General features: G+C 32.5%; 5 protein-coding genes across 6 annotated transcripts; 4 read left to right on the top strand and 1 right to left on the bottom strand.

Moving 5' to 3' along the window:
- Positions 1-8,492: 8,492 nt before the first annotated feature.
- On the top strand, positions 8,493-12,005 carry LOC143071775 (RING finger protein 37-like). Its single transcript, XM_076246347.1, has 2 exons — positions 8,493-8,598; positions 10,404-12,005. Coding segments are annotated over exons 1-2 (1,572 nt in total). The 5' UTR covers positions 8,493-8,596; the 3' UTR covers positions 11,974-12,005.
- Positions 12,006-17,378: 5,373 nt separating this feature from the next.
- On the top strand, positions 17,379-18,811 carry LOC143071777 (AP-5 complex subunit sigma-1-like). The gene is made up of 2 exons (XM_076246350.1): positions 17,379-17,567; positions 18,378-18,811. Exons 1-2 carry the CDS (start codon positions 17,415-17,417, stop codon positions 18,795-18,797), a joined length of 573 nt encoding a protein of 190 aa, XP_076102465.1. The 5' UTR covers positions 17,379-17,414; the 3' UTR covers positions 18,798-18,811.
- A 1,539-nt stretch (positions 18,812-20,350) lies between these two features.
- Positions 20,351-44,883, bottom strand: LOC143071776 (aryl hydrocarbon receptor-like). Of its 2 annotated transcripts, XM_076246348.1 has the most exons (11): positions 44,526-44,738; positions 43,825-43,886; positions 35,787-35,944; positions 34,541-34,632; positions 33,823-33,912; positions 33,306-33,407; positions 31,618-31,698; positions 29,775-29,962; positions 29,374-29,480; positions 23,007-23,148; positions 20,351-22,344 (listed from the first exon to the last, which is right to left on the bottom strand). In XM_076246348.1, exons 2-11 carry the CDS (start codon positions 43,875-43,877, stop codon positions 21,210-21,212), a joined length of 2,148 nt encoding a protein of 715 aa, XP_076102463.1. In that variant the 5' UTR covers positions 43,878-43,886; positions 44,526-44,738; the 3' UTR covers positions 20,351-21,209. The 2 variants fall into 2 exon arrangements, with proteins under 2 accessions (XP_076102463.1, XP_076102464.1); XM_076246349.1 differs by lacking the exons at positions 20,351-22,344; positions 23,007-23,148; positions 29,374-29,480 and having other exon boundaries at positions 29,770-29,962; positions 44,526-44,883.
- A 9,615-nt stretch (positions 44,884-54,498) lies between these two features.
- LOC143071778 (WD repeat-containing protein 75-like) lies at positions 54,499-89,437 on the top strand. Its single transcript, XM_076246351.1, has 19 exons — positions 54,499-54,626; positions 60,862-60,991; positions 62,640-62,705; positions 63,507-63,600; positions 65,831-65,943; positions 67,064-67,128; positions 68,022-68,126; positions 68,657-68,745; positions 70,903-71,058; positions 72,080-72,276; positions 72,823-73,010; positions 73,551-73,714; positions 73,972-74,158; positions 83,515-83,606; positions 84,175-84,261; positions 85,216-85,448; positions 85,798-85,917; positions 87,751-87,842; positions 89,192-89,437. The coding sequence occupies exons 1-19, from the start codon at positions 54,544-54,546 to the stop codon at positions 89,412-89,414; spliced, it is 2,484 nt and encodes an 827-aa protein (XP_076102466.1). The 5' UTR covers positions 54,499-54,543; the 3' UTR covers positions 89,415-89,437.
- Positions 89,438-109,897: 20,460 nt separating this feature from the next.
- LOC143071779 (uncharacterized) lies at positions 109,898-118,256 on the top strand. The gene is made up of 2 exons (XM_076246352.1): positions 109,898-110,105; positions 117,074-118,256. Exons 1-2 carry the CDS (start codon positions 109,990-109,992, stop codon positions 118,161-118,163), a joined length of 1,206 nt encoding a protein of 401 aa, XP_076102467.1. The 5' UTR covers positions 109,898-109,989; the 3' UTR covers positions 118,164-118,256.
- The last annotated feature ends 11,027 nt before the right edge of the window (positions 118,257-129,283 follow it).

Genomic DNA, 129,283 nt, shown 5'->3' on the forward strand with positions numbered 1-129,283 from the left:
GTACTAGTATGTAAGGTTGTGGTAACAACAGTAGTATGTAAGGTTGTGGTAACAACAGTAGTATGTAAGGTTGTGGTAACAACAGTAGTATGTAAGGTTGTGGAAACATCATTAATTTGTAAGGTTGTGGGAACACCAGTAGTATATAAGGTGGTGGTAACAACAGTTGTATGTAAATTTATTTTGGTAACCAACAGTAGTATGTTACGTTGTGGTATTAGGTAATATGTGGTAAATAAGGATGTGGTAACACCAGAAGTATGTACGATTGTGGTAACAACAGTGATATGTAAGATTGTGGTAACATTATAGTGCCTAACAAGATTTTGTGAGGGAATTCGATGTTTGCTATACCACTGTTTATTTCAACGCACTTCATGACAATACTTCTGTACCAATCGAAATGAAATTTTTTGAAGTGTTTTGAGAAATGATTTTACTTTGTAGAAACATATTGTTTTGGAAACATTTTATGTTTTAAAAGGATAAATTTTCTGTACAAAGTCAATAATTGTGTGGACTTTTGAAGCCCAAACTTTGTATGGCCTTAAATACATAAATAAAAGATAACAAAACTGTACCAATACAGAACGACATGTTAATGAAATTATAGCAAAAAAATAGGTTGACAAATTTTTATTCGTTATCGCAAAAAAATAAATTTTGAATATCTCACATTTTCTCCCTACCCAGTTTACCCCTATGACTTATTATAATGTGGACCGGTCATTGTTATTATATATTACGCAATTTGATTGGGTTAAGTTATTATTAGTTTACCTTCAAACTGTTTACACTTTTCATACATGACTATTGATTAAATCAGAACGTACATGAATGTGACAGTAACTAAAATGACCTTCAAACTGGACACTGGATGAGTCCATGTTATGTTTTATCAATGAAAGTATAGGTATGAAAGGTAAGAAATGCCAATTCTCCTATTTTCACAAAATTTTTAAAATACACTGTGAATAGATTATTTTTTAATAGTCAATTGCGGAGAAAAACAGAAAAAGTTTACAAATAAAACGTTTTATTCCAATCAACAAGTCATTTTTCGGAGATAAATGCCAAAATACACTTTACACACGGCTACGCCAGGTAAAATTATTATTCATCTTTCAAAAAAACAACATTTTTCAGTCTCATTGGAACATGCTAATGACAATTAATCCCAAACTAAGGAAGTCATTAAATAAAGTCAAAATATGTCCGATCTACCTATTTTTGGAACAAAAAAGTCAATACGATCGTTATAAGGTCAATTTCGTCTACCTCACAAAATCTTGTTAGGCACTATAGTTGTATGTAAGGTGGTGTGAACAACAGTTGTATGCTAGGTTGTGGTAACAACAGTAGAATGTAACGTTGTGGTAACAACAGTGGTATGTAAGGTTGTGGTAAAACCAGTGTTAAGTAAAGTTGTGGTTACACCAGTGTTATGTAAGGTTGTGATATCATCAGTAGTATGTAAGGTTGTGGTAACATCAGTAGTATGTAAGGTGGTGTAAACCACAGTAGTATGTTCGCTTGTGGTAACATCAGTAGTGGGTAAGGGATTGTGAACACCAGTAGTATCTTAGGGTGTGGTAATAACAGTAGTAGGTTAGCTTGTGGTATCAGGTAATGACATTGGTAAATAAGGATGTGGTAACATCAGTAGTATGTAAGGTGGTGGTAACACGAGAGATATATGAGGATGTGGTAACATCAGTAGTATGTACGATTTTGGTAACATCAGTAGTATGTACGATTTTGGTAACATCAGTAGTATGTAAGGTTGTTGTAACATCAGTGGTAAGTAAGGTTGTTGTAACATCAGTAGTATGTAAGGTTGTTGTATCATCAGTAGTATGTAAGGTTGTTGTAACATCAGTGGTATGTTAGGTTTTCGAAACATCAGTAGTAAGTAAGGTGTGGTAACAACAGTAGTATATTAGGTTGTGGTAACAACAGTGGTATGTTAGGGTGTGGTAACAACAGTAGCATGTTAGGTTGTGGTAACAACAGTAGAATGTAACGTTGTGGTAACAACAGTAGTATGTAAGGGTGGGATAACATCAGTAGAATGTACGATTGTGGTAACAACAGTGGTATGTAAGATTGTGATAACATTAGTAGTATGTAAGGTGGTGGTGGTAACAGCAGTTGTATGTTAGGTTGTGGTAACAACAGCAGAATGTAACGTTGTGGTAACAAAAAGCAGTATTGTTTAGTAACACCAGTAGTATGTAAAGTGGTGGAAACAACAGTGGTACGTAAGATTGTGGTAACAGCAGTGTTATGTAAGGTTATGGTAGCATCAGTAGTATGTAAGGTTGTGGTAACAACAGTGGTAAGTAAGGCTGTGGTAACAACAGTGGTATGGAAGGTTGTAGTAACAACAGTAGTATGTAATGTGGTGTGAAAAACAGTAGTATGTAAGGATGTCGTAACAACAATGGCATGTAAGGATGTGGTAACATCAGTAGTATGTAAGGTTGTGGTAACAACAGTGGTAAGTAAGGATGTGGTAACAACAGTTGTATGTAAGGTTGTGGTAACAACTGTAGTGTGTAAGGATGTGGTAACAAAAGTGGCATGTCAGGATGTGATAACATAAGTAGTATGTAAGGTTGTGGTAACAACAGGGGTATGTAAGGTTGTGGTAACATCAGTAGTATGTAAGGTTGTGGTAACAACAGTGGTATTTAAGGTTGTGGTAACATCAGTGGTATGTAAGATTGTGGTAACATCAGTAGTATGTAGGTGGTGGTAACAACATGTAAGGTATGTAAGGTTATGGCATTTGGTAACAACAGTGGTAAACAAGGATGTGGTAACACTAGTAGTATATATGTTTGGTTGTGGTAACATCAGTAGTATATAAAGTGGTGTGCACAACAGTAGTGCGTTAGGTTGTGATAACAACAGTACAATGTTAAGTTGTGGTACCAACAGTTGTATGTACGATTGTGATATGTATGAAATCGATGAACATGATTACAGAAGTGATATGTTTATGTATGATTAAAAGTGGTCATCATGGACATGTAAACACAAGTGATATGTATGGGTTTGATAACAAGTGGTACACGATAACAAAAGTGATATGTGAGTGTGATTACAACAGTAGTATCAATGTTTATGATTACAAAAGTGACATGACGATGTGCGAATGATTGCAACAGTAGTATCGATGGATATAACAAAGGTGATATGCGTGTGTGTGATAACAACAGTAGTATCGATGAAAATGATAACAAAAGTTATGTGTGCGTAATTACAACAGTAGTGTCGATGGAAATGATTACAACTGTTATGTGAGTGTGACTACAACAGTAGCATCGATGGCTACGATAACAATCAAAGTACTGAAGTAGTGAACATCGAATGACCGCAGGTTGGTCAAAAGCACATGTCACAGAAACAGATCACATCTCTATACCTGAAACCGAGGTTAATTTACAGAGATATATTTTTTTCTGATACAAGTTCGTGTATGGATGATGTATAAATGACAGGAAATTCAACCACACCGTAATAACTATTATATTGTAGTGATACAAATCAGTATACCTGGGACTATTATACTAACACAATAATAGTCCAAGAGTATAATACTCTGGTTTGTTGTTATATATTATATTAATATAACGGTTGCATGTGTATATAATTTTCATCTATTTGTATATCATACTATTCTACTATTCTAACTATAGTGCAGTACAAGTGCATGGTGGACACTCTTCTGTAAAAAAAAATCGAATTTTCTAAAAGATTGGATATGAGAAGCCATCCATATTTTCCCTTGCCGGGAGTGTCGCAAAACGTTCTTGTGACATTCTTCTGTGAGCTTTAACACAATTTTTCGGTATAAATATCATCAATATTTTTTTTACTTTTATACGAGTCTAAATTGAAAACTACGTTCAAACCTATGATTGCGTTGGATAAAAATCGCAATTTTTATACGTGTGCATGTAAAAAAAAAAATTCGTTGTAGAAGGGTCTAAAAACAGCACAAACAACATTTTCTAAAAGACCAAAAAAGTGAAAAAGTATATTTAAACAAAACGCCTAAAAAAGTGTACACAACAACTCCAAATACAAAAAAGGTAACTATAAATGTAATTATTTACAAATATTTCGGATAACAGATATCCTTCCTCAGTGAGATTCTGATGTTAAATGAATCATCTTTAAGTCTTCTTAGATTAAACTGTTACAATCTTGAAATTTATACAATAAAAAAGTCAAACTGAACATCAGTTAAGACGCTTGCACCATTCTAAAAATTTATTAAACATGACATAGGTTATATGGCTTATTACAACAGAGAGTTCAAATATATGCTTTAAATATATGTATAACTATCGACACAACACATTTTCATATTATTAATTTGTGTTTTAATAAAATAATATTTATAGGAGTATCTATTGAAGACATTGAAAAAAATGAATATGAAACAAGCGATAAGTAATGTTATATTGCACTAGCCTGATAATGACTGGGGATCTATAATTTTCATAGATCGGTTGAATTAATTATTTTGCATAATGGAAATTTAGGCAACAGCAATACATCAAAATGACCTCACGATGTAAAAATTAGGTGTGTGTAATTACAACAGCAGTATCGATGTATATGTATGTTTTGAAGCTGAAATTTGTCATATATTTCCATAAAGCATCAGTAATTGTGCTCTTCACTTGGCCAATTTGATCGATTTAATCTAGATAGCCGGTTCACTTTACAGTCGATTTGAGGACCAATATATACGCTTTGAATCGATCTCAGTGACGGATCTAGAATTTTTAATAAGTAGGGCTCACACTGACTGTCTAAGAGGGGGCCCGCTCCAGTCATGCTTCGGTGATTCCCTAAACTATCAACCAATTTTTTCCCAGAAAAGGAGCCAGGGCCCGGGCCACCGGAAAAAACTCTAAATCCGCCTCTGGATCTCCAATCGGTCTAAACTGAAACACCAAAAAGAGGTAGTTTGATTTGAATCGATCTAATGTGAAGCTATCTTTAAAACTTCAAATGTGAACGCAGAAATCTGTTTAATCAGTACGATTGAATCGAAATTAATGTATTCGCATGTATGGCGGCAAAACTACAAATCCCTGTGACGTTAAAACTTATATGCATAGACTAGACAGGTAAATACTATTTCGAAAAAAAGTGCAAATTGTTTTATCATACTTTACTATAGTCTAAAATAAGGACAACATATTGACAAACGACAAAACGTCAAAAATTTGCGTGTCAGACGTAAGGCGGATTTAGAGGGGGGCCCAGGGGGCCCGGGCCCCCCCTTTTTGAGAAAAAATTTGGTTGCTTATATAGGGAATCATTGAAGCGTGACTGGAGCGGGCCCCCTCTTAGGTCAGTCAGTGGGCCCCCACTTATGAAAAATTCTGGATCCGCCACTGGGTCACTAACAGACTATACGCATAATAACTTTAGCAGGGGTGTTTGTGTTCTTCAAAACAGTGTTATATCCACGAAAATTCGAATGAATGATATGCTTTATACATAAAGTATTACAATATTACTGAATTTGCGTTCCTGTAACGATCAACGCTATTTTTTGGTAAAATCAAATAGTGGTCATTATGGTCAGATTTTGGAAAATGTTAAGTTATCAAGATTTAAAGGTTTTAAAATATAAGATTATATGATATTTCGTTTGCGTAAATTATGCTCACAAAAGTACATACATAGACCATATCAGAATAAAATTTTTGCAGCACTCACACTTCATATAAAAATGCAACGGCTTCTGGCAACTGTCTTGCAAGAAGTCCAATGTCGGATTTTGCCGCTTTTTACAAATAAATTGGCATTTGCGACGCTATTCATTGAAAAATTAGATTAGTTGCATGCTACATAGTGCTTTTCCGTAATTGTGCTTTAATTTTGCAAAACAGCTACATAGTTTTTAATAGTTTGCGTAGTCAAAACGACTTCGTTTTCAAAGAAATGAAATGTCTTGCAAGTTTGTCCACTGGACGATTTTCATACGTTTTCAACGTTGTCTATTCGGGGTACGCTATTTATGGTGGATCATCTGTATATTTCCTCAGGCAGAATTTTCTTGATGGTCAGATACTATCAATAAGACCACAAAGTATTAAAAAAAATCCGATGACTGGGGTTGTTCGTTTAGATGAGGTTCTTAAGTTGTGAAAAAGTTAGTATCATGAGAGGATAAAAAAATCCTCTTTTTCAAATTTTCAAATTTGGGAAGCGTTATAAACTTCGATTTTTTTTTATTTCTCTGCAATAAGATTCATATGTATAGAACTTGAAAGTAAAAATGAAATTGGGCCTAAATCGTGCCATTGGCTATATACACATCTCCACATCATACAAAGCTTGTAATAGATGAATTAATTAACCTTTAAAGTTTTATTTCTGACAATCGTTTCATTTCTTAATCTAATTGTACCGCTATTAGTAAATTGAATTTTATAAGCAAGACCCGTTTAACTTGTAATTCCCGACAAACTTTTTATAACAAAATATATATCTTCCTCCTTTTCGGATCTAAATGGGGAAACATTGCATTTTATTACGTTTTATGTCAATTGGTCTCTGGTAGAGAGTTGTCTCATTGGCACTCATCATACCGTATATATCTTCTCATATGCATTACCCAAATACGATATATTTAGTTGTTTAATTGTTGCTTACGTTACTTTCAGTCTATATAATATATCAGTGATACATGGCTTAATCCAGATGTCTCTGTTAACAGACCTTTGTGTACATGCAAGTAAAAACAAACCGAAAAATGTTGTTTTCGCCGAAACATAAATTTGTGAAATCTGTATATTCTTTTCTTCTGATGATTTTATTAGGAACCGCAGTTTTTCTTATTGTTGTTACTTCCTTGAGCACTACATTTTTTTGTTACATAATTGAAGAAAACTGCAAGAAAACCAGTATCATAATTTGAACTTGTGATTCAAGAATAACAATACATGTATAAACTTCATACAAATTTTTTAAGTGTATTTAGTGTATCAACACACAAGTTTAATAAATAATTTATATTTATACATGAAATGTTTACAGTTTTACGGGTAAAAGGGTCAGATCTTTGGCATTTTTAATTGTAGTGTGAACGCAGTTGTAGACCGATAGAGATTGACCGAGATTGTTGTGATTAAAGATAAGGTCCGAGACCACAATTATTTCGTAGTGCATTTCTTTTAGAACATAAATGAAAATTTAAAAAAATGCCACCTGCGCTTTCTCAATGAAATTTTGACAGTGTGTTGTACTACTTTTGGGACAATTATATTAAAATTATAGAAAACTTCATCGGCTCTATAACTCAAAACATGGACAATTTTATGTTCAGGGCGTCTTGAAATCTTTTGACAGCTTCCGAAGTGCTAATTTTTAACCTTTTTCAGCTGGACCAAAATCACTACTTTCCTTTAAAATTCTGGACCCCAATTTTTTTATAAATAATCCGTACATATGTATCAAGGGACGACAATTGTGGTCTCGGACCATAATGTGAACCTCTTAAGAACATTGCAAGTGTGTTCAACATAGTAGGGTCCAATACTTATTGTAACGAATATTCTAGTTTAGGTAGAAAAATATGCAGTAATATATTCTTATCCTTGTTTAAAGCATATTATTTGATTTTTTCTCGGAAATGATAGTGATTTGTTCACAAGCACTTGTCTGCGAATCTTTTTTTGTTACCTTATTGTTTTAAATGCAATGCTTTTATAAATTATTTAAACATTTCCCGAAGAGGAGTGTGCGAATTTTATATTGAAACTTGTACCCGATATCGAACCATCATTGTACCTAGCCCGGAGGAAAAGCCACACAACTATTTGTGCTACTAGTAGTATTGAAGTTTAAATTAACTTTATCTTTATACCTTTTTGTTCTCTAACTTATATTTTTTTTTTAATATTTTAAATCTTTTACGTGACTTATTAAACATATGGTATAAAAATCCTATTGTCTCATAAAAGGAATCCAAACGGAGAATGGTATTCAAATCATGAATCTTAACCTAGTAGATCTATATAGGCAGATCTATAAATGATGTAAATGCCGTGACATAATTTTAAATACTTGTTTTTAAAATTTACAGTCTTAGTTTAAACATATTTATTTATAGTGGATTGGGAAACAAGTTTTGCAACTTATATTAATCCCTTTCCACTTTGCGGGTGCGAGTGCTGCCTTGTAGCGGCATTAGCCTGATCTTTTTCGAAATCTACAAGGGTGTCTTTAACGTGCAAGAGATCATGGCTCTCTCTTAACACGGGTCAGCCATTTATCGTCCCCTTCCGACGGACTATCATCGTTTCCTCGAGACCATTCACAGTCTTACCTGTATATAAAGTTTTATTAACTTAAGCAACCCCTTCCGCACTGTATGAATATCCGTGTAAATATTAAAGGTATTAAACCTATTTCCCAAGTGGGAGTGCTCCGATGTATAACGGAGGAAAATACCTGTACTGAACAGAACAGTGCAGTTTTAATCGTTTCAGTCCCCTAATCGTAAAGGGTACCCTGAATTTATGATTTGGAAGAAGATATTTTGGGCAGATTTTGAAAGATAATGTAGTTATTTAGACAAAATACGACTTATAAATTATGTGTGTCATTACATTATTGCTTTTATTAATTGAATATGAGCTTGTGTCCTTTTAAAAGCTTTTCACTTCATTCCCATCTAACCGTTTATCTAGTCCTATAACATATGACTTCGCATTCTTATTCAACTTTTTACGTTTTTATACTGATATTTTCATTTTTTATTTTTTTTGCGGGTGGCACATTGATAGTAAAAAAAAATATCAGAACAGTAAATAGAAATAGTAAATAATGCCCCCGAGGTCATATGTTATAGGACTAACCGTTTATCATAACACATGACAAAAATGGCTGTGTTTACAACTAAAAAACTACTGCACAAAGTAAATGGTGCAGTTTGAAAAGAATAAAGGCCTGGCATCCACTGACATGTAAATATTTAAACGCTTCAGATGTTTCAGAAAGATAAAATCTTTTTATTTTTGATGGACACTTTTATTTCATTCTTGCTGTATCCAAAAATAAACAAAAACCTGTATTACATTTGATACTTTCCACTCAGTTACAACTTTAACTCACATATTGGTGTGTATACATCTATTGTCCATGTCAATCATGTCATGCTTCAGTGATCCCTATATAATCAACCAAATTTTTCCCACGAAAAAGGGGGGGACAGCCCCTCCAGGCCCCCCTGGATCCGCCTATGATCAATACAATATAAGACATGTCTTTAACTGAGATGAGCATCTCAAAGATTTAATTAACCCAACCTGAGCTATAGTAGTCTAAGACCCAACTTAGTTTCAATTTTTATCTTCTGCAGGTAAAGTGAAAAATGCCCATCAAAATCAAACAAAAAAATATCTTTCTGAAGCACAATATTCATTTAACTTTTATATATCTAGTGGATGCCAAGCCTTTTAAAAGCTTCCCCTACTTGATAGGTGAGATGAGGTGTAAATACAGCCACATTTATTCAACTCCAGATTTGTTACTTACATTGTACATGTAGTTACATTAGTAACATAAGAAACTCTGTCATGACTCAGAATCCAAATATATCAGAAAACCATATTGTTAAATAACAATTTTGATTACTTTTAAAATTGTATAAAGATGGTCTTTTTATCTGAATAAAAATGTCTAATGATGACATGCAATTTATATCTGAATTCTGTTATCTATTTTTGATTTGAAACAAGAAGTTCAAAAGATATGAGTACAAATATTTTATTTTGACAAAAATATGTTTTAAATAATAGTTGTGGACCTGGAGTTATCCTTCTTTGTATACGGTATGGACCAACTCTCCCTCATATATTATTGAACAATTATTGTTTGTTAGATGTACATGTATTGATAATAAAAAAATAATATTTTTTTGTCTGTACATTTATGTATTTGTAACTTTTTTTGCATGCTTAAATGAGCCTTATGATTAGAAAAATGAGTAAATATCATATAAACCTGTAGCAATCTGAAGTACCAGTAAACATAATCAATAAATGACATATCAATGACCAGGCACATTGTCATAATAAGTGGTGTTATAAGCCTCATTTTATAAGACTGTCATAACACATTGTAATGAAACAATACTTAAGTTAATAAAAATAAAAAAAACAGTTGAACATAAAGTGTTCTAATCAATTATAGTAAAAGAATGCTACAGTACATCTATGTCAGGCTGAAACTCATTGATAAAAACTTTAAGTATATAATCTTTTTATACATTGTGACTTGGACAGAGAGTTGTCTTATGGCACTCACACCTCATCTTCTTATTTATACTTAAAATTAGTCCTGAATGATATCTATCTATTTTTCAGGGTTTTAATTTTTGATTTCTGTGATGGTAGAGGAATGTCCAGCATCAGTTGTGACAAAGTGTGCACCGATAGCAACCCTGTTGAAAATCTGGTATCTGTTCAGTATCACAACAAAATGGCAGGATTTATTGGAGAGAATTTCGTCAGACCTCCTGTTAATGTTACTTTACAATTCCCATGTAATATTGAAGTTTTCCGTGTTATTATTAATCCAGTAGTAGGGGCACAAAAATCAAATGGATTTGAAATTTATACATGTTCAAATAAAGTAGACACATCACACTTGCTTCAAAACAAAATACCTGTAGTGTCTAGCAAAAGTTCTTTCTTTGTTCCTATTGGTAAAATGATTGTTGATAAACCTGGAGTTATTTGTTTCACTAATGGTCAGTTTAGATGTGACGAATCTAATAGTTCAGTTCCGCCAATGGATCAATACCATTACCACGGTGAACTGAAACATGGTAGATCTAGTGCTTTAAATTTTGTCAGCCATCTTACTGTCAGAATTACAAGAACCATTAGTGGAAGTGCAGTGTGTATCAAGAAGTTAGAAGTTTTAGGGAGACCTTCAAAATCATGTTCAGATTGTGTCAGCAATAAACTTAAACAATTGTTTTCACTAAGATTAAGAAGTAGTGACGTTTTAGATAAGATTCAAAATGAAAAATCTGATAATGTGCAACAATTAAACTGTGATATTTTTTCATGTAATAATGTAGATATTCCAGAGGATTTTATAGACAGTATCACTCAGGAAATTATGACAATGCCAATGGTATTACCATGTGGTAAAAATGTTGATCAGTCAACACTGGAAAAACATGTTTCAGCAGAAGCCTCATGGGGTAGAATGCCAAGTGATCCCTTCACTGGCATGTTGTTTGACAGTCAGAAAAAGGCAACTCCCAATCTTCCACTGAAGGGGAGGATAGATCAGTTTGTTCTTCAGAATTCAAATAAACTGCATAATATACCAAGGACATTAGGAAGAGAGGCGAAGGAAGGACCGTCTACAAGCAGACTTGTGGGTACTGGAAATATACAACAATCAACTTGCAAAACTGATACAAAACAAAATGAATATCAACATAAATACGTTGGCAAAAGAAAAAATGTGTTTGATTCTGTTCTTGACTTGACAAACGATAGTGATCCATTTGATAAGGTTTCACTTGATAATAATAAGAAATCAAAAAGGGAAAAGATAATAGATTTGACAGCAAATGATTCAGAGACACCTACGGATTGTGATGAAATAATTGATCTGACATCTAGTGAAACTCGAAAGGGTTCAAAAACCCATGCATCTGATCTTCAGAGTAGTCTTGATAGTGCCTTATTGACAACACTAGGTACATTACCATCATTTACAAAACCTGTTAAAACAAAACAAGCACCTGTTTGTTGTAGCCTTTGTAAAACTGTGGACAGCCAAATCAATTATAAACTTTCCTGTTGTCATTACATTTGTAGGAGTTGTCTGACAAAGTCTCCAAACACAGTTTTATGTCAAATTTGTAAAATTCCAACAGTAAAGAGAGATGCAGTGCGTGCACATATCACATAATTGAATGATAAATTATATATTTTTTTATTCAAGATTTGTTTTAATTTATTAAGTATTCTTTACTTATTTGGAACACATGCCAGATATGTTTCAAAGCCAGTTGAAAAGTATTGAGCTATTCACTAACACAGAACATTGGGACACAAGTTTATGAACAAAATACATGTCAGTTTTCTTTGTTGAGCCCTCTTCCTTGCAGATGATAAATTATCATTTGATATATTATTTGGGTAGTTAGATAAATGTATTATGTCTTGTAATTTATAATGGTTGACCTACTTTTGACCTAACTACTACCATTGGGCAGAATTAAGATTTTGTTCTTCTCCCTCATCATACCCTACAAATATTAATTGTCTAATGAGTAGTTACAAATGATATATGAGTTTTGTTTTGGTTCTAGGAGCAAAAAGGGAGGGTCTACTTTTTGGCAAACATTCTTTTGCGATGAAATTAAACTAGAGGCTCTAAAGAGCCTGTGTCGCTCACCTTGGTCTATGTGCATATTAAACAAAGGACACAAATGGATTCATGACAAAATTGTATTTTGGTGATGGTGATGTGTTTGAAGTTCTTACTTTACTGAACTTTCTTGCTTCTTACAATTAAATCTATAATGAACTTTGCCCATTAGTTACAGAGAAAAATATTTGGTAAAAATTTACATAAATTTACCAAATTAATGAAAATTGTTAAAAATTGACTATAAAGGGCAATAACTCCTTAAGGGGTCAATTGACCATTTAGGTCATGTTGACTTATTTGTAGATCTTACTTTGATGAACATTATCGCTGTTTACAGTTTATCGCTATCTATAATAGTATTCAAGATAATAACCAAAAACAGCAAAATTTCTTTAAAAATTACCAATTGGAGGGCAGCAACCCAACAACCGGTTGTCCAATTCATTTGAATATTTCAGGGCAGATATATATTGACTTGATTAACAATTTAACTCCTTGTCAGATTTCCTCTAAATGATTTGGTTTCCGAGTTATAAGCAAAAAACTACACTTTACCCCTGTTCTATTTTTAGCCGTGGTGGCCATCTTGGTTGGATGGCCAGGTCATCGGACACATTTTTCAAACAAGGTACCTCAAAGATGATTGTGGCCAAGTTTGAATTAATTTGGCCCAGTAGTTTCAGAGGAGAAGATTTTTGTAAAAGATAACTAAGATTTACGAAAAATGGTTAAAAATTTACTATAAAGGGCAATAACTCCTAAAGGGGTCAACTGACCATTTCGGTCATGTTGACTTATTTGTAAATCTTACTTTGATGAACATTATTGCTCTTTACAGTTTATCTCTATCTATAATAATATTCAAGATAATAACCAAAAACAGCAAAATTTCCTCAAAATTACCAATTCAGGGACAGCAACCCAATAACGGATTGACCGATTCATCTGAAAATTTCAGGGCAGATAGATCTTGACCTGATAAACATTTTTACCCCATGTCAGATTTCCTCTAAATGCTTTAGTTTTTGAGTTATAAGCCAAAAACTGCATTTTACCCCTATGTTCTATTTTTAGCCGTGGTGGCCATCTTGGTTAGTTGGCCGGGTCACCGGACACATTTTTTAAACTAGATACCCCAATGATGATTGTGGCCAAGTTTGGTTTAATTTGGCCCAGTAGTTTCAGAGGAGAAGATTTTTCTAAAAGATAACTAAGATTTACGAAAAATGGTTAAAAATTGACTATAAAGGGCAATAACTCCTAAAGGGGTCAACTGACCATTTGGGTCAGGTTGACTTATTTGTAAATCTTACTTTGCTGAACATTATTGCTGTTTACAGTTTATCTCTATCTATAATAATATTCAAGATAATAACCAAAAACAGTAAAATTTCCTTAAAATTACCAATTCAGGGGCAGCAACCCAACAACGGGTCGTCCGATTTATCTGAAAATTTCAGGGCAGATAGATCTTGACCTGATGAACAATTTTACCCCATGTCAGATTTGCTCTAAATGCTTTGGTTTTTGAGTTATAAGCCAAAAACTGCATTTTACCCCTATGTTCTATTTTTAGCCATGGCGGCCATCTTGGTTGGTTGACCGGGTCACCAGACACATTTTTTAAACTAGATACCCCAATGATGATTGTGGCCAAGTTTGGTTAAATTTGGCCAAGTAGTTTCAGAGGAGAAGATTTTGTAAAAGTTAACGACGCCAGACGACGGACGACAGACGACGGACGACGGACGACGGACGCCAAGTGCTGAGAAAAGCTCACTTGGCCCTTTGGGCCAGGTGAGCTAAAAATGAATTTAAATGAAAACAATGATTTTAATTCCTAAACAATAACATTAAAGAAAAGTTTTTTTTCTTGTCAATTTCAAGAGTTCACCTAGACATTCCTTTGGTACATATCTGATAAAATACTTTTGCTGATCTGTATTTTAATCATCTTGTGTTTTGGTTGACCACTGAATCTGCTGTCCGTCCTTCTTTCCATCAGAAAAATGACAACCTGTTGCTTATAGAACCTGATGAACCATAAAAATTATTTCAAGGTCAGTTGAACAATGGCAGACATACATTGTACACTTGAATGTACACCTTACAATCATTCTAAACACCTAACGTAGTGCTCCTGTTGGTTATACATGTAGTACATGAGGAAAAGACCAAACCACTTTTTGTTTAACATTAACCAATTCAATTAACCATCAAAAAGAAGTAAAACCAAAGGTCAGATGAATCATACCACTCAGATACATAAACATAACAATCATTCCATATTTGCCAAATATAGAGGCCTATACTGTCCCCTAAAACATGTACTAATATTTCATAAGTAACTAACAAAACCATAAAAAAACAATATGGACCATGAAGTGGATGTAAAGGTCATATGAATCCTGTCAGACGGATATGTACATTTTACAATCATTCCATACACTAAATTTAGTTCACCTTTTAATTTTTGTATAGTATGATTAATTGACAAACAATCACAGGCACTCGTCTCAGAAATAAAAATCCTATATATATAAAGGTTTATATGGGGGGGAAGGGGGATCTGAGACGAGTGCCTGTGCAAACAATTGTGAAAAGTTAACATTGACCAATGAAGCATGAAAATGGGGTCTATATGACATAAAACCTAACAGATAGACGTGTACTACACCAGGACGAATGTATATGAATAAAATCGTCACATAAGGTATCCATATACATAGTATAAGCTGAAATACATTACACTGCTGGATTGTAACCCTATGTCTCGCTTTCTGAAATTCATATTCGACAGTATAAAAAATGGACTTATAATAATATTTTATAAGCCAATGTAGGCTGGCTATGTAAGTTAGATAGAATCTTGGGGACATATTCATGATATTGTTGTTAGAATAGACGGAGATCTTGGTACCAATGAAACAACTATCCTAAATAAAAAAAAATACAAAAGTTCAAAATATAGTCATCAACAATAGACTAATATATATTAAGCTATTAAAGGTCATAAAACAAATTACTCAGTAGATCATTTCATACAACAACATCATGATTCAGGATAGCACTTAGTCTATCTAGTGCAATGCTCAAATTACCTGTTCAATATTTCAATTCAGAAAAATGATCGAAACATTTGTATCTTTCTTCAAACTATGCCACTCATTTATCGAGAATATAATGGCACTTCATTTTCTATATGATATTATGGAGCAGTCCAATTCTTAGGATTAGCAGTTTAGTTTTGTCCATGTATTATGAAGCTTTCCAACATGTTTGACCACTGGGAAATGCAACTGATCTTACTTACCCCTTCTTTGCCTTAATCCTATTGATTCAATACTAGGAGGCTCTTGCTGCGATACACAACATCTCACCGTCTTTAAACACTAATCAATCTTTCAATCGATTTACCTGATAGAAACAAATATTACTCTCAATCTTAATTCTGGAATACATTATTTTTTTCTTTTAAAAAAATCCACACCATTTCTCACACTTGCTGGGAAAATGTTAAAAAAAATCTACTGAATTTGAAATAAAAGGTTCAATTTTCTAGACAATGGTCTTAATATAAGTTTTTGTATCTAATGCAATAAAAAGTAATTCCAACGCTTGAAATATTTCGTGTTCCAATTTGTTTCCATGATATCCAATTCCTTTTGATATCATTATTATTTTCAATTCGCGTACTATAACAACAGGCGCAGTGTCCATGTATAAAAATATAGGTCTAGCGCACCGGATACAGTGCAGGCGATTTGGTGTCACGATATCTCAGTAGCATGGGTTCGAATCCCGACGAGGGAAGAACAAAAAAATTGCGAAATCAAGTTTACAGATCTAACATTGTTGGGTTGATGTATAGACGAGTTGTATAAAAATATATGTATATGGACAATATTTTCTTCCCATTGCCCATATTTTATTGACTATTGACAACGTATAGGGGGGGGGGGGTTATTCTGTAAACATTTAATTTTCACCCCTTTTTTCTCTTATCTTCAAAAAATTAACCCCTTTTTTCTCTAATCTTCAAAAAATTAGACCACGCATTTCTCTAATCTTTATTTTTTTTTTACCGTTATTCTCTAATCTTCATTTTTTAAGGGCATTATTCTTTAATCATTTAACCCCTTCCAAACCCTCGTGTAGTGCCTGTGACAGTGGCGGATCCAGAAATTTTCATAAGTGGGGGCCCACTGACTGACCTAAGAGGGGGCCCGCTCCAGTCACGCTTCAGTGATTCCATATATATAAGCAACCAATTTTTTTCCCAAAAAGGGGAGGCCCGGGCCCCCTGCCCCCCCTAAATCCTCCTCTGTGTGACATTAACCACTCAGTCTGATGTGCATCGGCCTAGATTCCTTTTTTTGTGTCTCTTTGGAAAGTGCATAAAAATTCACAGAAAAACACACACATCTAGAGTCTGATACTCTAGACGTTAGTAAAAAAAATAAGGGAAACGCATTGTCAGGCCCTATTCCCTGGTCGCACGCCTTTGAATCGTATTGGAACAAATTAATACGCAAGAGAAATCAGGAGCTTTAGAATTTCCATCTTGAAGTATCGGCTGTGATTAAAATCTTTACAGAAATGGGTTTAGTTTAGGTATAAAATAAATAACAGGTTTTTACAAATGCTAATATCCATCACGGTTGTCTCTAAGAGAGTCTTTGACACATTCCCTTTTGCCATTCTCAATTGTATTGTTCCAAACTCCTTCTCAACTAACTCTAACACATTTTTATCTTTCTTAATTGAATGTTCATACATGTCTTGTAATGTCGACAAAAATGGTCTCATATTTACAAAAGATTTGTATAGTTACTGTCTAATAGTAACTTAATAAGACTATATAATACAAATCCTTGTAGTTACACAAATTAAACGTTAGGACAATTAACTTTCCGTAAATCAGTCCGATCAAGGTTTTCAATTTTACTGAACTTTGTTGTTTTTCCGGTCATGAAATGGTCCATGCATTTCTTATCCACACTCTTATTCCAGGTTCTACGAAACTTCTTTATCATCAAATATATGCCCAAGATAGTCAGTTAAGACATGTTTCAGACAATGGTGTCATTGGAGAAAGGAAACGGTGTTTAGTAGAGTGTGCTGCACAGGTAAGATCAAATAGGATTCAGCCACGCCCCCTTTTAACAGTGACATAAAACAAATGATGATTCGTATCGATTTATCAAGAGACGATTTATTTTTGTTTATGTTCACTAATTTACATTTGTTTAAAACTTTTTTGTTCATTTTGATTATGCCGCAAAATTGAACCCTAGCTACACTTGGCAAATTGTACAACGTTGCCGTAATTGAAATCATGAAAGGCGGAAGATTTAAAAGGGATAGTTGAAGACAAACTGATTCTCGATCGGCATTCCAATGAAACAAAAAATCAAACAAATAAACAAACAAAATAAAAAATAAAAAAAACAAATGACGAAAAAAAGAAAAAAAATCAGTGTACTAAACACAACATAGAAAATGAAAGACCGAAACTGCAAGACTGTCAACACGAACTCAAGACAACCATAACATTTCGTGATGCCACCAACCGTGTGGCTCATGCACGTAACAATTCGGTTTTGAGTCTCGTTCGCTGATGTCACATTTGAGGAAAAGATGATGCTAAGAATGCGGTCATGACAATAAGAACATATCCATCGTCATCTGTGAAACAAATATTCCATAACGGCCAATTAATTAACTCGTCGGATGTCGTCAGTATCTTTTTTCTCCGAAGGGTTGACTTCTTAACTTTATGCATTTTCGAAACACATTTCATGTCACAATGTATTCATCAAATTCCTGGAGGCACTTAAATCTCTGATCAAATTATGTTTTTATTTCTTGTGATCTCTATTATAGGCAAATTAATATAACCGTACTAGTAGGACTTTGAAAACTTTCAAAATTTTCAGGTGCATTCAGAATATCAGTTCAGAAGAGCAATACTTGGACGATCAGTGGAAGATGATGTACAAAGAATTCACAGTGAAGATACGTTACCCGAGTTTGAATTAGGATATACACGATTAGAAAAAGACTCTCCATTCAATACAGAGAAAATTGCCGTTTGGTTAGGGGCAGGATATACATGTTTTACATTGATTTGTGAAAAGACAGAAAACCGAATGTTGGCGGAGACGGTGCTAAAGACATTAATCCGATTTTTACAACAACATGTCGGTTTATTGACTTCACCCACTGAAGCCTGTACAAAACCAGAAAGAATATCAGTGATTTTGGACAAGTTTTTGCCCCAAGGAAACTTACTTTTCATGAACCACAGAGTGATAAGACAGCTTGAAAAGGAAACAGAGAGCATTATAAAACAATAAATCTGTAAACAAAATTCGCTATGTTAGTAATCAGCTTTTAAACAGTAAAATACTGTTTGCGAGACTTGCAAATGCTATATTCCCTCGGAGATAACAACAACAAAAAAACGTATATGGAATGATGTATACTAGTATACAATTCAGTTTAGATATATCATTCCGAGAAATCAGTCGGACTAAAACCGCCCCTAACTTTTTCAATTACGTAAATAGTGGGAGCTGGCTTTAGTCAGACTGCTAAAAAGTTGTCATCGAATTTTTGAACTATTACAAAACATAAAAGAATATTTAATTTGTAGAAAATGCACGAGTGTTTCGTCTGTATTGTAAATGTTGTAGTCACGAGTCGTTCCGAATTGACAAATTAATCATATCTTAAATTCATTATTTCTCGCGTCCTGACACATCTGCGCTTGTAAAATGACTCGTGAGGCATGGCAATTGTAGCAGTGTCTCTCTGAAACAAAAATAAATATATAAACGCCATCCATTAGGTGTGCTTGCGGAGTATCATTTATGTCAGTTGCTGCAGAGTGGTGGCTTACTGTACCAGGGATTCTGGTTCTAAGCTAGTATGGTTCAGTGGTCATATTTAAAACAAATCCTGTTATTCGATTTTTTTTTGTATGCATTAATTTGCAAGAAAATTAACTACACCTTTCTTTTAACAATAATTGTAATTATTTTATCGCGCATAGCTTTAAATTTGCGACTACCTTAAAGCAAGGTGCTTATATTATATCTCAATTTAAGTTAGTAGCCTAATGCTATGATGTCGTCGTCGTCCGATGACACGTTTGGTTTCCGGACAATAACTTTAGTTTAAGTGGATCTCTATGAAATTTTACAAAAAGGTTCAATACCACACAAGGAAGATTGAAATTGATTTATGGGGTTAAGGTACCAACAGTTTATGAATTAAGGGTAAAAAAACAAGCTTTTTTTCAGTCTCCGGACAATAACTTTTGCACACATGTCTCTGTTGACAGTGTACCACAATGTTCCATATCATAAAAAGAAGGGTAGGATTGAATTTTTGGGTAGAATTAGAGATAAAAAAAGGAGCCAAAAACAAGAATTTTTCTAGTTCCCAGACAATAACTTGTGTTTAAGTGTGGATCTCTTTAAATTGTACCACAATGTTCTATACTACAAAGGGAAGTCTGGGATTCAGTTTTGGGGTAATTGCTCAAAGGGAGTCCAACACGTTTTTAGGGGGATGTTTTGTTAAGGTATTCATTTTTTAAAGTTTCAAGAAGAAATCTTCAAATTCACAGTATAGCGCAATCGATTTTTAATATCTTTGACCACATTTATTTTTTGTGACTGAAACTTATAATTATGTTAAAAATTTGATAACAATCCAAATTCAAACGGTATTAGAAGCTTGACTATTGTGTCTAAATTTGCCCCAATTGTTCAGGGTTCGAACTCTGCGGTCGTATGAGGCTGCACTCAGCGAAACATTTTATTGTTTATATAAAGGAACTTTAAACAACCGTCATACAAGTGGAATGCTTAGCTAGCTGTACAACTAGGTCTAACCTATTATTTCATCGGAAAAATGCCTGTTATAAGTCAGATTTATTGCAGATGTTTTGCACTTGTCCCGTCGAGAATCATATAATTTTAACTCTTACCGGTATATTTAACATTGCCATAAAGCGCGAAGGTTGGCTAGCCACAAAACAGGATTGAACCCACCAATTTTTCTTAAATTGGCCTGCACCAAGTCAGGGATATGACATTTTTATCTAATAGTTCGTTTCTTCGTATGTTGCATTGTCGTTTGTGTTTGTTGCACTTCAGTGTTCTGTTGTTGTTTCGTTGTTTTATTCTTATAGTTTATGTGTTTTCCTCAGTTGAAGTTTTCAACCCGGATTTTTTCTCTTTGACGATTTATGACTTTTGAACAGCGGTATGCTACTGTTGCCTTTATTTGATGAACTTACCATTTGTATTTGGATTTACATTGGCGTTCGGTACTGATATTATGGTAAATATTTTTTAGAGAATAATATCTTTTAATTGACTTCTAATGCACGCCAATTAGGTGAACATTATCTTGTAATAATCTTATTGAGTTACTACCACTACTGGTTTGCAGTTTACATGGTATCGTCACTAGGTTTGAACCGACTTTATAGGAAATATTCAATGTGCGTTGTAGATCATGGGTATAGTGTTAATTTTGCTGGAAATAAGAGAAAAACTTCTTGGTGGTTAAAGTGGTCTTTTAAGATTAGCTTGTGTTAAAATTCAATAGCTTATTTAGTTTCAAAAGGTAAAGATTCATAGGTTTACAATGTATTTGGTTTGGGTTATTCAAGAAAAACACTTTGCATTCACAAGCTGCACAATATGTTTTACATTGTTGACATTTTATCATTTGATTAGTAGTTAGTTTACAAGTCAAACCTGACCATCATTTAAAAATTCAAATATACTTCCTATTGATGGAAGATCAGCGTCAGACTTTTTAGTTTGGATTCTAGCACATGAAGTGTCTCTACATGTATTCTCTACAATTTTCATATGTACTGAAGCCTCAATATCGTAATGAACAACATTACTCGTGAGACCAGTATTTGTTACAGATGGTCTGTTGTGGGAGAAGTCAGTGCATGTATACTTAGATCCATGGTTTTGGACTAACCCAGTATAATCACAATTCATGGATACTTTGATACTAGCAGAAGGTCTTTTAACACCTACACGTGTTATATCTTGGTCATTGCAGCGTGTGATTTCTGGTTTGATCCACGGACCGACGGGAAATTTTACCTCCTGTGGATAGTAATTGGAAGATGCATGAAAAACTGTTTGTGGCTGGTACCTATCATACTGTAAATGTGTTCCTGGATAATGCTTCTGATAGACAGTGGACGGGTCATTCTGACAGTAACCATAATTATTCATGAGCGTGGCAGAATGATAGGATGGTGGACTAATATTTGTATACAGATTCCCGACTGGAGAATTTCTTTGATCTGTCCAAATAGGATTCGAACAATTCAGTGGATAATCTCCGACATGTTCTGTTTTGATTGTCACCCCATTTATACACTCGGGTATCGTTTCGGGGGAAATTTGATTATAAGAATAAAATTGCGGGTTAACTGGGGTTGGATGATACTGATAATTTGGTGAACTACATGCAAAATCTTGCAAAACTGGTTGATTGAACATCTGTTGACGACGTTTGAACTCTTGAAACTGTATCTGCTTTTCTCTTTGGGTGATCTTATGAGCGACATGTGTAGACGGCAACACAGGTGAGTGACGATCCGTCATAGAATGCCAGCTTGACGGACACGGATCAAGAGAATTATAAAATGTCATGGATAGATCTTCAGTAAAACCCATATGAGGAGTACAGAACGATCCTATTTTTGAAGTGCCCTGTTGATCTTCATGGAAGGTATCATCAGTCTCACCAGAACAAGGAGCATACGAGCTACCGAACTGAATGAAATAGAGAAGATCGTTCATAGCATAGCGTTGACGTAATGTTGATTCCTGTTGAAGAAATGTACTATCTTCTTCCCTAAAATAAAGTAAGAAACTAATGGAGGTAAAGTTTGTCTATGTCATCTCTTAGTTCAGATACAGTTAATTTCATCCTGTATCTTTTCTCTTTGACTAACATTTACGTTTTATAACTACTGGTTCTTTTGAGTTTTTTGTTGTCGAAGTGCGATTGGTGCCAATATGTTTATCCTGACGAGTGTATTATAAATGCCACCCACGGATTTTATGTATTAATTTATTTCAACTGTTTCTTGCACATGTCTTGTTCCTCTTGATTTATCTCGTTTTTGTACTGTCCTATATATTATGTGCGTTTCGATTTTTGCTATTGTTTAATAGTATGGTTTTGTTTAGAGTTGTTCTGTCTGGTGACATTCTAAAACGCTAGCGTTAACTATCATTTGGGTTTCCCTGATGTCGAATAAAATTTAGTCCGACTAATTAAGCCTTCATGTTAAATATTAAGAACACAGCCAAATTAGTAGCTGATACATCTGGCTGCCTTAGAGATTAGTTCCTGTTGAAGGTATGACTCTTTATTTATCAGCTGGTATTCGTGTAGGTAATTGTTTGTCCTGGCGATTAAAACGAATTGCAACTTCCATGTAACTGGTATTTTTTTACCCATAAGGAAAATGCTTCTATCAATCAGTTTCTGCAACAAGTATATTTACTTACCTTACAGGACAATGTGTAAACACAATAGAAAACTTCTTGGAATTTTTACAAATGACTTTCCCGCGTGAATGCAGCCACACCCAACTTCCTTCCTTAGACTCCATTCGAAAATACATTGTTTGTACCTCTGTACTTTCAGTTACTAGAAAAAAATGAGTAAACAATTTTAACCAGTACACATTAAATAATTATCAAAGGTACCAGGATTATAATTTAGTACGCCAGACGCGCGTTTCGTCTACATAAGACTCATCAGTGACGCTCATATCAAAATATTTAAAAAGCCAAACAATTACAAAGTTGAAGAGCATTAAGGATTCAAAGTTCCAAAACGTTGTGCCAAATACGGCTAAGGTAATCTATACCTGGGATAAGAAAATCCTTAGTTTTTCGAAAAATTCAAAGTTTTGTTAATAGGAAATTTTTAAAAATGATCACATTATTGATATTCATGACAACACCGAAGTGTTGACTACTGGGCTGGTGATACCCTCGGGGACGAAACGTCCACCAGCAGTGGCATCCACCCAGTGGTGTAAATAGTTATCAAAGGTACCAGGATTATAATTTAGTACGCCAGACGCGCGTTTCGTCTACATAAGACTCATCAGTGACGCTCATATCAAAATATTTAAAAAGCCAAACAATTACAAAGTTGAAGAGCATTAAGGATTCAAAGTTCCAAAAAGTTGTGCCAAATACGGCTAAGGTAATCTATACCTGGGATAAGAAAATCCTTAGTTTTTCGAAAAATTCAAAGTTTTGTTAATAGGAAATTTTTAAAAATGATCACATTATTGATATTCATGACAACACCGAAGTGTTGACTACTGGGCTGGTGATACCCTCGGGGACGAAACGTCCACCAGCAGTGGCATCCACTCAGTGGTGTAAATAGTTATCAAAGGTACCAGGATTATAATTTAGTACGCCAGACGCGCATTTCGTCTACATAAGACTCATCAGTGACGCTCATATCAAAATATTTAAAAAGCCAAACAATTACAAAGTTGAAGAGCATTAAGGATTCAAAGTTCCAAAAAGTTGTGCCAAATACGGCTAAGGTAATCTATACCTGGGATAAGAAAATCCTTAGTTTTTCGAAAAATTCAAAGTTTTGTTAATAGGAAATTTTAAACATACTCAATGATCAAGCTTACCATCGCTACACTAGATAATTACCCGAAAACAGTATACAATTCTTCCCCTCAAACGTGTCCAATCCCAAATCATGTCCTTTTTTAGCTCACCTGGCCCGAAGGGCCAAGTGAGCTTTCTCATCACTTGGCGTCCGTCGTCGTCGTCGTCGTCGTCCGTCGTTAGCTTTTACAAAAATCTTCTCCTCTGAAACCACTGGGCCAAAATAAACCAAACTTGGCCACAATCATCATTGGGGTATCTAGTTTAAAATATGTGTGGCGTGACCCGGCCAACCAACAAAGATGGCCGCCATGGCTAAACATAGAACATAGGGGTAAAATGTAGATTTTGGCTTATAACTCTGAAATCAAAGCATTTAGAGCAAATCTGACATGGGGGTAAAATTGTTCATCAGGTAAAGATCTATCTGCCCTGAAATTTTCAGACGAATCGAACAACCGGTTGTTGGGTTGCTGCCCCTGAATTAGCAATTTTAAGGAAATTATACGTCTTTTTGGTTATTATCTTGAATATTATTATAGATAGAGATAAACTGTAATCTGCAATAATGTTCAGCAAAGTAAGATCTACAAATAAGTCAACATGACCAAAATGGTCAGTTGACCCCTTGAGGAGTTATTGCCCTTTATAGTCATTTTTTACCAATTTTTCGTAATTTTTTGTAATCTTTTACAAAAATCGTCTCCTCTGAAACTACTAGGCCAAAATAAACCAAACTTGGCCACAATCATCATTGGGGTATCTAGTTTAAAAAATGTGTGGCGTGACCCGGCCAACCAACCAAGATGGCCGCCATGGCTAAAAATAGAACATAGGGGTAAACTGTAGATTTTGGCTTATAACTCTGAAACCAAAGCATTTAGAGCAAATCTGAAACGGGGTTAACTTGTTTATCTAGACAATATTTATCTACTAATTTTGCTGTTTTTGGTTATTATCTTGAATATTAGTATAGATAGAGATAAACTGTCAACAGCAATAATGTTCAGCAAAGTAAGATCTACAAATAATTCAACATGACCTAAATGGTCAGTTAACCCTCAAAGAGTTATTGCCCTTTATAGTCAATTTTTAACAATTTTCATTAATTTTATAAATTTTTGTAAATTTCTACAAAATATTTTTCTCTGTGTAACTAAAGGGCCAAGTTTATTATAGATAAAGAAAATTGTAAGTAGCAAGAATGCTCAGTAAAGTAAGATCTACAAACACATCACTATCATCAAAACACAATTTTGTCATGAATCCATCTGTGTCCTTTGTTTAATACATGTATGAACATAGACCAAGGTGAGTGACACAGGCTCTTAAGGGCCTCTAGTTAAAACGACCAAACAAATAAATATCTGTGACAGGATATTCAATAATTGTGTAAATTGTTTTGAAAGCGTATGCAGACAAGTATGTAATAGTGATATCATTAATTTTCTACCCAGGTATTGTCTGACTTAGCCTTATTTGGCACAAATTTTGTTAATTTCGATTTTAATCCTCTGTACCTTCAAAGTTGATTTGGTCTTTTCCGATTGGTTTTGATTCGAACGTCTTGTGTACGCGAAATACGCGTCTGTTCTTTAAAATTATATACCTGCATCTTTGATAAGTTTAACAACCACTGGGTTGATGTCATTGATGATGACCATTTTGCTGAGGTTACAACCATCTCAGTTGACTTGTCATTGATAAATTGAGTCTCATTTTACTGTAAACTTACTGTTCGTTGTTTTTATTCAAACAAAATGCACGGTATGTATAGTGTCCGGCTAGGATCGTGGTTTTTCGAGTGATTTGGTCCATTTTTTTCGAATGTAGTTCGGGCTTTTTCGAGTGATAAAACATTCGATAAGTTCAATTAACGGATATTTCGTAATTATAACAGTTTTTTTAACATTACTACCCATCTTAATGAATACTATATATGTTTTGATCAACAAAGAAGCTCAATTTCCTTGTTTTTAATAAAAAACAAAATTCAATGTTTGTTATTGTCCGGGTTTATTTCGAGAGCAACTGTGAAATCGTCCGGGTTTTAAGACAAATGGTCCGGGTTTTTTACAGAAAATTTGAATAAGAAAAAAGGTACACATTCCAGACTTTAAAAATGACTTTTTTTTAGTTTATAACTGTAATCAAGTGAAGGACAATATCATATATTCCCAATAAGTCATCAAAAACATATCAAAATGAATCTTTTTTCAATTTAATGCAAATATTCTATTTGGAGAGCGTTATACAACTACTTTCCAGTGTTCATTTAGAAATTACTTGATCCTAAAACAAAACGGTGTCTAGAACATAATGCAGGGAACTCATATTCATTTTAACTTCATTTCATGCTACTTTTGATTTTACAGTTAATAATATTTCTTGTGGTAAACTCCAGAGATTAATAAAAGAAACCTATTAATAAAAAACATAAACAACACACACACTTAATCCACCCCATTTTTATTGCCATTGAACAAAAAAATTGAATAACATTTTAGATAAAATCAACAATGAAATGAGTAGTTCATTAGCCTTAATAGTATCCTTCAGCAATGATAGAAAAAAAATGTATATATATATATATATATATATATATATATATATATATATATATATATATATATATATAAGTACGTCTGATCGAGTCAGTGACAACTCTACAACAGTTTTATCCATCGGATCACCAGCAATGATGGTGATACATGGCTGTGTACATTATGTATATACAACTCGTCTTAAACATCAACCCAACAATGTATACATATATTATACGCTATCACCAGCTAGATTGTCCTGTGCTTCGAACGACACCGGGAACAACATTGTAATGTCTTAATTAATATTCATATTTTCCACTTTTTGTACACTTTTCTTTTATTTAAAGGAAGTTATCATGGTGTTTACTGAGTTGCTGTATGACCAATTATTATATATGCACAATCAGAATAACAGTTGTAGCATTTAGTCGGTTTCGGTTTCCATTTTCTTAAACAATAAAATAAATAATACAAGATACACGACAAATAGTTAATGAAATATCTAAGATGTATACTCTTTTAAGAACAAACATACATCTCATCTTATACAATATTAGTAAAATCCACAGGTGTGATGCCGGAGACCGAATCCCCTATGTATTTTATTCACCCTCAATGGATCCGTAGGGGGTCAGTAGTTAACCGTATAACGAATTTATCGCACGCTGGACTTTTTTCTGCTGCGTTTTGTTGAAAAGTAAACAATGAAACACAACAACATTAATAGATAAAGTCACCATTAACGCGTCATGAACCCCCTATGAAATTTACTAACCCCTACGGTCTCAAAGTTGGTCACCACGTGACGGCGTTTAAACGAATGACAACGTAATAATTTACCCGCGGTGCAATAAGAGTATTTGCACCATACGCGTATGGTCACGACCATATGCGTATACTCATATGGTCAAACTGTACGCGTATGGTCGGACCATATGATAGATATAGGAAGATGTGCCAATGTAACAACTCTCCATCCAAATAACGATTTATAAAAGTAAACTATTATAGGTCAAGGTACGGCCTTCAACGCTGGGCCTTGTCTCACACCGAACAACAAGCTTTAAAGGGCCCCTAAAATAACTAGTTAAAAACTATTCAAACGGGAAAAACTAACGGTTTAGGGGTGGGGTGGCGGTAGAAAAAAGGAACATTTTAAACAAAAGATATATTTATGTTACTTAGCGAAAAAAGTAATAAAGTGGCAAAAAATATATTGTTTTGGCGAAAGAGTTGGCGAAAAAAATAATTGCCCCAGGGGAAACCCAATTTGGGACCATTTAGGTATACATTAGGAACGATTCAAATATACCATTAACTTATCTATAACAATGACGGTTACATGAAATGTATTAATTTTATAATTCAAAGGCTATCCAAGACAGCACAAGTTACAAGTTGAAATCCATTGTCTTTCAATTAATTGTCTTAATCTGGGTGTATCTGTTTTCTGTCGTCTCTAGTATCAATTATTAGACTCTTTATCATATCGACTTTTTTGTCAGTTAGTAAAACAGTTGAACTCTTGTTTAACAGATCATTAAGACATATTTGGAAGTTATCTTCCAAGTCGACATTTTGCTGTTCATTAATAGTTATCCAATGAGGTCCAAATTCTTATATGGTCCGGAACACTCACATTAGATTGTTGACATCACGGATATATACTGTATATGCCATTTATAAGATGTGAGAAAAAGAATATATACAAATGAACGATACTTGTTTCATGATAAAATGCAAGTGTTGATACCCCATATGCCTCGGAAGCACTTAATTTGAGCCTTTATTCGATAGTTTTGAAACGTAAAAACATAACATTTTAGCTATATATAGAAATGTGTATATTCACTCGATAAAAATAGGACACACTCGAAAAAGCCCGGACTGCTCTCGAAAAAAACCTGGACACGAAAAACTGAATTTAGTCTCAAAATGACGTTTTCAATGCAATCACAGTAGTTTTTGTAAAGTGTCTGTATATCTAAGAATATATAGATTCCATGTAAGCATTTCCGTTGACATTTGCATTGGTATGTGTTTAGAAAATGGCTTCATACGGTATTTTGGAATAAAAGCATTTTAAGGCTAAATTTAACTTTTATTAACGAAAAGCAATGTCATAATGATACTATCTTTATATCTCAAATACTAACATATCATGTACAACCTTGTATATCAAACGCAAGCTTCTATATCACGTCTTGTTAGAAAATAAGTCTATTTGTTTACATTTTTGATCATATTCACTCGAAAAAAAGTGGTCACACTCGAAAAAGCCCAATCAAATCACTCGTAAAACCACGATCCCAGCCGGACACTATACCTACCGTGAACATGAGTCACTATTATTTGGGTTTTTTAAGTATAGTTTACTGATAGTCCCACCTACTCTTATTCTCCTAACAAACCTACTAGCTTTAATGTAAATAAATGTCAATGGGGAGGTAAGTTGGTACTTGAAACCAAAAGGTAGATGCACCAAGTGTATCAACAATTAAGTGGGCCTTCTCATAACTATTTTATTTGAGATATGGTTTGTTCATAAGTCAACTGTATATCGTGTATATTTTAATCCTTGCATAAATCTGTAACTTATTTCTATATCAAAACAACAGTGCAACAGAATGAACTCAAACATGTAAACTTGACATTGCAAGTTTTGTATGGAAGATACGTACATGTTTTGTGACAAGCTGCAAATGTAGCTAAATCCTCTGGATGGACAAACTGATAAAATGACTTTTCCTTCAGATCGTCGTCCCCATACCCAATCATTTCTTCTGACCTGAAACATAATAAACGTTATTTAAAACTTGCTTTTAACTTTACATTGCATTATTTTATTTATTATAAAAGACTAAAAGTAACATAATCCCGATTTTGTTTTCGTATTTAGGTTGTTTTCCGTTTGATACTCACTCTGTATATCATATACTTTTGAAATGATAATGAAGCTTAGGAGCTAAGAAAGTTTCATTATCCTTTTTATATTCGTTTTATATTACCTTATGGCTTAAAAGAAGTTTCAAAAGCTGTCAGTGTTTTTAAAATTTCTAAAAAAAATAATACATTTACTTACTTTTTATCAAATTCTTTTATTGTAAGTCCCATGTCATGTTTACTCCAGAAAACATTCTGTTTGAAATCCTCAACTATATCGCTTCCGGTCAACATGAATGGTTGGCAATAAAGTAAAACAACGTCAGGGCTAGACTTCGATTGGTTACTGTCATTAGGTCTTTGGATAGAGCCCGAACAATGAATTTTCTGAAAGCATAAGTTGGGTTATATTTAATTAATTCTTTGAAAAGAAAATCGAGATGTTAATAAAGATAGGAAGTTAACCAGTTTACTGGAAACAAAAACGATTGGTAGAAATCTTCTAAATGAATAGACTTGTATTATGGAGACCGGGTGAAGTGATTTGTACCAACGATCATGAAGCTTTACACATTGCCAGGGTAGGTATTTGAAAAGTTAATAAGCGGCAACAATTCAACTTCAAATTGTCCAGAAATCTAATAGAAATCCATTCGTGTACTCTTAAAGGTATAACGAAATAAGAGATCAATATTTTGATTTGATTGGATAGTCCAGATGTCTTAATGTTGTGTCACAAGCTTTAATCTTAAATCTATCAATAAAGGTGTGTGTATACGAGTTTGGGATTAATTCATTTAAAATGCATTCAATTTCATCAACATTTTCAAAGTTATGCAATATTTTTTTAATTATTTTATTGCAAGTGAATAGTTATCAAAGGTACCAGGATTATAATTTAGTACGCCAGACGCGCATTTCGTCTACATAAGACTCATCAGTGACGCTCATATCAAAATATTTATAAAGCCAAACAAGTACAAAGTTGAAGAGCATTGAGGATTCAAAATTCCAAAATGTTGTGCCAAATACGGCTAAGGTAATCTATGCCTGGGATAAGAAAATCCTTAGTATTTCGAAGGGAGGTTTATCATATGATATCATTGTTATGTAAATAAGCTACGTGTTACGTAACAAGTCAACTTAAACTCTAACTCCTATTTATCTTTTATTTTTCGAAAGATTTCCTTGTTTCCCTGACAATCGACTTTGCTCAATATTATAACATCCAACCTTCATCCCCACATGCAAAGGTGAAGTTGGACGAATATTCCAAGGATATATCAGGTTTCTTCTTTAAAAAATCCAATCCTCATTTTTCGGATCTTATTTAGACTTTTGATCAGATTCGATTGAAGGAGGGTTGTCATCACTCATTCAAATATAATTGAAATCCGACACAATATATTTCAAGACGTCTGACAACAGCAATGTGTCGAAATTAGTTGTTTTTAGTATTATATCTTCAAGTAAACTTCAAATACACAAAAAAAACTTGTTTGTATTTTTAGATATGCAATTTCGGAAAGTTAAACTTTGGATCTTTCCTCTTTTCTACGAGTATAAAGAAAAACATGACATCCCTCCAGTACAATAATCTTTCTCGAATGAAAAATTAAGAAGAAGGAAAAACAATTATCAATCATAACAGGCTTATACTTTAAAGTGCACTAGACACCTTCGATAATCAAAAGCATAAGGGAGCTACCATTTGATTTTTATGGGGGGGGGGGGCTAGGATGAAATTTGAAAAAAATAGGCAGGACAGGAGTTTTGAGTAAAAAAAAAGGCAGGATGAGCAACTTGGTAAAAATAAAAGGCAGGATGACAATTTGTGTAAAAAAAGTCAGGATAAACTAGTAAAAAAAAGGCAGGACCGAATAGAGTAAAAAATAAAAAGGCAGGACAGAGATTACAATTAAAAAAAAAGCAGGACAAAATTTTTCATCCTAGCCCCCCCTTAAAAATCAAATGGTAGCTCCCTAAACTGCGCTTAAATTTAGATAAGTAAAGTCAACTTTATTCTTCAAATATATACATACCAGATAGCCAGCAGATGTTCCATTGAAACATTTCATTCGACATATAAATGATACTTGTCTCCAATTACACCCAGGGTGTTGCTGAAATTATACACATTTAAATAAGTTTAAACAGTAAACACGCAAAATGGTGTAGATATGAACAACCATGTCAACTGATAAATTGGTAGAACTTTTTATAATAGTATATAAAACCAATTGTTATAACTTTATGTTCATTATTCAAGTCATCAAACTCAATGATACAGTTACTGAAAGCTTATCCAAAGCATAGTTTTAACTTATAAATAAACGAGGTTCTCCTAGACAAAATGTAAATCGCATAAACAGTACTTGATAATCTTCATATTTTATGTTTTGTTAGGGGATAGGGTCTAGATAGGTAAAGGGTGACGTTTTTGCGTAAAGGTTTAATCCGACTTGGTGTTGCGTATGTACCAAGTCGGGCTATCTGGATTGTACATGTTATTCGTTTATATATTTTCCGTTGTTCGTGCTTCTGTCGGAGTAGTTTTTAGAACTTGGTTGTCTGATGTGTAGTTTTGTACTTTTTTGTGCTTTTTTATATCTTTTTGTATTATCTATTTTTTTTTATATCCTATGTTGTTTGTTGTTGATGGAATATGTTCGTTGTTGTTCTGCAGTTTGCATCTTGTGTCGAGTATTATATTATTTGTTTGTATGTTTCTCTGTTATGAATGTTCTTGTGTGTGTTTGTGTTGTATTTCTGTAACGTAGTGTTTCAGCGATATTTTTTTAACATTGTCATAAATCGGGAGGTTAGCCAAGCCCTTATACCAGGTTCAACCCATCATTTATTCTTAAAATGTCCTGTACATAGTAAGGAATATATATGGCAGTTGTTATCAAATAGTTCGTTTCTATGTGTGTTGGTGTTGGTGTTTGTTTCTGTTGCACTTCGAAGTTTCTGATGTTCCTTTGTTTTCCTTTCATAGTTGACGTGTTTCCCTCGGTTTTGATTGTAAGCCGGATTTTTTTTTCTCTCAATCGATTTACGACTTTTGAACACCGGTATACTACTGTTGCCTTTATCTATACATCATGAATTTTCATCCATTTGATAATATTCGCATATATGTATTTCAAACAAATCATAAAATACAGCACTGTCCATGTAAAAACACTCATTATAAATACCAGGATTGCTTATTGAAGAAAAGCTGGTGTTAACAGCATTATCTAATTTCTTGAGATGCTCTCATTTTTGTTGTTATTGAGTAGTTCTTTTTAGTCTATTCGATGTTTTTCCTATAGACCATGGTTTGAGATTTCTCTTTTGGATATAGATTCTGATAATCATCGTTCTAGTTTTTCACTTTATAATACAGAGAAAAGCATGCACTGGCTTAACCTGAGTTTGATTTTCAAAACTCATATTTAAACAAACACTGATAAAGGAGCTAGATTTTACACAAAGAGGCAGGCTTAATTTCAATAATGAAATCCAGATATGAATTCCAATAGTTCTGAAAATCTTATTCCACAGAAAAATATTTTGTAGTGGCTCGTGTTGTTAATTAATAGTTTTCTTTTCCGTTTAAAGAATATTATCACTTATAGTATGCCTTTGTTCATATTAAATGACCAGATCAAAACATTGATGATTGATCAAGTTTTGAACTGCCTCTTGTTTCCTAAGATACAATATTTATAGCAAATAATCATACCTTTGTCACATCCTTTATGTAACTATTTTCTAAGATGTTTTTCAAGTCTTGATGATCTTCAGGGTGAACTAATCCATACAAACAACGATGCATCAGATCCACCTGTACATGTTAAATAATTAGTATGCATTATATTTGATAGTGGCCTATTACTTCTATGACTTCATATTTTATGTCGCCATGATTGGATTTTTAGTAAAAATATCAAACGAATTAGTTTTATCTTCATAAGTTTGATTCAATTTGATGCTTTAAAAACTTTTAATAACCAGTAAACAGTAAAATACATTTTCAATTTATAAATAATGATTTGAGCATGAGTTTTTGTGACACTCCCTTGATATAGTCTTAACCCCAACCTTAAAACAAATCAGCTTGATGAAACTTGCATTTTATTAACCAATTTTGCAATTTAATATTAATACAAAACGGATAAATAGAAATAGTTAAACTTTAAATTATCTAAAACAAAACAATAAAAAGAAATGCGAAAATTGTATTTTATTTTAAAACTAACCTGGTTAAAACCTAAATATTGTAATACGTTATCTGTAGAGTAAACTATAGTACCATCTGCAAAGGCCGCCAACAGGAAACCATCCAAACACTGTACAGTATTAAAAAAAAACAATGAAATATTTATAGACACGTCATCAATAAAACCAGTTGACATCTTTGTATAAAATCAGTTAAGTCACATTCTTAATTCGTTGACTGCTGTGCGCCTATTTTTGACATTTTTACCTATTGTGTCTCTTTGTATTGTTCACACATCGTTCTCATTATAATGCGATGCTTGTGTGACAGGTTTAGCTAGCTATAAAACCAGGTTCAATTCATCACTTTTTACTGAAGAAAATAAATGATTGATGTGTTTGAGCTTTTGATTTTGCCATTTGATTAGAAACTTTCATTTTTGAATTTTCTCGGAGTTCAGTATTTTGGTGATTTTACTTTTTTTCACAATGAAAAGTTCGATAGCTATGATTGGCTTATAAATTTAAAATAAAATGAAGACCTGCAATGACATTGAGCTAAGTAGCCACAAATAATTTAAATTGAAAAAAAAAAATGTTTTTTGTGTTTCCTTTGATTTCCTATATTCCGTGTGTTTTCGTTATTTACAACTATTGGTTCGATTTATTGAAATGTTGAAGGTACAAAGATTTAAAACCATTCTCTATCAAAACCTTTTTTGTAATAAAGAAAAAAGATCAATGTATTTTTTTACTAACTTGAAGCACTTGTTTTCCTCCAACATTCCCAAGTGAATCATCTTTAGTTGTTGTTTCGTTATCTGATAATTGTTGTTGCTTCAAGCCAATGACTAAACAAAATAATTAATGATACATTCAATTTTGGTGATGTGTTTGGTTAAGAATATTTTAATGTGATAGTAACCTGCAACTATCTATTTTCTACATAGAAGTTGAGAAAACCTAAAATCTGAGAGATGTGTGTCTTTAATTTGTTCATTCTTTAATATATAAATAGATTATGAAGTTGTTTTTCAGAATACAGAGATTTTAACATTTATACTAGAAAGAGTTCGATTTTAATACGGGTTTCATGGATTCATCTCATACATTTACTATGGTCATAGAATGAAATTCAAAACAGTGTGGCTGTGGCCATTGATTGACACATTAAATTCATCCATTGACTGGGACAATTTAGGTGAACGTTTGTATGTAACGACCACTGCTCACTATGTACTTTTTAAAGACACTTAAACTATGGGGTCACCAAAGGTTCTCAACACCTTAATAAAGTAATTCGAAAAATTAATCAGAAATAACACGATGTTTTGATTTATATCAATTATATAAATCAAAACATAAAGGTTATTCCTGATTAATTTTTCGAATTATTTTATAATTAAAGGCGTTAAGAAACCTTTGGTGACCCCACAGTTTAAATGTCTATCGTAGGTACGTCGTGAACAGTGGTCGTTACAGACAAACGTTCACGTAAATTGTCCCAGTCAATGGATGAATTTAATGTGTCAATCAATGGCCACAGCCACACTGTTTTGAATTTCATTCTATGTTGCTTCTTGAAACACAGTGTGTGCATTGACTACGGACGATTGAATAACAAAACACTTGAAGACTCGTATCCAATGCTCAGACAGATTATCTTCGGCAAAATTTACTTTACATCTTTTTAATACTCAAAATTTACTTTGCATCTTTTTTAAAGTATGTTATGAATTTTTAAATTGATGTATTTAGTATTTGCAGTTGATACTATCAATCAACTTGAAAGTACGTTGATGATTAATCATTAATTTTTCGAAGGCTGTTTTTTTTTCAATATTTGAAACATTTGTGCCGATTTTACATGACAACGTGACTTTGATTTTGTGACATCCATAAAGGATTGTATAGTAATCAAAGTAGAAGAATTAAAATTCGTTAGACCATCAAAATAATTCACCGACAATAAGATAAAATATATTATAAAACGAATTGTACTTACTTTTAAAGAACATCTTTAATCTGAAGAATGAGATAATAAGTCTGAATACTGTCTGACTGTCAAGTTTTCTATGTAAGGATGATCTATCTATTGGTATTAATCCTTCTAAACCTTTTATTTCTGTCCGAAGTTTGTCTCTGTATCGTTTGGATTTAAAACTAAAAGTAAATCAACAATCGATGAAAAGTTTAAAAAGGTTATCTTTCTTTGAACAAGTACCAGTATATGCTTCAAAATTTATAACACTGTTATGTGTGCTTTGAATCCATGAATATATATAATAGTAAGATTAAAACGAAAATTTTCTGTTTCTCTCTCATTACACCTGTTTTATAAATGATTGGGAGTCCTACCTTAGTTATAACAAACAAAAAAAAACAAGGTTGAAAATACTTTTAAAAAGTATGGCGGAACTTGCAGTTTGACAACTATGACTGTGACTGAAACGGATATGGCCGAACTGTCAGTGTGGACGAAATGTTTTGCATTGTATGATTTTTATGGCCCCGCAACGAAGTTGTCGGTGCCATATAGTTTTACCCTTGTTTGTCTATATTTTTTGCTTTTACATTACTAAACAGCACAGTGGTGTAATAGCACTAGCCAGGCATTTAATAGTTGTCGTCATGTCTAGTTTTACTCGTTGTTTTAGCATCAAATCGGGTTTCTTTCGTTTGAATTGTTTCACATTTATTCATCTTGGGGTCTTTGATACCGGTTGACTATACGGTATATATTTTTCTCATTGTTAAGTTCGTACGAACTATATTGACATTTAGTTGATATCACCCACGCTGATGGTAGTTGTCTTATTGGAAATCATACTATTTTTTTTATTTCTTTGTTTTTATAGTGATTAAAGATATAAAACAATGTTGACTGCTGTACCCCTATTGTGTTTGTTTGTGTTGTTCAAATATCGTTGTCAATACAATGGAATTGTATGCGACTGGCATACAAAAGAGAGGTTTAGCTAGCTATAAAACCTGGTCTAATCCACCATTTTCTACATAAGAAAATATCTGTATCAAAATCAGGAATGTGACAGTTGTTATCCATTCGTGAAATGTGTTTGTGCTTTTAATTTTGCCATTTGAATACGGACTTTCCTCAATGTCCGGGTTTTTTTTAAATTTTATTTTTAGATGCTTTTAAAACATTTTGTTCTGACTGGATGAAAAGCATATGTTCTAGGTTCAGTTCCAGAGATGTTTGGTGTTTCTAATTGGTCAAACCCCCAATTCATCACCAACTATCTAGAAAATCTTCGAACTTTATAATAATTATAATTAAGTGCCAAAAATAGGTTACATATGATTTCTTTAAAGAGATATAAAGAAGAATTGAGATACTGTCAATGTGTTGTCCAGTTAAATATTACTATATCAGGGAAAGACCAACAATATGAAAATAGAAAAATGTTATGTCATATAAGATATGACCAATGTCAGCGCAAAACATACTGTATAAGAAGGGGCGAAAGATGCTAAACGTATTTTCAAAACTCATAATTTTAAAGAAGCTAATAACGCCATTGCCAAAATAAAAAAGAAAAACGACGAAAAGACAAATGTGTCTACAAAACACTAATAAGATATTAGAGACTGAGTAACACGAAACCAACAAAAAAAACTGTTGTTGATCTCAGGTGTTCCGGAATAGAAGGCAGACACTGTCCCATTATTGGCATTAAAGTATACCATGTGTTTGACAACAATCGGAGTTGAGTTACATAACACCAAACAAGAGGTATGACTAGGTCCGTCGATATGAAAAGCATTTCCCTCTATGGACTTATCGTCCTTCATATGGTTTAAAAGTTATCTTTTACAGCAAGTGTCACAGCCATGGTGATGATAAAACATGTAATTCTGTCAAATGGACGGTAGGGGGAATGTTTAATCTTTGATAAATTGAAAATGTCTAGTATGCTGAGTAACTGAGATACTATAACGTCCAATATTCGATGGGGAACGAACAATAACATATTGTGTATTATTTTGTTTTTTATCCTTATTTATCTATTAATCAATCTATTTTTTTTTTATCTATTATTGATTTGTCTTTTTATTTTCATTTTGTTTTTATACCAATTTATTGTAATTTTTGTAATCATTTAAATGGTTGATTCATTTGAAGTAAGTTTATCAAGACTTTAGACACTGCAATATAAATTCAATTTAAACTATATAAACAGGATTATACATGGAAATACTAATATTCCAAACCTTTTAGCATACTGTTTACTAAAATTGTAATAATGTGTTCCTACATGTCTTCACGCTGTGTATACAGAACTCTTAAAAATTCCTGTGTTATCTCAAGTACTCTATGTACTGTGACATACTAATCGTCTGACGGAGCTCAACTCTGGGAGAGAGAAATTAACATTAACCAAATTTCATTCAGAATTTTTATAAATATTGTTTGAACCCTTACATATTGATGTCAATGCAATGACATTTTGGTTTTATCTTTTCTATTAAAACTTTTTGCATTCTTTATACGAAGTGAGATTTTTTTTAAAGATAATCAAACGCCACCAAAAAAGGTAAATATTCTCCATCAAGATCTAATTTCATTGAATTCAACTAATTTCTTGTAATTGCACTGACCAGTTCCGTGAATTTGTTCAAAGATTTTTTGAAAACTGTTCTAGATTTTGGGATTTTTTTTGTAAGTCTTGTCCATTAGTTGAAGACCTATTTTGACACATATATGTGTTTGGTAGTTTGTTTGATTGGATTTGTATTTCATTGGTGTATTTGTTTCAAACTTTCTTACTCGTGACATATTTTGCCCAATTCTAAATTCAATGTGCTAAGTGCATGTCTTTCGTAACTGTCCCCTGAACCAACAATCTTTCACAAGAGCTTTTGAATGTCGGAAATGTAAAATATGCGCTTGGTGCCTTGTACGCGTCGAAATATATCCTCAAATTAATCATGCTGATAAAAGTTCAGAGTATGGTTACTCATTTTCAACATACGTCTCCAAATTGTCAATACTAACGTTAATAGTACAAGGTAACATATGTCCAGCAAATGGTTACATATGTCCAACGTAAGTTTCAAAGCCTTGAACATCCATTACTGAACCAATATCTGAAAAAATTTGAACATCCACACACTAGGTCATTGCTTTTATGTGCATGGGATGTATATATACTGATATGGCTGTTTCCATGACTTATATTTAGTTATATATCCGCTCAATCTATGTTCCGCCTATGATTTTGCACCTTTATGGAATGAATATCATTGAACGATGATTTCCTTTTAACCTTATATAAATTATAATTCTTGGTAACTCACATGTGTAAAATAAAAATAGACTAGTCTTTTAATTAAAATGTAAACTTTAGTCAAAGAAATAAAAATACGATTGAAAACTCGTGCGTGTCAAATTACAAATCATATATTAAATAGACAAACAAAACTTTTGAGAAAATTTGAGTGGTTATGCTTAATTCTGGTCAATAATTACTAAGGAATCGTGTAGCATTTTGTCCTTACTTTAAAATTTCTGTCACGATCCCTACTTTGGTGGGTTAAATCTTTGGTCGCGTGTTACAGTTGAGCACTAAAATCAACACGAACAGTGTGTGGTATATATTCTGTAGAATTTTCATTTCCTCTAAAAAATGCAACAATTCAGTAGTGGAAACTATTAATTGCAAAATAAGGTCAGTTTGTATATTTATACGTTACTTGTTTTACATAAGGTCTTATAAGGGAATTTCTATTCATGTAAATGTATGTTAACTTTTCTGTATACCCTTCATTATTCCTGTTAGAAAAGAGTTTCAATCAATGTTTTTCAATACGATTCAATTATTATTTGTTACAGGTTTCTTTTCTGCAGAGCCTTCAATATAACAAAAAGCACTTCTATTGAAAACAAATATCATCGAAGTCCCAACTTCCCTTTCCGCCCACTCGAATATATGGTATAAAAAATATAATTCGTTGAATTTTGGTAAAGATTTGTTTCAATTATATTTTCTTTTGTTTGAATTTAAACTAATCTATCCTTTTTCAAAGTCCCGATGGAAGTTTTTACTATCTGCTTTAAATATTAATTTTGTTCTTATTTCTTTTCAATTTGGGAGGGGGAGGGGAACTCATTGTTTTTTTTTTTAATTCTACATATGTAAATTCATGAGTCTTTTTTATTTTTTATTTCCTTAACCTTCATTATTTCGATTTGATTCTGTCTTTTTTGTAATTTTTAACTCTGACTATTATAATATTTCAATTTAACTTACTGTGAAAACGCCTAGAACAGTCATAACATTTTCTTGTGTACAGTCTGTTAAAATATTGAAAGCAATCAACGTACTAAACCAGCGCTTACCCGATTTTTGCTATACTTTGGTTCTTTTTGATTTATCAGCTCTTGTAACGTTTGTAAAAGTTTTGGATTTTCAAACATTGGGCCTAGAGCATCACTGAAATCATTAATTGTCGTATTGCATGCATCTGGCGCAATAAATTTGGTACCGTTAATATATTAATCAAAAATGGATAGATGAGAATCCCTTCTACCATCGAAAGATTATAGATTGACCAAGGGATTAAAACCCTAAAAGAATGTATATATATATTTATATTCACGATTTTTAAGTAAAGCTTTAAACAAAGATGAGATAGGTATTGTTTACAAATCGGATATCAATACACATATACAAACAAAAAAAATATTATGTTAACAACGATACTAAGCACACATTTTGAGTTGTGTCAAAACCTTCATGTCTGCATAATACATTAGAATGAGTAGACCGTAAGTCTTTCCATATGTGGCACTTAATAATTTTGTGCTTTTAGATTAATTCTCTTTGGGAACTACAGCTGAACAAAAATATTATATCTATAGACTCGGTTTTAGAGATATTTACTTGAGATATAAATTTTAAAACTGATGGAATAGAGACATTCCAGAAACTGTATTCCACTCCTTCCTTTTATGTCAGAGTTTTTACGACATAAAAAAATAGCATATCGGATATGTTCCTAAATCTTATTTTCGTTTATTAAAATATAAATACATTCCAATAGCATCCAAACATATATTTAGCTGGAATGCTAAGATCTACCGGCAATGATGAGAAGTCAGCACTTCTCACGAATATTGAAAGATCAGACATACATGTAGTTTTAATTCATCTGCTGCAAAGTGAACAGTTAATTTTTAAATTAGACAACATTAAAACTGGTTTGACTTCATAGTTTCATCACAATATATACAGTTTTATGAAATCTAATGATGTTTAATAGTGTTGATTTTATGCAATTTTTCCATATGTATGTGTTTGAAGAAACATCTTCTTTTGACTGAAAAAAATTAGTCTTTTGTAGAAATAAACGCGCGTCCGGCGTACAAATTTTTCATACTGGTATCTATATGATGAGCATAATCTACAGCACAAGAACAAGATAATTTCAGAGAAGTTTTCGTAAAACCGGTATAGCTATTTAGAGGTTATACCATTCAGTTTCTTGGACCAGGAGGATTTTGGAAATGAATATTCTGTCTTGATAATTAATGGCAAAAATAACTTTAGCGGAACGTTCTGCTCAGCAAAATGCAGGAAATAATTGTGCGCAAATGTGAAAATAAATTTTCGCACAGCAATATCGCACGAAATAAATAATCTGTTGAACTATGATTATTCCGTCTGCGTAAAATCTCCCTATTCCTCCGCTATTAAAGGAGAATGTTCAGGGGCTGAAAATTCCTATATATAATAAAAATTCAAATACATTCGAAAGTTGTTCAATTATAATAAAATTTTTATTCAAATATACTCGAAAGTTGAGACAAACTGTGAGGTTTGTGCGCAGGTTAACCTGCTTAAAATAACCCTTGTACATTTTGCAGTCTTTGCACCATACCAAGTTGTTGTTCGTTGTTTAGTGCTCGCCTTTTTTGTACGTCTGTAGTGGTTGATATGGTCTGTTTTTATGCTGTTTAATATTCTTGGTAATTTCGGGTATGCTTTTTTAGAACTTCAAAACAAGAAAAAACTTAAAACTTTACAAAATTGATTTGAAAAAAAAAAAAACAAACGGAAATTAAAGAATTATATTAGATTGGTGTTATGGTAACTCGTCAAAAGCGAAAATTGTTTATACTTTTTGAACGAATGTGACTTAAGTCATATTAGAGTTAATGAAATATTATATTTTAGTAATCTTTAAATAATTTGTATTTGCACTTAACTTGGACTCAACTATGGTTATAATTTCCCTTACTCGGTGTTCATTTCTTTAACATTCTCTATGAAAAGAAAATATTGTTTTTCAGAAGCATCTAAGCTATATGAAATTTGCTACGAACGGGATGGTCTTTTTCCCTTTTAAACAATTAACTATTTTTTATTACGGAATCTTATAAAGATATATTTTCTTCTTTTCCTTGTCGAATAATAACTACATTTTTGAATTGCAGGAGACAATTTGGGTGATTTACTAAGCTGTTAACGTTGCTGCAAAATTTAAAAAAAAAAAGACTCTACCGGAAAATGACAGTTGCGTTGTTCGTCTTTTATGAAATAAACCTTACTCGTTTGTTTTTTTTTTAATAAAGAGGGCTTTGAACGTGGCCGGCAAAAAAATCAAGAAACAGTCTAAGACACCAAAGGCGCTTGAAATTAAGTATTAACTTATTTATGAAGATAATACAAGTTGTTCTCTTGTCATTTTCTCTTAGTCTACATGATCCTATAACGGAAACGTTTTTCATTTGCTGTTTTTGAAATACGTTTCATATAATGTTCCCAAACTTTCGACGAGAAACAGTTGTCGCGCATTCTATGTATTGAGTTTATTTTGTATATTATTAAAATCACCATACCTCTTTTAAAATAAGAGCATAGTGTTTGACTTGTTGAAATGTCTGAATTTGTATTTTTAGTTAAATTTTGATGAAATCCTAAGATGGAATACATGTAAAAAGAAAATTTATGTAATTTGAAAAAACTCTTTACACAAAAAACTCAAAAGGATGATGTGAAAACAATTAAAATATATATATCACCCCAACAAAGCTAAAGAAATATAAAAAAAAGATATGAAGGAAAGAACATTGTTTTAGGTTTTAGGTGCATACATAGGATTGACACAATACATATCTTAATTTATTTTTGGAAATCCAAATGGAATGGTACCTTCTTTTTTGTTCATAATCATATGAAGAACTAGTTCAAATAATTATGAAGTCTTCATGTTGGTCTCTTGCGGACAGTTGTCTCATTTGCAATCATACCACATCTTCTTTTTTATATTGAAAGGCTATTTAATGTTTTGCTTTGACGCTGTCGCCGTAATGCGTCAAAGCAAAAATTAAAGCAGCTTTACAAGACATCAAAATAAGTTTTGACAAATGAAGAATAGTGATAAAAATTTTGTATATTTTACTTCTACTTTAAACCAGTTTGCTTTATGTTTTACTGTTAGCAATGTAAAAAAAAAATAACAAGTAAAGTACGTGGAACCATGCTCACTAATCCCCAACAATATGCAACAGACCGACACAATTTTGGAATTTTACAAAGGAAAAATATTGAGAACCAGCAGATTTTCGTCAAGAATCACCACAGACATTTTTAGAAGCTCATCTGCTTTCCTGTCTCTCACTTGTTGGCATCGCTTATTTGGGGTTATGCATATTCTGTAATTTCTTACTCATTAAAACCAAAATATAAAATCATTAACATTAAAGGAAAGATACTATTTGTTTTCCTATTCTAAACCTTACGCTTGGTACAGTGAGTTGTTCACCCTCTCTGTACATTCCTATTTGGACTAACATTACTAAAAGTCAGGATCAAGATTTAACTAAATTTTTCATAAATGATTAAAGCTAAAGATATTACAGGACTGTATTTTTTCCCGATGAAATGAAGTAGTTTGAGGTTGTATTTTATCTTCCCTTTATTTCCTAAAAAATGAATATCAATTGAGAAAATAATACAGTAGAACAAATACTAAATAAAAAGGAAACAAACTTAATTGTAATAAAAAGTGACTATTACCTGGGATCAATTTTTGACGATCTTGCTGATGGGGGTTTTGTCTGTCCGTCCATATTGTATTCCTTGAACAAAAACAACAGTTATTATTTTATCTTCGATTTTCACCTTAGCTAATTACTTATCGGAATTTTTATCCTCTGCTTGCGATAAGGAATTGTGATTTGGAAAATATTAGTCAAACAACAAATACAGAAAATTAGCTTTAATTTGTGGGTTTTAGTACCCCTCTCTAAACATTTATTTTCTAATCTAAATCCAAACTGAAGTGTTTGTTTGCTTATACACTATCCATCAAAAGTAAGAGAAAGGATTATAATTAAATAAACAATGACGGGTGCATTTATGTCTGTGTTCTTCCTGCATAACATTTCGAATTTTGAAATTTTCCGACTAAACATTAGAAATTAGAAAAGGAACGTTTTTTTAAAAATTTTATGGGATTCATCAACTTATACAAAAAATACAGTTCGGTTCTTTTAACCAAAAATTATGTATTTTTTTGTTTATAACAGGGAACCTATTTTTCGAAAAATATACTATTGTTTTGTTAAACAAAAGATAGATTAACTTTAATACATGGAAAAAAAATATGACACTTACGAAAATGGTTTGAAAATTTGTAGAAATTAGCATAAATTGTTTTAAAAATCTAGAAATTAGCATAAATTGTTCAAAAAATTCTTAAATAAAATCCAACTTACCTGTGAAGCATCCAAAGAGTCTGATAGATATCGATTCGTTTGAGTCAGGCGTTATCACAGTGACATATAAATATTGACTTTAGGAACACTTTCCTCGTGTCCGGGGGTGAGACGTCGCCAAAACCTCTCGTTATATCACCTGTCATCGCGATATTTCTAAAAGACATTAAAAGGTTTATGTCGTCACCAGAAACCAAATATATACCTTGGTATCTTGTCTTCATTTTGAAAATTCCTCGTATTATTTTATACTGCTCTTCCGGTTATCTTCTATAATATTTTCCGGGAGGATGCTAATAGTGAGCATATGCACTGAACAACATTACATGTACAAAACACTTCTCTTATTTTAAATATATTATTGGGAAGTATTTTATCAGAAAAAGAATATTTCGTAGTATATTTTCTTCAGAATTTTGTTGTCTTTTCCCATTGTAAATATTTATAACAAATATAATTTTAAATTTTCTAAAAAAAATATTCAATATTCAATATTAATTAGAATGGTGCGATTTTATTTTTTAAAACACATATAAAAACAAAGAAATATTATGATAAGTGTATTAAAAAAAATCGTAAATATGTAGATATCAACAAATATTTCGGATAACAGATTTTGATATTTTTAATATTAGTATTATGTTAATTTATTCTAATATCTATGACGATTTTTACGAAAATCTCTATTAAATTTTAGTGTTAATGCTTATTTCAGATTGACAGCCAGTTGGATAACTTGTGGAGTCTTACTGAAAAAAAGATGAGTTTAAGACAAAGATGACGGTAGTTTTGCGATGTTTCAGAAATTCAATTGAAAAATATCTACAAAAAGAACAACCCGTAGGAAGCACATGAGTCCAATGGATGGTAGTGTGATACATGATGGTTCCACCATGCAAATCCAGACTCAGTAAAAAAAGGGTCACTAAAGAACATCATGAAAATACAGGCCTCTAGTGTCTGAAGCTATATGTCCGCGCAAACACGTCTCTCGTGCGCTAACCTTATTCGAGGAGTTTTTGTGTCACGAGCATATCCCTGTAAATACAGATTCTACATATTAATAAGAACATATTAAACATCTCGTACTAAGAAAACTTAATGGAATTTTAAAGAGCTTTTAACAGACAAACAGATTATTGAATATTTACCTAAAATATGAAGTTAAGTACCCGATTTTGTACCAAGTTAAATTTAAAGATAAGATTAGCGGCTTTGTTTGTATCGTTTTAAGAAATAATATCCACACCAGAAAAACGATGAAAAGGAAGTAAAATAGCAGATGTCCACAAAATCCTTTATAAAGATCTTACTTTATGTTGTTTACTATAAGACAGCATACATTCATCTTAAAGAAAAAAATCCTTTTAGAATATAAATTACAAATAAATGGTTTGCAATCACAGAAGGCTGTAGAAAGGGACTGTATTTTCATTCAAAAGAAAAGAAACTTATACATTCCACTAAAACACAAAAGATACAGACAAAAAGATACCAACAATAAAAAAAAGTAGTATATTTAACATGCAAAATAGAACATATTTCAGATCCCATTAGCCATGCTAATAGAAATTTGGTACAACTGACATACAAACCTTTAACAGAAAACAGCAAATGTAGACAAGGCTCTATGTGTTCTTGTCAGCTATTTGTCGCCTCTGTACATGTATACTTTTTATCTGCCATTTAGACCTATTACAGTAAAAAAAATATAAACGAGACTAAAAATTGCACAACATTTGATATAAGCTCCATGGCATATAGTATTGCCAATTTTCAAGTAAATATTTTCATTTATTAAGTTAATTATAAATTTATTCTTGTTTAAGTTCCTCAGAAAAGAATGTTACAACGTATTGTACCAATATATGAACACCCTCCTGAATTAAAAAAAAAAGTTGTATCAAAGTAACGCTCATCACATTTAATAACCACAACAATTATTAATGTGAAAGTATTTTGTTTTTTTAGATTATTAGTTGTTCATAAACGACCTTTTTATAGCGCCATTAACGAGAAGTTGGCCTTAAACATATTATTGCAGTGTTTAACGATATGAATAATTAGCTAAAGGGTATTATATTTAATAAAATTCAATAAAATGAATATCATACGTTGCTGAATAGCTTTGACGTGATGTTTGCAGATCCTTTATTTGACTTTTTCATTTATTTTAATATAAAGTAATATGCAAAATAATCTCGGTTTACAGAGAGATATCTTTATAACAGAAATATAAAAGGTTAAGGTTAAATGTTCTTATGCCCAATCTACCTTTGGAATCACAAAAAGAGAGTTATATTCTATTCTGCTTTATATAAAAAAAAACCACTTTACAAGAGTTTTCAGATATCTGAAATATAAATAAAAGGAGTTGTATGAAAAGTATAGAGATGTGAGTTACATACAGCATCTTTATCCGACAAAGTAAAACCAAAGTCAATCCATGTACTTCAACCATAGGCAGGTGCCTTTTCGGCATGCTGAAGCTGATTCGTATATAGTGTGTGATAACATTGTGTGAGGGAATTCGACGTTTGATGTACCACTGTTCACTCCAGTGCAATTTATGACAATGCCACTGCATCAATCAGAATTATTTTTTTTGCAGTGTTTTAAGAAATGATTTTGCTTTGTTGTCGCGTATTATTTGTGAAACATTCAATGTTTTAAAAAGGCAAATTTTCTTTATAAAGTCAATGATTATGTTGACTTTTGAAGGCCAAACTTTCTACAGCCTTAAATACGCTAATGAAAGATCCAAAAACTATACCAATACATAACGACATGATTATGAAATTATAACAAATCTATTGGTTAACAAATTTTTACTCGTTATTGCAAAATAGTGAACTTAATATATCTGACATTTTCTCCCTACCCAGTTTACCCCTATACATTTTTATGATGTGGACTGGTCATTGTTATTGAATCGTAGGCAATTTGATTGGATTAAGTTGTTATTAGTTTACCTTCAAACTTGTTTATGCTTTTCATACATGACTATTGATTAATTAGAACGTGCATGAATGTGACCGGTAACTAAAATGACCTTCAAACTGGACACTGGACGAGTCAATATTATGTTTTATCAATGAAAGTTAAGGTATGAAAGGTAAGAATTGCCACTTATTCGATTTTCACCAAATTTTCGGAATATACAGTTGGAAAGGTTATTTTTTAAAAGCCTATTGTGAAGAGTAAAGAGAAAGTTTACAAATAATACGTTTTGTTCCATTAAACAAGTCATTTTCGTAAGAGAAATACCGAAATATATTTTACGCACGACTACGGCAGGTAAAATTATTATTTATCATAATAAAAAAAGCATTTTTCAGTCTCATTGGAATATGTTGATTACAATTAATCCCAAACTTAAGAAGTAAGTAACTAAAGTCAAAATATGTCCGATCTGCCTATTTCTGCACATCAAAAGTCAATACGATCGTTTTAAAGTCAATTTCGTCTACCTCACAAAATCTTGTTAGGCACTATAGTAATTTTTCATAAATAAATCTAACAAAGACTTTCCAAGATATGCAATCAACTCAAATTTCCCAAAAAGACAAATATTAAAATACGACAAAAGACGAACACTGAATAAGTTCCTTGCTAGGGACAGGCACATGAACATATCCATAGTTTATCGAAGGATTAGCCCTACCTATTTTGAACTCAATCATTTTTAAAAAGACAAACGACGCATTAAAAGAACACCCTATAAGCTTAGTAAAGGAAAGGCTCGTTGCTCTTTGTTAGATCGTCATATCCCCGATCTGTGTCAGATCCTCAATTTAACGCAAGTGGTCTGTGTCAGATCGTCATGTCCCCGATCTGTGTCAGATCGATCCTCAATTTAACGCAAGTGATCTGTGTCAGATCCTCAATTTAACGCAAGTGGTCTGTGTCAGATCGTCATATCCCCGATCTGTGTCAGATCCTCAATTTAACGCAAGTGGTCTGTGTCAGATCGTCATGTCCCCGATCTGTGTCAGATCCTCAATTTAACGCAAGTGGTCTGTGTCAGATCGTCATGTCCCCGATCTGTGTCAGATCCTCAATTTAACGCAAGTGGTCTGTGTCAGATCGTCATGTCCCCGATCTGTGTCAGATCCTCAATTTAACGCAAGTGGTCTGTGTCAGATCGTCATGTCCCCGATCTGTGTCAGATCCTCAATTTAACGCAAGTGGTCTGTGTCAGATCGTCATGTCCCCGATCTGTGTCAGATCCTCAATTTAACGCAAGTGGTCTGTGTCAGATCGTCATGTCCCCGATCTGTGTCAGATCCTCAATTTAACGCAAGTGGTCTGTGTCAGATCGTCATGTCCCCGATCTGTGTCAGATCCTCAATTTAACGCAAGTGGTCTGTGTCAGATCGTCATGTCCCCGATCTGTGTCAGATCCTCAATTTAACGCAAGTGGTCTGTGTCAGATCGTCATGTCCCCGATCTGTGTCAGATCCTCAATTTAACGCAAGTGGTCTGTGTCAGATCGTCATGTCCCCGATCTGTGTCAGATCCTCAATTTAACGCAAGTGGTCTGTGTCAGATCGTCATGTCCCCGATCTGTGTCAGATCCTCAATTTAACGCAAGTGGTCTGTGTCAGATCGTCATGTCCCCGATCTGTGTCAGATCCTCAATTTAACGCAAGTGGTCTGTGTCAGATCGTCATGTCCCCGATCTGTGTCAGATCCTCAATTTAACGCAAGTGGTCTGTGTCAGATCGTCATGTCCCCGATCTGTGTCAGATCCTCAATTTAACGCAAGTGGTCTGTGTCAGATCGTCATGTCCCCGATCTGTGTCAGATCCTCAATTTAACGCAAGTGGTCTGTGTCAGATCGTCATGTCCCCGATCTGTGTCAGATCGATCCTCAATTTAACGCAAGTGATCTGTGTCAGATCCTCAATTTAACGCAAGTGGTCTGCGTCAGATCGTCATGTCCCCGATCTGTGTCAGATCCTCAATTTAACGCAAGTGGTCTGTGTCAGATCGTCATGTCCCCGATCTGTGTCAGATCCTCAATTTAACGCAAGTGGTCTGTGTCAGATCGTCATGTCCCCGATCTGTGTCAGATCCTCAATTTAACGCAAGTGGTCTGTGTCAGATCGTCATGTCCCCGATCTGTGTCAGATCGATCCTCAATTTAACGCAAGTGATCTGTGTCAGATCCTCAATTTAACGCAAGTGGTCTGCGTCAGATCGTCATGTCCCCGATCTGTGTCAGATCCTCAATTTAACGCAAGTGGTCTGTGTCAGATCGTCATGTCCCCGATCTGTGTCAGATCCTCAATTTAACGCAAGTGGTCTGTGTCAGATCGTCATGTCCCCGATCTGTGTCAGATCCTCAATTTAACGCAAGTGGTCTGTGTCAGATCGTCATTGTTATTCGTAGTACACAAAGTTTGAATATAACAAGGTGCTGTACAATGCCAGATAATCATGGTTATGTGTAGTGTATTTTGTCAGATCATCATACTTATGTGTAGAGTACTGTGTCAGATCATCATTGTTATGTGTGGTGTTCTGTGTCAGATCATTATGATTATGTGTAGTTTATTCTGTCAGATCACCTTGGACATGTGTGGTGTACTAAATCATTTCATCATGGTTCTGTGTGCTGTACTGTGTCAAATCATCATGGTTATGTGTAGTGTTGTGCGTTAGATCATCATGGTTATGTGTAGTTTATTCTTTCAGACCAGCTTGGACATGTGTAGTGTACTCTTTCAGATCATCATGATTATGTGTAGTGTACTCTGTCAGATCATCATGGTTATGTATAGTGTACTCTGTCAGATCAGCTTGTGCATGATGTGTAGTGTACTATGTTGTATCATCATGGCTAATAATTAAAACTTCAATACTTTTTTTTTCGTTTTTTTTTAGCCCCTCTGACTTTTTAAAGCTATTAACATTTTTTATATGCAAATATCAATTTTATCCTGCTAAAACTGTTTTTAAGCACCAAAAACTGTTTGAAATGTCAGGCGGATAACTTATTCATCAAAATACATGAAATTATGTTTTAAAAGACATCTTCTTGAACATGTTTACGCAAGTGGTCAGTGGGCGAACTTGGCTTCATGTCTACACATGGATGTAAAGTTGCATATTTTCTTCAGGTTACCGTCTCATTGTTATGTAAAGGTGGACAAAAATTGTGAAGAGTTGAAATTTTATTAAATGTCAGCAGTGTACATTAGTTTTATATTTGCGATCGACAAGTAGTGATGTTTGTGCAAAATTATGTCAATACGCGATGATAAATTTATTTTATAAATTAAAAGACAAACATTTCGTCTTGAGGGTAAAGTATTTTGTAAATTTCCACTTGAGATAAGAGAGAATAAATTCAAGAGGCAATTTTAGGAACTGGAGCCATCACATTAATTTTATGGAAAAGACTTAATACAAATACACACAAGATGATAACATTATTGAATCATCAATAAACGGAAAACTTCTAATTTGACAAAAAAAATTCAACTAATCCAAAACATAAAAATGTGTAAAACGAATTTGACTAGTTTCTTTTAAGTGTAAATGCTGTAAATAATATAGACTAGTATATTTAATAGTGTAAACATTGAAAATAACATAGTAGCCACCGTGGTTCACTGAGTTAATAACATAGCATCCTTCATGTCAAGAAATCAGGGTAAATACGGCATATACCATAGCACCCAGCATGGAAATAAATCGGGGTAAATATGGTAAGTAACATAGAACTCAACATAGTTAGAAATCAGGGTAACACACGGTAAATAACATAGCACCTAGCATGGTAAGAAATCAGGGTAAACACGATAAAAACATAGTACCTAGCATGATAAGAATTCAGAGTAAACACGATAAATACATAGCACCCAGCATGGTAAAAATCAGGGTCAACATGGTAAATAACATAACACGATGTATATATAGTAAGAAATCAGGATAAACACGATAATTAACGTTGCATCAAGCATCCTAAAAATCATGGTAAACACGGCAAATAACATAACACGTAGCATGGCAGGATAAACAAAGTAAAATGGTAAAACAATTTGCATGGTAAGAAATCCGAGTTGAATGTGAAGTTACAAAATATCAATCTCCTTCGGTCATTTCAACGGTTTTTGAAGTTTATTAACCATTTTGTAATTGTTACTTCCACAGTTTTTTTTCTTAATAAAACATTAAAATCTTTAATGTATAATTGCTACCAATAATTCTGTACCGCTTAAATTGAAATGCAGTACTGGTTGTCTGGTACTTTCAGTGGTCAGTGCTTCGTTATTAGCATGATTTAGATTTTGTCTTTTGATTGTAGTCTTCCAGTTAATAAGAATTTTATAGTTGGGTTAAAATTTAGGTTGTAATTGTCACAAAAATAATGCCCACACTGCAAAAATGCAAGTTATAATAACCATTCTATGAAAAACAGACTTCACAAAGGTTTATCAAAGCTAAGATCGAATATGAGAATGTTGTGTATATACATAAATAAGTACATTATTTTTTTTAAAACTTAACACTAGAACATTTACAACTATCAGGTTATTATCTATTCAATGTTTATATTTCTTCAGAATTTATTTAGTGTTGTTATTATCTGAAAACATTATGATAAATGTCCATGTTTACACCATCAGGACGTTTGACACACTCGTTTAAAATACAAACCTTCCCATTATAAATGATCTGTTGATAATTTAAATTGTAGAAAGCCTTTCTTTAACAAAAAAAAAATGTTCAACTAGAGGCTCTCTGTCTTGCATCGTCGTTCACCTCGCTGTACTTTAGTTAATTCGCTTGTGTTTCTTTCCATAGGATTTTGAGTATTGATTCGACCATTTAAAAGGTTTACTACTTTTTATCGCCTGAAATCACAAAATGTATAAGAAAATTTTAATATGTATACTAGATTTAATATTGGCCTTGATATGATCTGATATGGCAATCTATGGAAAATATTGCCTCCAAATCTATTTCAACTAATTTTCACAACATAGCAGATGAAAAATATCAAATAAAAAACAGAGAATATACCATAAAAACGCAAACAAAGCCCTTGTCATATATCTTTAAAAGAAGGGGCAAAATAATTTTTTTAATGACTATCTTTTTTGTATAAAAAGAAGATGCAGTAGAGAAAAATATTGAAATAAAGAACAATGTTATGAAAAAAAAATAGAACTTAATTTAATATTTTCTTGTACCCTTATGTTGTTGATACGCCGGGCAATTTATTTATTAAATGATCGTTAGGATATCAAGAATAATAAGCAGCAAATAAAATTACATAAGAGGTATTTGATCGTATTTGGTTTGTTATATGATCCTGGTAGTGAGAGGCTGAACATCATGGCATACCTAGCTGTATAGGTCAGTTTTATAACTAGATACAGTAGTTAACCGACTGTAGATAAAGATGGACATTTGGTAGTAAGAGATAAAAAAAAACAACCGAAAAACTTACATTTTATCAATTTACATCACTGAATAAAGTGAACCATACATCAGTACGGGGTAGCACTTTCTGAGAAAGGAAAACAAAACACCGATCATCTGACCCATGCAGGGGCGGGTCCAGGATTTTAAGTTAGGGGGCGCAAGCTTAATTTTCGCGGAGCGAGGCGAAACATTTTTTTAGGTAAAATTATCGAAATATTCTTTTTAAGCTGAGGACATTTAATGCTTTGCAAATTTTAGGGGGCGCATGTCCAAAACGCCCCACCAGATTCTGCCCTTGTCAGACCTTGAGGATACTACTGATTTTAGGAATTCATATGAAGTCAAATTCAGAATATCCATAAAATAATTAAGGACCTCCCACAATTTGTCAGAACTCCTTAATTCCGGATTTAAGAATGTCATGAAAGAATCCAAGACCTCCACAATTCGTGTTAAGGATATCCTTGGAAAAACAAGGCACTGGCTACGGTTACATTGAAATGTAAAGATAATAAAACAGTTATTTTTACATTGGAGACTACGTAAACGATCTGAGCTTCTACATGTAACTGACAAGCGACATGATGTAACTTGGCCGAATTAAAAAAAAACAAAACAATGACAGCACAGTCATATTAAATTACATGCGGCGGAAAAATACTTAAATACCCCAATTCTACCAAGGATTTGTATAGTCAGAAGGCTTACTATACAAATGATTGATGCTTCATTCTTTCAAATGCATCAACTAGCTCCTTTGGAGAAAAAAAACGCATGCTATCATCTATAGAAAGTGTAGATTTTTGTAATTGCCACTTTGTGGAACAGGCACCATTTTAGGACCGAAAGAAGTAGTTCGGAATTCTCAAGCTTCAGATAATTTGTTTGTTGAAGTAGGCCGTTATCATGGAGTAAATAGGTTAGATAGAAAGTGTACTCTTTGTACTTTGAATATCACTGAAGATGAATTTCATTTTGTTTTACAATGTGAATGCTATAGAGACTGAAGGAGACAGTTTATTAAACCTTATTATTATAGACGCCCATCGTTGTTCAAATTAGTGCAACTTCTCAGCACTGAAAATGTAAAAGATTTGCGTAATTTGTGTAAATTCTTGTTGAATACCCCCTTAATCATAGGACCGAACTGTTATTGGCCAATACTTGATATTTATTTGCTTCTCTGATGTATTATATCATGTTGCGTTATAGAAATGTATTTGTATTTATTGCATTGATAAGCATAATGTGCTTAAAGTAATAAAGAATTGAATTGAGATGGCAATATAATAGATCTGAATGTCTGTGTTCTGTTTCAAAGTGCAGATAAGATTATCGTTGAATTTTAATTATTTTTGCCATGCGCATTTTTAGATTTTATTTTGCCGGCCAGTCGGAGAAAAAAGACTGTGAATTATCAAATAATAGTTGCTATTAATAAAATTCTTGACACAACAAAGCAAGACAAAATCATTATAAAGGAAAACAATTATAGTTTCCGGAATGAGAAACGTGTCAATGCGGAAGCCAATGTGCAGATTACACGTACTTCCGGTAATGGCTGCGCCCATTCGAAAACATGCCTGAAAGTAAAATTGAGATTTCTGCTGTTTCGGGCGCTAGCCTCGTTAAAACAAGACCTGTGTTTGGGCCAGATTCAAAGTAAACATTATGAATATTTTAGGTTTTAAGTTCGATATAAAATATAAGTGATATGTGTTACTTTTAAAAGGACTAGAGTCGTAAAGAGAACAGTAATCTTCACCGTTTTTAATTTAAATCAAATCAAATCAAATATATTTTATTGTCAATTAAAGACGCCCATTACAGGCAGAATAATCACAAGTTAAATTTGGTACAATGATTACAAAATGATTACAATTATTTGAGTACAATTAAATCAATGATTACAACGAAGAGAAAAGAAAGACACACTAATGTATATTTATAAAATGTATCATGTTTCAACTTTGACAAATACAGTGATCCTAAAAAATATAGGAAACTGAATTTAAATATTCTGGTTTTTCCCCTGGTGCTTTTATGATCCTACAATAAGAAACTGTACAGATATCTAAATTATGCCTCTGTCTTTTTACAGTAAAATATATAAACTCACTAAGTTTCTAATAGTTGTTTTCGAACAACTTTTAAATTATTAATTAAATTTCTCACTTGATTAAAAATGTGACTATCTTCATTGGACATTAGCCAAATAAATTGTGATTGATAATCTAAATTGTGAAAGTTTTTGTAACTTTTAGCTATGTTGGAAATAATGTAAACTCTTTCACTTTCCAAAGATGAACATTTAAGTAAAAAATGGAGTTCATCTTCCACTTCTTTTTTACAAAGATTACAAGTTCTATCCATTGCCTGAAGTCCCCTGTATCTACCTCTCTCTATTTCTAAATCATGATTACTAATTCTGAATTTTGTCATCTGAATTCTCAGATTCCTATTACCTATATAGCCAAATAAGGTTCAAAATATATATTTCTCTTAAAAAGTCTGTATGTTCTAAGTTTATTTCCAAATGACATATTTTTTCTGTCATTGTTTAAAGATGAATACCATAACTTATTATACTTTAATTTAAGTTTGTTTAAAATAAATCTTTTCAAGTTTGATTTTATGTTAAAAACTTGTGATAAATCTATGTCTAAGTATTTTGCTAGTGAACTTATAGAATTAAACCAACTTTTCTTACTATGGTTTGATAAGGATTTTGATACAAGGAGAGCTTCAGACAATAATTGGTCCTCTGTACTTGTTAAACGTGATAAGTATGAAAACATTAACTATAACTTCAATAAATAAAGGATATCTCCCTAGCTCACCTATCACTGCCATATTTGTGCTTCTCTTTCCTACTCCCAGTGTTTAAATGAACTGATTCAGTTTGCAGTTCTTTACATAATTTTTCAAAATAACAATCTCCTTTTTCAGTTAACTTTTTTGAATCTAGAGCACCCCAAATTTCACTTCCATAAGTTAAAATTGGTTTTACTGTGTGGTCAAATATATGAAGTAAAGTTTTAATTTTTGGTTTATGACCTTTGAATATTTTATAAATTTTAAAAAGAGCTTTTAGTCCTCTTTTATATACAGATCATGTTTAGCATCTGTAAAGCTTCCAGAGGCACTGAAGTTTATCCCTAAGTATGTATACTGTCTAGCTTTGTCAATAGGACAATTATTTAATTTAAAAGATGCATGATTTATGACCATGTTTACATCCCAAAATCATAACCGTCAAGGCTGGATTTAAACAAATAAAATTTCAATATATTTATGTCTGTATTTCACGTAAACTTTGTGGTGAAACATAAACATACAGAATGTATTTGCTAAAAATAAATATGAACATTTATTTTAATATGAGGTAGGCATTACCTGTGAATGGGGACGAAGTCTGTGTGAATTTAAAAAAAAATTTCAAACATGTTAACAAAAGAAACAGAAATACTGTAACGTTTCCGATTTTGGTTCTGTTGTTAGGGATTTAAGTTATGACGTCATATTCAATGTAAACATGTAAACAAAGAAATGCTTTCATCAGGTAACGTTTTTTTCATATAAAACAATTATTAAAATTGAATTGGTATTGAGTTCCAATCCTATATTTGACTATACTTATAAATATATATATTTTATTCAAAGTCTCATGCATACAAGACCAGAAAAAAGAAGTAGATTTCTGTGCACATGCAGGGATTTAAAAAAGTCTGAAAAAAAAGTTAACGATTTTGAGTTCATTAGTAATTTTTTAGTATATTGAAAAATTGGGAAATTTTCCCGATTTTCTTATATTTTTTTCATTTTTCTACCATAAAGGTGGACTTCGTCCCCATATTATTTTTCAAAATGATCTTAAATTTTCACAGCATATTTCACGTAAAATAAATGAAGCCAATAGTATACTTGGGCTTATTAACTGAACTTTTAACTTGAAAGATCAACATACATTTTTAAGACTGTGTACTAGTACGACTGCACATGGTCTATGGAAACACAATATGGTATCCACATATTACTATACAGAAAGATATTAATGCTGTAGAAAAAGTGCAGATGAGAGCAACTAAATTAATTCTTGGTATACCGCATTTAAGCTATGAAGACAGATTAAAAGTTCTCTGACTTGCGAAGAGGTGATATGATACAAGCTTTTTAAATTTTAAAAGGAATTGATGATATACCTTATGAAAGACTCTTTACTGTCATCAGTACAAATACCTGTGGGCATTATTGGAAATTAGCAAAACCAAAATGTAACACTTCTTTTCGATTAACCCTTTCCTCCATCATTGTCCATGGAATTCTTTTTTTAAATACTTGATTCGCATAGGATTTTTTTCAGTAAAAAAAAATTATCAGGTTTAAAGTGTTAATGCATTGTGAAAAGAAATATTTCATCAATGAAATTCAAGTCAGATATTCTCATGAATCTCCTTTTCATATTGGATACAGTTTTTTCAAAGTCTTATGCAGACATTTTGGAGTCAAAGCCTTTCAACTGAGGTACTACACAGGCGTCAAAAGGCGTCATTATGGAGTAAAGGGGGTGGTGTCAAAAGGCGTCATTATAGAGTAAAGGGGGTGGTGTCAAAAGGCGTCATTATGGAGGAAAGGGTTAAGACATTTTTTCCAAAGTATTATTAATGATTGGAATAACCTACCCATAGACGGATCCTGGGGGGCCCGGACCCCCCTTTCGTGGGAAAAATTTGGTTGATTATATAGGGAATCATTGAAGCATGAGTGGAGCGGGCCCCCCTTAGGTCAGTCAGTGCCCCCCCCCCCCCTCCCCCCCCCCTCTCAGGAAAAGTTCTGGATCCACCACTGCTACCAGTTGAAGTTATTTCCTCAAAAGCTGTGGAAGCTTTTAAAATTTGTATAGATGGTATAGACATGGGAGTCAGTCATGTATCAGTTAAGTAATTGATGAGGACACAGATATTTTTCTATATAACTTTTTAATTGTGTCGAATATTGCACCAAATCATGCAGGATTGATGATTGTATCAGTTTTGAAAGTGTACCAAAATATGCCATATGTATTTAATATGATGGGCTAAAAAGGATAGGATCCTTCCATATGTGCCCTACAATGATCTTACAGGTATAACTATACCAATTTTGTACCACACAGAAAATTTATATGAGTGCCATTTCGTACCTCATGGAAGATTTATATGCCATTTGATACCACCTGAATGCAATTTCATATCTTATCATAAAAATTACTATTAAGAGATCATAATTTTTATTGATATAATAAAAACTAAAAATCCAACACACATCATTTAAGTTGTATTTCGTCATATTTCATTAATTATGACACCAAAAATTGTATGCATCCTGGACTCATGAAAATTTATTGGGACTCACCATTTCTAAAAGTGATGAGTCCAAGGACTCACCATGAAAAATTCCTAGTGAGAACCCTGCTTATGGAAGAATTATATCTATACCATTTCGTAACTCAGAAGATTTATATCCATGTCACTTTGTACCCCATGTATTCTGCATGGAAGTTGAAATTGAAAATGCTGTACGTGATTGTAACATGCATGTAAGGTGCAAATTCTTATGCAAACAATTATATTCATAGCTTTCATCTTGAGTGACTTGAAAATGTTGAGTGAATGGCAGCTTGTGTCCCTTTTCACTGCATTTCCTTGAAAAAAAACAAAAGTTCTATTAATAACTATTAAAATAGTTGCAGTTAATTATTCCTCATACTTTTAAGAGTTAATTATTAAAGGATAATGCCTTCAAACAAGTGTAATTTTGACTATATAAAAGTTTCCACACACTGCTCCAATAAATCAATCAAATGTTGATAGCAATTTTCTGCTGCTGGAAGCATTTTGTTTATGTTACGACCCATGCAGTCGGAAACCAGGTTGAAATAGAACAAAAGAATCGAAGCTCTTTGTTAGAGAAGGCGATAAATGTTTACTGTATTGTTTACTATAGTGACAAAATTTTTAAAAGTTAATAGAAACAAACAAAATTGCAACTTTCTTCTCAATTACGAGGTGTTTTATTTTAAAAACACCATTTGCATAAGTTTTCAATTTATCTAGTTCATAGTTAAGCAGAACAATTAGATATCAAGTCGAAGACATGGGTATCTTTCAAGTTGGATGACAAAAATGCATAACCTCCGATTTTTTTGAAAAAATTACCACGGACGGAAACCATATCAATCTATTACTTCAGTAATTTTCGTGTCTGCCCTTCCATTATGTGACTGAAGAAAAAATTCCAAAAATGGGTAACAATTGTATCGAAAAGAGAAAATCGAGTGCACCGTTTTATGTTAGGGCGTGTTTGAGTTGAGTATTTTGTCTTGATATCGTACAAAGCAAGAATATTTCATACATCGTCTCGCTTCAAATTCTATCATTTTTATACATTAAAGCTACAGGTTGACGTTATAACACAAAAAAATCACAGTACTAAAAGATGAAATATATAGGTCAAGTGAAATACTTATCTAATGAGTCACAAAAACAGAGAAGGTGTGTTCGAATAGCTATTTTTTTACTGAAAGTACTTGATGACAGTCTTTCAAGTTGGATGATGAAAATGCATATCTTCGAAAAATTCCAATTTTTTGTGTGTGATAACTAGAGTTTATAGTCTTCATACACTAAAAAAATCTAGTCTGCCCTTCCACGAAATATTTATTTAGAATTTTTTTAAATGTTTATGAATTTTCGAAAATTCCACCTGACAACCGATCAGACAATAGTTTTAAGTTGAATCAATGCAGACAAGATTATTAACTGATGCTCATTAGCTAGTTGATACATTTGTCTTTAAAAATACAACTGACATATAAGGATCGTAATGGTGCAATATGGATAAATTTATCGGTTTCCAAGAGCAAAATTGGTAGCGCGTCATCCCTACAATGGCTTCCGTTTCTACGATTGTGAAAATGAACTGGCGTAATGGGGAGATAATTTTGACGAAGTAGGATCCTGACTGCATGTATTTGAAAAAAATAAGATCAACTTTAAATGTCTTATGATTAAATAACATACATATTTATAAATGTAAAATAAAATATTATAAAAACATTTTTTATATATTTTGTTGAATGTACAAGTATTCCTTAAATTTAAAAGCTTTTAAACATGATAATGGGGCAGTATGAAGGATCTTTCAATTTTAGAATTGTACATTTTTGTTTCACAAAATCTCCAATACTGATGACTGATGTTAGATAAAGATTTCAACGATTTACAAGTAAATGAATAGTTAACATGTTATGAGATACTAAATGATTAATGCAGTTGTCTTTTTGAGTACAAAATGGTTTATATTAATATGGGTATGAATGGTAAACATGGGATATGAAATTGTAATTTTGGGTACAAAATAACTTGCTACCAACCCATTAGCATGATGATGATTAGGTTCATAATCATAATATATATAGCTGTGCTTTTACTACACATTTTACTACAGTCCAGTCCAACCTGACACTTAAAAAAGTTTTGAGACAGGGCTAGACATAGAAATAGAAAACTAGACACAACCTGAAACAACTGTTCATGTAATGGTATTATTGAGCATGAAATAAATGGGTTTTGTGAAGTATAAAGGAGAACTAAACAAGTAGGATACTATTGGCAAGATAGAATGGTAAGCCCTACTTCTCATGATAAAGTTTCAAAAAAGAAGTCAAAGAAACAATACAAGGAAACCCCAAATAAGACATGTATTTAATAGACATACATGTATACCGGTATACATATATCAATATCATAATTTTATGTTTCATTTTTGCATTCTTAAACATTATTAAAAGAGAAATAGATTGTAAAATTTATCTGCATTATTTTTTTTTATTCTGAGAGTTCCATTTATGTTTCAGATGTTTATTTTGCTGCTCAGAATCCTTGATCAAAGTATTCAGTACAGAGAGTGGAGAATGCATCAGAAATCTACATGGTCATACAAACACAGTTACTGGCATAGTTGTCAATCCAAATAACAAATTACAGGTAAACTCTTTACATCAGTTCTCATACATGGACACACTTACTGGTATTTTTGTCAACCCAAATAAATAATAGTGTGTAAAATTAGATATCAAGGGTCAACATGGTCAAAGGTGACCAATGATAACATTTTCAAAATTTCAAAAACTTTAAGTTCCTTAACAAATGGCAATATCGAAAGCTCAAAAACATCAATTGAATGGGAAACAGCTGTCATATTATATGGGAATATGTGTATAATAATTTTCTGTGCTGATGTCTGGTTTGCTGCAAGTTCAGTTTTGCTCCTAAAACCAGTTGAAGCTGTCTCTCTGAATAGATGTGATTTGGGTGAATGTTGACCAGGGACAGACTGAAGCTGTCTCTCTGAATAGATGTGATTTGGGTGAATGTTGACCAGGGACAGATTGAAGCTGTCTCTCTGAATAGATGTGATTTGGGTGAATGTTGACCAGGGACAGACTGAAGCTGTCTCTCTGAATAGATGTGATTTGGGTGAATGTTGACCAGGGACAGACTGAAGCTATCTCTCTGAATAGATGTGATTTGGGTGAATGTTGACCAGGGACAGACTGAAGCTGTCTCTCTGAATAGATGTGATTTGGGTGAATGTTGACCAGGGACAGACTGAAGCTGTCTCTCTGAATAGATGTGATTTGGGTGAATGTTGACCAGGGACAGATTGAAGCTGTCTCTCTGAATAGATGTGATTTGGGTGAATGTTGACCAGGGACAGACTGAAGCTGTCTCTCTGAATAGATGTGATTTGGGTGAATGTTGACCAGGGACAGACTGAAGCTATCTCTCTGAATAGATGTGATTTGGGTGAATGTTGACCAGGGACAGACTGAAGCTATCTCTCTGAATAGATGTGATTTGGGTGAATGTTGACCAGGGACAGACTGAAGCTGTCTCTCTGAATAGATGTGATTTGGGTGAATGTTGACCAGGGACAGACTGAAGCTGTCTCTCTGAATAGATGTGATTTGGGTGAATGTTGACCAGGGACAGACTGAAGCTATCTCTCTGAATAGATGTGATTTGGGTGAATGTTGACCAGGGACAGACTGAAGCTGTCTCTCTGAATAGATGTGATTTGGGTGAATGTTGACCAGGGACAGACTGAAGCTGTCTCTCTGAATAGATGTGATTTGGGTGAATGTCGACCAGGGACAGACAGATGTGATTTGGGTGAATGTTGACCAGGGACAGACAGATGTGATTTGGGTGAATGTCGACCAGGGACAGACTGCATCAGGAATATAAGTTGATTATGTGTTACAATATTCTGGGATTAGTTTTTCACCAACTTTTGGAATAAACTATTTCTTTGAAACCACTTGGATAATTTTTGATTTGTATGTGTTATTCTGAAAAATTTTAAGTGAAGTTTAGTTTCATTTTGTAAATGGGTATCACAACCACTTCCTTGTGGATCTGCCCTGTGTGGAAGATAAAATCAATACACATCAACATGAGGTAGCAGTTTCTACATTTAATTCATTGAAAATTAAGAGGGCTTGATATTTATTTCAAGTTGTGTGGTTTTTTTTTTTACATATATTCATGAAATTGAAGAATTCTCCTTGTTAATAATATTGTAATCTTTTCAATTTTTATGTTTGTACATACATTGACACTATAATTTCAGATTTTGTCTTGTTCCTTTGACCAGTCAGTAATACAGTGGGACTATTCTGATGGTGTTTTACTGAAGGTATGAAGAAGTTGTTTTGTGTTTGTTGTTACCTGGTATGTAAGTTGTTCATTTCTGGGTAGAGATTTCATTCTTGTGATCTAAATGTGGCTGACTTGAATTATCAATTTTCCTTATCACTTCTTTTGATATGCACAAAACATAGTACATTGATCACAATATTCTATACACCCTACCTATGAAAAATTCAAGAAATTTATCAATGAAATTTATTCTTTGATGTTCAAGCTACCAAATGATGTGTATGTGCAACACCATTTTTATTTTTTAAAGAAAATTACATAAATTATTTATGGTGCATGAATAAGATTACCGATAAATCTATTATCTATTTTAAAAGCATCAATGATGTCATTTTTGCTGAACAAGTTTCATGGAAATCTACTCACTGATTAAGGAAGAGACAAAGAACAGTTTAGTGGATCACCTAACCTACAAACAAGACACATGGACAATTACTTAAACCACATGTCTTAAACCACACAAGGAAAGATACAAATTCTACTAAAAGAAACAAATATTTTAAATAAGAAGAGATACAAATTTAAAACAGATAGATTTGAAACAAAATAATATGTGACAAACATAGGATATACATGTATGTTTTTTCTGTTTATTATTCAAACGTAGAATCTTACAGTTGACATACTGTAACAAAAATATGGTATGACATTTTCAACAATTTCCTCTGCCAAGTAAACCATCATTTCATATCATTTTGTACCACTATTTTATAGGGGGCTCCAAAAGGAGAGGGTATGAGAAATGTTTATTTTTTTCAATTTGAACTGTCTGTTGCAGGTATATCAGCTTCATTATCCCCTTCATGACATTTCTCTATCATCTCATCAAGAAACTCCAGTCCTTATATTGAAAAGACAGACTTCTAGACAAGGTAGGTTCTTCTCTGTAACATAACATACAAAAAATTTTCAAACATGTCATAAAAAACAAAAAATCACTTACAATAGATTCCATTGATTAAAAAAACAAGCTTTACTGGAAAGTAGAGATTCCAGGTGTTTAAATTTTATCAGCAAACTTGGAAACAATGTCCTTAGACATATTATGTGAGGATAATTACTGCAAACATTATCAGATGGCTGTTTTTGGTTATCTATTGAAATTTGTCTCATATGCAATCATACCATATAACCATTATTTTTACATCATTTTGGAAATATCTTTGTTGCAACCCAAAAAGATACCAGGCTTAAATTAAAATATTGTTTGTTTGCCCTTTACCGACCGACCCTATAAATTCGTTCCGACTGATAATCTTTTATTTGTATTTACCAGCAATATTTAATTTTTTTTTCGTTCCTACCGAAAATCTTATATTTGTATTTCCCGCTCAAAACTTTTTTACCGGAATCCTCGGGTTTTATCTTCCCCGTATATGGTTTAGTCCGTTTGATATCACGGGAGCGTTTGACATGAACACTTGCATTTAGAGAATCAAAGCATTTGATTGAAATCGATGTTGAAAGTTTTGAAATCATGATATGACAAATGTTGCCCTGTGTCTTTATACTTGAAGAGCAGGGTTCATTCATAAAAGTTCGTCCAATACAAAATTATCAACGTGTGTTCAAAACATTTTGTTAACGGACGTTCATGTATCTGTAGGGATGGCCTTTGGTGATCCGTAGATCAGGATGATTATGTTAATGCTGCCTTCGACCAGCTTTGACATTTTATTAATATCAGACATGAACCAAAGTCCTGTAAATTTGAGAACAGTTGGCAGTAAAATTGCCAAGTTTTCCTTACAGACCATTTATAAATGCGATGTGAAATATGTGACGATTGAGTTTCAAGTCTTGTAGATTTTTATTGGAAACACAGGGACACACAAAAATTTAAACACTCAGTCTCTAGGGTTGTAAGTAAAATAAGACAAATGCTTATTTTTAGCTCTTCCAACTGGTTGCATTACGATAATGGTGGGAAATGCATTGCCAGGCAGCGGCTTTATATTCTAGTCAAATAATCTTTTTATTTCACAGATATCATCTCTGATAATTTAAGTTCAAATGTTGATAAAATTGGTAGAATGACGGAATAACCCATGCTATAGATTGCACAGTGTACAGCTGTTTCACAAACCATGCTAGGGAGATATATGATATTAATAAACCTTTTGGTCGAGTTAAGCGTACAAGGTGCATCTACGTAGTACAGAATATTAGTGCAAGTTAAAACTCATAAAAGTTCCAGGCATATAAACTTGAAAATATGCCGCACAGCCCTATATTTTGATATTTGAAAAAAAAATTGTAGTGCATATGAATTAACTTCACATTCAACATGATAATTTTTTTTCATAACTTCCTGGGACTATTATACTAATAGTCCCAGAAACTTTAATAATAGTAAAGATCAGTAAAATCATATTTAAACAAAAGCAATACAGACAAAAATGATATCATGCAGATTTTGTGTCTATAAAATAAAATATTATACCTACCTGCCTACCCATGATAAAAAATATACTGAGCCAAGTTATTTTTTGGAGAAAAAAAAATATTTTACCTACCTTCCTACCCTGTTTCAAAAAATAGGGAAAATAAGGGCAAACAAACAATATTTTAAATTAGGCCCCAACCAAAGTATTTTATGAAGTTATAACTTTCTGGAATATGAATCGCAGCCATAGCCTAGTAGGTTTAGGTTTTGTACTAGGAAGATGTTTCAATCTTATAAACCTTCATAGGGTCTTTTAGGTTGAGGTTTGCTGTTGCACAATGAAGAAATTTCAATTTTGTATTTCATGGTAGTTGATATTGATTACATAAAAAAACTCTGTCTATTCATCCATGAAATTAATGACCTGCTATTACATTGATACAAATTATCTTCACCTGATGCTAGTTGGTGGGAAGGATTAAATATTCACGAATTTAGGGGGGAAAACACCAAATAGATGCAATTTAGGTACCCTTATGTTACTTTAATACAATAAAGTTTTCTCTAAATAAGAAATACAAATACATTTCAAAAGTGACTGTGAGATGTTTATGTTTAATCTAGGAACATCAAACATTACTTTAACATATTTAAAGTTTTAGATATTCTCATAGAACATCAGGTTATCATTATTTATCATGTTAATTATGTTGCAGAATATGACATCATTGAGTGTGTTCTGCCATCACAGAAAGATTGTGCACCTAAGATTAATGTCTTGCTTGGAAATGTAAATAAAGAACAATGTTCAATGGCTGTTGGTTGTCAGGTAAGTCTGTACTGTAACAAAATACTATTTTGATTGGTTGTTGGTTGTCAGGTAAGACTTTGTAATAAAACTATCATCCATTAACGTTGGCCTTTAAGCCGTGGTCATAACGAACCCACGACACATCTATGCAGCGCCACGACATGAAATTTGGTCAAATCGTGGGTCATCTGTGATTGTCGTACGACAGTCGCACGATATTTTCAGCATCGTGACGCTGTCGTTTGTCATGGGACAAAAATTGAACATGCACCTTTTTTGCTCTACAATTTTTTGTCATGTCACTGTCTTGTGGCTGTCATGAGAGTGTATTACCACAGTCGGGCGACTGTCATGCGATAAACACATTGTCTTGGGTACCAAAATAAACTATATTAATAAAAACAATCATACGATTGTTGCACGACTGTCATACGACAATCTCAGGACTGTCGCAAGACACTTGTGATACAGTTGACGATTACCAAATTTGGTACGATGCACGCACAACATTGATTGTATGTCGTATGATAGTGGTACGTTCGTCGTGCAACATATTTACGTTTTATTTTGAAAAATACAATTCAGCGGGAATGTCCATAGACTCCTCCCCGAGGACCGTCACAATGACGACATTATCAGCAGGGTCGTCTCCAGCAGTTTCCAAATCGTTTAAGCTTGTGGTAGGGGGTAATTTGGCTGGTCAAAATAATAACCGCCAAAATATTTCGTATACCTTATTCAATGAAAATCACGAAATTTTACACCCGCAAAAATAACCCGCTATACGGTTCTTTGAATATTTGTTGATAACCATGATAAGAAAATATGCATGTTACTGTCTTGCATCCTTGTTTAAAATAAAGTTGAAAGGATTGATCTCTCATATCTTTTGAAGTGAATCTTAAATTGAATATTTAATTTTGAATAATTATTTAATATTTTTTCATGTTCTAGTTGTTGAAAAGAAACAGTCTTGTTTTCCATTACATACCAATACCATACTAAGAATCAGTGGTATAGATTTTATGTGATCTATATGTAAAAAGTTCCAAAATGTCTGTATAAATGTGTTATATTGTAGAAATATATATATAGTTTTGTGAAATTAACCTTTATATGTCTTTGTCTTTTCTTTTAGAATAAAGTTATTGCCACAATAAATGAAACCTTCTTATATGTACAGAATCAGAAGAAAAAAGTCAGGTAAGTGGTTAAGAAGATACATTTTATTCAGATTCTTATTTTGAACCTGTACTTACAGACAATTCTAAAAATATAGAGGCCTATCAGTAATGATTTTTAAAATTTACTTTTTTTATTTCAATGATTGAAAAATTCTTTTGTAAACACAAAATGATAGTGTTTTGTAAGATAAAGCGATGAAAACACAAATATTCCCCTCACATGAGTTTGATCTTCATTGAGTGACATGAATCATGGCCAAGGACAAGAAAATAATCTTCCCAAACTTGTTTTTCATTTAAAATCTTGAATTTATACCCTGCTAACATAAAGCACTCCACAGTATGTAAAAATAAATAAAAGAAATGTGTGATGCTAGCTTGATATATTATAGTAGTATGACTAGTCACTCCTTTGTTATATTTTAATACAGGGTTTTTGTGAAGAATTTTGTATCCTGAATGAAAACAGTCTTGCAGGTGCAAACTCTAAAAACCCAAAGTGAAAATACATTCAAAATTATCTTCACTTGATTAATAACCAGTTTATTTTTTTTAAGCATTTTACAGAATTTTGTTACATTATCAACTCATGTCTGCAATCAGTTTAAGACATAACAAAGCTGTTAGACAAAATACTGTGGATTCATTAATTTTTCGTTGGATACCAATTTTTTCAAAGTTTTCTTCAAACCAAGAAAATTGATACCCACGCAAAATAAATGAATCCACAGTATGTCCTTTGGCTCTGTAAGGACTATATAGGCTTTTGATAGTCCCATCTGCAACTGTTTTGCTGTGCTTATAATGGGTTAATCCCACCTGACAAAGTTGATCTGCATATTCATTATATTGTAGCCACATTTTAACCAATCACAGCTGATAGGATTTTTATGTATTTTCATTATTTTGTAGACATACTTTAGATAATACCCAGCAAACAGAATTCACTTGTGTAGCGTGTCATCCTACCGATGTTTGTGTTGTGACAGGATGTCAAAATGGTCGTATTTATTATTGGTAAGTAAATGTGTCAATTTGGTATGTCTTCTAGAGTACATAATAGTATGATTTTATGATTTTTAAAGAGAAGGTTAAAATGTCTATAATTTTGAAAAGATATATTGTAAATCCAAGATTAAAAGCAAACCAATTAACCAATGTCTAAAGATATGTATGTTTTATTGAAAAAGGGCAATCAACATAGACACTAATTTTTTTTGTTAAGCATAAAAAAAAAATGTGGTATAATTGCCAATTATTCAACTTCAACAAGAGCCAAAACAACATAGAAATAAACAACCATATGACCTTCAACAATGAGCAAAGGCCATACCTCATAGTCAACTATTTAAGGTCTAGAAATTACCATTGTAAAACAATTCAGATGAAAAAACTAAAGGCTTAATTTATGTTCAATTGATGAATGAAAAACTGAAATGTGAAATAGCAACAAACAACCTCTGAATTACAGGCTCCTGACTTGGGACAGGCATATACAACAATTTTGTATGTATGTTAATGTGTTGACATGTTTTTTTTTATTCTAGGTACAACATATTTCGGAAAGAAAAAGTTGTAAAGACCTATCACCATTGGCATGCCCTACCTGTGTTAGACCTTTGTTTTACTGTTGAAGGTTTGCTTTGATATTTTAATATTCTCTTGTCATATGTCAAGAGTATTTCACCTATCAATAGATCCATATTATTTCATATAAGAACACATTTTTAATAAAACAAATTCTACTGAAGATTTTCTTCATTTAATGCAGAAATGTCTGCTGTTTCTTGCAATAAATTTGAAATTGATTTATGATTTATATTTTGAGGAAAATCGCTGAAAAAGACCATTTTAAAATTTTTGCAAAATAAAATTAATCATATGGCTACATAGGAATAATGTACACCTAATAGAGGGGATGCCTGTATCCCTGCACTATAAACGTCCATCAAGTGTCTTAGTGATTGTCATTGTGCAGGATAAACTAGAAATAATATTTGTTCTGTAGGTACTCAATCACAATTCCCTAACAGTGCTGAAAAACAATTATGAGAATTCAATTTACCGAATAATATGTTCAATATAGCTTTATGGTTTTCCAACCACTCGCTCAACATTGGAACGGAAGTGACAACACCCCTAAATGCACAAATGATGTTAACTAAAACCAAAGGTTTTGAAAAAATTAATCGAACTGGAAAGTTGTCTATTTCCTTAGTTGTATGCAAATTATGATTTCTCAGTAAATGACATTAAAAAAAAATTCATGGTAACAATAAAAACTGTAGACATTTATGAGATTAACATTAAATAATTTTATCAAAATCAGACCTGAACTAAGTTCTTTGCTATGTTTTAAAAAGATAAGTTCTTATATGAAATGATAGAATTTTCAAAATAGCAAAACAATTTTGACCTAAGACTGTACCATTCATTCAAACTGACACATACAAACATTTTATGTAAAATAAGAACTAAACCATTTTATCATATATACATAAATGACAAACTGAAGTGAATAGGATGATTAAAAACTTGTTTTTTTCAGGAATAATTAGTGAAATAAAAAATATACAGTTGTTTTTGTTAGTCCATAAAAACTGGAATCTTAGTACACATTAATTGGTCCATGATTGCTCTTGATGTTCTACTTAAAGTTTTGAAGACTGTATGGAGTATTGGAAGTCAGAGTACAGTTAGCGTTAAAAAAAACCCATGGATATTGCATACTAACTTGGCCTGCAAATTTCTGTCTCAAATTAATACTAGATCTATTATCAAGCTGATAAACCATATTGTCTCAAAGAATATTTATGTTTTATTCACTGACTACCCTTCTGTAGCACAGACAAAACATTATTTCTCCTTACCCCTCAATCTTGATATTCACATTGTTTTGCCATCACTAATATATTGCAATCTTGCATTATTTTCTCTCAGAACATTGAATCATTTCTGCAAAACAAGGTTGGCACTTGCTATTTTAGATATATTAAGGTAATTTGCATATGACAGAAAACTTGGATTATTCACTAGTCACCAGTACCATATGCATAAATTTGTTCACAGAATTCTATGTACACACACAAATAAATAATGTGACAACTTGTTAAAAGTGAAAGTATGTAGCTGAAAATGGACTTTTGACAATAATAGATTTACTGAATTGAAAAAATAGAATGAAATTCAAAACAGTGTGGCTGTGGCCATTGATTGACACATTAAATTCATCCATTGACTGGGACAATTTAGGTGAACGTTTGTATGTAACGACCACTGCTCACTATGTACTTTTTAAAGACACTTAAACTATGGGGTCACCAAAGGTTCTCAACACCTTAATAAAGTAATTCGAAAAACTAATCAGAAATAAAACGATGTTTTGATTTATATCAATTATATAAATCAAAACATAAAGGTTATTCGTGATTAATTTTTTGAATTATTTTATAATTAAAGCCGTTAAGAAACCTTTGGTGACCCCACAGTTTAAATGTCTATCGTAGGTACGTCATGAACAGTGGTCGTTACAGACAAACGTTCATGTAAATTGTCCCAGTCAATGGATGAATTTAATGTGTCAATCAATAGCCACAGCCACACTGTTTTGAATTTCATTCTACTTTGATACATTTTTGATGTGTGTTAGGTGATCTTTGTAGATACTATGATTAATAGGAAAACCATATTTGCACAAGTTGTATGAAGACTTTGATGGAATAATCTTGACCCTGTAAGTTTTAGAAATGATTTAATTTTAAAATTTATATAAAAAAAATCTCTTTTAATTTAGGTTCCTATCTTTTAAGTGGTGGACATGAGTGTGTATTAGTTAAGTGGCAATACAACTCTGATCAGAAAGATTTCTTACCAAGACTTGGAGCACCTATTAACCGTGTGACATGTTCCCATGACAACATGTACTATGCTACATGCCATACTGACAACGGTAAGTAATCATATTGTTTTACTTCTGAATATTGTTTTTACCGCTACTAACATGTTAACGTTCAAATATTGTTTTTACCGCTACAAACATGTTAACGTTCAAATATTGTTTTTACCGCTACAAACATGTTAACGTTCAAATATTGTTTTTACCGCTACAAACATGTTAACGTTCAAATATTGTTTTTACTGCAACAAACATGTTAGCGTTCAAATATTGTTTTTACCGCTACAAACATGTTAACGTTCAAATATTGTTTTTACCGCTACAAACATGTTAACAGCGTTCAAATATTGTTTTTACCGCTACAAACATGTTAACGTTCAAATATTGTTTTTACCGCTACAAACATGTTAGCGTTCAAATATTGTTTTTACCGCTACAAACATGTTAACGTTCAAATATTGTTTTTACCGCTACAAACATGTTAACGTTCAAATATTGTTTTTAACCGCAACAAACATGTTAACGTTCAAATATTGTTTTTAACCGCAACAAACATGTTAGCGTTCAAATATTGTTTTTACTGCTACAAACATGTTAACGTTCAAATATTGTTTTTACCGCTACAAACATGTTAACGTTCAAATATTGTTTTTATTGCTACAAACATGTTAACGTTCAAATATTGTTTTTACCGCTTCAAACATGTTAGCGTTCAAATATTGTTTTTACCGCTACAAACATGTTAACGTTCAAATATTGTTTTTACCGCTACAAACATGTTAACGTTCAAATATTGTTTTTACCGCTACAAACATGTTAGCGTTCAAATATTGTTTTTACCGCTACAAACATGTTAGCGTTCAAATATTGTTTTTACCGCTACAAACATATTAACGTTCAAATATTGTTTTTACCGCTACAAACATGTTAACGTTCAAATATTGTTTTTACAGATACTAACATAAATTTTTTTGATAAATTATTATATTGTAAATAAATGTTACTGTAAATTCAGAAATATTGCATGCAATAAAGCCCTGTCATGTTTGATAACATAATATGTTTTATTTAACAGTGATCAAGTTAATAACAAATAAATTTGATGTGAAACAAGTATACCAAGGACTTACATGTGCTCATCTCAGTGTGCAGAAAACACATCCAGTACCAGCAGGTCTGCACTATGACCCAAGGTCAAAGGCCTTAGTAACCAATGGAAAGATAGGACATTTACAGTTTTACTCTGTAACCAATGACAAACATCTGTATGATGTAAGTAACTTATAAGTATGTGAAGGTAGGACAAATAACATGAATAAACAGACAATGTTTCAGGGAATTGTTCGTGTTTTCAGTACAATTTAGACATCAAGAATATAATCAGCTTTGCAAGGTATACACTATAAACATTTTGTTGATTGTCTTGTTAAAAAGTGTAGTATATCTTGCCCCTTTTAAACTTTCTCACAGATCTTCTCTGAATCTACTTTACCCTCTTAAACCAAAATCAACTTGATTGATTCTTAGGGTACCTTGGTTATAGGTCAGTTGATCAAAATGGCCATCATTGCTGGAAATAGAGCATAAAGTTGTATTTTAAAAACATAATGGAACACAAAAATTTGACTATAAATATGTACCATAAAAACAAATCATTATGACAGATGGTAACTAATGCTGACACCAGGATTTCAGGCTCCTGGCTTAGAACAGACATATAAAGACCTTACATACTGGTCTTTCAGCCAACATTGCCATCATGACTAACACAGTATACATATGCTGTTTATACACTGAACTTGTTTTTAATATTTTTAGTTGGATATTGTTGGACAAAATTACATATCACCAGAGAATATGGCAAAACCACTCACAGTTACAGAAGTTATGGCTGCAGACTTTAGTTGTCATGGGGACTGGCTAGCTACAGTGGAATTATGGGATGACCATGTGATGTCACCTGAATTGAGGCTGAAATTCTGGCAATTCAGGGAAGAAACTAGAAAGTAATACCCTGTCATTTTGTTTTTGTTCACCACAAAGCCATTTTGTGATTCAAGAGAACTCTAAAGTTTTGGTAGAATTTAATATGTTAGACAAAAATGAAAGTAGAATTGTATTGATATAAAGGATTATAAACTTCAACAGAATGGGATCTTATGTAAACCAGAACTAGGCAGTTTTTCTCACTATTTTTATGTTAAAGTAATATGCAATTATTTGATACCGAAAGTGGCTTCGAGTAAACTAGAGCTCACAAATTATCTCCCTTATGTCTTAAAAAAAGTAGACAATCTTTTGTATTTTAAAGAATCTGTTTTTCAGACACTAGAAGGGACCCTTTTAAGCACATTATTATACTATTTCCTTTCCCTTGTCAACAAATTTGAACTTGAGTGGGTAAGGAGGGGCCTGAACAATTGGTTTTTAATTCATGCTTTATTTCATAAAATGTATTGAAATGTAGTTTTCATTTTTTTTTCAAAGGAATGTTGCATAGTGTATTTTAATTTATGAGTTTTTAAGCTTTATTTTTTTTTTTACAGATATACATTGAACACTACAGTAGAATTACCACATAATTTTCCAGTGACTTGTTTAAAAATACGTCCAGAAACTGGTGAAGATGATGACCAACCAATGGCTGTGACAACTAGTCTGGATAATTACTTCAAAACATGGACACTTGTAGATGACACAAATATATACAGTATGTGTGTTAATGTTTAAATTCAAATCATACAATGAAGATTTGTGTTAAATAATAAAGATGCTCGCAAAATATATAGTAAAACGACAAATTTTTAAAAATCATACCTTTTCTACACTGAAGACATCTTTTATCTTAAGGTAATGTTCACACACAGTACCTTTCTTTTAAACCAGTTTAAAATTGTATAAAGCACACTTTAACACATATTGTGTTTTTATACTTTCTCTATTTTATTAGAATAAACTTTATTTCAGGGAAAAATAAGAAATGGATGTGTAAATTCTCTGGCTATTACCGTTACTCCCCTGCCAGCACAGCTGCCTACTCAGATGACGGGTCATTGTTATGTGTAGGATTTGGTTCTGTACTGACCATCTGGGATCCCGATACTAATGTATTACTACAGACCTTAGCAGCACAAAAAGATAAATCTGATGTACAGTAAGTATTACTACAGACCTTAGCAGCACAAAAAGATAAATCTGATGTACAGTAAGTATTACTACAGACCTTAGCAGGACAAAAAGATAAATCTGATGTACAGTATTACTACAGACCTTAGCAGGACAAAAGGATAAATCTGATGTACAATAAGTATTACTACAGACCTTAGCAGGACAAAAAGGTAAATCTGATGTACAGTAAGTATTACTACAGACCTTAGCAGGACAAAAAGATAAATCTGATGTACAGTATTACTACAGACCTTAGCAGGACAAAAGGATAAATCTGATGTACAGTAAGTATTACTACAGACCTTAGCAGGACAAAAGGATAAATCTGATGTACAGTAAGTATTACTACAGACCTTAGCAGGACAAAAAGGATAAATCTGATGTACAATAAGTATTACTACAGACCTTAGCAGGACAAAAGGATAAATCTGATGTACAGTAAGTATTACTACAGACTTTAGCAGGACAAAAAGATAAATCTGATGTACAATAAGTATTACTACAGACCTTAGCAGGACAAAAGGATAAATCTGATGTACAGTAAGTATTACTACAGACCTTAGCAGGACAAAAAGATAAATCTGATGTACAGTAAGTATTACTACAGACCTTAGCAGGACAAAAGGATAAATCTGATGTACAATAAGTATTACTACAGACCTTAGCAGGACAAAAAGATAAATCTGATGTACAGTAAGTATTACTACAGACCTTAGCAGGACAAAAAGATAAATCTGATGTACAATAAGTATTACTACAGACCTTAGCAGGACAAAAGGATAAATCTGATGTACAGTAAGTATTACTACAGACCTTAGCAGGACAAAAAGATAAATCTGATGTACAGTATTACTACAGACCTTAGCAGGACAAAAGGATAAATCTGATGTACAGTAAGTATTACTACAGACCTTAGCAGGACAAAAGGATAAATCTGATGTACAGTTAGTATTACTACAGACCTTAGCAGGACAAAAGGATAAATCTGATGTACAGTATTACTACAGACCTTAGCAGGACAAAAAGGATAAATCTGATGTACAGTAAGTATTACTACAGACCTTAGCAGGACAAAAGGATAAATCTGATGTACAGTAAGTATTACTACAGACCTTAGCAGGACAAAAGGATAAATCTGATGTACAGTAAGTATTACTACAGACCTTAGCAGGACAAAAAGATAAATCTGATGTACAGTATTACTACAGACCTTAGCAGGACAAAAAGATAAATCTGATGTACAGTAAGTATTACTACAGACCTTAGCAGGACAAAAGGATAAATCTGATGTACAGTAAGTATTACTACAGACCTTAGCAGGACAAAAAGATAAATCTGATGTACAGTATTACTACAGACCTTAGCAGGACAAAAGGATAAATCTAATGTACAGTAAGTATTACTACAGACCTTAGCAGGACAAAAGGATAAATCTGATGTACAGTAAGTATTACTACAGACCTTAGCAGGACAAAAAGATAAATCTGATGTACAGTAAGTATTACTACAGACCTTAGCAGGACAAAAGGATAAATCTGATGTACAGTAAGTATTACTACAGACCTTAGCAGGACAAAAAGGTAAATCTGATGTACAGTAAGTATTACTACAGACCTTAGCAGGACAAAAAGATAAATCTAATGTACAGTAAGTATTACTACAGACCTTAGCAGGACAAAAAGATAAATCTGATGTACAGTAAGTATTACTACAGACCTTAGCAGGACAAAAGGATAAATCTGATGTACAGTAAGTATTACTACAGACCTTAGCAGGACAAAAAGGTAAATCTGATGTACAGTAAGTATTACTACAGACCTTAGCAGGACAAAAAGATAAATCTAATGTACAGTAAGTATTACTACAGACCTTAGCAGGACAAAAGGATAAATCTGATGTACAGTAAGTATTACTACAGACCTTAGCAGGACAAAAAGATAAATCTGATGTACAGTAAGTATTACTACAGACCTTAGCAGGACAAAAAGGATAAATCTGATGTACAGTAAGTATTACTACAGACCTTAGCAGGACAAAAGGATAAATCTGATGTACAGTAAGTATTACTACAGACCTTAGCAGGACAAAAAGATAAATCTGATGTACAGTAAGTATTACTACAGACCTTAGCAGGACAAAAAGATAAATCTGATGTACAGTAAGTATTACTACAGACCTTAGCAGGACAAAAAGATAAATCTGATGTACAGTAAGTATTACTACAGACCTTAGCAGGACAAAAAGATAAATCTGATGTACAGTAAGTATTACTACAGACCTTAGCAGGACAAAAAGGATAAATCTGATGTACAGTAAGTATTACTACAGACCTTAGCAGGACAAAAAGATAAATCTGATGTACAGTATTACTACAGACCTTAGCAGGACAAAAAGATAAATCTGATGTACAGTAAGTATTACTACAGACCTTAGCAGGACAAAAAGATAAATCTGATGTACAGTAAGTATTACTACAGACCTTAGCAGGACAAAAAGATAAATCTGATGTACAGTAAGTATTACTACAGACCTTAGCAGGACAAAAAGGATAAATCTGATGTACAGTAAGTATTACTACAGACGTTAGCAGGACAAAAGGATAAATCTGATGTACAGTAAGTATTACTACAGACCTTAGCAGGACAAAAAGATAAATCTGATGTACAGTATTACTACAGACCTTAGCAGGACAAAAAGATAAATCTGATGTACAGTAAGTATTACTACAGACCTTAGCAGGACAAAAAGATAAATCTGATGTACAGTAAGTATTACTACAGACCTTAGCAGGACAAAAAGGATAAATCTGATGTACAGTAAGTATTACTACAGACCTTAGCAGGACAAAAGGATAAATCTGATGTACAGTAAGTATTACTACAGACCTTAGCAGGACAAAAGGATAAATCTGATGTACAGTAAGTATTACTACAGACCTTAGCAGGACAAAAGGATAAATCTGATGTACAGTAAGTATTACTACAGACCTTAGCAGGACAAAAAGATAAATCTGATGTACAGTATTACTACAGACCTTAGCAGGACAAAAAGATAAATCTGATGTACAGTAAGTATTACTACAGACCTTAGCAGGACAAAAGGATAAATCTGATGTACAGTAAGTATTACTACAGACCTTAGCAGGACAAAAAGATAAATCTGATGTACAGTATTATTACAGACCTTAGCAGGACAAAAGGATAAATCTAATGTACAGTAAGTATTACTACAGACCTTAGCAGGACAAAAGGATAAATCTGATGTACAGTAAGTATTACTACAGACCTTAGCAGGACAAAAAGATAAATCTGATGTACAGTAAGTATTACTACAGACCTTAGCAGGACAAAAGGATAAATCTGATGTACAGTAAGTATTACTACAGACCTTAGCAGGACAAAAGGATAAATCTGATGTACAGTAAGTATTACTACAGACCTTAGCAGGACAAAAAGATAAATCTGATGTACAGTAAGTATTACTACAGACCTTAGCAGGACAAAAAGATAAATCTGATGTACAGTAAGTATTACTACAGACCTTAGCAGGACAAAAAGATAAATCTGATGTACAGTAAGTATTACTACAGACCTTAGCAGGACAAAAAGGATAAATCTGATGTACAGTAAGTATTACTACAGACCTTAGCAGGACAAAAGGATAAATCTGATGTACAATAAGTATTACTACAGACCTTAGCAGGACAAAAAGATAAATCTGATGTACAGTAAGTATTACTACAGACCTTAGCAGGACAAAAAGATAAATCTGATGTACAGTAAGTATTACTACAGACCTTAGCAGGACAAAAAGATGAATCTGATGTACAGTAAGTATTACTACAGACCTTAGCAGGACAAAAAGATAAATCTGATGTACAGTAAGTATTACTACAGACCTTAGCAGGACAAAAAGATAAATCTGATGTACAGTAAGTATTACTACAGACCTTAGCAGGACAAAAGGATAAATCTGATGTACAGTAAGTATTACTACAGACCTTAGCAGGACAAAAAGGATAAATCTGATGTACAGTAAGTATTACTACAGACCTTAGCAGGACAAAAGGATAAATCTGATGTACAGTAAGTATTACTACAGACCTTAGCAGGACAAAAAGATAAATCTGATGTACAGTAAGTATTACTACAGACCTTAGCAGGACAAAAAGATAAATCTGATGTACAGTAAGTATTACTACAGACCTTAGCAGGACAAAAAGATAAATCTGATGTACAGTAAGTATTACTACAGACCTTAGCAGGACAAAAAGATAAATCTGATGTACAGTAAGTATTACTACAGACCTTAGCAGGACAAAAAGGATAAATCTGATGTACAGTAAGTATTACTACAGACCTTAGCAGGACAAAAGGATAAATCTGATGTACAATAAGTATTACTACAGACCTTAGCAGGACAAAAAGATAAATCTGATGTACAGTAAGTATTACTACAGACCTTAGCAGGACAAAAAGATAAATCTGATGTACAGTAAGTATTACTACAGACCTTAGCAGGACAAAAAGATGAATCTGATGTACAGTAAGTATTACTACAGACCTTAGCAGGACAAAAAGATAAATCTGATGTACAAAAAGTATTACTACAGACCTTAGCAGGACAAAAAGATAAATCTGATGTACAGTAAGTATTACTACAGACCTTAGCAGGACAAAAAGATAAATCTGATGTACAGTAAGTATTACTACAGACCTTAGCAGGACAAAAAGGATAAATCTGATGTACAGTAAGTATTACTACAGACCTTAGCAGGACAAAAGGATAAATCTGATGTACAGTAAGTATTACTACAGACCTTAGCAGGACAAAAAGATAAATCTGATGTACAGTAAGTATTACTACAGACCTTAGCAGGACAAAAAGATAAATCTGATGTACAGTAAGTATTACTACAGACCTTAGCTGGACAAAAAGATAAATCTGATGTACAGTAAGTATTACTACAGACCTTAGCAGGACAAAAAGATAAATCTGATGTACAGTAAGTATTACTACAGACCTTAGCAGGACGAAAAGGATAAATCTGATGTACAGTAAGTATTACTACAGACCTTAGCAGGACAAAAGGATAAATCTGATGTACAGTAAGTATTACTACAGACCTTAGCAGGACAAAAAGATAAATCTGATGTATAGTATTACTACAGACCTTAGCAGGACAAAAAGATAAATCTGATGTACAGTAAGTATTACTACAGACCTTAGCAGGACAAAAAGATAAATCTGATGTACAGTAAGTATTACTACAGACCTTAGCAGGACAAAAAGATAAATCTGATGTACAGTCAGTATTACTACAGACCTTAGCAGGACAAAAAGGATAAATCTGATGTACAGTAAGTATTACTACAGACCTTAGCAGGACAAAAGGATAAATCTGATGTACAGTAAGTATTACTACAGACCTTAGCAGGACAAAAAGATAAATCTGATGTACAGTATTACTACAGACCTTAGCAGGACAAAAAGATAAATCTGATGTACAGTAAGTATTACTACAGACCTTAGCAGGACAAAAAGATAAATCTGATGTACAGTAAGTATTACTACAGACCTTAGCAGGACAAAAAGGATAAATCTGATGTACAGTAAGTATTACTACAGACCTTAGCAGGACAAAAGGATAAATCTGATGTACAGTAAGTATTACTACAGACCTTAGCAGGACAAAAGGATAAATCTGATGTACAGTAAGTATTACTACAGACCTTAGCAGGACAAAAAGATAAATCTGATGTACAGTAAGTATTACTACAGACCTTAGTAGGACAAAAAGATAAATCTGATGTACAATAAGTATTACTACAGACCTTAGCAGGACAAAAAGATAAATCTGATGTACAGTAAGTATTACTACAGACCTTAGCAGGACAAAAGGATAAATCTGATGTACAGTTAGTATTACTACAGACCTTAGCAGGACAAAAAGATAAATCTGATGTACAGTAAGTATTACTACAGACCTTAGCAGGACAAAAGGATAAATCTGATGTACAGTAAGTATTACTACAGACCTTAGCAGGACAAAAAGATAAATCTGATGTACAGTATTATTACAGACCTTAGCAGGACAAAAGGATAAATCTAATGTACAGTAAGTATTACTACAGACCTTAGCAGGACAAAAGGATAAATCTGATGTACAGTAAGTATTACTACAGACCTTAGCAGGACAAAAAGATAAATCTGATGTACAGTAAGTATTACTACAGACCTTAGCAGGACAAAAGGATAAATCTGATGTACAGTAAGTATTACTACAGACCTTAGCAGGACAAAAGGATAAATCTGATGTACAGTAAGTATTACTACAGACCTTAGCAGGACAAAAAGATAAATCTGATGTACAGTAAGTATTACTACAGACCTTAGCAGGACAAAAAGATAAATCTGATGTACAGTAAGTATTACTACAGACCTTAGCAGGACAAAAAGATAAATCTGATGTACAGTAAGTATTACTACAGACCTTAGCAGGACAAAAAGGATAAATCTGATGTACAGTAAGTATTACTACAGACCTTAGCAGGACAAAAGGATAAATCTGATGTACAATAAGTATTACTACAGACCTTAGCAGGACAAAAAGATAAATCTGATGTACAGTAAGTATTACTACAGACCTTAGCAGGACAAAAAGATAAATCTGATGTACAGTAAGTATTACTACAGACCTTAGCAGGACAAAAAGATGAATCTGATGTACAGTAAGTATTACTACAGACCTTAGCAGGACAAAAAGATAAATCTGATGTACAGTAAGTATTACTACAGACCTTAGCAGGACAAAAAGATAAATCTGATGTACAGTAAGTATTACTACAGACCTTAGCAGGACAAAAAGATAAATCTGATGTACAGTAAGTATTACTACAGACCTTAGCAGGACAAAAAGGATAAATCTGATGTACAGTAAGTATTACTACAGACCTTAGCAGGACAAAAGGATAAATCTGATGTACAGTAAGTATTACTACAGACCTTAGCAGGACAAAAAGATAAATCTGATGTACAGTAAGTATTACTACAGACCTTAGCAGGACAAAAAGATAAATCTGATGTACAGTAAGTATTACTACAGACCTTAGCAGGACAAAAAGGATAAATCTGATGTACAGTAAGTATTACTACAGACCTTAGCAGGACAAAAAGGATAAATCTGATGTACAGTAAGTATTACTACAGACCTTAGCAGGACAAAAGGATAAATCTGATGTACAATAAGTATTACTACAGACCTTAGCAGGACAAAAAGATAAATCTGATGTACAGTAAGTATTACTACAGACCTTAGCAGGACAAAAAGATAAATCTGATGTACAGTAAGTATTACTACAGACCTTAGCAGGACAAAAAGATGAATCTGATGTACAGTAAGTATTACTACAGACCTTAGCAGGACAAAAAGATAAATCTGATGTACAAAAAGTATTACTACAGACCTTAGCAGGACAAAAAGATAAATCTGATGTACAGTAAGTATTACTACAGACCTTAGCAGGACAAAAAGATAAATCTGATGTACAGTAAGTATTACTACAGACCTTAGCAGGACAAAAAGGATAAATCTGATGTACAGTAAGTATTACTACAGACCTTAGCAGGACAAAAGGATAAATCTGATGTACAGTAAGTATTACTACAGACCTTAGCAGGACAAAAAGATAAATCTGATGTACAGTAAGTATTACTACAGACCTTAGCAGGACAAAAAGATAAATCTGATGTACAGTAAGTATTACTACAGACCTTAGCTGGACAAAAAGATAAATCTGATGTACAGTAAGTATTACTACAGACCTTAGCAGGACAAAAAGATAAATCTGATGTACAGTAAGTATTACTACAGACCTTAGCAGGACGAAAAGGATAAATCTGATGTACAGTAAGTATTACTACAGACCTTAGCAGGACAAAAGGATAAATCTGATGTACAGTAAGTATTACTACAGACCTTAGCAGGACAAAAAGATAAATCTGATGTATAGTATTACTACAGACCTTAGCAGGACAAAAAGATAAATCTGATGTACAGTAAGTATTACTACAGACCTTAGCAGGACAAAAAGATAAATCTGATGTACAGTAAGTATTACTACAGACCTTAGCAGGACAAAAAGATAAATCTGATGTACAGTCAGTATTACTACAGACCTTAGCAGGACAAAAAGGATAAATCTGATGTACAGTAAGTATTACTACAGACCTTAGCAGGACAAAAGGATAAATCTGATGTACAGTAAGTATTACTACAGACCTTAGCAGGACAAAAAGATAAATCTGATGTACAGTATTACTACAGACCTTAGCAGGACAAAAAGATAAATCTGATGTACAGTAAGTATTACTACAGACCTTAGCAGGACAAAAAGATAAATCTGATGTACAGTAAGTATTACTACAGACCTTAGCAGGACAAAAAGGATAAATCTGATGTACAGTAAGTATTACTACAGACCTTAGCAGGACAAAAGGATAAATCTGATGTACAGTAAGTATTACTACAGACCTTAGCAGGACAAAAGGATAAATCTGATGTACAGTAAGTATTACTACAGACCTTAGCAGGACAAAAAGATAAATCTGATGTACAGTAAGTATTACTACAGACCTTAGTAGGACAAAAAGATAAATCTGATGTACAATAAGTATTACTACAGACCTTAGCAGGACAAAAAGATAAATCTGATGTACAGTAAGTATTACTACAGACCTTAGCAGGACAAAAGGATAAATCTGATGTACAGTTAGTATTACTACAGACCTTAGCAGGACAAAAAGATAAATCTGATGTACAGTAAGTATTACTACAGACCTTAGCAGGACAAAAAGGATAAATCTGATGTACAGTAAAGTATTACTACAGACCTTAGCAGGACAAAAAGATAAATCTGATGTACAGTAAGTATTACTACAGACCTTAGCAGGACAAAAAGGATAAATCTGATGTACAGTAAGTATTACTACAGACCTTAGCAGGACAAAAGGATAAATCTGATGTACAGTAAGTATTACTACAGACCTTAGCAGGACAAAAAGATAAATCTGATGTACAGTAAGTATTACTACAGACCTTAGCAGGACAAAAGGATAAATCTGATGTACAGTAAGTATTAAAAAAATTTACGTCTATTTAGGACCTGATTAGAAGCTTAGTGTCTTTGTTACTTTGATAGGGGTAATGTTTAGCCATGTAAATCTCTTTTGAAGAAATATTAGAATGAAAATGATTCATGTAGTTAGCGGTTATATATGTGTTGACTGTTTATGAGATAGTAATTTAGTTTCTAGAATTACTCATTGTGTTTTATTTTATAGATTTATAGAATTTGGAAAGTACAGCTGTTCTCATCTGTTGACTGCTTGTAGCAAAAATAGTTTGGTTACCTGGAATCTATCATCCTGCACAGGTTAGTTGTACCAAATTTATATTTTAAATGACAAGGTAATTACCATGTGAACTACAACAGATAAGCCAAAAAAAAACCCAGTAAAATAATGATATCATGATACAATCTATAAATAAACCTTTGATGAAGTTTTGGGTCAATATTTGAAGCTACTGCCCTTAAATAACTTTTGCTAATTTGCAATTATACTGAAATCTATAATAGATATGGGGAACTGTCACTAGCAAAAATGAACAGCAATATCTACAAGAAAATTTGGTCATGAATATCTTCAGTTGAATTGCTATTGCAGTTATTGTTCTCAAATGACTTGTTTTTGGTTCTTTTTTGTAATTTTCTCTTTAGTTAATCTGTGTGCATGATGACTTTCACTGTTGCTCATAATTTTGATTCAGATTATTCTTGCCAGCTGAGTGATTCTTTCTCCTGGGAGCTTCTCTATTTTTTTTCATAGAAAATGATGTCTGGTACTCTATTCAAACAATTAATTTTATTTATCATCTTAATTTTTTAAAATTAAATCTGTCTTAATATTGTATTAGCATAAGTTTTTATTGATTCTTTTCAGTCCTTTGGAATATAGATTTCAGCTCAGTCAGTTTGATTTCTGACCCTGAAACAGATGTAATGGCTGTGATATCAGAAACCAGTGATGGTAAGTAGGGTGAATTTTATGTTAACACACTTAATTACAAAGTCTAAACTGTCTGTATGAATGTTATTTCTGTATGAAAAAAATACTGATGAAAAACGTTCAGCTGATCATTGCTTATCTCTTGCACAATTTTGGAACAAGTTTTTTTGAAAACAGATTGTGTCAAGGAGACAACAGCATGACCAAAAAGCAGAAAACACTCCAAGACCACCACTGGGTTTCCAACATAACAGAAAATTCTGCATCCAGAGGTGCACTTCATCAAGCCCATAAACAAAAATGTATACTAATTCAGTGATAATGAATATCATACTAAACTTCAAAACATAAATCAACTAAAATTAAAAAATCATTGAAAGCTAACAAAGGCCAGAGGCTCCTGACTTGGGACAGGCTCAAAATATGCCAGGGATAACCATGTTTTGTGAGATCCCATCTTCCAGGTATAACCAATGAGGAGAATTAACAAACACAAAGCGCTACACACAGTAAAACTTGGTTTAAAAGAAGCCAGAGTCTGATGTCAGAATAGGCAACAAAAGAAATGACAATGATATATACATGTTAAAAGTACTGTTCTCTAAAATTATGTTGAGATTGTTGAAGATGAAAAATAAGTGAGTGTTTTGTATTTACAAAAGTTGTTTGGGTGTTGTTAACATGGATAGATAGCAAAATAAGTCTAGCTTTAACAGAAATTATAACAGAGAGATTAATACAGTTAAAAGAAAAAATATGTAAATGAATGAATGTTTTAATATTAAAGTGCAACCTTAATTATATAAAAAAATCACATTCAAATATACAAGTAATTTTCAGCCAGCCAAATAGGGCAATGAAGCATTGTACATAAAAAAATATTCTCTCTGTGATAAATCTTTTTTTTCCATTGAGAATAAATACAGATATGCTTAAAACATACCTTGAAATGCAAATACATTTTTTCTGTTTCAGTATATTTCTTTAGACCATCAAGTTCAGATATTTTATACCATCAAAATACAATAAGTTCTAGTAAAGTGGCAAGTGCTGTTTTCATACCACAGCATCAAGGGAGACAATTTCTAACTGCACTTGAAAAAGGGAGACAACTGCCTACTAAATCAAAGTTATATTTCATCAACTCTGATCATCAACTTCTTTGTCTGTCAGAGGTTGACACAGCTGTTACTGCACCTAAAACCATGGTAAGAAACTCAAGAACAAAATTCCTGTATTTAATCTTATAATACTGTTGCCTAGTTTTTATGGGGTTATTGAATTTGGTACAATGACAACTTTTATTTATGATACTGAGTTTTAGGATGGATTTTTCCTTTCAGTAATAAGTTTCTTTCTATTAAAGATTGATGTGCATAATTTCAATGAATTTCTTTTTCTTTTTTTTAAACTTTTTTATGTAGTTGGATAAATAGTGAATATTCAGTACATTGAAAGTAAATGAAATAACAATGATTGAAAACTCTTAAAGAAAACAAATTGTTTAGAGTATAGAAAAAAATCTTTAATTTTAACTGAAATCTATATTTTTTACAGTTTACCATACAACAAAATCTACCACAAACAACACTTAGTCTACTTTTATCTAAAGAAAATACAAAGCAGCCAGCTGTGGATTCAAGGTCAACTTCCAAGGACATAAAGTCATGGAAAGGAGTAAGTATATAACAGATAGATGTGGAAATAGGGCAAAATTATCTTATCAATTTATTGTTTAAATAATTTTAGATATATAGATTCCACAACTGCAACAAGTGTATTACGAAATTTCTTCACTCGAGACAGTTTAATTTTAATATTTTAAGTGCGGTGCTTGCCGAGCTTTTTAAATAATTAAAATTTAACTGTTGAGAGTGGAGAAATATCGTAATACACAAGTTACAGTGGTGGAATCTGTTTCTCTTATGATCTTTATCCTGCCTTTTCAAAGATTTGAGGAAAGTTGTGTACTTTTGATGTGACGTCAACAGGCATGGTCACCTTATTAGCTCACCTGGCCCAAAGGGCCAAGTGAGCTTTTCTAATCACTTGGCGTCTGTCGACCGTCGTCATCGTCGTTAAATTTTACATTCATTGGGGTATCTAGTTTAAAAAATGTGTCCGGTGACCCGGCCAACCTACCAAAATGGCCACCATGGCTAAAAATAGAACATAGGGGTAAAATGTAGATTTTGGCTTATAACTCTGAAACCAAAGCATTTAGAGCAAATCTGACAAGTCTGACAAGGGGTAAAATTGTTTATCAAATCAGGATCTATCTGCCCTGAAATTTTCAGATGAGTCGGACAAGTGGTTGTTGGGTTGCTGCCCCTGAATTGGTAATTTTAAGAAAATTTTGCGGTTTTCGATTCTTATCTTGAATATTATTATAGATAAAGATAAACTATAAACAGCAATAATGTTCAGCAAAGTAAGATCTACAAATAGGTCAACATGACCAAAATGGTCAGTTGACCCCTTATTGCCCTTTATAATCAATTTTTAACAATTTTCATTAATTTGGTAAATTTTTACAAAATATTTTCCTCTGTAACTAAAGGGCCAAGTTTGTTATAGATAGAGAAAATTGTAAGTAGCAAGATTGTTCAGTAAAGTAAGATCTACAAACACATCACCATCACCAAAAAACAATTTTGTCATGAATCCATCTGTGTCCTTTGTTTAATATGCACATAAACCAAGGTGAGCGACACAGGCTCTTAAGAGCCTCTAGTTTCATGACGTCACAATAAGAAAATTCAGAAGAAAACAAAAAAATTTAACGTCACAATTAAATTTCAACCAACCATTTGCTGAGAACAGATTTTTCACTTGTGAGGAGAAATATTTTTCTCACACCGGTCAGGAAATGTGAGAATAGCACAAAAATTAGAGAAAAAACAGTAATCCTTTGATAAATATTTTAAGAAAAACTTATTTTAATGAATTTAAAAGCTGAAGTAATTTGCCATCAACAAGATTGTTCAAACCCTTAAATTAAAAGCTATGGTTTTATACTTGAATACTTGGGGAGCTATATGACCAAAAAAGACTTACCGGTAAAGTAATATTTAGGAAATTTGAAGAATACTAGATGAGTTTAGTATGACGTCCATTATCACTGTACAAGTATACATATTTTCAGGGGCCAGCTGAAGGACACCTATGGGTGCACGAATTCTCGCTACATTGAAGACCCATTGGTGGCCTTCAAGTGTTGTCTGCTCTATGGTCGGGTGTTTGTCGCTTTGACACATTCCCCATTTCCTTTCTCAATTTTAATTTTAGATGAGTTTAAAATGTATTATTTAATCCAATTTTGATATAAACGTATTTAGGATAAGTTTAGTCAATCAGCTATATATGTTTTTTGTTTGAATTTAATGCTTTGTGTTTATGGGTGTTATTTCATTTTAATATTAGCAACTATAAAATGTGTAGTTTTGTTTTCAGATTTTGTTATTATTATTTAATTAGAGGTGTGATTAATTGTTTCTTCCTTTAATTTAGTTTTTGGATACACCACCACAAGTCCAACCTGCAGTTACCTCCCTTTGTAAACAGTTTGTCCAGTCTATGCTTGTGAAGTCAGGAACAAATAGGTAAGATAGTAAAACATTGTGTAAGAGAGTTAACTTTTTATTAATAACATAGAGGGGGGTGGAAAGGATCCTGATCCCGAAATCCTTGGGCTTAAAAACAAGAAATCCTGAGGTCCTGAATTTAAATAAATCTCAATCCCGACATCCAGAAATTCGAAAAACTTTTCCCAGATTCTTAAAGGGTCAATCCTAAAATTCTGAGCTTAAAAACAACTGATCTCGGAGTCCCAATAAAGGTCCTATTCCCCCTCAACATAGAGGTGTACAAAAAATTTGACCAAATAATGACTAAAAAATTTGAAATGCTAACTTTACAATAAGTCCATGGATCAATTTTGCAGTAAATGTTCTACTTGGGGTTATTTATTACTAATATTCTGGCAAAAGATATTTAATATAAAGCAAAACTTTGACAATAATAAACCTGATGTTTACCTGGCAGAAAGACATTTTAGAGTTACATTACACTACCTAAACCTTACTGGGTTTGGTGGACAATTTATCAAGATATAACTTAATGAGGGGCGTATTACGTTTCCACTTTTTTTAGCAAAAATCCAGTTTCACGTTTTCCCATTTTAGTGCATTACTTTTCTGAAATAAATAGATACCACCTTTCTGTATTTTTACCTGTATTTCACCTGTAAAAGATGGTTATAATGATATATAAGACTTTATTTTTCTTAATTTTTCTTTTATTATGCTGGCCCGATAATATATTCCTTCAACATGTCGATTATATTCAGATTTAACATTGTATTTTTCAAAAATCACCAACTGGAAAGTCACCCATATGCGTTGATTTCTGTATTTGCTTATACCATTTTATTCATTTGCATATTTGATTTATTTTTTGGACTCTCAATTACATGTCCTCATTTGGTTTCGGTCATTATTGCCATTTTCATATCATTGTTCTTCATAAAGTTCACAGTGTTTGAACTTCTGGTATTTAAGAAAGTGTATTTTGAGTCTAAGCTTAAGTGCCAGTTGATGTATATGTCATGGATATCGTACACACAAAAACAAACCGAGGGAAGAAATGTATCATTTATGATGGTTACACGTACAGATTGTTATGAAGACTTATCCTGCTTGAAGTATTACTTCAACCTCCTCATTGACCAGCAGGGGGGCAACAGGTTAACTTAGTAAACGGAAGAGGCATACATTAAAAATTAAATTAAAATAAAAAAACTTTAACAAAACTAATGTTAAAATAATGCAGAAAAGAGTATTATAAAAATGCGGAAACATAGGAATTTTAATGCGGAAACGTAGTGCCAAAATGCGAAACATTAAACGCTGTTAATGAGAGTAAGCAATAAAAAATGCATTTGTATTTCTAGTGGTAACATAGAAGATGATGAAGAGCTGTCAGATGAGGAATGTGTTATGGAAGTGGACGATGACGTGGATTCTGATGAAGATGTAATATCTCAGGGGAAATCTCAAAACATGAAAAATAAAAACACAAAACCAAAAGACAGTATTAAACAGACTGTTATACATACAGACACTAGAGCAAAAGATGATTATGTTAGTTATATGGACTGGTACATTAAAAGATAGAATAAAATTATTTTATGTATTTATGCTGAAGTTTGTTTTTACTAAATCATGGTATAGTGTGTCCCTAAAGATTACATTTGTTCATCTTTTTTCATTCCTTGTAGTTTTTTTCACTGAAAATCATGATTTTAGGGTGGTAAAATTTGCATATTTATATTATGGATATATATTGTGCATATGCATGTTTGATTTGTATGGTCTTTAAAGGATGTCTTTAATTGTATTTTCTAGGGATGTCAAAAGATCGGAAATGTAATACTCAGGTACTCGGTCATGATATTAGCGAGTACTTCAGTACTCAGTTAAATCTTAAACTTCGAGTGAAAAGTTTTGATTTTTATGCCCCATCTAGGGTCATTATGTTTTCTGGTCTGTGCGTCTGTTCAATTGTCTGTTTGTACGTCTGTCCCGCTTCAGGTTAAAGTTTTTGGACAAGGTAGTTTTTGATGAAGTTGAAGTCCAATCAACTTGAAACTTAGTACACAAAATTCCCATGATATGATCGTTCTAATTAAAATGCCAAATTAAAGTTTTGAGCCCAATTACATGGTCTACTGAACATGAAAAATGATAGTGTGAGTAGGGCATTAGTGCACTATGGAGACATTCTTGTTGTTGGAATGAAGTATTTTGGTTATTACCTTTCATAAACCTAATTATAATATGATGATATCGCTTGACTTCTTAACAGAAGACATATGTATTGTTGCAGAACTCAAACTGTATGACTACAAAATATAACTTGATCCTTGGTTATGTGTAAAGAAGTCAAATAAAGCCAAAATCATCAGTCCACCCCTTATAGGGGTATTGATAAGTAATGGCGATTTTTACCAATATTTTACATTTTTGACTAATTATCTTGAAAAAATATATAAGATAGCTAAACTTCAGAACTATTACATGCTTAAGTATGGTCTGAATTGTGCTTTCAAAGATGCATCCAATCATTCCAATAACCCTGAGACTTCATGTAAGTTGTGATCCAATGACCCTGAGACTTTATGTAAGTTGTGATCCAATGACCCTGAGACTCTGCAAGTTGTGATCCAATGACCCTGAGACTTTATGTAAGTTGTGATCCAATGACCCTGAGACTCTGCAAGTTGTGATCCAACGACCCTGTTACTTTATGTAAGTTGTGATCCTATGAGTCTGAGACCCTGCAAGTTGTGATCCAATGACCCTGAGACTTTATGTAAGTTGTGATCTGATGAGTCTGAGACTGCAAGTTGTGATCCAATGACCCTTAGACTTACTGTAAGTTGTGATCCAATGACCCTGAGACTTCATGTTAGTTGTGATCCAATAACCCAGAGACTTACTGTAAGTTGTGATCCAATGACCCTTAGACTTACTGTAAGTTGTGATCCAATGACCCTTAGACTTACTGTAAGTTGTGATCCAATAACCCAGAGACTTCATGTTAGTTGTGATCCAATGACCCTGAAACTTTATGTAAGTTGTGATCCAATGAGTCTGAGACTCTGCAAGTTGTGGTCCAATGACCTTGAAACTTTATGTAAGTTGTAAACTTCAGAACTATTAAATGCTTAATAAATATGGTATAAGTTTTGCTTTCAAAGATACATCCAATGACCCTTAGACTTACTGTAAGTTGTGATCCAATGACCCTTAGACTTACTGTAAGTTGTGATCCAATGACCCTTAGACTTACTGTAAGTTGTGATCCAATGACCCTGAGACTTCATGTTAGTTGTGATCCAATAACCCAGAGACTTCATGTTAGTTGTGATCCAATGACTCTGAAACTTTATGTAAGTTGTGATCCAATGAGTCTGAGACTCTGCAAGTTGTGATCCAATAACCTTGAAACTTTATGTAAGTTGTAAACTTCAGAACTATTAAATGCTTAATAAATATGGTATAAATTTTGCTTTCAAAGATACATCCAATGACCCTTAGACTTACTGTAAGTTGTGATCCAATGACCCTTAGACTTACTGTAAGTTGTGATCCAATGACCCTTAGACTTACTGTAAGTTGTGATCCAATGACCCTGAGACTTCATGTTAGTTGTGATCCAATAACCCAGAGACTTCATGTTAGTTGTGATCCAATGACCCTGAAACTTTATGTAAGTTGTGATCCAATGAGTCTGAGACTCTGCAAGTTGTGGTCCAATGACCTTGAAACTTTATATAAGTTGTAAACTTCATAACTATTAAATGCTTAATAAATATGGTATAAGTTTTGCTTTCAAAGATACATCCAATGACCCTTAGACTTACTGTAAGTTGTGATCCAATGACCCTTAGACTTATTGTAAGTTGTGATCCAATGACCCTTAGACTTACTGTAAGTTGTGATCCAATGACCCTGAGACTTCATGTTAGTTGTGATCCAATAACCCAGAGACTTCATGTTAGTTGTGATCCAATGACCCTGAAACTTTATGTAAGTTGTGATCCAATGAGTCTGAGACTCTGCAAGTTGTGGTCCAATGACCTTGAAACTTTATGTAAGTTGTAAACTTCAGAACTATTAAATGCTTAATAAATATGGTATAAGTTTTGCTTTCAAAGATACATCCAATGACCCTTAGACTTACTGTAAGTTGTGATCCAATGACCCTTAGACTTACTGTAAGTTGTGATCCAATAACCCTTAGACTTACTGTAAGTTGTGATCCAATGACCCTGAGACTTCATGTTAGTTGTGATCCAATAACCCAGAGACTTCATGTTAGTTGTGATCCAATGACTCTGAAACTTTATGTAAGTTGTGATCCAATGAGTCTGAGACTCTGCAAGTTGTGATCCAATAACCTTGAAACTTTATGTAAGTTGTAAACTTCAGAACTATTAAATGCTTAATAAATATGGTATAAATTTTGCTTTCAAAGATACATCCAATGACCCTTAGACTTACTGTAAGTTGTGATCCAATGACCCTTAGACTTACTGTAAGTTGTGATCCAATGACCCTTAGACTTACTGTAAGTTGTGATCCAATGACCCTGAGACTTCATGTTAGTTGTGATCCAATAACCCAGAGACTTCATGTTAGTTGTGATCCAATGACCCTGAAACTTTATGTAAGTTGTGATCCAATGAGTCTGAGACTCTGCAAGTTGTGGTCCAATGACCTTGAAACTTTATATAAGTTGTAAACTTCATAACTATTAAATGCTTAATAAATATGGTATAAGTTTTGCTTTCAAAGATACATCCAATGACCCTTAGACTTACTGTAAGTTGTGATCCAATGACCCTTAGACTTATTGTAAGTTGTGATCCAATGACCCTTAGACTTACTGTAAGTTGTGATCCAATGACCCTGAGACTTCATGTTAGTTGTGATCCAATAACCCAGAGACTTCATGTTAGTTGTGATCCAATGACCCTGAAACTTTATGTAAGTTGTGATCCAATGAGTCTGAGACTCTGCAAGTTGTGGTCCAATGACCTTGAAACTTTATGTAAGTTGTAAACTTCAGAACTATTAAATGCTTAATAAATATGGTATAAGTTTTGCTTTCAAAGATACATCCAATGACCCTTAGACTTACTGTAAGTTGTGATCCAATGACCCTTAGACTTACTGTAAGTTGTGATCCAATAACCCTTAGACTTACTGTAAGTTGTGATCCAATGACCCTGAGACTTCATGTTAGTTGTGATCCAATAACCCAGAGACTTCATGTTAGTTGTGATCCAATGACTCTGAAACTTTATGTAAGTTGTGATCCAATGAGTCTGAGACTCTGCAAGTTGTGATCCAATAACCTTGAAACTTTATGTAAGTTGTAAACTTCAGAACTATTAAATGCTTAATAAATATGGTATAAATTTTGCTTTCAAAGATACATCCAATGACCCTTAGACTTACTGTAAGTTGTGATCCAATGACCCTTAGACTTACTGTAAGTTGTGATCCAATGACCCTTAGACTTACTGTAAGTTGTGATCCAATGACCCTGAGACTTCATGTTAGTTGTGATCCAATAACCCAGAGACTTCATGTTAGTTGTGATCCAATGACCCTGAAACTTTATGTAAGTTGTGATCCAATGAGTCTGAGACTCTGCAAGTTGTGGTCCAATGACCTTGAAACTTTATATAAGTTGTAAACTTCATAACTATTAAATGCTTAATAAATATGGTATAAGTTTTGCTTTCAAAGATACATCCAATGACCCTTAGACTTACTGTAAGTTGTGATCCAATGACCCTTAGACTTATTGTAAGTTGTGATCCAATGACCCTTAGACTTACTGTAAGTTGTGATCCAATGACCCTGAGACTTCATGTTAGTTGTGATCCAATAACCCAGAGACTTCATGTTAGTTGTGATCCAATGACCCTGAAACTTTATGTAAGTTGTGATCCAATGAGTCTGAGACTTTGCAAGTTGTGGTCCAATGACCTTGAAACTTTATGTAAGTTGTAAACTTCATAACTATTGAATGCTTAATAAATATGGTGTAAGTTTTGCTTTCAAAGATACATCCAATGACCCTTAGACTTACTGTAAGTTGTGATCCAATGACCCTTAGACTTACTGTAAGTTGTGATCCAATGACCCTGAGACTTCATGTTAGTTGTGATCCAATAACCCAGAGACTTCATGTTAGTTGTGATCCAATGACCCTGAAACTTTATGTAAGTTGTGATCCAATGAGTCTGAGACTCTGCAAGTTGTGATCCAATGACCTTGAAACTTTATGTAAGTTGTAAACTTCAGAACTATTAAATGCTTAATAAATATGGTATAAATTTTGCTTTCAAAGATACATCCAATGACCCTTAGACTTACTGTAAGTTGTGATCCAATGACCCTTAGACTTACTGTAAGTTGTGATCCAATGACCCTGAGACTTCATGTTAGTTGTGATCCAATAACCCTGAGACTTCATGTTAGTTGTGATCCAATGACCCTCAAACTTTATGTAAGTTGTGATCCAATGAGTCTGAGACTCTGCAAGTTGTGATCCAATGACCTTGAAACTTTATGTAAGTTGTGATCCAATGAGTCTGATACTCTATGTAAGTTGTGAAGTACATGTGTATATGTCAACAGAATTTGTGAATGAAATCTATAAAATTATTTATTATGAACGAGCAATAAGGCGATAGTCTTTAAAAAACAAGAGGTATTTGTACAAGACCTGTTGGTGACCCTCTGCTGTTGTTTTTTATTTGGTCGGGTTGTTGTCTCTTTGACACATTCCCCATTTCCATTCTCAATTTTATTAAGGTTATAGTATTGTCTTTTAATCAATTTATCACTTCTGTGTAAATTATTAACAATTAGTGCACAGTAACATAAGATTAAAAATTGCTGTTTTTAACATAAACACAAATCAAATGAGCAGTTTAAGAAATATTTTTATCATTTGTGTATTGCCACATTGGTCTGTGCAACAACTGGGAGAATGATCTCAAGGTTACAACCTGTATAGTAGCCAGCGCATTAGTACTGGGACAATTTGATAGGTCCATTTTGTTTTAAATCATTGATGAAAGACAAGTTGTAATACAACAGATAACCACACCATCAAGGATGTTTACATTGTACTGTTTTTGGCTGTTTTATCGAGGTCCGTTTGGTTTTGATATTCCAAATTAATGTATTGTCTGGCTTTCACAACTGTTTGTCTCGAGCTTTCCTGAGGAAGATAAGTTTCATCTACAAACACTTTTGTATCATATATTAAAATATAATACAAGCATTTGCATAAGTAAATAAACCATGCACTTAATTAATTACAATTTTTGATATTGATTGTTAGTTTTTAATTTGAAACCATATAAAAACACATAACATGCCTTGAAATAACATGAATGAAAGACTTAACCATACCCATTCCTTATTGTAAATATTTTTGTGTTTTGATCAAATATAAACGAATGATGTATTTTCCTCTTTATATCAGTCCGATTGTGTGTACAATGAATTGCTTGATTATATACAATCTGAAACGTTTCATAGTTACTCAACTTTAAAAATGCTCGTTGAAGTCGGTCCTAAGTTACCTCTAGACATTGACAATGACAGTCGGTTGTAAACAAAACTTTAAGACAAAAGATGATTTCAGATTCCCAATTGTGAACTCTCCATTTCTATGAAGCAACATTCCAGCAGCGCCTGCATATATGTGGTATATAGCTCACATTAGATACGATCATCTAGGGCTTGTATTTTCTACCATGATTTCCCTGAAAGAGTTCTGCTCACAAAGAATTTCCGATTCATAGATGATAGTGGATATATTCCAAAAGTCTTAACTTTAATCCCGTCGAATGTGACATATACCGCAATAGACTTATAACCGGGTTTTTACTAACATAGGCAACACGACGGATGCCACATACGGAGCAGAATCTGCTACACCTGCGGAGCACCTGATATCACCCCCAGTTTCTGGTGGGGTTCATTTTGTTCAGTCCTTAATTTTCTATGTATGTGATTTTCACTTTGTTTTTTTATGCCTCATTTAGGGGCATTATGTTTTCTGATCTGTGTGTCCGTTCGTTCGTCCGTCTGTCCCACTTCAGGTTAAAGTTTTTGGTCAAGGTAGTTTTTGATGAAGTTGAAGTTCAATCAACTTGAAACTTAGTACACATGTTCCCTATGATATGATCTTTCTAATTGTAATGCCAAATTACAGTTTTGAACAATTTCACGGTCCACTGAACAAAGAAAATGATAGTGCGATTGGGCATCCGTGTACTATGCACTGATTCGTGTTCGCCTCTCTTTTACATGAAAAAAAAACTTAGCATCAAAAGGTGACAACAAACATGTTTATTTTTGAAAAAGCCATTTTTTTCAAAAATCCATAAATCAAGACATCAAAGAAGGGAGAACATCATAACCGAAAATCTTCATCTCCAAATTGTGGGAACAAAGTCTCTGAAGGTCTTGGATTTTATGTCGATATGGAATATGTAATGGTCTGTTTAATTAAATCTCGCATGTTCATTGGAGTTTCATATTACTATTTTATCGTAAAATAAAACTTTTGTGGAGACTCGTAATTTTATTTTGAAATATTATAATTTTCTTTAATTTCGGAATAAAAAATTAATACTACTAAATTAACACGGAGATTTTTGGTCTTCAGACAAATAATAAACCTATGCATATATACTTACATTGTACTAGTACTTTTAAATTTCTTTTCATTTAATACCAGTTTACTCCAAAAAGAAAACATAATAGATTTTACATCAATTTGAGATGAAACCTCTCAAGCTCTCTATAAACTTCAGATGAGTAGCATTTCGATCTTTTTGAATTTTCTTGCAGAATTGTAAGTGAATTTGTTAAATAGGTTTTCACATTGACGTAAGAGACACATATGGTAAAACATAGTTCTATCGTGGAATCAAACAATTCATGTTGTATCTATATGATTGACTGAAATAATTTCCCATGTTTTATTTGAAGAATACAGGAAAGATGATACGATACGTATTAGGTTAAATCACCATTATACTGAACGCAGGACTTGATACTATGATTCATGGGACAAATAGATAGATTCTGGTTTAAGCTCATCACATAGACCAATCTATATAACAGTGACAAGTTAAGCTGTTCTAAAATCGACAAAATGCCAATATAATTTCTTGCTTTTAAAAGGTAAAGGATATGTCAACAACACGTATATTGTCTATACGTTTTGAGTAACCATTCTTGAAAAAAGTGTGGTTTTTAGTAATGAAATTAGTTTCGTTTGCAAAAATATTAAGTTTTGAATTTTTAACTCTTATTTTAATAAGACTGAATTTATTACAGATGTAAATAATTTTCCATAGCAACTTTTGAGTATTTAGATTAAGGTAACTGGTTCTAGAATAAAGTTTATAGTGAAACGATAAAATACGATTCAAGGAGAGACAAGGGGGACCAAAGACATAAATTGACAATGTCGTGGCAATTCATGAAAACGAAGAAAAGATAAACCACACTCTACAAAACGACATAGAAAACTTAAGACTCACACAAATTTTATTGCTTTTCGTGCTTCTCATTTAGAGATTTCCCAATTTAACACATGATTGTCACATACTAACTCTCGTTCTGACCATCACTTCCATCAAGGATTAGTATATATCTTACTTTACAGTTCCTTGCTTCCATTTAAATATATATATATATATTTCAGTAAATCTCAATATCAATTTGGAATTTCTAGTTTTGAAACCTGTAGAATGATGCCACAATGATGTTGAGTCCGCCTTGAATGATTATTTCAAGTGTTGAAAAAGTATTAATTTCATATGTATAGGCTGTTGTAAAGATTTCGACAAACTGCTTAAATAATACTTTTATATAAAGTTAATCGACGGGGGACACAGTATATTCAATTGTGGAAAATACTCCTTTGGAGACACACTTATTGTGGAAAATATCCCTTATTTGCATTAGACAAGTGAATACTTCTAAAATGTATTTTCGACTTAAATTTGTAAAAACTCAAATCTCAGAGACCCAAACAGTTGAAGGTGAATGACAATGATAATGATATGTAAACATGATAATTGACCACTAGTAATTTATGGTTTGGATTACGCCAATACAATGTTGACCAGTAGCTTTTGTTACATATCATCGACAACTTATGCGAAACTACAATAGAAATCTTGTAAACGTCTTCGTAGAATTTATTCCCTGGTTTTATGTCTCTGATCGTATTATGAAATCCTACAATTTACCTAATTAGTAATAGCGATCATTTAACCCCTTTGGATATGCTAAAGTTTATCCCATGGAACTATACCCTACCAGTCGTCTCACGCTGGACTGGCACACTCCATTTAATCTGACAGTTCTATCTGGAATTTAATCGGCTCATGTTAACCCGTTACATAAGACGCGCGGCAGACGACATCCTTTTGTTATATTTAAGTTAAGACTAGTTATTTACCAAACACTCTAGGCAATAAACGGAGAGGAACATTGAAATTATCGGTTTAATATAGACATCAACATATTATTATTGGTTAACAAGAAAAATTGTAAAACGATTTAATCCAATGTTATGATTATTTAAAGGGAGATCATTGTTCCACGTGCTTTCTGGTTGAATTAGCTCCAAGTTAAGCGAAAATTGACTTAATTATTTCTTTTTGTTTTTGTTTTAAAGTTTTCTTTGAATTAATTTTTTTTTATAGAATTTAGGATATGGTATGTTTTTTGCAGAAATTATACAATGACAAAGAAATTTTATTTTATTAAATTCTAAAATTGTATATTTGCTCTCTGAAATTATACAAGCATATCGATCAATTGTGCAGATGCAATATTAAGGGGAAAAATTAATCCAACCCGGTCATAAATCATACAATCATTGCTTTATTCTATATTGCGAAGCAAATTTTTAAAAGAAATATGACTCAAATATAAGCAAAGATTCATGATATTTCATTATACGATTTTGATTGGTTAAGAGTCGATAGTATTTATATATTTTGCTTTTTTCCATATAACCAAAATTATGATGATTTTTGTTGTTCTAACAAGTACAATTATTTTCTTCTTCTAATATTTCGGTTTTTTATATTTGGTTGTTTTCTCTACACCTTTAAACTAACACAGACTCACCTAAAATATATCAGTCTTTTCATGTTTCATTGCCTTAATTGTGGATTTTTATTTTATTAACAAGGATATGTGTGGCATCTGATTTTTTTATTTATTTTTTAATAAGACTGATATCAGAACATTCGTAATCAACATGTTGATTAAAAAAAAAAAAAAAAAAACGTTTACACGTGTCACATGTGGAGCGGGATCTGTGCAGTTACCCTTCTGGAGCACCAGAGATCACCCTCAGTTTTTGATGGGGTCGTGTTGTTTAGTCTTTAGTTTTCTATGTTGAGTTGTGTGTACTTTTATTTCCCTGTTTGTGTTTTTCTTTTTCAGTCACGGCGTTGTCAGTTTATTTTCGATCTATGATTTTGAATGTCCCTCTGTTGTCTTTCGCCCCTCTTTTACAACCTTAAGGATTCTTCATTTTAAAACATATTTTACCAGAATGTAAACATATTATATAAAATATAGTATATGTATACATGTTGTTTATATGTTATGTCATACTCTTACAGAAAGTATACGTAAACACGTTTTAATAAAATATATACCATTTTCAAATGTTTCAGAAAGCTTTTTTAATTTGAAAACGTTCACCTTTAATTTGAAAACAATTTTTTTAGTATAGATTTTTGTTAACTTAAAATGGTTTTAAAATTTGCAAAATCATGTTCTTTGGAAGTTCTGCAGACATTTTTACTACATTATATGGCTATGGTATTTCAATAATTCTGTAAGAAAAATGTTTTAGTATGTACCTCATCTATAACAGAACAATTCAGTACAGTTTTTTTTTTTTTTTTTTTTTTTTTTTTTTTTTTTTTTTTTTTTTTTTTTTTTTTATCTCTATGATATAAATATTCATTTTAGACCTTTTATTGTTATATATCTATAGTTACTTATAGAAATGAAAACAATTTTCATATAAATTTGTATTTCAAATTAGATATTTAGTTACAGCAATTTTGATTCGAGTGGTGAAGTGTATTACAGGACAATGCATTTAATAATGAGGGTCATACGACCTCCTCCGAACCTATCGGCGCACCACCGTCCTAAGTATCAGCTCAAGTGGTAATACACTACCAGTATTGTGTGATGCCGTTACCTGCACGATGACAGAAGAGGTACAATACGGAAGGAAGATTCTTCCTGTAATACGGGAAAACATTAACAGGAAATGAAATACTCGTCTTGTTTTGGAGAGAAGGTGATAATGTTTGTTTCATGATATTGAAAAAAAACACTCGAGAAAATGTCAAGTTTTTTCCCAGGGCAACTATTATTATCTTGTAAATGATTTTATTTCATTTGAAAATAAGGGTCGACATGTCTATTTTTAATAACAATATTTGAAATGTATTACAAATAAGATTGGTAAGATTGTTACATGGTAGTGCCGGTTTATTGTATAAACACGTTGACATTGTAAACCTACAACTATAAGTTCTGAAGACATATTACCCGAAATATTTTTCAATAACCTATCTCCATCATTACAATTTAACTCGATTCTGTTCCACGTACTTTCTGGTTATATTAGCTCCAAGTTCTTTCTAAATGAAGCCAAAATTTACTTAATTATTTCTTTTTTTTGTTTTTAAATTTTCTTTGAAATATTTCATGGTATTTATGGTATGGTTTGTTTTTTGCAGAAATTACAAGGACAAAGATATGTGGTTTTATTAAAATTTTAGATTGTATATTGGCTCACTGAAATGTTATAAACATAATGATCAATTGTGCAGCTGTAGTTTGGAGGGAGAAGGTTAAGCCAACCCTTTCCTAAACATATACTATTATTGCTTTATTTTATTTTGCAAAGAATTTAAAAAAAAAATTAGTGAAATATAAGAAAAGGTTTAGGATATTTTACCATACAATTTTGATTAGATTGTTGTGGTTAAGAGTCGATAGAATTTATATTTTTTGCTATTTTCTATCTAAACAAAACTAAGATTATTTTTTGATGATCTTACAAGTTCTTTTTTTTCTCTCTAATATTTTGTATTTTTTATTTGGTCGTTTTTCTTTCACCTTAAAACTAACCTATCTTCATCATTACACTTTAACTCGATTCTGATAATAAAAAATAACTTAGAAATAAAACTTGATTAAAGTTTTTTTCTAGCGAATTTTCCAAGCTATTTAGTATAATTGTAATTTCAAAATTTTGATAAATTCCGGTATCCATCAGATTCATTTTTTTTAGAGCTGTCAGTACCTTACTTTCTAGTTTAACGTCAATTTAGTCATTTTTGTCAGTTCAGTTTATGTATTTTTAGTTTAATTTTTGTATAAAGTTATTTCAAGTGTCTTTCATGCACAGTTTTGCCTTATATAACGCGCGGGCACTTTTGACTCTTTCTTACAGTGTATGATTTACGCCTTTTTGCATATGTCATGACAACTTTTTTCAGAAGTCTTGTGACAAGGGAAAACAAAACTAACATCAACAACTACTACATTTTCAACCACGCAACTTGTTGTTGGAGTGTGCGTTTTTTCCATATTGCATACATTAATATACAAATCGTCTGTTAACGTTTTTTAATCCCCCTATTTGGTAGCTACAAACATTTCTTAGGTTACAGAATAACTCTTTTTTACTATTTTATTAATTTCTAAAATTCAGCAATTGAATTGTTAACAATGTAAAAGAAATAATACCAAAATAACATTCAAAAACTTATAATGAAAGAAAACAACATTTTTTAATATTTATGTTTTTCCCCTTTCCCGTTACACATATAGAACTCATATTTGTAAGTTAGATAACTGTTTTCATTTCACGGCTGTATAAAAATTAGCTTAATTTATTCTTTAAGAATATTGAATCCGGTTAATTTTTCTCTAACTTCAGAGACTGTCACTTTGATTATAACTAGAGGGGGTTTGTTAAAAATGGAAACCATAAACTTTCATGGAATTACTAACGATCCGAACTGTTGAAGCCTTAAAATGAGAATTAATCTTGATTCTGGCAGCACCACTAAGATAGAAGAATACTTAGAAGTTGATTACAGACATAGAAAACAAGTTCTTTGTATACTGACGACTATTTATGGTATTAACTTTAAGATGATTTGATGAGTTTTATGTTATTTAATGATATCCTTGGCTTGTAAATGTGAAATGAGTATGGTTTCTTTTCTACGCAGTGTTAGATTAATTCATATTTTTTCTACGAAAAAAAAACCCTTATTATTTAATGGTTCACAAATGATGTCATGAATAATATGATAAATCATGGTTATAGTTCTCTCGTATGGACATTATATCAAATATTTACACCGTACTAGTAGTTGGCGTTTTCTCCGCGATGGTCACGCAAGAACTTCCTTGTTGACATGAATTATCATTGAATTGGTCATGATTCGAAAATAACTGTGTACAAAACTTATAATTTTTCGAAATACTAAAGATTTTCAACACAGAATAGATTACTTTAGCTGTATTTGAAAAAAGCTTTTCCTTATTTTTTTGCCTTCAGTACTCGCCAAATTCGCAGTTTCATTTTTCAACAAAATTCGCACTTAATGTGCCCTTTTTATTCTTTATTATTCTAGCGTCCTTGTGAATTTGGTAAGGATGATGGAAGATTTTTAGCGACTGCAGCCCTCGCACGTTTGGCTCGGTTCAACATGTACGCATTGTCTTAAACGGGGCTTCTTCGCCAATAGAAATTGGCAACCACGATATAGACAAATGCTGAAAGTGATGTTGAACACCAAAAAATCACATATCAACATCTTTTAAATCAATGTATAACAGTATGTCATTATATTTCAATGGTACATAAACATTATGTCACTATCTTGTTACTATATATCTTTATTCTCATAAAGCCAATGCATTACATCAGTACAGAGATAACAACAATAACAATTTACAATATATACATAACTAGTCATTGAATGTTTTTTTAACTCAATATATACATTATGTCACTATAGTTTAATTTCACGTATGCTGTATGTTGTTGTTTAAAAGACCCGACGAAACCTTTTACATCTAACACCCCAATAATCCTGGTTAAATTTGATAACTGTTAATATAAAAAAGAAGATGTGGTATGATTGCCAATGAGACAACCGTCCACAAGAGACCAAAATGACATAGATATTAACAAATATAGGTCACCATACGGCCTTCAACAATGAGCAAAGCCCATACCGCATAGTCAGTTATAAAAGGCCCCGAAATGACAATGTACAACAATTCAAACGAGAAAACTAACGGCCTTATTTATATAAAAAAATGTTAGTTTATAATTCAAAATTTGAATGTTATGTAAAAATCCTGATATAAAGACACTGCTCTTTGGTTTTTTTATAACATTTATTGTGAAGAGAAAGTAATATTATTTCTTATGGATGTAGAAATATATTTGCATTGCCCTGTCGGCTGTAGATTATTCTTCTGATTATTCATCATTAGCAATTTGATATACATAAATACATATTTTTTTGTATTTACTTACGAAACGCTAATCATCTAGCTATACATGTACATTCATGTACCCTTTCTGTTATCAAAGAGAACCTTTATAAACAGTTTTCGAGTTTTTTGTGTTGCTTAAGATAATCCTAAACGCTTAAAAAACTCATTTATAACCTTGCAGCTAAATTATATAGACCGTTAAAAAATACAACTTATCATACTTAAAGCTTATTTTTTAAGACAGATTTTTAAATCCCAGAAGTGTGCAGAAATTGCAGCTAATTTGTAGGTTTTCCAGAAAACTAGAACTTTGACAAAAAGTAATTCTTATCCGAAGACATAATTTTGCATTGTGTCAGCAGTGTCAATGTAATTTGTCAAAGAAATGTGTTTTCGGGTGATATATTTTTGCAGTGTTCACGTGTATAGAAAGTTTTAATTATAATGGACAGAGAAAAATGACCACTGGTATTTATATTTTTGTATTTGTTAGTGTGACAACCACTGTTTACAACCACGCCTTTTCTTTAACAACAGTTGTATGTCCGGGGGCTAATCTGTATCACTGACCACATTGATTAAAATATTTACCAATACACTAGATCTGCACTATGCTGTTACAAGTCAGAAAAGAACCATGTTAGAAACAAGTGAATGAGTTTATCACGAAATGTATTAAAAAATGACGAATGAGCTAAAATTTTATTATATATATTGCAACGTTTTATTAATTGTATCAACGAGTTCGAGACCATAACGTATCGTTTGTTTAATAAGCAAGAGTACGGTCATTTTATCTGGTTTTTTTTAAATAGAAAAAAGTAAAACAGAAAAAAACAGAGCGACTATATATATATATATGTAAATCTTCATATCCAGTTTTATTGAGTTAATATAAGAATATATGTTAAATCGTCCTATCTTTTCCCATATTATTATTTATTTTATAAATGAATAGGGGAATACAAAACATCTTCTTGCTTTGCAAACTATTCTTCAATATTTCAGCCCTGTACTCGGAACGGCGAAACAATCATTAACCCTAGAGCTTACACTGCAAGTAATGATTACATGTAATTCCGAGAAAAAAACTTAAAATATATCGGTAAAGGGCATGACATCAAAAGTCTTCCAATATACTTATCTTGCAATCAGATATGCCACATGTTTCACACAATATAGATATTTCATTCTTTGCTTGTTTTAGAACTCTTCTATGTTTTAGGGAGTAAGATCTTCCATTCTATAAACTGCTATGTTCATTTTCTAGAACTCCGTCGATACCGCTGGTGGTGGGTCCTATAATCCATAAAGGTATCGTCAACTTATTAGCCAGTGCTTCAGTACTGACATGATTTTAAAACTCTATTCTTTAATTCTCTGCAGATAAATCCAGAAATTGATAATCAACCCGGGTTCCAACTTTCTTTTTGTAATTCCGTTTAGGCCCAATTTTATTTTTATTATTCCGTTTAAACCCAACTATTCTTGTTATTCCGTTTAGGCCCAATTTTTTGTTGTTGTTCCGTTTAAACCCAACTATTTCTGTTATTCCGTTTAGGCCCAACTTTCTTTTTTATTATTCCGTTTAGTTTCAACTTTCTTTTTGCTATTCCGTTAAGGTCCAACTTTCATTTTGTCCTTCCATTAAGGTCCAACTTTTTCTTGTTATCCGTTTAGGTCCAACTTTCTTTTTGTTATCCGTTTAGGTCCAACTTTCTTTTTGTTATTCCGTTTAGGTCCAACTTTCTTTTTGTTATTCCGTTTAGGTCCAACTTTCTTTTTGTCATACCGTTTAGTTCTAACTTTCTTTTTGTTATCCGTTTAGGTAGAACTTTCTTTTTATTATCCGTTTAGGTCCAACTTTCTTTTTGTTATTTCGTTTATGTCCAACTTTCTTTTTGTCATACCGTTTAGGTCTAACTTTCTTTTTGTTATTCCGTTTAGGCCCAATTTTCATTGAGTTTTTGCTTTTTTGTACAACTTTCTTTTTCCTATTCCATGTAGGTCCAACTTTTTTTTTGTCATTCCTAGGCGTTTAGGCCCAATATTATTTTTGTTATTCCGTTAAGATCCAACTTTCTTTTGTTATTCCGTTAAAGCCCAACTTTTTTTTGTTATTCCGTTCAGGCCCAACTTTCTTTTTGTTATTCTGTTTAAGTCCAACATTCTTTTTTGTTATTCCCTGGCGTTTAGGCCAAATTTTCTTTTTGTTTTTCCGTTTATGGCCAAACTTTTGTTATTCCGTGAATGCCAACTTTCATTTAGTTTTTGCTTTTTTGTATAACTTTCTTTTTCCTATTCCATGTAGGTCCAACTTTTTTTGTCATTCCTAGGCGTTTGGGCCCAATATTATTTTTGTTTTTCCGTTTATGGCCCAACTTATTTTTTGTTATTCCGTTAAGATCTAACTTTCTTTTGTTATTCCGTTAAAGCCCAACTTTTTTTTTGTTATTCCGTTCAGGCCTAACTTTCTGTTTGTTATTCCGTTTAAATCCAACGTTCTTTTTTGTTATTCCGTTTAGTCTCAACTTTCTTTTTGTCATTCCCTGGCGTTTAGGCCAAATTTTCTTTTTGTTTTTCCGTTTATGGCCAAACTTTTGTTATTCCGTGAAAGCAAAACTTTCCGTTTTTGTTATTCCGTTAAGACCCAACTTTTTTTTGTTATTCCGTTCAGGCCCAACTTTCTTTTAGTTATTATGCTAAGTTCCAACATTTTTTTTTGTTATTCTGTTGAAACCCAACTTTTTTTGTTATTCCGTTTAGGTCCAACTTTCTTCTTTTTTTACTCCGTTTAGTTCTATTTTTCTATTTGCTATTTCGTTTTGGTCCAACTTTCTTTTTGTTATTCCGTTGAGGTCCAACTTTCTTTTGATCATTCCGTTTAGGTCCATCTTTCTTTTCATTATTCCTTTTAGGTTCACTTTTCGTTTTGTTATTCCGTTGAGGTCCAAATTTCTTTTTATCATTCCGTTCAGGTCTAGCTTTTTTGTGTTATTCCGTTTAGGTCCAACTTTCATTTATTTAATCTGTTTGGGTTCAACTTTCTTGTTGTTATTCCGTATAGGTCCAACTTTCTTTTTAACCTTGTTGTTTAAGTTCAATTTTCTTTTTTTCTTCGTTTAGGTCCAACTTGGTCAAAGAGCTCCTCGCATATCTAAGTACTCAATCAGTCGTGGTTTTCAAAAGCTTTCCTGATGAAGGTAAATTTAGAAAAGCGCCTCAGACACACCATCATTTATATTTGTGTTATTAACTCATGTTGCATCATTTCCAAACGAACCAGCTACTGTTAACAGTCCATATCATAGTTTGTTTTTTCGTATTTATTTTGTCATGCTTTTGTCAGTCTCTTTTGTACCTATATCTCAAGTACCCCTTTGGTTTATTCTTATATTTTTAGACTTCGAAAAAGATTTAGAAACATGCGGTGTCATTCTAAACTATAAGTTAATTGTATTTGATATAACTATTTATGATAGTATGAGTATTTAATTATTCTTTCATATAAATAATAAAAAAGGGTCCATCGGAAATACCTGTAAACACTATAAAGTTAAGCTTAACCCATCAGGTGTGGTATCGTTACAACTTTAAGGGATTGTTTATATCATTTGGTCATTATTGTAAATACATCATCATGGACACGCCAGTCTATTGTCAGGAGGAAGCAATCATTTCTACAAATAATATATAAGAGCCGAAAATAACCGAGTAAATATAACATATGAACAGAACCACCAGCTAAAACGAAATCATGGTATGCAATCTAAAGTTTACCTGACAATGTAGACAATATTTAGTTGACTAATATTTGATTGTGATGTAGAAAACATTGAACAGTCTAATGTTTGTTTCTGATGTGACAATAGAATTGAAGTCGTACGCGGCGTCTCTAAAAGATACCACATTTTCACAAAGTTATCTTCTTGCTTTGAAATATACTTCCCATATATATGTGCATGAACTAACTTAAGACTGAATAGTAAAAAAAGAGATAAGATTGTCTTTTGTGATAATTTTTAAATCGAAACCAATAAAACTTTCGATTTGAAAGTGAATGCCACATGATGAGAATTCTTAGTTTGTTTATCATAAATTGATTATTTTTGTTTTCATTCTATACCGTGAAAGCATAATGATATGTTTACATATGAATTACAAAATAAAATAAGTAATAATTGGTTTTACTCTGGTATAAATTATTCTGTTTTGAAAACATTAAAGTCCATGTTCGACATGTTTTCATTTTTATAATGACCACAACTGAGTAACAACTATATTCAATATCATCTTATTAATACGACACCAAACGGTATTATATTGCTAATCTGGTAGTTAACATTTTCCTATAGCTGACACGCGCTGCTCGCGATCAGAGTATCCAAGCAGACAAACGCACATGCACGTGCGTTTCCATATTTGCTGAAATCTGTAATTGGCATCCGTTTTATTAAGACAGTTGTAATTAGCTTTCTATGATCTTTATAAACAAGTGTTATTCTTTTATCAGAAATGTTTTATGGTAAAACTAAAATTGATTTCATGCGACGACAACAACGTTATATTGGTGACACTCCCCTACACGCATCTTAACCAATGAAACTAACTCCTTCATTATAATAATTAGTTTGTTCATTAATGTTTTAATGCTGTGTATTGTGATTAACTTTCATATTTTAGGTTTATATCCGAATGAACAATTTTGACCAATTTTAGAATTATTCTTATCAAGGTAGGTCAATATTTATATCACTTGTATCATCTCAATACACATCTGTTATTAAAATTTATTTTGTTTCTCTGAAACGAATGTTTTCTCTCAAGAAAGTTTATTCGACCTTAGACAATAACAGGTGCTTTATTATATAGTATACTAGTATATTTGCACATCTTTGGCTTCATTTTTTTCTCTGAGCGTTCCTGATGAAGTTTAATCCAGTGAAATCTTTGGACGAAGTTTTTGTTTAATTATGAATTGCGGTCGTTTCATATTTTTGAAGAAATTAATAATTTACATAAAAAAGGGGGACCGATAAATACCTCTCTGTGGTATAAATACAAACCTAAGTACCAGCTGTGTTTGTCTTTTTTCCGACTCAAAAATTAAAGTTTCCTTGCTGCTGTTTTTTTTATATATATATTTTCACATTATCAGGTAATCAAAAATATTTAACAACTTATCTGAATGTCTTTTTTTATAATAAAAAATATCGCAAAATTTTTTTAAAGATAGTTTGGCTTTATTTTCATAAAAAGAATTGACCTTTTCTTTCTATTAATTAAATGAAATAACACTAATAAAGGAGCGTTTAACTTTTAAAAACCATGACATATGATAAATTTAATTTATTGATAATCGATCACTTGATAAGTTAAACAAATAAGGAAGGCATCCACAACTTTTAGACCATATACGCATAATTAGGAAATTCAATTTTAGTTTGTAGTGTTACTTCACTACTTATCCGAATTATTCAGTTACTGGAATTTATACTGAAAAGCAAAAGTGTACCTTTCTTTTCATTTTCACGCAAAGTTATATGTAATTAGTATAAAAAACTGCTATTCAGGCAACTCGTATGTTTCAATTTCGCCAAAATTACTGTTATGAAAAAACGGTACTAGATTGCATCAATCAATTTACTCCTTTATAAAATTCAACAAAGAGAATAAATAATTAAATAATTTAACAGTTGATTTGCAATACATTTACAATTCCTGTAATCAAAACTTATCTAATATTTAATAGTTTGACAAACGTTTTCTCCTTCCGTTAGTATACAATTTTAGTTTCTTTTATACATTTCGGAAATGAGTTTGACGTCCATTATCACTGAACTAGTACACATTTTTGTTTAGGGGTCAGCTGAAGCAAGGTTCTAGGTGCGGGATTTTTGCAGTACAGAATACCCATTGGTGGCCATCGGCTGTTTTCTGCTCTTTGGTCGGGTTGTCATCTCTTTGACATATTCCCCATTTCCATAATTCCATATTTTAGTCTTATATACATGTATAAAATGTCAGTTCTGGTATTACATATTTATAATGGAAAAGAAAGGATATGAGGTTTTCATCCAAGACACAAAATCAGTACATGCACAAATATAACACAAAAAGAAACAACACTTTTATTACTGGTTGTTATCTCAAATTCTCAGTAAGGACTTCAAGAGGGAGAAAAGAACTCTCGCTTCAATGCAAGTTTAGGACAAAAATCTTTGCAAACTACAAGTACATTTATCCTTTTGTCTCAAGCTCGTACTACTATCCATTTTTGGAATTAATGTACAATTTATCTACATTTTATCATCATCCTAAAAGACGTCAGGGATATTTGTTTATGAATTGGATATTGTAAATCCATGGATTTGAAAAAAAACTATTTTAACCAATGACAGTTTTGTGATATTTATTTCTCGTTCGGTGAGCCGTTACTTTGATTTAGACTTTGTTTTTTTTTTATATATAGATGTTTCCTGAACATCCTGATTCCTATAGTTGTAACAATGTAAATAGTAACGATGGCTGGAGAAGTGCTACACCACAGGAAACCAAACCATTCTGTATGGAATACAACAAATCTCCTGTAGAAGTCAGTGTTAATACGTACCCAGTAGCCACTATAGAAGTCGACCAAGTCCCTAGTATCTTCAATATATCACCATGTGCTCCAGTTTACAAGTAAGTGTTATTTACACAAAGTCATCCCCATGTTATGGAATTGGTATAAAGGAATTGATTTCTCCATTTTCCAGCCTTTACCCTTTTTTTAGTTGAAGACATTTTCGAAAAACGGTTCATATTTAGTCTACGGAACTCTAACCCCCAAATTATACACAAACTGTTTTTAAACAATATCATAATAAAATGCATGTTCCTTCGGCTTGTTTGATAAATTTTTCATATATTTCTGTTAGCGAACTTTCGTTACTATTCAATAACCATAGGATAATTATTTGATATTATACCACATTCCTACAGTTTTAAACACAGACCCTTTAACACGTGAATATTATACAATTACTGTCTTTTGATGAGGTAAATGTGTGGTTTTATTGACTTTTGAAAAACTGATATTCACTAAGGCCAACGGCCGAAGTGAATATCAGTTTTTCAAAAGTCAATTAAACCACATATTTACCGAAACAAAAGACAGTAAATGTTTTATTCCATATTCCGAGAGAAATGAATGTAATGGAAAATATTTACCAAAAACAATTGTACATCAAACGTTTTTTACCAAAATTATACACGTAAAAGCACGCGACGTTTTGCGCGGTGAATATCCTTTTCCGCAGGTGAATATGCTTTTTTATTCAAAATCCCATTCATATAGAAAAACCTACAAATATTTTATCAATATGGAATAAAGTGAAAATAGTGACTCGTCAATGCGGGAAATGGATAGGCGTCTTTGCGCGTAATTGCATTTAATTTCCTGTAGTCCACACAGAAGCGGATGTAGTTTGGAATAATTCGGAATATTCAGCAATTTATAAATAAAACATTAATTCAGTCGTATTTAAAAACTTCCACATATTTCCATTAAACAGGGAAATAAAATGTACAAGATACCGAAAACTTAATTGGTATCTTTTTGACAAATAACTCACCTAAGATGATACAAAAATTCAAAATCAACCATTGACCAAACTACACTTTTTACAAATCGGCGTGTCGACATAACTCTTAGAAATTGTTGAATTCTAACTGCAATTAATTTCAGTTCAATTTTATACTTTTTATGAAATGATACATATTTTAAGCCAGAAAATAAAATATACCAGTAACATTTTTTTCTGCATTGCATAAAAAAAAACGTGATAGAGAATTGCAAAATAATTTTAGTTATTAATAAGTTTTCTCCAAAGACGGTAATAAACATATACGCATAGACTGCGATAGAAATAAATCATAATTATGGATATGGAGTTAACCATTGCATTTCGTGTGTTACGTACCGATAAATAGATATCGTAAAATATCAGCTACGAGTCACTTTTTGAAGCTTTTTGTCGATTGAGCGTAGGCTATACATTGCGTCGAGCAGCTGATATTTTGAATATGAATATACAAATAAAACAAAAGAAAAAACCAATTTTGCAAAACAAGATTTTTTTTTCGGCAAAATCATTTCTTTTCGTTGAAGTATATAGGATACAAATACTTTAAGCAATTTTCAATAAAGCCAAATTTCAGGAAGATAATCTTATGGTCCGCGTTCTAATTTATAAATGGTTGGTCGACGAAAAACCAAATCACTCTTTTTACAAAATGCCCCCGCCCCTTTAAACCCGAAATATCCCCAAGGCAGATCAACATCTTTTACAACAACTGGCTATCCGGAATGTAAACCTTTGAAAGAATATGTTGATAGTCTGCAGTTCTTCTTCTTTTATTATTGTTTTTAATTGAAGCGACAATTACCGACTGTCACTTATACCCATATGGGATAAACTAGACTTTGTGTTATGAGTACTCAACCCTGACTCTCGAGTTTGATCAGTTTTTATCAGATATAAAGTCACAGTACCCAAATATTGCACCGAGTACCCAAATAGATATAAGAAGATTTGATATGGGTGTCAATGGTTCAACTCTCCGTCCAAGTCATAATTGTGTACCCATTTAGCAAAAATAGCAACAGAAATCTTACAAGTTTTCTTGAAGACTAAACAATTTGTGTTTTTTGCACGTCTTTCAGCATAGTAAACCATATATTTAAATGTTCACAGAATATATAAAAAGATGGAGTATTCACTGTAAAAGTAAAAGTAAAATCTAAGTAAACGTCTACAAAAGTCAACTTTCAAAAATAAACAGATAAAATATGTTACAAGCTTCCATTTCTTAAACAATTATTAGTAAACATGGACTATTGTAAAATTGTTCTAAATATTTGTGGAAATAAAACAAGAAATCTGTTTTTCGATTCTTACGGATGTGAATTTAAGCATATATGCAATTTTGGTACTCATTAAAACAGAAATATTTTTTCTGTGATTTGATATGGATTCAAAATTAAATTGATGTAACTGTATAGTAAATAAGGATACGTCTACAAAATAAACACAGAATGGACACTTTTGTTTAAAAATCTAAAATAAACGTAGGCGTAAAAAACGTCAAAATAGGTGCAATTTGGGTACCCTAACGTTACACTTATTATATATACTAGAACACACCCGCGAAATCGCGGGCATATTCAGCTTGTGAACGGTTGTAGGATTATGTTTGTAAAAGATAATTATGTATCCTGGAGAATTTCAGAAAAGCCAGTATCAAAAGCCCTCTCCCTTTTTCCAAAGTTCGATATTTGTTTCCTTTCTGTTAAATTCAACTATTTTCGTGTTTCTGGCCTCAGACCACAATTATTCTTCTCCTTTGCTACAACTTGAGGCATCTTTTGGTAAAAGTCAAATTAAATTAAAAATTTGCACCGCTTCAAACATGAAATAAAGGTAACTACTTATATACAATGTATAGACCATTATTAGTCTAATAAAATATGCTTCTAGGACAATCAGATCCATCAGTGCTTTTTCTTTTGAGAGCCTTATTAACATGCAAATGGTGGGATACGAATCTTGTATAAATGACTAAGGCCGACGAAGGCTAATTTGAGGGATGGGAGGGTCGGAGAAGTCCTGATCCCGAAATCCGGGTCTTAAAAACATGAAATCCTGAGATGCAGAATTTAAAGAAATTCATATCCCGAAATACCGAAATCGAAAAATATATTCCCGGCAATCCCCAGATCTCGAGCTTAAAAACAACCGATCCCGAAGTCCCGAAAAAGGTCTTGTCTCCCTCTAATCTCTATCCTACTTTCATTTTCGCCAAATCACTACTTTCACTTTCAACAATAAATTTTTATGCTCATTTATGTGCATTATGTTTTCTAGTCTGTACATCCGTGCGTTCGTTCGTTCGTTCGTGACGTCCGTCCGTCCGTCTGTCCCGCTTCAGGTGAAAGTTTTTGGTCGAGGTAGTTTTTGATGAAGTTGAAATCCAATCAACTCGAAACTTAGTAAATATAGTGCCGAGGTGGCATCATTGTACATTGAACACATTCTTGTTTCCACATGTTTTACTTATTTTAATATACATGCAACTGGTATGACCCCTTAAATAGTAAACATTTCAAAGAAGACAGTAGACAAAATACAGAGAGGATCTATATATTGAAGTAGCATAATCGTAGTTTACATGTAGATAAAACGCGTAAAATAATTGTCCTCTCTAAGGAGGTATAATATTTGTGGTTCTTGCGATCTAAACATCATGATATGGAGAACGCTCTGATTGGCTTATTTATTTTTCGATTTTTGTTATCTATCATACGATTAGTTGTTTTAAACCGGAAGTCTTATCTATGACTAAAAGTCAGTCTGATGACGGAATCAATATCCGGACTCCTTTTTTGTCGTTTTTCTCCAAAAATAACTCAATCTGAATAATCATAAGAATAGATGACAAATGCGACTATGCATGTTACCTATAGAACATAGAGGCATGGTGATTAATAAATCGTGGAAGGAAGAGAAGCAACACACAAAATGAGGTCTTCTCGTTTAATAGTATAGATAAGTTTTTATTGCGTAGAGAATTATAAAGTTTGTTCTTTAATATCTTTTATAAATCTCTTCTATTTACATTATCATGAATTGTGTGAACACAGTTTTAATACTACCTTACTGTTAAATAATAATATTATATTCAAAAAAGAAAAAAATATGTAGACGTTACAAAAGTTTTAGATTAGTTGTTTAATTTCCAGTGATAAATATATCATCATTATTCAGGACGATAACAAAGAAAGATCGGTTCTGTAAGGTAACTCAAATCAATCAAAGTTCGATAAAGGACCTTCTGGACAATTTTTATATGTTGCATAGTGCAGAAATTTTGACTTGCAGTAGTCCACTAGGAATTTTAGAGAGATATTTTCTGTATATAAAATAAGTTTACGACGCAAAAAGGCGTTCTAAAGGTGACAGTAGTTGTCAAACATCAAACTTGTCTCAACATTGTTTAAATCAAACATCATATCAACTTTCATATACTATGGTTAGTTTGTTAAATAAATATCAATGTTATACAAAGGTGTCAAAGTTTATATGCTTAATATAAACAGTAAGATGGGTCTACTACATTCATTTGATGTTTGTTTTTTACTAATTCGTATTTTAATTAACACGAAAGTGACCATCATTATATTTTAAACTTGTTTGATTTGTGTCTAGTTACTGTCATTTTTCGGTGATAATAAAATAAACTTCAATGACTATGTAAAGAAATAAGTCTTGATTTCCTTTATTTATAACTTGTTAATATGTGTTTCTGACGTGTTTAATATCAGACTCAGTACATGGTATTGATTGGAACTTTTAATGGTAAGTCAGTACTTTTTGCACATATAAGACTATATATTTTACAAATTCGTTTACAATCAAATAATCTATAGGAAAACAACCCTGTTCAAATAATTCTGTATTAGGAACATGTAGTTAATTTTATTTAAATAATTAAAAGCGATTTTGTTTTAAAACTATGAACATGTTTTGTGGTAAAAGCCGTTTGGTTTAAAAATATATATATCCCAATTGCATCTGATAACTGTTTTTCATTAAAAAAAGTTATTATATTGAACACAATGACCTTTTGATGCCTAATGTCTTTCTTGACAACACATCTGTGACGCTAGGACGATGTGTTTTCCAACAGACAATTGATATTCATATGGGTATTCCTTTTCTGGTCTACCTTTTTACAGAAGTCTCTCAGGAAAAACAAAAGAAGCAACTATTGTCCATTAACATCACATTCCGCTAAACAGATGATGTCCTTTCACTTGAATTTTTTTAACTTTACCAGGAACGCTTAACGCCGAATGGTCTAAAGCCAAGAATATAATAGAACCGAAATAGTCTAAACAGAGCTCATGGTAAAAATAACAGAAAGTTGTCTTGTCTTGAGTAACACAACGTGCATCACTTATAGAGCAGGAATTATCTACAGCCCCTTTTATAATTGGGGTTGTGTTACTCATTGTTAAGTTTTCTGGTAAGTGTTTGGGACTGTTTTGCATGTCCTTTCTTAGTTTTATTTCATGGTAATATCTTTTTTTCTTGGACATTTTATGATTTTTTAATCATCCCTTTTGTATTTTCTGCCTCTTTATAGCTCACCTGGCCCAAAGGGCCAAGTGAGCTTTTCCCATCACTTTGCGTCCGTCGTCCGTCGTCCGTCGTTAGCTTTTACAAAAATCTTCTCCTCTGAAACTACTGGACCAAATTAATCCAAACTTGGCCACAATTATCATTGGAGTATCTAGTTTAAAAAATGTGTGGTGTGACTCTGCCAACCAACTAAGATGGCCGCCATGGCTAAAAATAGAACATAGGGGTAAATTGCAGTTTTTGGCTTATAACTCTAAAACCAAAGCATTTAGAGCAAATCTGTCAAGGGAAAATAATCGATTAGGTCAAGATCTATCTGTCCTGAAATTTTCAGACAAATCGGTCAACCTGTTGTTGGGTTGCTGCCCCAGAATTAGTAAGTTTAAGGAAATTTTGCAGTTTTTGGTTATTATCTTGAATATTATAATAGATAGAGATAAACTGTAAACAGCAATAATGTTCAGCAAAGTAAGATCTACAAATAAGTCAAATGACCAAAATTTGTCAGTTTACCCCTTAAGGAGTTATTGCCCTTTATAGTAATTTTTTAACAATTTTCATAAATTTTTGTAAATTCTTGTAAATTTTTAGAATATATTTTCCACTGTAATTACTGGACCAAGTTCGTTATAGATAGAGATAATTGTAGCAACAAGAATGTACAGTAAAGTAAGATCTACACACACATCACGATCACCAAAACACAATTTCGTCGTGAATTTATCTGTGTCCATTGTTTAATATGCACCAAGGTGAGCGACACAGGCTCTTGAGAGCCTCTAGTTTCACAAGTCATTAATATATCAGATAACGATGAAGTTTAATTTGAGGTTTGTCCTCTACAAATTCCCTTTATACATTGAATTCCTAGCATTAAGGCAACTAACAAAATAGATATTTTAAGATACCCCTTTCAATGCGCATTCATTAACATCAGCATTTTTAATATAACAACGCTGACTTCAGATTTAAACTTTCATTCTTAGTTTACTTTTCTAAAAATCTGTATGTAAATCCAACGTGACAGTATTTAACCGATGTTCAAAATTCTTAAATCTATTTAAAAAATACACATCAGGACAAAAAAAAAATAACACAACAATGAACACAGAATGTGTCCATGTGAATAAACGGCAAGGTGTTCAATTTTGTCCCCTTTTATAAAGGGACATTACTCAAGAACGATGATAATAAGCATTGCGTATAAGTTTTATAACATTTGATTGTGGCAAACTAATTTAAAAGTTTGAGAAAGAAAACCAAATTCGTGATGTATGTACATACGGACGGGCGCACATGGGTAAAACTTAATGCGGGGAATATTACAGGATTTGAAAAGATAAAACTGTTTATTTAGGGGTCAATATTATAAAATTAATATCTCTTTGAAGCGAAGTTAAACATAATTATCATAGATATATGATCTTTCAATGAATAAATTGAATTATAAGTTTTTTTTCTTTTCAGAGATTATTCCGTACTAAAGGAGAAATCGCCTCAAGATATCGCTGATGCTTTGCTGTCACTAAAACACACAGTTGTATGCCCATCCTACTCAGGTCGAATGTCACCTTCTGTGCATATTAATCAATGTTCACCAACACCAAACAGTTTTCAGCATCCACAACATGTTTCATATATGAGCCCTGGTAATCAGTATCGTCAAAACATGTACTCGCCACCGCCAGGGCCTCAATATGGTGTGTTTCAATATCCAGGAGAAAGTTTTCAAAATCAGGCCAATGTATTTCCATCAATGAGTGTTAATGTTTCGATGAGTATGAATGTTGGAGTTCCCCACGGGATACCAAATAACCAATACAATGTACAACAACAGTGGCAAGGCAATCAACAGACATCTCCTGGAAAATATGTTCCTCAATATCAGCAGCCTCAATATAATATGGGTCCAGTGTCGCCTCAATACAACAGTTTACAAAATCATTCCTATCCTCAACCGTATTCATTTACTTCAGAAGTAAGACATATTCCAAGTTCAGACTCAAAGAACTTCCTCTACCGATCAGGTGATTCATGCAAAGCATCACGATTTTGTGCCGTGTCTCACTGGAAGAGGTTGAAATTAACCAGCAGTCATCTCAGTGCAGTAAATTTACAAGCGGATTCAAATAAAGTGAATTTGTGTAGAATTTGCGGTAAGACTTATGCCAGACCAAGTACTTTGAAAACACATCTACGAACTCACTCTGGGGAGAAACCGTATAAATGTTCAACTTGCAGCAAGTCATTTTCACAAGCTGCTAACCTAACAGCACATGTACGAACACATAGCGGAGAAAAACCTTTCAGGTGTCCAATGTGTGATCGGAGATTTTCCCAGAGTTCATCCGTAACAACACACATGCGCACTCATTCTGGTGAACGACCGTACCGGTGTCGCTTGTGTAAGAAAGCATTTTCTGACAGCTCAACGTTAACAAAGCATTTAAGAATTCATAGCGGAGAAAAACCATACCAATGTAAACTTTGCCTTTTAAGATTTTCACAATCTGGTAATCTGAATCGTCATATGAGAGTACACGCTAATTCATCGTAATCTAGCGCCGGTAACCTTGATTACTATACAGGAATATGTTTTACTTCATCGAAAGACTGAAAATACATTATCGACTAATAAAGGTTTGACACATTCCCCATTTCCATTCTCAATTTTAGTTATTTAAAGTTGTATAAATGATATATGTTTGTTTTACTTTTTTTAAATGTTGAATTATTCAAAAGCCGTAGGGTTTTCTACGAAAGAAATTGATTGCCTTAGCAGTATTAAATTGGCAGACTCTTTTTCCGAATTTTTTATATGAAATGTTCTCAACCTTTAAGTTTGCATTCCAACTGTTTAAAACGAGCGCAGCTGATGAGTCTTTTGAAGATAACACGCTCAACTTACATACCAAATTATAAGCATAATATCGTGGATGAGTTTTAACAACCAATGGTTCTATGTCGCTGCTTTGAACTTTTCGTCCTCGAAGATATCTCCATCCCAGTAGTCAGCATTTTTTCCCGTTTTTTAAATATATGTTCAATTTTAGTAAATATGTTAGATTATTCCAATCACTTAAGATTTTCAAAGTCAGGATTGCCGCAGCCGTTTTGGCACAACATTTTTTGAAATTTGGTTGTAGATGCTTTTCATCTTATTCGACGACCAGTTCAAAAAGACTTTATATTGTGTCGAGCAGCTGATACTTTTAATATGTCTATACAAAAAAATCAGTCTTGTAATTGAAATTTGTCAAATGTCGCTCGCTGAAATATATTGGACTCAATACTTTAACAAATTTTCAATGAATCTAAATTTCAGGAAGATTATCTCATGATCCGATAATCTCTTTTATAGAAAGTTTGGACTCTATCCGACGAAAAACTAACATTTTATAAATATTATGCACGAACTGCAGTTTTCGACAATATGAAATCACAAATAATCTGAGTTTTATTGAAGTCTGGAGCTGGCATGTCAGTTAACTGCTAGTAGTCTGTTGTTATTTATGTATTATTGTCATTTTGTTTATTTTCTTTGGTTACATCTTCTGACATCAGACTCGGACTTCTCTTGAACTGAATTTTAATGTGCGTATTGTTATACGTTTACTTTTCTACATTGGTTAGAGGTATAGGGGGAGGGTTGAGATCTCACAAACATGTTTAACCCCGCCGCATTTTTGCGCCTGTCCCAAGTCAGGACCCTCTGGCCTTTGTTAGTCTTGTATTATTTTAATTTTAGTTTCTTGTGTACAATTTGGAAATTAGTATGGCGTTCATTATCACTGGACTAGTATATATTTGATCAGGGGCCAGCTGAAGGACGCCTCCGGGTGCGGGAATTTCTCGCTACATTGAAGACCTGTTGGTGACCCTCTGCTGTTGTTTTTTATTTGGTCGGGTTGTTGTCTCTTTGACACATTCCCCATTTCCATTCTCAATGTTATTGATCATCTGAAATATACTATTCTCTTACTCTTATCATTTTATTTAGCTTTTATTGTTTGACTGTTATTACCAGGCCAGCATACTTAGTTCCTAAATTCCCCCGAATCATCCCAAGCAGATCAACCTCCTTCATAACAACTGACTATCCGGAATGGTAAACTTTGAAAAAATATGTTGTAAGTTGTTCCTATTTTTGTTATGGTTTTAAATTAAAACAACAATTACTGAGGGGCACTTATACATAAGGTTAGACTTAGGTTGGTCCCCTCCGTAAAACATTCAGTATGCCTTCGGAATATACAAATATTGTCAAGAATTTCAATAACGGCCGGGAAACAGACTAGGTTAGACTAGACTATGTGGTATGAGTACTCAACCCGGACTTTGATCGATTTTGATCATATATAAAGTCATATTACCCACATATTGCACCGAGTACCCATATTGCACCAATTTAGCAAAAACAGCAGCGGAAATCTTACAAGTTTTCGTAGAGACTGAAAAATTTGTATTTTTTATGATTTGACCATATGCATGTCAGTCAGCATAGTTCAATATATTTGAATATACACGAAACGTTCACAGTATATATTAACAAATGGAGTATTCACTGGAATCGAGTTTGATCACGTAGAAAGTCACAGTAACCAAATTACACTTTATACCAATATGGTACCCATTTAGCAAAAATAGCAGCGGAAATCTTTCACGTTTTCTTAGAGTTCCAGGATTGCAGCAGCCGTTTTGGCACAATATTTTAGAAATTTGGTTGTAAATGCTTTTCAACTTATTAAATGAACTGTTTTGATTTGACCGCCACTGATGAGTCAGAATAAGATATCATTTGTTTCAACCGAGTGACCCGACAAGTAAAAAAAATCCGGTCAAATGTTTTGAAGTGAAAATATATATATGTTATTTAGTTTTCTGCAAGTTGATATTTCAAGCTTTCAACCTCGATCCTCATTGAATGTGAACTAATTCGGCGAATGAACAAAGCGAACTATAAAAAAAAGTTCTATTGTGTCTATCTTTTTTATGTACTTATTTAGGTTTTCCGATTGAAACCGGAACAAATATCGTTGGTAATGGAAAAATTGTCTGTTACGACCTTCGCTGGTCATCATCAATTTATAGAATAGCCAATTGGAATTTCACAATTTTGTACACACTGCATGGTAGGTAACTTAATCAAAACATTCAAAAATTCATATTACACTTCATTAAAATTTTACAATTATGTATCTACATGTTCGAAATAAATAACAATATGTAACCATAAGATATGTTCTGCTCTCACGCCACAAAACCGCAAAAGGGATAACGATACGACTAAACAAGAAGCTATCAGTTTCGGCAAAAACTAAACTTTGTCTCGTCGTCCGTTTTCTTTTGGTCATGATGCTATATATCTTCCTTTGATTTATGATTGTTAGCTTTTATCTTCGTCTCTTCGTCCGTCTGTCCGTCCAAAAAACTTTGAGGTGAAAAATTTCGTCAGAGTTTTTCCTGACTTTATTATGTTATTGTAAAATTTTTTTCTTTCAATTTTGCTAATGTGTTTTGTCTATATGCCTGTTTGTGCTCCATTGTTACATATCGTCGCTGGGTTTCCAAAATGTTGTATATGACTTTTTTTGCAAAAATTACGTTTTCACACCAACCAGCTTGTAGGGAGGAAATCTCTGATATTCCAAAATATCACACATTCAGACCACTCAAACCAATTGAAATAAGACATGTGACAAAATAGCCAATCTGAATGGTTTGTAAAGTTTGGTTCCAAAATGTAGTATGTTAGCTTGTAAATAGTTGTAAAATGACTTTGTGAATAAAAAACTGGTAGTTAACATACAACATTTTGGAAGCGTATATTTTAAACAAAATTTCAAAATTTTCAAAGCCTGTTAAAGAGAATCTTTTTTTGAAAAAATTGCCATTTGTCACATTTTTGAAAGCTTAGCAACGATATTTGTTTGTTTTTATAGTGATTAAGATTATAACAAAATGTTGGCTGCTGTACTCCTAGTTTTGACAATTTTACTTATTATGTCTGTTTGTTTAGTTCAAAACATAGTTGTCAATATAATGGAATTTGATGCGACTGTAATACTGAGGTTTATCTGATTATAAAACCAGGGTGAAAACACCATTTTCTACACAAGAACATGCCTGTACCAAGTCAGGAATATGAAAGTTGTTATCCATTCGTTTGATGTGTTTGTCCTTTTGATTTTGCCATTTGATTAGGTTCTTTCCGTTTAGAATTTTCCCTGGAGTTCAGTTTTTTTTGTGATTTTACATTTGAATGTGTTACAAATTAACAGTTGGCTCAAAATTGTAATTTGATAAATTGACAATTTTGAGGTATATATCCACAAAAAAGACGTAGAAATCCAAATACAAATTAATTTATTTTGGTTAACAGTGGTTTTATTTGCATTTTCACAAACGAGCGTAAAAAAGAGACAACAGATCGCAAAAGGATATTCAAAACTTATAAATAAAACAGTCAATGCCATGGCAAAAAACACAGCATAAATAAATCAACAAAAAAACATTCAAATGAACATAGAACACAACATAGATAACTAAAGACTGAGCAACACGAATCCCAGGATTTTGATTTTATTGCGCCAATGGTTGAAAAAGGGTAAAGAATATCAAAAAGTTGTTCGATAACTAATCTCTATGGTTTCATTAAGATTATGTTGACCCTGAGATAATACAGGAGGGATGTGGAAAAAACTTATTCTATCAACCACAAACGAACAATTTGGAATATGGTAGGTTTAACTTTCATGTAAAAACAAAAGACAATAATTGCTTTTGGCAAATATTGATATAAAAAGTGAAATCGTTTTCCTTACCTTAAATATAAAATTGGTAAATTTAGCGGATACTATTAATAAATGAACAGGAGAAAAAGCAATTTATTATTATCTTTTCTTTTTCATTTGGCGACCATGCAGTAATAATAACATGCATGTATGCATTATATAAAAATAAAAAGATGTGTAGTAATTGCCAATGGGACATCTCTACACTATGTGTTTGATTCCTTTCATAACACACATTTAATACCGCTGCCAGTAGACTACTAGTTCTTGGAGATACTATCAGCCCAGTGTTTCGGTACTGACAACTTTATAACATACCTGTTTAAAATTCATCGTTGATAAATTAAGTTATTTTAAAAGAACTAGTGTTCAAGCAAAGTTGACATTAGATTGCATTGACAACTCTTCTTATGTTCCTGATAGTCACAAAGCTCGCCACATATTCACGTTCTTTCTTATATAGCCCTGGGACCGGTTTCACGAAGCTATCCTAAGACATGTCATAAGACATATCTTAGGACATGTCTTATGATCCTCTTATGACTATCCTAGGACATATCTCAGACCTCGTCTCGAAGCTGTCTTAAGATCATCTTAGCTAAGACATCCTAAACCTGTCGCAAGTTCTTTAAATTTTCAAATATAAATATGATCTACGGAAAAAAATCATGTAAATGTAGTATGTCTTACCATAAATTATTCTAAACGTATTGATTAATATAATGACATAATTTGCAAAATAAATATAAAAAAAAATAAAAGTAATTTATATATAAATTATCTTTAAACAATACATCAATATAAATATGAAATTTTCAATGCAAAGTTAAGAAAAAAGAATATAAAATTATGACATTGTTTTGGTACAAGTGAGTTGAATTCAATTTCGACTTTATTGGTTATAAAAGGTTAAGAGATAAAATCGTGCAATTTTTATATCAATACATCGAATTTTCATTGTTGACAAATCCTGATAATCCGTCAATGTATATATGTTTTAAGCAGGAACAGGAGAATAGATAATTAGATAATAATAAGATATTTTTTTTCAAAATTAATATAAAAAATGAGTGTAATTTATATAAATAAACGTATAACTATCCTAAGACCATCATAAGACACCTCTCGCGTTGTCCTAACTTTATGACCAACTTTAAGAGATGTCCTAATTTAGGACCGCTTTGTGAAACCCACTTAGGGCTAAGATATGTCGTAAGACCATCATAAGACATGTCTTAGTCCTAAGACAGCTTCGTGAAACTGGGCCCTGAATTTAAACATGTTGATTGAATGTTCATTAAGAAGCAACTTGGATACACACAATTTAGACAGTCACTTCTCTTGTATTTTTCCTAATTCTATATCATTGGAAGACAAATTTTCTGTACAAAAATCATTAATCTAAAGATCAATAAGTTACATATACCAAATAGATATTCCAAACATGACTTGATGATCTCAAATATCTCACATACATATAATGTAAAATTCTACATTTTAATTATTTTCAATTTGAGATCCTGACAAACGGGAGATAACCTTATTTGACTCATGTTTCATTGCCAACACGCAGTGGTAAAGTCCATAACACAAAAAGAAAAATCAAAGTGAAAGTGAAAAAGTGGAAGCAATCAATAGTTTTAAAAAACACACCGATTTCAAGTTATATCTAAACGACAATCGTACATTTTATAGATATTATGTCTTTAAAATATGTTCTTTTGAAATATACATGCAAATACATAAGGACTTGTTTTCAGAATTATAGAGGTAAATGAGTTAGAAGAGAAATGATTTAGAGGCTTTTCAATGGAAATTCTTTGCTGAATATGAATATAAAATGTTTTGAAAATATTTTGAAAATAGTATAAACATGCGAAATATAAGGGTTTAACCAGCCCCTATTTTCGGAGTGCTTAGCATATTATACTTTCCGAAAATGTACCTATTTTCCACAAATAATTTCTCTAGCATGTCGGTCGGATAATTGTCACGAGATCTTTCTACATAGAAATATGTCTTTGTGTGGATGTAATGATTTCATAATTATGTCTGTTCAGATTTATACATTAAAGTAAAGTAATCTTATAAAGTAGCTGATTTTAATGCTTACATTGGAATAGGGTCTTTACTTATAGTAATTTAAATTCCAAAGTGTTAACTTTTGGTGTATATTACTAATCGATTTTGTCGATAATTCGCCACTGATGAGTCTTTTAAAGATGAAACGCTCACCTTACATATCTTTGATGAGTTTTAACAACAACTGATTCAATGTCAATTCTCTCGGATGTTTCGTCCTCGAAGATATCTCCAGTCCAGTACTCAGCAATTTGTTCTTTTAATCTTTTTTCTCTCCAATTTATCATTTTCTACATAGGAAAATGCCTGTACCAAGTCAGGAATATGACAGTTGTTGTCCATTTGTTTGATGTGCTTGAGCTTTTCATTTTGCTATTTGATAATGGACTTTCCGATTTGAACTTTCCCCGGAGTTAAGTAATTTTGTGACTTTACTTTTTTTGTTATCCATTCGTTTTATGTATTTGAGCTTTTGATTTTGCAATTTCATTAGGGACTTTCCGTTTTGAATTTTCCTCGGAGTTCAGTATTTTTGTGATTTACATTTGAATATCATACAAATTAACAGTTCCTTCAGTAATTTGAAAAATTGACAATTTTGAAGTATGTATCCACAAAAAAGGGGGAAGCAATCCAAAACCAAATTTTATATACAAATTAATTTATTTTGGTTAACAATGGTCTTTTTTGTAACTTCACAAACAAGTGTAAAAGAAAACAAACGATCGCATAAGGATATTCAAATTCATAAGTAAAAAGAACCAAAACAAACTGACAATGTCATGGCAATAAAAAAAAGTTATAAAAAAACCTACGAAAATACAATCAACAGTACATAGAACACAACATATACAAAATAAAGACTGTCAACACGAAACCCATAAAAAGCCGGGTGTATCGCGGGTGCTCCGGAACGGACAGCAGATCATGCTCAAGATGTGGCATCCGTCATTTAATTACAACCCCACTTCACATTAGTACAAATTGTGAATAATTGCAATGTTGTAACCACAAGCCACTTAGAGCCCTTAATATAATTTTTATTTTGCGCCAATTGTTGAAAACGGTTAAGAATATCACGAAGTAGTTCGTTATACAAATCTCTTTGGTTTTTATAACAATAAGATTACGCTGACCTTGAGATAATATAGGAAGGATTTGGAAATACATATGTTATCAAGCACATATCGGACAATTTGGAATATGGAAGGTTTCACTTTCATACAAAAACAAAAGACAATATTTGTTTTTGTCATTATAACTGTAATCGTTTTTCCTACCTGAATTATAAAAATGGATAATCATAACGGATAAAATTAATAAATGAACAGGAGAAAGAGCAATTTATTTTCCCTTTTTCTTTTCATTTGAAGATAATGCAGTTATAATATGCATGTATGTATCATATCAAAATAAGAAGTTGTGGTAAGATTGCCAATGAGACAACTCTCCACTATGTGTTCAATTCCTTTCATAACACAAATGTGATATCGCTGCCAGTGGACTACTATAGTCCTTGAAGATACAATCATCTCAATGTTTCGATACTGACAACATAACATATTTGTCTTGCATTCAGCGAGATTTTAAAAGACCTTATGTTCAAGCAAATTTGACATTAGGTGGATTTGACAATTCTATTTATTTTCCTGTTAGTCACAAATCTCCTTACGTTGTCAAGTTCTTTCTTATACAGACTTGAATTTAAGAATTTAAACATAGTGATAGAATGTTCCTGTAGAAGTGCCATGGTTAAACACTATTTAAAAAGTGTCATTTTCCTTTTTTAAGGTCTTTCCTCTTCCCGAGGAAAGACCTTATTGTTTTTCGCATGTTTTTTTTTTTTTTTTTTCATCCAGCATTTGTTTGACATGGCCTCCCCTCGTTTCTATTGGAGTTATCAAGACCAAATATGGACCATCGGTAGACCTCATTATGAGGTATTACCAGATGAGGTTGTGTAGGATTTCATCATCCCCTTTAGAAGTTATCTCCCTTTTATTGGTTTTTTTCGACATGGCCCCCCCTCGTTGTTTTTGAAGATATCATGACTTTATGTAGACAATAGTTAGATCTCATCATGATGTGTTACCATATGAGGCTGCTAAGGATTTCATCATTCCCTATGAGAGTTATGTCCCCTTGAAGCAATTTCTTTCTTTTACATTTTTCTCAAAAAGTATTCAAGATAGAATCCATTTGAAAACGACAACATGTACAAGACCAGATGGCAATGTTAATTAACATATACAATCATTTTGTTGTTAACCCTTATAAGGAGTTATTTCCCTTGAAAAAATATACACAATTTTTGAAAAATTGTATCTCGAGAACCGGAAGTCGTAAAGACTTGGGACCTACACCAATAATCTTAAGTTCATATGACCTTTAATTTGCACCCAAGGTCAAAGGTCACCAAGTGCAAAAAAAATTACGCTGCAATTTCAAGCTTTCATATTAAGAAAACGATAAGAGTTTGCTGCATACTTACAGCGTATAAAATGTTCCTCTCGACGAGCTCTACATTTTACACACTGAGCTCAAAAGAGTCCGACCGTCTGTTCAAAAATTACAACGGGATGATTCTTAAAAGTATAGTATTGTGTGTATATCTTTTTAAAGGTAACAGACATCAACCTACTATAAACTGAAAAGATGATCAGTAATTCAAGACCTTCAATTTGAGGTCAATTTCAGGTCATGATGAAATTTCACCTTGACCTTTACATTATACTTTGACCTTGACCTTGTGATATTTGAAAGGTCAAGTGGTCCTGAGTTGAATGGTGATAGTCCCATGTCTTTACGACTTCCGGTTCTCAAGTTTTGTATTGCATCATATATTTGATGATTAATTGTGACCTTGGTGAACTTTGAAATTGTCCCAATTCTTTTTCTATAATGTTGTCCTTCAACTGTAGATCATTTATCATTTAACAGATTTGAGATATCTATTGTCGTTTTAGAGATAATGCAGTTTGAAGTTTTGCGAGCGGAGGCATGTATTTCTGAATCATCAAGAGCTTACCACTTAAAATGTTTAAGAAATTGAAGAGGTTGACATAGTTATATGTTTGACCAAATACCAAAAACATTCCATGGAAAAAAACACCAAAAAATCAATTTGAAATTTTCATGTTTTGCATTGACTTTGTAAGTTTCATAACTTCTATTTATATAGTTGATATTGCATCATTATTTGCACTTTGTCAAATGGGGTCATCTGATATATCAAATTGAAGGTCTTAATAAACTCTACTTAAAAAAGAAAATTTTAAACCCCCTTTTCATCCCAGGGGGACGGGTGGGGTCATTTAGTGCAAACATTCAAATTTCTCAGATGGTAAGGTTGTCGCATATCAACTGAAAGAACATACAGCGTACATTTCAAATTTCAAATTGACGTCCCGCAAAAATTGGTTGGATGGGGTCATTGAGTGCAAAAAATAAATTTTCTTTAAGGTAGGGTTGTTGTATATCAAATGAAAGGTCATGATGTGTACATTTGAAATATCAAATTCCCAACCTCCATCAAGTTTTGCATTGACTTTGTAAGTTTCATAACTTCTATTTATATAGTTGATATTGCATCATTATTTGCACTTTGTTAAATGGGGTCATCTGATATATCAAATTGAAGGTCTTAATAAACTCTACTTAAAAATGAAAAATTTAAACCCCCTTTTCATCCCAGAGGGAAGGGTGGGGTCATTTAGTGCAAACATTTAAATTTCTCAGATGGTAAGGTTGTCGCATATCAAATGAAAGAACATAAAGCGTACATTTCAAATTTTAAATTGACGTCTCCCAAAAATGGGTTAGATGGGGTCATTGAGTGCAAAAAATAAATGTTCTTTTAAGGTAGGGTTGTTGTATATCAAATGAAAGGTCATGATGTGTACATTTGAAATATCAAATTCCCAACCTCCAAAAATTAGTTGGATAGGGTTATTAAGTGCAAAAATCAAACTTTCTAGAACATGGCGTTGTCGCATATCAAATGAAAGCTCATCTACTCTGTTCCATATATAATAATTCCGATCTCAAAAATGTAGGCGGATGAGGTCATTAAGTGATAAAAGTGAAAAGTTTCAGAAGGTATGCTTGTCGTATATTATATCTTTATTCTTCTTCATTTCTAGACAAATTTTCTGTATAATACATTAATCTTTAAAAGCAATAAGTTACTTATACCAAATTGGTATGCCTAATATGTTGTTGCTGTGCATGTATTGATATTGTGTCATGGAAGTATACCCTATATCCTTTGTTTTTCTATTGAATTCACTAAATTATTTAACATACAGATAATGTAAATATTTCCATTTTAATCATTTCCAATTTGAGATTCAGACAAACGGGAGATAACCTAATTTGACTTATATTCCTTTGCCAATACGCAGTGGGAAAATCGAAAACACAATATAAGATCAAAATGAAAAAGTCGCAAAAACAATAATTTTTGGTAACCACACCAATTATTGGTTATTTCTAAACCACGATTTTACATTTTATAGAAATTATGTCTTTATAAATTCTTTGCTGAATATGGATATAAAATATTTAAAAAAAATTAACATGTGAAGTATAACGGCCTTTCCAGTCAGCAATTTTCTTAAAATGTACCTATTTTCCACAACAGGTTTTCTACTATGTCGGTCTGATTATTAGCACGAGAAATTGAAGCATAGACATACTGTCTTTGTGTGGATATAATGATTTCATAGTTGGCACAACTTTTTTGGAAATTGAGTCCTCAATGCTCTTCAACTTTGTTTAGCTTTATAACTATTTTGATCTG

The sequence above is a fragment of the Mytilus galloprovincialis genome, chromosome 4, assembly GCF_965363235.1.
Source record: "Mytilus galloprovincialis chromosome 4, xbMytGall1.hap1.1, whole genome shotgun sequence".
NCBI classification, from domain to species: Eukaryota; Metazoa; Mollusca; class Bivalvia; order Mytilida; family Mytilidae; genus Mytilus; species Mytilus galloprovincialis.

Coding starts and splice junctions, on each gene's coding strand:
- LOC143071778 (XM_076246351.1), top strand. CDS start 54,544: ATGCCTGAAAGTAAAATTGAGATTTCTGCTGTTTCGGGCGCTAGCCTC. Junction 68,127..68,656: donor AATGGTCGTATTTATTATTG/GTAAGTAAATGT, acceptor TTTTTATTCTAG/GTACAACATATTTCGGAAAG. Junction 72,277..72,822: donor ATGACAAACATCTGTATGAT/GTAAGTAACTTA, acceptor TAATATTTTTAG/TTGGATATTGTTGGACAAAA.
- LOC143071779 (XM_076246352.1), top strand. CDS start 109,990: ATGGAATACAACAAATCTCCTGTAGAAGTCAGTGTTAATACGTACCCA. Junction 110,106..117,073: donor CCATGTGCTCCAGTTTACAA/GTAAGTGTTATT, acceptor TTTTCTTTTCAG/AGATTATTCCGTACTAAAGG.
- LOC143071777 (XM_076246350.1), top strand. CDS start 17,415: ATGGTCCATGCATTTCTTATCCACACTCTTATTCCAGGTTCTACGAAA. Junction 17,568..18,377: donor TAGTAGAGTGTGCTGCACAG/GTAAGATCAAAT, acceptor CAAAATTTTCAG/GTGCATTCAGAATATCAGTT.
- LOC143071776 (XM_076246348.1), bottom strand. CDS start 43,877: ATGGACGGACAGACAAAACCCCCATCAGCAAGATCGTCAAAAATTGAT. Junction 35,945..43,824: donor TCGTCAAAAATTGATCCCAG/GTAATAGTCACT, acceptor ATTTACTTTTAG/TTTTAAATCCAAACGATACA. Junction 31,699..33,305: donor ACATAAAGGATGTGACAAAG/GTATGATTATTT, acceptor GTATAATTTCAG/CAACACCCTGGGTGTAATTG.